The sequence below is a fragment of the Strongylocentrotus purpuratus genome, unplaced genomic scaffold (genome assembly GCF_000002235.5).
Source record: "Strongylocentrotus purpuratus isolate Spur 01 unplaced genomic scaffold, Spur_5.0 spur5_scaffold_2, whole genome shotgun sequence".
NCBI lineage: Eukaryota > Metazoa > Echinodermata > Echinoidea > Camarodonta > Strongylocentrotidae > Strongylocentrotus > Strongylocentrotus purpuratus.
In genome coordinates, this window is record NW_022145605.1 from 3,940,638 (window position 1) to 4,069,564 (window position 128,927).

The 128,927-nt window shown below is 36.7% G+C and overlaps 1 protein-coding gene and 15 non-coding genes across 18 annotated transcripts; 1 reads left to right on the top strand and 15 right to left on the bottom strand.

Annotated features, from left to right (window-relative positions):
* Nucleotides 1–36,201: 36,201 nt before the first annotated feature.
* On the bottom strand, nt 36,202–36,273 carry TRNAT-UGU. The gene has a single exon. It is a non-coding gene; the product is annotated as a tRNA-Thr (tRNA).
* Nucleotides 36,274–36,688: 415 nt separating this feature from the next.
* On the bottom strand, nt 36,689–36,760 carry TRNAT-UGU. The gene has a single exon. It is a non-coding gene; the product is annotated as a tRNA-Thr (tRNA).
* Nucleotides 36,761–37,016: 256 nt separating this feature from the next.
* Nucleotides 37,017–37,089, bottom strand: TRNAT-UGU. Its single transcript has one exon. It is a non-coding gene; the product is annotated as a tRNA-Thr (tRNA).
* A 526-nt stretch (nt 37,090–37,615) lies between these two features.
* Nucleotides 37,616–37,687, bottom strand: TRNAT-UGU. The gene has a single exon. It is a non-coding gene; the product is annotated as a tRNA-Thr (tRNA).
* A 279-nt stretch (nt 37,688–37,966) lies between these two features.
* Nucleotides 37,967–38,038, bottom strand: TRNAT-UGU. The gene has a single exon. It is a non-coding gene; the product is annotated as a tRNA-Thr (tRNA).
* A 587-nt stretch (nt 38,039–38,625) lies between these two features.
* Nucleotides 38,626–38,697, bottom strand: TRNAT-UGU. The gene has a single exon. It is a non-coding gene; the product is annotated as a tRNA-Thr (tRNA).
* A 234-nt stretch (nt 38,698–38,931) lies between these two features.
* On the bottom strand, nt 38,932–39,003 carry TRNAT-UGU. Its single transcript has one exon. It is a non-coding gene; the product is annotated as a tRNA-Thr (tRNA).
* Nucleotides 39,004–39,280: 277 nt separating this feature from the next.
* Nucleotides 39,281–39,352, bottom strand: TRNAT-UGU. The gene has a single exon. It is a non-coding gene; the product is annotated as a tRNA-Thr (tRNA).
* Nucleotides 39,353–39,601: 249 nt separating this feature from the next.
* On the bottom strand, nt 39,602–39,673 carry TRNAT-UGU. The gene has a single exon. It is a non-coding gene; the product is annotated as a tRNA-Thr (tRNA).
* Nucleotides 39,674–39,894: 221 nt separating this feature from the next.
* TRNAT-UGU lies at nt 39,895–39,966 on the bottom strand. The gene has a single exon. It is a non-coding gene; the product is annotated as a tRNA-Thr (tRNA).
* A 252-nt stretch (nt 39,967–40,218) lies between these two features.
* Nucleotides 40,219–40,290, bottom strand: TRNAT-UGU. The gene has a single exon. It is a non-coding gene; the product is annotated as a tRNA-Thr (tRNA).
* Nucleotides 40,291–40,542: 252 nt separating this feature from the next.
* Nucleotides 40,543–40,614, bottom strand: TRNAT-UGU. The gene has a single exon. It is a non-coding gene; the product is annotated as a tRNA-Thr (tRNA).
* A 252-nt stretch (nt 40,615–40,866) lies between these two features.
* Nucleotides 40,867–40,938, bottom strand: TRNAT-UGU. The gene has a single exon. It is a non-coding gene; the product is annotated as a tRNA-Thr (tRNA).
* A 252-nt stretch (nt 40,939–41,190) lies between these two features.
* Nucleotides 41,191–41,262, bottom strand: TRNAT-UGU. Its single transcript has one exon. It is a non-coding gene; the product is annotated as a tRNA-Thr (tRNA).
* A 252-nt stretch (nt 41,263–41,514) lies between these two features.
* On the bottom strand, nt 41,515–41,586 carry TRNAT-UGU. Its single transcript has one exon. It is a non-coding gene; the product is annotated as a tRNA-Thr (tRNA).
* A 6,341-nt stretch (nt 41,587–47,927) lies between these two features.
* On the top strand, nt 47,928–121,340 carry LOC100888109 (nitric oxide synthase, brain). Of its 3 annotated transcripts, XM_030991451.1 has the most exons (28): nt 47,928–48,042; nt 56,303–58,298; nt 68,374–68,504; nt 69,376–69,538; nt 71,008–71,099; nt 77,824–77,965; nt 81,146–81,285; nt 83,569–83,743; nt 91,748–91,849; nt 94,733–94,927; nt 95,492–95,589; nt 96,168–96,312; nt 98,495–98,599; nt 99,114–99,172; nt 100,822–100,863; nt 102,566–102,667; nt 103,038–103,212; nt 103,694–103,923; nt 104,282–104,475; nt 106,328–106,357; nt 108,384–108,553; nt 108,900–109,110; nt 109,503–109,590; nt 110,049–110,340; nt 110,720–110,911; nt 111,559–111,762; nt 114,222–114,364; nt 116,534–121,340. In XM_030991451.1, the coding sequence occupies exons 2-28, from the start codon at nt 56,544–56,546 to the stop codon at nt 116,592–116,594; spliced, it is 5,436 nt and encodes a 1,811-aa protein (XP_030847311.1). In that variant the 5' UTR covers nt 47,928–48,042; nt 56,303–56,543; the 3' UTR covers nt 116,595–121,340. The 3 variants fall into 3 exon arrangements, with proteins under 3 accessions (XP_030847311.1, XP_030847312.1, XP_030847313.1); XM_030991452.1 differs by lacking the exon at nt 106,328–106,357; XM_030991453.1 differs by lacking the exon at nt 100,822–100,863.
* Nucleotides 121,341–128,927: the final 7,587 nt, after the last annotated feature.

Below are 128,927 nucleotides of genomic sequence, written 5' to 3' on the forward strand. Positions count from 1 at the left end.
GTTTTGTTCACATTCGAATATTGAAAACTCACCTAAATAATAAGAAGGCTCGTCACTTGAACCTAGAAAAAAATGTATTCGTGTTTGTTCGCTTCCGTTTGACAATAAAGATACAATTCTGCAACGTCAAACTTTAAAGATAGTCCCTTTACAGAGTGAGTCAAAAAAAAGTTTACACCTAGACAATTGCTAATTATTTTAAAAATCATCTATGAACAGTAAATTATTATACATCTTATGAAAGAGTATTTTATCCCAAATCATTTGGTACCATTTTTGTGTGGTATGTGTTCACGCTTGAATGAACACTAGGCATTGTTTGCGAGAGTGCAAAAATCGACTTGCGCCAAAATTGCTTATGTGATGTTTGAATAAAACAATTGGGATGTGGGTATTAATTCGGTCTTTGCAGATCCAAATAACATCCCTAACAAAATTAATCATGCCACACATATCAAATATCGAATATCAAATATTAACGAACATTTGTGCGCGTGTGTGTGGGTGGTGTGACTTTGCCCTTTGCAAAAAGCATATGCAATACATTTCATTTGATACATTTGATTCATTCTCTCACTCCACTAATCCCACCATAATACATACTGTACGCATCACTTTGGCGCAAGTCGATTTTTGCACTCTCGCAAACAATGCCTCATGTTCATCCAAGCGTGAACACATACAACACAAAAATGATACCAAATGATTTGGGATAAAACCCTCTTTCATAAGATGTATAATAATTTACTGTTCATAGATGAATTTTGAAATAATTAGCAATTTTCTAGGTGTAAACTTTTTTTTGACTCACACGGTATACATATCTATCACTTTCTTGTATACATTGTATACTTATCTTTTGTGAGTTGTGGTCAATCGCTACCAGTCGTGTTCTCCTCATTCCTACCAACACTCGCTGGTAACGCACTTTGAACACGCTGAATGGTTGACGTCAAACAGATAAAAATTCATTTACATGTACATTTAATATAAAGTGGTATGTTAAGTATGTAAATGCGATATGGCAGGGTTAATCTGGTGCATCTTGTATCAGTATTTTGATCCCACCTCGATTCCATCCAACTAACTTTACAAATGCATTTCGGAGAGCTGAAAGGGGAGAGAGAAAGGGAGGAACCTCTGAATTTTGGAGGCTCAGACTTGGGCTGGAAGCGATTCATTGGAATTGCTCCCGTCTGCCCTTTAGTTTATCCACGTACCATCCTTAATTGCAGTGTAAATCAAATTCCGTTTGTGCAATATCCGACCTGGGCCACTGCTTTATTTGACGCTCACTTCAGCTCCCTTTCGAATCTTAATTACACTGATTGCACAGCCTGAATCTAGCAGACCTTTTCCGACCGATTTTCATGTCAAGAATGTGGAATTTTGTGGGTTTCTAGAGAATGTCTTTGAGCATTTCTGAGGTGAATTACCTGTGAAGGTCTCATTATATTTGCTTGACAGGCTCCATTTCCTTGAGAAGATTCTTGACCGATTAAATTCTTGATCTAAAGCGGTTAGTAGATCGTGTCATTGCAACCCCTTGTAATGAAGTGAAGAGAAGACTAGTGAAGAAGTGAAGAACAGCGTCACTTTACCAATCTCAACTTTTTTCTTCTAAGATTTGCTGCTTTCTAAGTTTCATCATTTTGCAAACAATCACTCATATTTTGTTTAATTGTTTATGACATCTGTAGCATGCGCACCAATATCATCAGCTTCAAAGTTCAAGACATGTCATCTTACCCTGATGCATGCACTTCTAAAACAATAAAAGGTAAAGAGCTTCTTCTGCATATGATCTCCAAAAACATCTCCCATACTAATTCTTTGGATTCTTAAAGCATAATTCCGTTTTCTCTTGTCTTTCTTATCACAGGTGTTGAATGACGTTCAACTGACCGAATTATATAAGACTTCTTTTTGAGCATTGTAAGTATCACTTTATTTCTTATAATTATTAGCGCGGGACGCTTATATCTAGCCATAGTGGAATATACATGTATATCATTGGGGGCCGCTATGAGTACTGGTTTTAACATTTAAATGAAATACGAATAAAACACTTGTCACCTATATACGCTGTGGTTTTAATACACAATCGCACAAATTATAATTCTTCTTGGCAAACCATTGCACATTTTCCCAATAATTTTGCTTGCTTGTTTGTATATTTGTTATAGTTATGTAGACATTTTGGGTATATAATGCAATTGACGTAAACAGCAAAGCTTCCGCTGTCCCAGTCGACCATCACTCATATTCCGCATTAATATGCAGTGCCTCAATGAATCATAAATACACTGTATAAATCGATGGGTAGAGAAACCAATTTGTTTAAACCAAGCTTGTTTACTTGCCACCATTAAACACCCATATCCTAGCGAAAATATTTTCATGCTCCATTTTCCACCTTTCCTTTTTTATTCCAATATTTTCATCTGGACGTGTGCATACATCAACGCGATGCTTTTTTTCCCTTTCTGTCAATCAAGTACCTATTCGCAGAGCCCATTTCCTGCACTTTAGATCCTTAAATAAATGTGTATGCATTTGACAAAATTTGTCGAATGGTCCAACTTGAACCAGGGAGGGGAAGCAGTGCAAAAGGTAATGTTAGTGCATTCCTCTGAAAAATCCGTCCCCATCAGAAAAAATGTGTCCGATTGTGTCAATGGAAATTTGATCCCTATAGCAAATGAATATCTATAGGTTTTTTGGTACAAACGAAATATAATGTAGTGTTAGAAATACTATTTTCGTTAGTTCCGAATGTTCTGTTTAATACCAACTGATAAGCTTAAACAACTGCCTACGTATTTTTTTTGAAAGAGTAAATACATATTTTACTGAAGAGCAGAAATCGACGAGACAAAATGCCTAAACTAAAGTGCACACCTGCAGCCTCTCTCTCCGTTTGTGTTTGAACTATTTCCTCCCTCTCTTTTTCTTCTTCTTCTCTCTGAGCTTTTTCACTTCTATGTACATTCGTCAAACGCGCGTGTGAAATTTGATTTTTATTACAACCGATGTCCTTCAATGGAGAGAAGGCTAATTAATGGGACTTTAAACATGGCTGCCTTTTCCGCCTAAAAAGGCTCGTATTTCTCCCAAACAAAGTCACTGACCAATCAGTTTTGGCGCGCAAACGTTTGTTCAGCGGCAGGAGTCATTAAGCTCGGTTTCAATCAGGCGTGAAGGTGGCTGGATAAAACCGGTCGGGTAGGGGTAATGGTTTGGGATTGGGAGCGGATGCAAGGGGGTCTTGACGTTGGGATTTCTTGGTAGACCCTATCACGGAGTCGCCAATAATTAAGATACTGAGATGATCGAATGGCGAGTCATCAAAATATAGATTTGTAACGTTGACCGTCCAGTTCTCTGAATGAAAATGAGTCACATTATCTGTTTTGACTGTAATATTGATCAGTAGGCAAGGTTATTAAAACACAGTATGATTATCTCAATGAACGTAGTGCCAGGAGAGGGGTTATAGAGAGTTCAGATTGTTGTAGAGACTGTGTGGTGTAGTGGTATCAGCCCGCAGGTGGTAGAAGAAGCCCTGAGGTTGATAATGATGATAGTGGTTATTTGTTCAGGGATACATGTACATTTGGTTGTGGAGTGGTAGACTTAGGGTAATATTGTATGCATACCAATGTCGGAAAACCCAGAGTTGTGGTGGAGGTGGTGATGGAGGTGACGATGAGGGTAGTGGTGGTGGTGATGGTGATGGTGTCGGTGATGGTGGTGAAGGTGGATGTTCATGGTAGTGGTAGTGGTGGTGGTATTGGTGGTGTTGATGGTGACGGTGGTGCTGATGGAGTTGGTTGATCACTAAGGTTAGAGTAGAAATATTGCATTAACAGTGCGGAGTTTCATTATAAAGTTTATTTGATATGATCAATCAGCAATCAGCAATCCTGATAATCAAATCATAAAAGTCGTTTATTCCAAAATCTAGTGTTATCTTGCGAAGATGTGGAGTCATTATATACATTGAAGAATATGGGTCGGTGTACTTTCATTTACACAGTATAAGGCACCGGATTCTTTATGACTAATTCCGTTGCTTGCTCTGTTGTCTGACAAATTACAAGTTTCAAGGTTACACGAACTAGGCTAACGTTTTTCTTAGCCATCATAATTAGATTGCAATACAAACAAAATCCGTGAAGGTTCTCCCAAAATTGATGTATTGTTATGATTTTGGTTCTGAATTATTGGCATTTTCATTTCCCTAATGATATTCATTATGCATCATATTGTGCATTGTTCTTAAATTATGGCTTCAAATTTGATTCTTTAGTGAAAAGAGGGAGAAAAGGCTTCTGATGATAAGAACATTGTTTACATTTTTAGCCCGGAGACGAGGAGACGTCAACCGTCCCCGGCTACCGGCACAACATTACACCCCTATGACGTAATCACCTTTGGAATGCGTCCCCTTCATGCGTAGATTTATCTACCTCCATCTGTTTTGCTATCAACATTATTGATCAAAACCAGCACAATATGATCTAAACTGAATATGGTTTGAATCATAGTACACCTCCCGATGATAAATAATTCCCCTGTGAGTTAATCGAATGTTGGCATCTTCGGTGAATGGTGGATTCTAATATAGCAACCATCCATTGTTCATTTACCCCTTTCTCATGAATACAAAGTCCATACGATCATTGCAATATTGCTGATTGCAACGCAAGGATATGCGGTCAATTATAGCATCATGCTATTGTTATTTGTTTCTCGATATGAATGAGATGGTACAAATTAGACCATAATCTCTCGGATTCCAATATGTATGATTACCGGATGTAAGTCTGCCAAACTAATTCAATTTCCAATTAAAGTTTCGCGTGGGTATGAGGGAGAGAGAGAGAGAGAGAGAGAGAGAGAAAGTCCACAATTCAAAAGACGCCATTTTTTCCTTTTCTTATTGGTACCCCTTTCTGCACGTGGTTTAGATAACTATTGATGTAAAAGCTATGAAATGTGATTTTTCTGCATATCGGAGCAGCGGATCGCTGTCATCGCGCTCCCCAGAGACTTCGGGGGAGAGTATGGTTTTATCTTCGCTCACGACTCGTGATCCGAGATGTTTGTAAAGATTATGTAGAATGTATCATATCAAAGTAAGGGTATCAAGTCATTCTTCTCGTGTCAAAGCGTTTGAAATAGGACTTTACTATGAATAGCATTTTCATCATCATAGCAGCATTATGCATGTTCATTGTGTACATGAATCATGACTGCTATATGTATATAATTATTTTGTACCTATTACTTCGTGTACAACAACGATGTTTATACTGCTACGCATAACAACGAATGCTCCTCTTTTTCTAAATCTAATAAGATTATTATTAAACCTCGGAGTTGCATAAGCACTCTTTAAAATCGTTAAAAAACTGTACCTGCTAACTGACGAATGCATGGTCCAACGTGAAGAGTAGTCATCAAGTCATCATTGCATCTGATAAGACAATTGCTATTACATGGACACATTTCATTTCATTTCATAATTTCATATTTATTCTCCAGATCTCTTTCATTTCCCTTTCAAAACATGACAGAGCCGATAGAAAAATCAAACCCACAAACACGACAAATGTATTTCCTCTAATGTGAACAAATGTGTTCTTATTTAAAACAAATGACGGGGAAACGATCGAAACAGGCAGATTCCTTAAAATTTGGTACACAATTATCCAAACATGATGATTTAATCGAGTCAAGTTCATCCAAAATACTTTCAAAGAAGTTCAGAAGTAAAGTACTTTGACCTATGCATGAGACTATCAACTCCGACTGCCCTTCGCGTCAGCCATAGAATGAATTCCAGAGGATCGAGCATGGTCCAGAAACTCAATTACTCGGCGAGATTACTATGTCCCAAAGCCATCCGGAAACTAAAACAGTGTATTAATATCCATGAATATCGAGTGTTTAGTCGCTATGATGCAATTAGAAGTTTTTAATACGCAAAATTAGGACTGTTGCGAAAAGCTGGCGAATGCAGAACAGATCTCGCGCAGAAGAAAACCCGCAGTGAAATTGCTTGGGGTATGGGGTTGTCGAGACTTAGCGCATTCGCGAAGTACACTTGTACTACATGTTCATACGTGTGTAGATGTGTAATATCTTTCGTGAGTTTTGTAAAGAAATGTCTGTTGTGTTCCGGGGTTAGGTTGTTTTAGGGCAGTGACTAAAAAAGATAATATCATAGAAAGTACATGGATTAGTAATGAAGCGACACATGCCGTCATCTTCTAGACAGTTTGAGGGGTCATTTAAAAAGAGAGAAAAAAGACAAGCCTATTATAAATCTGCACTAAGTGCATAAGAGAAAAAAAGCTTTACCCTTCACAAATATGAGAATGACTAAGGGAATCTTTATAGCAAAACGGGCTAAAAATCTTTTTTTTTTTAAATATAAATGCAATGTGTATTTGATTTGAATGCACAAGACTGCACCTCGTGACCTAAACGTAATGTTGGCACGTTTATAAAATGGGGGTAAGGTTAAGTGTGTGAATAATCATCAGGATAAATTTCCATTTTACAATTTAATTATCACTGAGCTGCCTGTAATAATTGGCTACAGCCCAAACGGTAATTTACCATAATCACCTAAACATGATAAATCTCGCAATTATTGGGTGCAATGTGAATATCGTACGATTCCGAAGTGTGGTTAAGCGAAATCGAGTATCTTCGATATTAAAAAAAAAAAGGAAAAAAAACATCCAAAAGAAATGACACGAAAATGGCAGGAGATATCATTACTATTGAAAATGCAACAATGATCATGAAAGAAACGTATTCATGATTATCTACCTCTTGCACTATAGAGATCACACATTGAAAAAAAGGTATTTTATGCCAACTACGTAATTCTATTTGCATTTTTTGCTTCCTCTTGTAGTGGTATGCCAAACTCATTCCAAACGTAGCATGTTGTGTGATTTTCCTGTCGGAAAGTATATCAGTTCATATTTTGTAAGTTTGATAACATAGGTGAAACCATACAATGTTTTATCTATCAGGTTTAACACAGTGAAGGCCATTAACAAGGAAACTCGAACATATCATTATAATGCGGCTCCTACGTACAACCATTTTAAAAACTTTGTTTTCTTCTTATTTGCTGTATTAATATGTTTATTTAACTGAAAATAACAAAATAACTCACGTTCTGTGTGAAATCCTGCAAGTTAAGGTAAACTACGTGAGTGGGGAATCTAAATATAGTAAAATAAAAGAGAAGTGAAAATGCGAATATAATGCAAAAGAGATATATAAATGAGAAAAAACAAACATACGCAATTAAAAGAGATAGAAAGAAGGATATTTTAGAGAGAGAGAGAGAAAGAGAGAGAGAGAGAGAGAGAGAGAGAGAGAAGAACAGAGAGAGAGAGAGAGAGAAAAGAACAGAGAGAGAGAGAGAGAAAGAGAGAGAGAGAGAGAGAGAAGAACAGAGAGAGAGAGAGAGAGAGAGAGTGAGCGAAGGAGAGAAAGAGAGAGGGAAAAGGGATAGAAGAAGGAGAGAAGAATGCAATCTCAATAGTAGACTGAGACTATTGGCGGAATGGGAAAAATGAAACTCTATCATAACGAGAAGATTGTCCTTTTTAAAAGGTTCTCGACCCTCCTTCTCTGAGGCGGATTCCATCGTCCAGGTGGTGTCACCGGGTTGGTTTATAGAATACATTTATAGAACGAATGTGAATGAGATAATAATGACGCAGAAAAACAGACAAACAAACATTGGTTACGGGAGACATTCCATACAGCATCCACTTCCTCGTGTTCCCAATTTGGCTTCCGAAGCGGCATTTGATGACGCGCAGAGATCAATGTCGTGATCGATTTGATCGAAACTTCTCTACATTTGGCAGAGCTTCCTCTGTTTTTGTATACAATGTTGAACTATTCTGAGGGATTCTGCGTTGTTTTCAACAACAAAAAATGTAAAGGGAGTGGTTCGTAAAGCTCACAAACACATTGGCTGAATTGGAGGGAAGTTTTTTTTTTATGAATTTGGTCAAAGAAAAAAGATGGGATTTGTGAAAGGAAAGAAGGATATAGTATCTCAATCATGGAGAACCAGAAAAATGGTTATTGTTTATTATGCAAATAACACCATTTTTCAAGGACGACAATTTCTAATGAGGAAGGTGATTAGGAAAGAAGATATTTGAGAAGGCAAGAGGAAACAATTAAGGAACTTTATCAAATCAAATCAAGGATGACAGAGGGAATACAAAAAGTCTCAATACAGATATAACCACAAAAATGGGATAGAAAGGGAGAGGGTCAAAACAAGGGATTCGAGTAGAAAAGGAGAATAAAGAGAAGGCGTTTAATAAAAGATAGTGGCATTAAAGATATAGGAGATGGATTAAAGAGGGGAGGGGTAAAAATTGGGGGGGGGGGGGGGTGTCAGAGGTATAGGGTAAGATGTCAAGGTAAACTGGTCGCTTAAACACAGATGGTAATGATGGAGGTATGACAATAATATATTAAATGAGTACAGAGAGATATAGGGAAGGTTAATACGGGAAGTGTTGATAGAGATACATTCAAAGAACATTGAGGAATGAAGCGAGAGAGAAGAGGGGGAAGAAAATTGAGCGATCATTTGTCACTTTTCTTTGACCATCCCAAGAGCTACAGTCGTCCGCTTACGGAGCAAGCCATGATGATTTCAATCTTCCACGATAAGAAGAAATGTGTTCAGTATTCCTGAGAAGAAACTGGGGAACGGAAAAGAAATCTGCTCTGGCTTTTATTTGCTCAAACAGTTTGTTCCCCCCATCGTCACACAGAAACATAACACCGTCCGCTAAATGCCACTTGCATCAAATGTCTTGGAAAGACATCATCAAAATGAAGATGGAATCTTTAGCAGTGATGTCCCATTGTGTAGGGATTCGAGAAAGTGTTCACTTCTTTACCATACTGATTCCTATTTTAGTTTTAACGGCATTCAGAGATTGTTAATACACTATTCAGGGTAATCTTAATTTAGGCATATGATTTAGAACACCGATAAATGGACATACAGTGTATCACCTAATTCGTTATTACCTCTATGTATTTATCGTATTTTCCATTTGACTCTTGTTTGCCTGAATTTCCGTTGTAAATAATTCTGTTTAAATGTCAAGGTCCATCTAGAGTGCATTTGATTAATTTTCTTTTTGTAAAGGAAATATCTTTTAAAAATACATACAATGTCGATTGAAATATTTCCTAGCATAAATATAACATGATAAGACACTAACATCACTTGCTACAAACCTAAGCTACAATGTCATGTAAGTTCATCTTCACCAGGATGATCGTACTCGTAATAGGAGAAGCATTGATGAATATGAAAATAGATGGGTCTAATTGCCCTGATTATTGTCCCCATTTCTCGCCTCATAGTCCATTGTAATCTGTTGACTGATGCTCAATCTATGAGAATAATCAAATCAAGACTTGGCACCGATTTCAGATTATCCTCATTCCCTTCTAAAAACGCGCATCCGTTGATTTTCTGCCTGAACAATTTTGGTAAAAATATGTTTGCATAAGGACAATGAAAACGATATCAAATGATTGGCTTCTTGGGAATATCTACAGAGTCAACAGTGGAATTGGGTGTTTCCCTCGAACTCAAACATGGGAGTTCGATGGGGGTTTCTACGAAAGCACATAACTACGGTAGTCATGAAGTTGTTTTTCCTTGAGACAGGTCATACAACATAAAAGTTCATTGACTTTAACCACGTAGGATGATATTGGCAGGTTCATTAAAGCTGATAGAAGGAAGACCTTGATAGTGAACGCTTTGGATATTTCTTAAATAAGAATGTAATGCAAGTCTTGTTTACGTCTTGTCCCGTCATTTCACTTCTGACATTTCGCCAAGATTCGATGCAATGGCAATGGCGTATCCCGGATTTTTACGGGGTGGGGGTGGTACTGCATAGTTGTTTTGAAACCCCTAATACACGGTAAGTTAGAGGAAGGGGATGTACCAGTGTCTGAATAATAATGAATTGTAAATAATTGAATATGAAATCATGACAAGATCCGCAACAACAAGGAAAGTTATCATTATTCACCTGTGGTGCGTGCCTCTTTACCCACCCCCCCCCCCCCACCCTTTCCTCGGACCCGCCACTGAAGCGAGATTGTAATGTTAATATTACTTGGCACTGCAGTCTGAGGTTTTAGTTAGAGACAGAGGCCCTATGCTAGACCCTTTATAGTAAGATGGATACAGTTCTTCTACTGGTGTCTAAGCAGATAAAAGATTGTACCATCAGCATTAGACGAAATCAAAGTTAAGCCCCACAAAAGGGAGTCTTTTTCCTTTTTGTTTGTTTACAAAGAACATGGACATGTTTGAACATATGGCACATGAGCAATAAAGAAGACTCCAGTCGAAGACACCGCCATGTTGCACATAGTTCGGGCACGTGTCCTTCAACTCTGATATCAATCGATTAGCAAATATCAAACCGAGTAGACACACTCAGAATCTGTCTGCTAGCTTCAGTCAAGCCCTAACATCCAGTCCTCTCCAAACTGTACTTGAGTGCAAACAACAATGCTTGATCTCATCTGCAAATGTTACATACATGTCAAACCTCATTCCATATCACGAGGTTCCAAAGAAAATGAGAAATATCCTTCGAAATTGCGATAAAGTTATATTTCAAGTCCAGAAGTTCTAGATAAATTTACAGTCTTCATAAATGTCGACATGCAAAACACGAGATACACGTGAACGCTATTGTTAAAGTTAATTTACTTTCTGATATTGTTGCCTGTTTTTAAAACCTTTTCCATCCAATGTCATCTATATTCTAATAAGCGCTATATAAAAACTGAGTATTATCATTATTATTATTATTATATTCATGTCCAATACTTCTAGTTCTTCAACAATTTTTTTAGAGGTCATTGGGGGAGTATACGTTGAAAAAAAAAAAAATACGTTGAAAGACAAGAGAATAATTATTATTTGAAATCGTAGCCAAATTTGAAGCGGGAAAATGGAGCACGTTCTCCTGGGAATGGCGTGCGAGTGTATTTATAGTGTGGTGCTATGGATTAGGAGTGATTAATATCTCTGATTGGGTTCGTATGACTGGTATTGGGAGCAAAATAATTCAGCCAGATTTTTTCTTCCAGCCATCGATGGTCACAAAATTGATGAGGGAAGGCGAGAGGAGGAGTTTACAAATGATGGGAAATGCTTTATACTCTTTTTTTAAAAGAGACAGTGGCCCATGTGATGCGTTATATAAACATATAGTATTCTTTTTCTTTTGCAAGCAAACGCAAGTCCTTCAATATCCATAAGAATAATTAGACACGACTTTTACATTATATTTTAGATGAAAATTGGTTCTTTCTTGACAATCAGTGGATTTTAGATTAGGGTATATTTTCGATTAGTGTATAATGTTGTTTAAGAACATGTATTGGCATGTATACATGTCTAAGTCACTTGATTTAGTGTTGTTGGCGGTGGTGTTGGTGATTTTGATGATGTTGATATTGTCCATACGATCTCATCGTAGTGATAAACACCGCATACCATCTCTCGACAGCAAAACATCTGTCTTTTACAGACGACCTTTCGCTGTCCATATTGGTTTCAGATATCGCACCCTGTTTTTAGGCACGCCGAAAACACTTTATGTGCGGGAAATTCAGTGATTTAAATCTTGAATTATTGAATATGGCTCACGTAACACATACATAATGATGATAGGGATGCTAGATGATAAGTGGTTTTCAATGTAAACTGTTACAGAATTATTGGTACAAGGGGAAATTAATTATTTACTGTATTACATAAAAACAAGAAATATACAGATAAAGTGGACCAAACATCATACCATGTATATGATGTGCAAGACAGATAGACGATAGGACATACGATTATATAGATGCAATATTAACGACAGTGGTAGATACAAATGGCTAAAAACAGAAAATGGGGTATCAAAAAGAAAAGTGTAATCAGATTCTATCGATTCCTTCCTACTCCATCCCTATTCCTCACATTACATTCGCTTTGTGACATACAACAATATGGTATAGTCCGTCAGTTTGAGTCTCCACGTTAAATTAAATAAAATTGCACTATATTCTCCAAATGTAGTTTGGAATCAATTGGCATTTGTAATAGTAAACAAGAGGAATACATCTATTAGGTTTTTCCATTAAGTACTACGTCATTGGTTTGGCGATATTATGACGTCATAAATGGTGGTATCGTCACAAGTCAGACAGTGAAAGGTGGATAACAACGTTTCAAACAACTTTAGTCACGTAATACATACATGCTAAGAATAGCAATAGGCCTGTAAATAAAAGTCACATCAATTTCCCGTCCAACAGAGTCCATGGTCGTGCTTTACGAATTGTATTCGTAAGATTTTATTTAAAACATTGTAATGTTTGTTTTTAAGTGATGGGCATACATGTATTTGCTAAAAATTATATGGAATCATTTATATATTGTATACAGTCGGTGTCTCTTTATCGCACATTTTAATACATGGTGCAAGCTTTCTATGGGAAAATGACACGTGTTAGATCACTTCAAAAACATATTTCATTGTCCGATGCTAAAATAGTATTACGAATTTAAAAGGCTCTCTAAGTTATAATGCATGAAAGTCACTTAGTCATTAAAGTGATTCGGTTAGCCCATGATCTAATCATTTCAACTAATTCACAGACACCAAACTGGCTTGTTTGTCCGCTGTCTCGTGTTTCACAGATGAAATTAAAATGAAACCTCCATTTCATTCAGTCGGATCTAGATACCTACAGGACGTTCACATTCGGCCGGGATTTTCATGAACATTCACATGTTAATCACGTGTCTGCTCGAACCATTCAGTAAAGCACATGTGAACGCACCTAATACAGTCATGACGATGGTTTTAAAGCAACAAAATACGAACCGCCCTTAATTACGCAAATCACAATCAAGCGAGTGAAACCAATATAAAGAGTCACAAATCGCACTACTCCGACCACTGGAGTCGATTGACCGGGGGTAAAGTTGGTCAATAAAGATACTTAATCGCATCAATTTCGAGCTCTTACGTGAGAAGAGACTATAGACAGAGAGCTTTTTATTAATTTTCCGCCACGGATAGGGGCCGGTTATGTTGCAGTCAGTCAGTCAACTTGGAGTGGATATTGAGAAGCGGTGATGATAACTTGGTTACAAGTATGTTTGCGTAGAGTGTTAGTGCTCTCTCGTAATGTGTTTGCATGAATCGGGTCGGTGAGTTGACGGCAGTCTACTTTGATGTCTATATCAAATGAACTGAAGTAGATGTATTTAAAAAAGGGAAACTTATAGGTCCACCCACTCTTTCTATAATTATGTTTCATTCTTTAAATAAAGACACATTTTGGGAGGAGATCAATCGTATGAGGGATTTAAGGTAGCGTGACCTTTTCTATTCATTATTTGGATAAAGTCTTAAGCAATGAAATAGCAATCGATTTGGTGAAAGGATCAATTCGTGATATATTTTACTTTCTCGTTATACTTCTCTTCTCATGTTCGGCTTCACGTCCGATTCCACTTTCCGTACTGTTTCTTTGTCTTAGTTTTGGTCGGTCTTTGATAGTAATGAATGGTCCGAAAATTATCAGTCTAATTCGTTTTTTTGCATGACTCAAACTTAGAAAAAAGCTTTCAAGATGACTTTCATAAATTGAGAATAAACTTTAACGGCAGTAAATACAAAAATAAATTAAAAAACATCCCAGGAAAACGATAAGAAAGAGTTTGATTGAGAGAGAAAAAGAAAAAGAGAGAAAGAGAGGGAGAGAGAGAGAGAGATACATGTAGAGAGAAAGAGGGGGAGGGGGAGGGAGGGACAGAGCGAAAGATAGGTAGGAAGAAAGAGAGAGAGAGAGAGAGAGGGAGGGAGAGAGAAAGAAAGAGAGAGTATGCGGGAGAACGAAGGGTGAGTGAAAAGAGAGGAAACGGGAAGAGAAATGTAAAAAGGGGAGAGAGAGAGAGAGAGATGAAAGAGAGAAAGAGACGAAGAAAGAGGGAGGGAAAAACACATAGCTGGATAAAGGGTCGTTTTACACTTTCAAACAATTATAAACTCCATACTTCCGTGTTCATGTAATTCAGATTGCATTCGGGCATATATTACAGGCGTCACTGTGCTTAATTGAATCGTCTGATTTTACCCAATTAATTTAGATTCCCTCAACTAATTCGCCGCGGTAATGCGAGACGGTGTCTTTTAATTAATTGTGCAGCACTTAAACCTAAGGCTAATGTTTGATGGCATGTTCGAATATGACGGCACCTTTCTTCCCCAAATGTTCACTTCTTTTCTCCCGTTTTATTTCACTCAGAAAGAAATTTATACAACCGTTTGATTGAATATTCAGCTTTCTCCGTTGTTAGCTGATTTAATGATTTCTTCTTCTCCATCTCTATCCCTCTCGACGTCCCGTTCCCACTTTCTGACTGCCGTTTATTTGATTCTTGTCGTTATCATAATACTTGTTCTAACCATCTAATTTATATATGAGGTAAGTTTGTATCTGTTTTAGCAGCTATTAACTTTTTATTCGCTTTTTTCATCTTGTAAGAACTGGTAGTAAGTAGTCCAAATTTCCAACATCGTTTTACGCACATCATATTCGTTATCTGAATAACTTAGCCATACTCGTATCTTCTCATAATCTTAAATTGTCAAGGGTAAACTTTCATTCCAGTTGGTCATTTTCAAGTTTGTGGTGAGAATTCAATGCATTGATAATTATTCTTAATTTGAGGAATTTTGATGTGGGGTGAAGGTGGGGTGAATTTTGTTTATCCCTTATGAAATAAAATGAACGAATTACGATTATTTATCCCAAACTTGTTATCAAGCTTTGTCAGCCTGGATAAATTGAAATTAATACAATGATTAATTTAGTCATAAAAGCCATATGACGCAGTTTTACGACCCAGCGATTATAAAGAAACGTATTTTTGTGTGCAAAGACTACTCACCAACGTGTCGCGCATTTTGTCTAGCTCGTTAATTCCGTAATTTGATTGAGTGGAATTCACTCTAAATTTGATTCCGAAATGCAATTTTCTCCTTGATCCTAATCATAGGATTTTAATTGTTTCCATTATTATGAGTATTATTACCACTTACTTCCGAGATTATGATGGAATATATCAATCAGTGCGATATATTACCCTTCGTTTATTGTTAAGTGGGAAAGCTATAATGAGAAAAGGGTAAATAACGAGACAAATTAAATACCATTCAGTATAAAATTAAAATAGTTAAATGCTATAAATCGACATAGAAATGAATGAAATTTGCACCAGCTTAACTTGAAAACGGGTGTTGAAATATTTATCATTTTCGTAAAATGTGTAATAAATTTGTTTGTTATGCTCTACTTTTGAAAAATTGAATATTTCATCATTTAAATCATACTCGACGTAAGTTGTTGCTTCTCTTTATCTACCATGTATTCTTCATTTTAAACAAGTTACCATGGATACTCATGATTAATAGATGTTTGTATTTATTTATGTTTCTCTATCAGGGAGTGTTTGACAATACATATTAATTTCTTGGAAAATTTTCTTCGCCTAAGAATACATTTTGGTAAGTGAAAATCTTCAAGATTCAAACTATTTTTTAAAGCGACAGTGTGTGTTATAGGTGTTTTAAACCGGTGTATCAATGAAAATAATTATTTAAGGACTCAGTTTCGAACCGGGATCCCTCAGAGTCACCTTGCATACGACCGTACCGCTAGACCAACTGAAATTTCTCTCTGAATTCCATAAGTTATCTTCTATATTTATAACTTTAGCCTGGGCTTATCAGTTCATCGGTCTTTTTTTATATCGTTAAAGAATAACACCATTTAAAATGCAAGACCTTTTGCAGATCTCTTTTACCAAATCGACCTATAATGCTTGCCTATTTGTTACGTATTTGTATCTATTTTTAAAAAGTGCCTCATATAATTCTACAATGACAAGAGCTATAAATACATATCAGTGTATTTTTATCAATGGACGACACAAAGTGTATCATCCTTTATATCCGCTCCTGCCATTTGCACTCATCAATGGTTGTTTATCCATCAAAGACAAGAAATTTCCCAAAACGCCTAATATATTTTTTGGGGCGTCCTAAGAACATTCCCTGAGTTGATGTTTACTCATGGAACATCTAATCTAGGCATCTTTCATTATTATATGCCATCACATAAATCCTTTTCAAACCAAATAAAAACATAATAATTACAAGCCTTGAATGATATCCACGTAACACAAAGCATGCCAATTATGCTCTTGATTGCAATGTGTAATGGTACAGTGTAATGTCAAAATAAAATTGAGAAACTGTTGTGAACATGTGCTATTCAGCATTTAGCTGCAAAGCATTGTCAAAATAAAAACATTATTGAATTAAATTGCATTGGATTGAAGCAATATCACTCGATGTTTTTGACCTCGAGATATATAAATATATGTTTGATCGTGATGATCTACAATGGTCTGTGGAAGGTCATTCAGCTAGTCTTAACTAATGATGAAGCTAAACTTGAATCAGTCTTCTTTTTTTAAATAGTAATGTTCAATAGTGATCACCCACACAAAGTTCTGACGCATGAACGCTAAACGTCAGACCATCAAACAAACAATGTAGATTTACAAATAATCGTGAACATTTCTGGAAGTATGCTGTATTTTCCATGAAGATAATAACTAGCAAGTCTGCCTTGCCGTACCAGGGAGGAAGCAGTACTCATTCGGAATGAATCGCAAGTTAGAATGAAGAGTGCATACAAAAATAGGATGATGTGGATAGTAAAAATATTTTTATAATCATTGAGGAGTTTGCTACTCTCAGATCTGGCTTCCAAGTATACATCAATTGTGTTGGGAAACATGTCTTTTCAAAACCAAGAATCCTCCAGTTATTTATGTTACTCCTTGATCAAAGTAGAACAGAAATACATTATTCTGCTTTTTAGCGAAGTGTTTACCAGGGCGGAAGCCTCATTAAGAGATAAACAGCACGATTGCGTGGCTGTCTTTTTCTTTTATTTTTACTTACACCATGCACACATAAACAGTCATTTCCAAAGTTCATCATTTTTTGGAATTCATCCATTTTACTGCTTCATTTATATTAGAAATTAGAATAACAGCATGGTGCAGATTTCTTCTTCATTTGGTATGTTTGGTCTCTGAGTCGGAGTGTAGAAACAAGGGACACTTAATTGTTCAGTTTTGCACTTTAAAGGTAAAGACCAGTATTGGAAACGCCCCAATTTCAAAAAAATGAAATGGAAGCTCTCATTACCAATCATGTGAAAGAATATGTTTTGACTAATACATGATGATAAAAAATTTGCCGGGAAACCGCCTACTAATTCATATATTTGGTAAATTTTGTTTCTCTCATGGTCTGTGAGAGATATAGGGTAGTCCCATACACATCTTTCTGTGTATAGTGCTTGTAACTTTACGAAGAATGGGCCAAATTTCTTATCATTTTGATGATTCCAGAACCTTGCAGATGCTAGATGCTAGATGATCAACCTTTTCTGATCGATTCCACAATGTTTCTTTCACAATGCAATCGCATGATCATAACTGGTTTACCTTTAAATTTACAATCAGAGCAATCAAAAGCACTTCATAATGCTTCATAAAATTCAAGATGTAAATTGTAAAGGAAGGGATTTTTGGAAATTTTAGTTAGCAAAGCGCTCGATTATTATGACTTTCAGAAGCATCTAGAAGCAATTGTATGTTTGTCTTAACATGGAATTTATGATTCATCAAGCAATTTCCTCAATGTTCGTTACTGTATTTTTTGCTGTTGGCCCCAAAAGCTTACAGGTCTAAGTACGTATAGAAAACTTACCACTACAGGCAATCAAAGCGTTGTGGTAAATCACAGTTTTGTAAACGACAGAGTTCGTGAGGAGCTCACCTACGTATTTTCCAGCTATTTCTCCGAAAAAAAGTTACACGCTTTTGACCTTTACCTCTGTAATACTCAGGTCTGGTGTTTCATTAATTGTCATCATTTTGTATGCGGCATGAGAATTATAGTCTTACTGTGAATAATAACCAAGGAATAGGAAACACTAAACAGACGGAGATTAAAATGAAACTCGGGAGAATGGTTGATTATCTGGAGTCGGTTACCAAAGTGCAGAAACTGTTGATGTAACCTTCATCTAGAAAGCGATAGCACGAGCAATGTTTCTTTTTGACCCCACACCATCTTCACTTCTTAAGGCCTGCTCGTTTCTTTCTTTTAATGAGACGACTTTGGCGCCTCTTTCCTGTGACGCATCGTCTGTTCACATAACTTCCGCATGTTTCTTTTTTCTGATACATGATGTTGCGCATGCATGTGAATAACATATTTGCTAAAGCATTTTTTTGAAAAGACGATATTTTTGTTTATATAAACCAAAGTGCGGGTATAGTTTGAAGATGTCCGTATTATTTTGAGCGAGAAGAAGAGGGGAAAAGAAGAAGTAAATGAAAGGCATTGTTAAGAAGGAGCAAACAATAGAGAGCTGGAGAATGAAGAGACAAGTACAAATAAGAACAAGACAGAAAAAATAGATAAAGGGGTTATAAATGGCTAGACACGAATATTGCAAATAAATTTCCTGATGAAAACAACAGACAAATGAAACGAGATACTATAGAAAGCAGTATAAAGAAATTCTAGGATCATGTAGAAGATGGATACAACATCACAATATAAGATAAATTTAGGATTTGCTCAAGAACGAATATATATTAATATTAAACTGTAATATCTGATTTCTTATTCATACAAAAAAATTAGGATACATACAAAAATACGACTTCATCCAAACACAGTGAATCTGTGATCATATTCTCCTGCTCGCATGTCATGTAGCATGGATCAGGTGTGCTATTCAGCGAAAGCGGGAATCTGAAATTGATTCGAATCGATTTTGTTGAGCTTTGGAAGATTCATCGTTTGTTCACCTCAGTCTCTCTATCACAAAGAAGATACCGTCAGATAAAACACTCGTATCATCTTCCGCTTTTTATCTAAAGGTAACCGTGTCGTATCGAAGGGGGTGGAGAGACGCCGCCCCCCCCCCCCCCCTCGAATGTCAAAAATGGGAGCGAATATTAAAGGATTTGTAATTGTAATTAAAGTAAGAGGGAGAAAAGATGATGACCCCATCCCACAATCTGCTCTCACTCGATGTCACATTATTGTGATCTTCCTAACGAAATCGATGCGTCCTCCCACCGGAACCCCTTCAATGTCGGAACCCATGCTATACTGTTTGAAGACATTACGGAAACCAGTCTCTGTTAATAGATCCCGCCTCTGATCTGGGTATGATTTGGATGCCGAGTTGGATTCTGAGCCTGCTTGGCTTTACTCTGAGAAAACTCGAACAATTTCCCGACATGGCTCTGCAAAACTCATAGAGAACTCGCAAACCATCTCGAAATGATTCGGCATCACTTGTAGAGAAATCGGGGGAAAGGGCATTTCGAGATAGTTCGACATAATTCGAAAGGAAATTGGAAAACAACTTGTTATGCCGAACACTTCCGATATTTTTTCCGAGTTCTCTACGAATTATGCAGAGTTAGTAATGTGTCAAACTCGGCATCATTGCTATTACAAAACTCGCGAACTGAGAGTTAAGGGCAGTTATGGGGAATAAATGTAAGGGCTAATTTTGTTAATGTTTTTTTTTTTTAATACATTTTTTTCTTCTTTTAAATGAATAAAAAAAGGACACACGACTATTTGAAGAAAAAAAAATCCTGTCTCAATCGGAGGTTAACGATTTCATATTTCACCTCATTATTCTAATAGTGTCAGGAAAATTTATCTTGACTAACAAATATCCTTCTTGATTCTGAAATACATTTTAATCGTGAAATAACATTTCTGGAAGCTATCTAGGAACGCTAAGTTTCTCATAAGAATAACGGTCATCATAAATTATCAATTTCAATGTGTTTTTACGATGGCTTCACCACATTTAAACATTTTATAGTTATTTTTATGTTAAAAATACACAAACAGAAATATAGATAATTGGGAAAATATAAGGTTTCCCCCATCAACGTCATACAAACGTACTAACGTATTTTCAAAACATGAGGAAAATAAGGTTTCTAGAGTTAATTCATGGATAAAAATGATATATATATTGCTCATGCATTCTCTCTATAATGTATTTTTGTTTATAATTTTAAGCAGTCAATATTATTGTTTTGTGCCAAACCGCTTTAGATTCCTTACAAGGATATTGATAACCATGACAGATGAAGGAGAAAGGAAATAAGAAAGAAGAAATAGGTAATGGATCAAAATGAAAGCAGTGATCCACGTTTTGAAATATTATGGAAGAAGTGGTAAAGATAGAGGTGCAAAGAAGACAATTACAATGAAATCAAACAAATGAGAAAGTAGAAGGAGATAGAAGGAGAGAGAGAGGGAGAGAGAGAGAGAGAGAGAGAGAGAGGGGAGAGAGAGAGGGGGGAGGGGTAGGGGGGGGGGGTAAGAATATGTCTGAGACAGAAAGGAAGGAAAAGCTAAGGGAATGTACAGAGAGGAGAAAAGTGTGAAAATTAAATTTCAACTTCTATAATTGAGATTGTTAGGTGTAAAGAGAGGAAAGCTACAAGAAGGAAGGAATAATTAAAATTAAAGTAGAATGAGAAAGGTAAATGAAACGTCATTAAAAAATGCCATAAATGGAGAATGAAGCGATTACTCTAAAAATAAGTTTTTATAGTGGGCAGGTGCATAAAAATAATTGTTTTTAATGAACAATAATTTCTTCCTTGAAAGGTCGCCAGAATTCTGGGCTGAAAGAATGTGTCATCTGAGGCGACATTGTAGAGTTGCAAAACTATTTCTGTCTCTTAAATTGATTTGCCAATTTGATGAGACACTGATCAAGGATTAGGTCGGTCATTTTTATTTCCCATATTCACATGACTCATGCGTGATCATCGCAGAGTTGCCATTCAATATTATTGTGTTGTTAGAAAATCTTTGTTAAGTTACTTTTGAGTGCAATCCTTTACCGAGAATGGATCGATGTAAACTAGTCATGAAATTATTTCAATGAAATTTTAAAGAAAGTTTACTATTTAACTGAAAACACACTTTAAAGCTATACAGTTTCATCGGCGTGTTCATGAAAATTGTGATTTACCCATGCAGTAACCATAGAAATGAAGTACCTGGTTTATAATCCACCATTTCACTTTAAAGCTATGAAAAATAAACATGAAATGAGAAATCGAACCTCAGAATTAGGGTTTACGTCATTGATTAATAATGACTCAAAACCCTTTGCCATCTCGAATATTCAAGGGATTATTACAACCATCTAAACGAGCAAATTCTAAAAGAAATACCGATGATTCACTCTTGCACAACCCTAAAAAGAAAGCATGAACAAATTCGATTGGCCAATTCCTACCATCATTATAGTATTTTCTGACCGCTGGTCATCCTAGTTTTCGTAACTCGACAGAGGGGAAGTTATAAAACGAAAAAATCATTATACTGTGTCTTATTCAACAACGTTACACCATCCAGTGCCCAGGCTAAAATTATCTTTATGCAAGATCTAGATTATTTTATAGGCTACAAATCAGAGAGTTATCCAGTCGGCGCAGATGGCGCACTAGTAGCAATCGGGACAAGCTTTGTTTTACGACTCACTCTCATTCTCCCTCTCACCATCCTCCTACCTAGTCGCTATTCCTCGGCATCCAATACCGCCGCTATCAGTAGTAAAACGCCAAGCATAGAACCACCAGCGTACTCTTTACGTGCAAGACATGGCCATGTCCACGCCCATCTACTAAATATTTCCCGTCCACACAAGCCGGCGATTATTCCTAGGGGCTTTTCCGCCGCCACGAGCTTGCTTTTCCCGCGCACCAATCAAGCCGGTACAGTGATTACTCCTACCCTCTCTCTATCTTTCTCTTTCTCTCTCCTGCTCTTCCGCTCAGTGAAACCAGCATCACTGTACTTTCCTGTACTGGAGCTGTGTGTGTCTGTGTGTGTGCACCATTGCAAAAGGTAAAAAAGTTGTTACCAAACAAGAAAGTACGCGCGTACAGTCCTCTCGTGGCGCCGCCGTTTGTGTGTGTGTGTTTTGCAGAGTCTATACTCCCTAACTGTTTTTCACTCTCTCTCAGTCGTTTTCTATGAGCCGAGATTGGAGTAAATGGCTTTCGAAACGTTTAAGAACCGAATGGAATTTCACTGAGTGGAATCTGTAAAAGACCTGCAATTTTATCACTCGCGGAAAAGCAAAACTGGACGGATTAATGGCTGGTTTTGATACTTTTTGTCGATGTAAGTGGCTGGCGGCATAAACAACTACCATTGGACCATTTTAACAGAGAAATTCAGGAAGTAATATTGGAAAGGAGAGGAAAACTAATGAACCAGATTTTGAATGGAACTTTCTAAATGGACTTAAGGGATGATTTTACTTCACGGATTGTCGACTGAGTAAGGTAAGTAGCGCCAGTTTCTTTCAAGGAAAGACAAAAATCGAGAATGTTTGTGATTTACACTGTTTGAAATCCTGATATTCTTCAAATAACTTCTTTTTTTTTACTAAAAAAAATTCAATATCTGTGCTTCAAATGTCTAGTTTTTCTCGCAAAGTATCGCTTGAGTGTCTACAAAATTATGATAATAGGGATAAGTGAGTTACGTGAAAAAAGGAAAAAAATCCTGTTTTGGTTTATGTATCTTCCACGTGTATTTCAGACGAAATAAATTTCAAGCAAATGAATGAATGTTACCATGAAACTAGGATCTCAGACAAATTTCGAATCAGAAATCCTGAGCATGAAACTAATTTGGATCAATGTAAAAGACGAATATTTTTATGAACTTGACTTGAGTAAAGGCGAACATGAGAACAACTTCCATTGTATAATTGGACCGCATATCTCACTGTTATGCAAAAGATCAGGAGTTTGCAAAGTTCGTTTTATATCAAAATAAAGACTTGCCAGATTGCTACTACTTGTAGCGGAAAATTTAATAAAGATCAACCTGCTATTCGACAGCTGAATGATTATTGGGTGATACATGTATCAATCTTCCCTTAGCTTTGATTCAAGAATTACATGCGAAATCAGTCCAGAAAAATGTAAAAACAACTCTAAACATACGTATCAGTATCACAAATAAATTCAGATTAAAGTGGCGTTCGTTCTTGTTGGTGATCTTGTAAAATAATATAGTATGTTAGAAGGACCTTTAAAGTTCACACTGGTTGATTGAAAATTTGTAATATTTATATTCGAAATGCAAGTATCTTTATATTTGATCCCCTTTCTTTCTACTCTCTCTTCTCTTCTGCTCCCCTCTCTTTCTCTCTTTTTATCACTTTCTCTCTTTTTTCTCTCTATTTATCTCTCGCATTCTCTTCCCCCACGCTTACCATCATCTCTTCTTTTCATACCCAATTAATTTTTCTTCTGTGCATTCCCTTACTATTTAGAAATATTAGGTTTGAAAATACGAATGTAATACTATTCACCTCTGTTTCAAGTTTAGCAATCTTTAAACCACATACAAATGTTATTTTAAAGTTTGTTTCTTATATCCTATATATTAACAAAAACAATTTTTGAAATGAGGCAGAGTATGAAATCCGGTCACGATTATTCAAAATCGACATGATCATCACGGTCGCTAATAAGCTTCATGTTTATCTCACAACTCTCTCAAAAGTTCTGACGTCAATTGAAACCACAAAAGAGACAAATTTCATGCAGGTTTTCTCTCTCACCTCGAAAGCTTTTAAACTTTGAGCAATTGAAATTCACAGTTACCAATATATAATGGATAACACTGATTCTAATCAACGAATAAGTGGAATATGATACAGATGTATTTGGTATCGTATATAAGCTGTTTTGAAAGTCATTGTACGTCATTTTTCATGTTCAATGATGGTAATGCCGAGTATTAGAGCACTCTTGCAAACCATAGAAATGTATCGTCTTTATAAGTTTAACCAATAATCGCCTTCTTGATTTCACAAGATTATAATCTGATAATGTGTAAATCAGTCAAATTCAAACTCCTCTTTTTTATGCATGAGTCTTAGAAATTGAACGATTCCTTTCGCCCTAATTCGCATAGACGTACGTAACTGACGATTTTGAAATGTTTGAAATCGCGATATATTCCTGGATCAAATTGTATATCTAATTGTTGATACGGTGAATGCTAAAATACGTTCGTAATGACTTTGAAAATCTGTATGGTTTCGTATACAGAAACATTCTCGCAAGATGACTACAACGAAAGCAAACGAGGTTGTTTTTAATTAAAGAAATGGATAAATACGCGAGAGAGAGAGAGAGAGAGAGAGAGAGAGAGAGAGAGAGAGAGAGAGGGGGGAGGGGAGAGAGGAGGAAGAGAGAGAGAGAGAGGGGAGAGAGAGATGGGGAGGGGAAGAGTGAAAGAGAGAGAGAGAGTGAGAGAGAGAGAAAGAGAGAGAGAGAGGGAGAAAGAGAGAGGGGAGAGAGATGGGGGAGGGGAATAGTGAGAGAGAGAGAGAAAAAGAAAGAGAAAGAGAGAGAGAGAGAGAAAAGAGAGAGAGAGAAAAGAGAGAGAAAGAAATTCAAAATAATTGGTGAATGGAGGGTGAGGCAAATACAATTTAACTTAGCCGCACATTACTTTATCTCAGATAAATTATGTTCAGTTCACGTTGAACTTAGTTAATTTGAATAAAAACGTGAGCTTTAACATGGAGGCGTTGTTGGAGTTCCAAATTTGTAAAATGTCATTCTTAATCATTATTGAAGGTTTATTAATATTTGTTCTTCATTTAGATTCTAGATCATGCCTGTATTGTGAATCCATTGTGACGTAACTTCTACTTGACGTGATAAATTTTGACAATACCCTTACACCCTCGTTACATTCAAATATACTCCCGTTATTCGCATGAAATGTGATATTTGCACAGCCACCAAGCAGACAATAGGCTAATGCTCGTTACACTTGGGGTATCATCTCGATTGCGTCATTATCTGCGGTATTAAAGCCACTGAGGGCTATTAATGCCTGAGTCGGTATTTTAAAGCAATTCATGTTCATTTTCATTCACCTTTGTACGATATCATACACACGTGGCGTGTCAGACACCACGCTAGTCCCTGACGCAGTCTTACGTCAGTCAAATGACTCCTCATGTGCAACCGGCATAGGCTTTTGAAGTTGCAGTGCTTGTAGTCTCCTGTGTCTTTATCATGAACGACCATCATCATTACGGCGCGTCAGACACCGCGCTAGTCCCTGACGCAGTTTTACGTCAGTCGAATGACACTTCGTGTGCAAGCGGCATAGACTTTTGAAGTTGCAGTGCTTGTCAGCGTACATGCGTACAGCGGAGTATCCTGTGTCTTCATCATGAACGACCATCATCATTACGTGGCAAGTCAGACACCGCGCTAGTCCCTGACGCAGTTTTACGTCAGTCGAATGACACTTCGTGTGCAACCGGCATAGGCTTTTGAAGTTGCAGTGCTTGTCAGCGTACATGCGAACAGCGGAGTATCCTGCGTCTTCATCATGAACGACCATCATCATTACGAGGGCGAATGGGGAGAATGTTTACTAGCAATCAGGCTTCATGATCGCTGGTCGACGAGAGAAACGATTTGTCAAGACCGTAGATAAATCGACAATGATCACGGGCTGAGCTAGCTTCGATATCGCTAAGTATAGACACAAAAGAGGGAAATGGAGATAGGGAGATAGGGAGAGAGAGAGAGGGGGGAGGAGGGGGCAATGTAAAGCAGATGATCGAAGGTGTAGAAAGGATGAAACTCAACTAGGAAATACATGTGTGTATTTGAACAAGACGGAATGATAAAGAAAGAGGAAGCGAAAAGAGAGCGATGTGGGGTTTTATGTGTATGTAGATGATAGGTTAGAACACACATCACTTTTTAAAAGCTCTATATTGCGTCATTATGGTTCAAACACATTGTGGACAACACAAATAATGCCTTCAAAATTTAACAAAGATGTGAAGCGGTTGAGTATCAAGGCAGTATTAATAATATATTCTAAACTGTTGACAAATTTACATGCAAGATTGGTAAATAAATTTGTGCGCTTTTGCTTGTCGAAACCCCTTTTCCCTTTCAGAGAATCACTGGAACATTTTTACCAAAGTACTGAACCATAATTGCCCCTGTTCCTGGTGTAATATTATATTAATGAAAGATCAACTTCTGGCCCCTTTATAACAATAGCAGTAGAGGTACATGAATGAAGTTGTGTAGTTCCCTAAATTCCGAGTCAAAGTTAAGCCTTGTCTCCACGATTGTACCCCGCCTGTCATGATATAGGTGAAGATTTGTACCCCTTTAGATGGACTTGGTGTCTGGGGGGGGGGGGGGGGGGGTACTCATATTTGGTTTGGACGGGGTGTGCCGCTTAAGCCTCGAAACCCCTACCCATTATTAGGGGTCATTTTTCATAATTTTTGAAAAACGGACCCATTTTTAATGGTATTTTTGTTAAAAGTAGGACCCATGTTAAGGGAATGTTTGTGAAAAAGTTACCAATTAGAGCGGCACACATCAGGTATAATATTGTACATTTTCCTAGTGAAAATAACTGCGATTCTCGTATTGGAGGGGGCGCTGTGTTACATTGTGCTAGGTTAGTGTGTATTACTAGAACTCATAGGAAATTTTGTTTAAAGACCCTGTCAGAAGTGAAAAATGAACTAAATGAATCATATCTCATTGGAAAGCATATAAGCCATAGGTTACAATAATATCAATTACATGCAATTTTACTGCCTGTCAGAGGAGTATCAGCTCTCTGAAAACTCAAAACCTAAAGCGTTGAAAATCGGAGGTTATCGACCAAAAAACTAGCTAGCGTATTGATGACATCATCTTATGTGAAGTACGTATATTCACAAAGGCTTTGCATTAATTAAGCATGGCTCTTCGCCTCAGCTATACAGGCAATTCAATCGGGTCAGCATGTTACGTCGTCACTGTAACTGCGGCGAATTTGACCCCTGTTGACCAATATTTATGAGGGGTGCGGAAAATGAGGATTTAATTTGCTTTTGTGCATATTAGAAAGAAAAAATTTGTATCTCTTTTTATTCGTATTCAAATTTTTGTCAGCCGGCTTTCCATTGATTTAAGTTGTATTTCCATCGGATAGGGTCTTTAATTAAAGTAACAATTTAATTTAACAAGCATTAACAAGTAGGTCCATATTTTATCAACACGGCCTTCAAAGTATTTTATTACCTTTAAAAGCCTGTTTAGACGGAAAAAATATATACATATGAGGCTTGCCTGGGGCTTATAAACGAACTTGCATTATCAAATTATTGCTGCAAGGAAGCGCCTGGAAATAGGAATTCATTAATTTTGACCAGCCTTACAGAATGAACAATCATCATGCAATATACACTGTTCGAAGGAAAATCATTCATTGATTGGAATGTATGAGTTATGGAAATGGATGCTGCACTTTTAAAGGTATACTATGTCCCTTTTGCGGCCAACATCAAATTCTGTAGAACTTTGCAGGAATTATGAATATGTCATTTATGTCCTATCTGTGAAATTTAAACATTAGCAGTGTCATAGTATTCAAATTATGCGATGAAACCCATTTACCTTCTAGATTTCACTGTAAGACACTATTTAGTGACTGACATATTTTTTTCTTTGGTAATAACATACATAAAATAAGCTGTAACAAGTACATGAGCATTTTTTCTTCATCAATAACCCATTATTTGTAATGGCCAAAATTAAACTAATTGAAACTTTGTGCAGCAAAAAACGTACGACCATTCGGTAAAATGGTCTGAAAATCAGACTATTACTTAGGTGATTGCAATCACTTAAGTCGATTCTACAACTAATGGTCGTTTTTTCCCCACTAAAGGCCGTTTTCAAGGCCTTTCGTTTTTGAGGGAAGTTCTAAATTAGTATTGTCTTTCAAATGCCGTTGGAATTTAACCTTTTCATATTTTTTGACCTGCAAATGGGACGTAGTACCTTTAACTTGCAAATGGTAACGTGAAACTAATAAACAGTGACGTCTGTATTTTTGTTACGCAACCTAATTACTAAATTATACATTCATTTATACAGGCTAATAGGCTATAGTCCCTTGGGGCGATTTCATGTTTTGGACACAATACGGTATGCCGGACAGAGGAGGGAACATTCATTTTCACACTCTCGATAATCAAACGAAATTGGAGTTTGTTTTTCTCTCGAATGTCTTAACTAATTTGGATGTTCTCTGACATGCAATGCCCTATTTTTCTGGAATATCCTTTGAAGCATGATCTACTTGATTAGATGTTAATAGATGGAAATGAATCTGCGTGGAAGACATGATGAAGTCTTCAATATCAGTAATTATCGTAAAGGAACATCTAACAGCTAGATATAAATAACATGTCGGGTGTGATTGTCTTTTCTTTCAAAAGTTCTTACACTGCATGATACACACTTGATCATTCAGACAATACTTATATTACCGTGACAGTCAGAAGGGCGTTAACTCTTTACAAAAGGATGTAAGCCAAAAGCCTTTTTGCTCTCAAGAGATGAAAAGCTAGACAGGGGTGGCCAATTATCAGATTGTTGTTTTCAGGTCTCGGTATAGATCGTTATGAATCGAATCGTAGTCAATGGCGGTAACAGGATTCTAAAGTTCGATTGAGGGGAAGGATGAAATATTTGGGCAAGACAATTTTGATATAGAATGGAAGATAATGTCTCAATTAATCCTGAAACAAAAGCTGGTGGGAGCAACAATAGTCAGACACCCCACCCCCATTCTTGTGCCACCTTTTAAATTTAGCTATTTCAAGAAACTCATCGGATGGAAGAGTCCATCGAGGTTTGAAATAGGCAGCATAATTATGTAATACGTACATGTGTAATTCATCAGAACAATGTTTGATTTAAGAGCAAACATTCATGCAAGAGACGAGGGAATCGATAAAGGGAGAAGTGGGAGTGAGAAACGGAAAACGTTTTAAAAAATGTATCAACTTGATCAAAAAACATTTCCTGGCATACCTGTTTGTGAACAGCCCTATATATAAAGGTATGGTATTCTATACATGTTATTACTGTAACAATTTAGATTTTGCGCCAGCAGCATATTGATTAGACTAGCCACAGAACTAATATTCAATTAGACTGAAAAGATCATAAATTGTTAGTTGATCTAAAACGGTAAATGGCTGTATATATTGGGATATGTGATATTTTATGAATCTAATTACTTTAATGCAACATGATATTATGACAGTGCCATGACAAGGTCGTTGCGGTAATACCGCGTATATTCATGCGTCTATTTGATCGCTCTGATTAATAGTTGGAATAACATTATGACACATCAACTAATGAAATTTACCGGTAATATTAGTAAAGCAAATATTATCATCACTAAATGAAAATATTGCAGATATTGTTATTAATGTACTTTCAGAAAAGCAAGTTGTTTTCAACTAAGAAGTATTGCATGTTACCATAATCACGCATATTTTACTCATCGGCAATGCAATTTACTTAATCATCAGGACCAACTTCGTTAAATAAATTTTAAAAGGAGTTATATGTCGATTCCCGCTCTATGCTGTCCCTGTCCAAATAGTAATACATAAAGACCCTGTAATTTCTTTAAAATAATGCTTTATTTTTCCATCAGTTCGATTGACTATTTGTTCTAGTGGACTTATATTATGTGAGAAATCTAGTGTATTCCCCCAGTTATTTTTTAGATTTATTCCACTCTTTGAATGTGGACTCCCGTTTGAATATATTGGAAATCAAAAGAAATCGATTTAATGATTAAAATGTATTAATGCAGTACGAAGGGAATAAGTGGTAAGAGAAATTGTGTTCAATTTTTATATATCATGACGAGGAAAAAGTTGCCGATGAAGGGGCCTTGAACAGTAGATTCTAAATTATGAAGAAGGAGGCAAGACAAATCTTGTAATAAATGTATTATTTGTCTACTTTGGGGATTAAAACATGTTCCGAAATGGTTTCCAACTTTCTACTTTCTGAGTGAATCGTATGTTTTGTATTTGATAAGTAAGACTAGTAAAATATTTGTAGTATTGTCATGCCATTTCTGAACTAATTTGCCTTGAAATTTGTCATGTTTAAAGATTAAAGTTAACGCGCTGATTAAAGTTCCCACTTTTGAGTTCATTTATCAAAGTGAATTATCAGTTGGTGGTTAGACTACTAAAGATTTCGTAATACAGTTACGAAATTGCCGAGCTAATTTGTCTAGAAATTGGTCAATTTTGGAGATTAAGTTATCTCGGTGAGTAAAGTTGCCAATTTGAGCTCGGAGAGAGCCTTTTCCTTGGTAGTGAATAGAGTGAGCAGCCTGGATGAGGGAATAATGTCCATGTACGGCAAACAAAGCGTCAAGGACTGTAAACATGGTAAGGATTGGTCCGGGTCGACTGTCAAATAAGATCCAAGTATGGGATCTCATCATGACGTGAGAATGTTTAGCAGTTTGAGAGAGAGAGAGAGAGGGGGGGGGTATGGTTGACAGGAGGGGGGGGGGGTAAGAAAGAGATGGAAGGATAGAGGATAGAAATAGGGTGAGAGAAAGGGAAGAGGAAGTGGGAGATGAAGGGAGAGCGTAAGAGTGAGTGAGAGAAGGAGGGAGAGAGAGAGAGAGAGAGAGAGAGAGAGAGAGAGAGAAGAGAAGGGCGAGAGATAAAGAGAGGGGGAAAGATATATAGAGGTAAAAAGAGAGAAAGAGAGGGAAAGAGAGATTAAAGAAAGGATGGAAAGAGGGATGGAGAATGGGTTAGCAGGGGGAAAAGTATGAGTAGAACAAAATGGAAATGGAACCCGAGTTTCATCTGATTTCGTCCAAAGAGAGAGATATATCAAAGTTATAATTATTTATTGTATCGTGTCAAATTTATTCGCAAATCGCACGAAAACGAACTTCACCGATCGTTACCTTTCCGTGACTGCATTTAGACTAAATTTACTCTTAAAATACTGTGTGCAACTATGACTGAAAAGAACAAACGAGCTCGAGGCCAAGCAGAAAAGCAGTAAAAAAAAAAAAAAAAAAAAAGTAGTTACCCAAACACAAAATTGAGATGAATATTGAATTGAAGGTCAACCATTGGGGGCACGTAACATAATATGAATTTAGAGGAGTATGGACATAATATTTCAAAATATATAGGAAGAGAAACCATTTCAAGGACATGTCTATCATATTACTCTATATCAGTATGTCCAGTTTGTCTAAATTAACAATCAAGATGACGATTGTGCTATTTTGACAGTTCTGTGTATTAACGACCTATAATACGTGACACTGTTCGGTTCGAAGCGTGAATTTGCTCTTCAAATAGGGGCTGATAAAGACTGTTGGTTTCAATTAAAGAGAAGATTGAATTCTGGCAGGGGTGATAAACAATTGTGTAAGTTCTGTAATTCTTTGAGTGTCGGTAGGCAGAATAACGAAGTAGGAATGTCTCCTGACTGTTCTTTAAATACCCCTTATTATTGAAAAATGACAATAAATAATGTAAAAGACTCCATCAAACTGTCAGGCTATCTTTGTGTGTACCCCCATTTACCCAATTTTGTGTGCAGTGCCTTTCACTATTTGTGATTTTCAGGAACATTGCGTCATAGTCTTACCATGTCGGTGACTCCATTCCCTGGCAGTGTACACAAACGTTTATGTGCGCCCTTTCACAATGATTTCTGACAGTTTCTTTCAAAAGTGTGATAATATGGCCAGAACTATTTTTCATCTTTAAGCGTGATAGATCGTCAAATGAACACGAAATTGCACAGTAGTTAATAACTCCGATCAACAACGTCATAAATATGAACGATTAACCCGTGTATTTACCCACGATAACGATGCCTTTTGCGAAACAGGGGGCAGACATTCGAGGATAATTCATCACCATTTAGGCTCAATTAAGGCACTAATCGCCGACACTGGAAAGCGACTGTTATCCAATTTGCATTGATTGGCCTATTAAACAAATCTGTTGCCGATTGGATGGATGGGAGACCGTGTACGAACGAGAAGGAGTAGATGAATTTACACTATACATTTATCACGCTAGAGTGTTGCTGTGATCGTTTTTTGTAATAGATATGACGATTAATATTGCGTGAAATTCGGGTTATTTATTACGTTTTGACTGCTTAAGAAATAATAATGATATACTGAGCATTTTCATCCCACAATAGATAGGAAATTGAATTTTGTATTGTTAATCCTCATAAAACCTAGATATTTATGACAGGAAACAATTAAAAAAAGTTACCTGTGTGTTTCATATGCAATTAAAATATTAAGACACTTTATCACTCATGCTTCTAATCATTGAAATATTTGTTTTCGCCAGTAAAATATACGTTGTTTTTCAAGCACGATGACATCAGCACTTTGCAGATAAATATTGTATACATATCTTTGAATGAGTCATATGCTCTCAAACCATGTCACAGAATCCGGGTACTATATATTAGATTTCTTTCTACACAATTTCATCGGCAGTTCTATTGAACACTAACCTCTGTCGAGATGTGATTTGGGGTGAAATTTTCTAAATTCGTCACTCATAATGCAATTGTTTGTAGTAAACCAAACATCCATATATAGATCAATTTATGGGAAATTGCACTGGATTGAGTACAAGTGAATGCTGTATTAGATATATATTCATTCACCAGATATTATGAAAACTCGAGATGCCCGAAGTGTGTACATTTTCTACAGAGTATCCTCATAATCTGAACACGGTATATACTACTCAATACCTACTGTTTTGTAAATTTCTAGGACTGTATGTGATTTTTGTCTCTTTTCACACCTTGCCATTTCTTCCTTATTTTGAGATGGCTTCACATCAGAGTTTCAATCCATTGCATATTGATTTTAATATTTTGTATTAACCTTGAAACCAATTTAAACGAAGAAATATTAAATCTATTCTATTCCTTTAAAATCTTATTTACCACCTTCTTTTTTAACTTTCCATGAACAATTTTTCCTTAACCATTTCTCTGTTGTAAACAAGATTACAAATAAACCTGTCTCTCTTTCTCTGGTTTTCTCTGTCTCTCTCTGTCTCTGTCTCTGTCTCTGTCTCTCTCACTCTCTCTCCTCCCTCTCTCTCTCTCTCTCTCTCTCTCCCCCTCTCTCTCTCTCTCTCTATCTATCTATCTCTCGACCTTCTATCTTTGCAGAACTTCTCAATTTTGATTTATTTTTTAAATAATAGACGCAGTGGTTTCCCTTTCATTGTCTCTCCTCCTCTCTCCCCCATCCCTCCCCTCTCTCTCTCCATCTCTCGCCCTCTCTCTCTCTCTGTCTCTGTCTCTCTCTCCCTCTCCCTCTTTCACACTCCCGTCTTACGCTCACTCTCTATAAATCGTTTAGTTGGTTTCTCTTCAACTGCTTGTTCTTGAATCCTCTCTTAGCCACCCTCCATCTCTCTCTTCCCCGTTAAGTAACCGTCGTATGCCTAGCATGAACCAGAGAAATATGAAAATACCCTGCATGAATAACCAGCCTCTTCGGCGACTACCACCCTGGACATTGCATTATTACAAAAGCTGACCGTTTTATTCTACCATCCCGGTGCAATGATAATAGATGGTCTTCTGTGATCTGTGTATTCATCGATAGTCTCTCTTCAAGTAGGCTTGACCTTTACCTTGCAAACAATCCATTTCCTTTGTGTACTTCCGTGGGATCGACCCGTCCGTAATAATATTCCGACACCTTCCTTCACAACTACCCAGAATCCAAAACTACAGACAAAATGAATGGGTGTGATTATTCGGTGAAGTATTACTACAATAAAAAATTAGCTGATTGATGAAAAAGTATGTGATTAATCAAAAAATAATTAGTAAAAAATGAATAAACAAATGAATGGATTAATAAACAAATAAATGAATGAATGAATAAAGAAAGAAAGAAAGAACAAACAAAAAAGGGCTATAATTTTCGTATTTTTGCGTGATGTCATTATTTTATTACTTTGTTTTTGTTAGATATTTCCTATTTATTCAAAATACAATAAGACAATTGTCAGCTTTTAAGTATCCATCATGTATTGAGTATATAGTAACAAAAAACATGTAAACAATACAAACGATAATGTCATCCCAGAAAAACACATGACGCTCTTTTTCTGTTTCAATTCCCTGATTGGTGCATGTATATATTGTAACAATATTTCACAGATCATACTCGTGTCTCGTGCGTCACATTTTTCAACTTTATTTTAGACCCGGTGTAGGCATTTCCTATTCAGAGTAAGATGAAATAGATCACGAGAAAACAAAAATATTCATGTCCGTGCATCCATTACGTCATCACTCATGAAAACTACATTAAACTGTCCCAGAATCCCAGATGCCCTCTTTAATATCAAAAACTATGTTCAGATACAATAACATATATACATGATCATTAATTGTGCATTTAATATTAGAGTGATGGCATTAATGACGGACTGGAATTACAGATGTGAGGTTTTCCTTTCCGAAATTTTCTGGAGTTGAACCACTTTGATATAGTCATTGACAGAATTTCAAAGTGATATATCTGGAATGGCATGAAGAGGATGGTGTCGTGTGCAGGATACAAAATCCTGCGTGATACTCTATTGAAACTGTGATTTCCAAAATGACTTGATTTTACTGATAAGGTCTCAGAAATGTAGTATGACAGTAAAGCTTGCAACAAGAGTGAATAGTCATTATTGATATTGAACTTTGAAAGGGACGAGCTAACAACCAGTCCATTCTGATTTTAAACCACAAGAAGTTCTAGAAAATATATCCATTTACAAATTATGCTCTAAAGAATTCGTGCATGCAGATTCATATTTGCATACAAATTGTCTTACAGGTGGATATTGTACGTTTCAATTTTTGTGTGGGATGTTCATGATAAAACTATTCTCAGTTGGTCTTTTGAAAAGGAAATGTACCACGGAACATGACAACATGCAATGCAATCCCATGTACTTTATTTATTTTGTTGGGAATGGAAATAAACGAAATGAAATGAAATGAAATGAACATAACACACTTTTGTATCACTATCACATAATAATGCTTTTTCAGCTTTGATATTCATTACTATGCATATAGGAAATATTAACATGGTTTGTTTTCCGGCATTTTTAATTGTCCTGGGTAGAGAGAGGCAAATGTATATAAAATTACTTTATACGGATTGAAATCTATCTTCGAAACGGGAATTCCAGGAACCCATATACAGATGTCAGATATATTGCTCTATTGACATGGTAGAGATATAACATAATATGCGGTCTAAAATTCGCGATTTCACAACCGAAAATCTTTCTCGGTGTTCAGATAAAGTTGTAAGTTTCTCTTGAAACCTTCATCAGATATGATTTTTTTCTCCACGATCCGTATTCATATCTGAAGCATTAATCCTGCATTTCTCGATCAGATAAGAGTCCCGATTCTTGAGAGCGATACTAGAAAGCTTGTCCTTAACACTGTCAATGAGCTACTCTCAAGGGATCACTCATCGACTCGTATCGGCACCCAGCAAGATTTGACGGAGTTATGACGTAGCATGGATTTCATTCATTTCGTCCTTTCATTCTCCTCAACTCTGCTCTACCGTTAAGTTTTGACGAATGCTTGATATTGTTGTTTGGTTCCATTAAGTGTGTGTCCTGTAAAGTAGTAAATTATTTGATTTTTGGTGTAAAAAAGGGTCAAATCCTGGACATTACCTGCCATATAAAGCGTGGACGGCTTTGCTCGTATCCTTACATTTGATTTTTTTTATTTGGACTTTCCTTGTAGTTCTTTACTCAATCGCGCAATTGTTCGGGTCCAACCCCCTCAATGTGTTATGTTTCTGAACTCGTAAAAAGTAAAGATGGTTCTGCACGTCATCCAAAATGTTCGCATATATCAATCGAAAAATTATTCGCAAACAAAACTTATTCCAAGGATATGTGATGGAAAAAAATACTTGGGGAATCTTGAGCCACCAGTGAGATTTGAACTCACGACCCCTGGTTTACAAGACCAGTGCTCTGCCACTGAGCTATGGTGGCTTCGACAGAAATAACAATCACCAGCTGATGGTATGCAAATTTACTTTCCAGTGCAGCAATAATTGTCTGCAAGCCAAAGTGCACGGACTATAACACATTTTAGTGTAAAATATAGCAAAATGTAACAAAAGGGTTCATTTTCACAAAGGGAATGTTTACAGAAATCGAGTAAATACTAAAAGGAAAATCATCCTGCATTGAAGATGATTTTCGCAAATTTTAGTCTTATAAATTCGTGAAAATAAGAAATGCAACGAAAAGGGCGAAAATGTTGAAAGTCTACCAAAAAATGATCACGAATAAACGAGTAGAGGTAGAAATAACTTCCTGATTTTGCCGAACCGCATGTTTAACTCGAAGGTATGAAAATCGCTGTGTAAAAAAAAGAGTAAAAACAATCAGTTTACATTATGTTAGCCACCAGTGAGATTTGAACTCACGACCCCTGGTTTACAAGACCAGTGCTCTACCCCTGAGCTATGGTGGCTTTCACGGATCTATGCGACCACTAGCTGATGCTTAACATAATTTCCAGTGCAACAAGAATTGCCTTCGAAACATTTTGCAGTCAATACAACATACCTTTGTGTATAATTTAGCGAAATGTAACATAAATCTTCGTTTTTATTAAGGGTATATGTTTACAGAAATCGAATTTTAAAAAAAAAGGAAAAAAAAATCATCCTGTATTCACAAGTTTGTGACAAAATAAAAGCTGTGTAGAAATATGAATCTCTAAGTTAAGCCACCAGTGAAATTCGAACTCACGAACCCTGGTTTACAAGACCAGTGCTCTAACCACTGAGCTATGGTGGCTTTGGCAATCGTTTGGTATCTTACAGTACTATTTCTAACCAAAGTATTAAGCTGTTAAACAAAGTTTAGTCATCAATGTGAAAGTAAGTAATGCTATGGAAAGGGCGAAAATATTGAAAGCATATCAAAAATAGTCATCAAAACAAGTAAAGGTAGAAAAAAAAACTAATTTTGTTGGTAAACCCAAGTGTAATTCGATGGTATGAAAATCGCTGTGTAAAAAAAAGAGTAAAATCAATCAGGTTAAATATAGCTATGGTGGCTTTGACACTTTCATGTGATCACTAGCTGATCCTTAACATTTTTCTCCAGTACAACAAGAATTATCTTCGAAACATTCTGCAGGCAATACAACACATCTTTGTGTATAATGTAGCGAAATGTTATAGAAATATTCATTTTGTTATTAAGGGAATGTTTACAGAAACAGAGTGAAGATAAAATAGAAATCTTCCGCACAGTCCTTTTTACAAAAGTACCCAAGTATTCACAAAAAAGATATGTATAAATAGGAAACTCTCAGGTGAGCCACCAGTGAGATTTGAACGCACGACCCCTGGTTTACAAGACCAGTGCTCTACCACTGAGCTATGGTGGCTTTGGCTGGTCATTGGTCACTGGTAGGTGCTATTCTGGCCATATTATTAAGCTGTTAGAAAAAGACAATAAAATGTACACAAATTTTAGTCGTAAATGTGAACATAAGAACTTAAAGGGCGAATTATTGAAAGTCTTCCAAAAATGGTTTTAAATAAAAGAGTAGAAATAGAAGGAAAAAAGTTTTATTGTGTCTTTATGCAAATCCCTAAATATTGTTCGATGGTACATAAATTGCTGTGTACAAAAAGAAGAAGATACAAACTGTATCACATGTTTTAGCCACCAGTGAGATTTGAACTCACGACCCCTGGTTTACAAGACCAGTGCTCTGCCACTGAGCTATGGTGGCTTGAACAAACATTCACTATCACCAGCTGGTGTTATCAAAATTCTCGTTCCAGCGCAGCAATAATTGGGACTACAACAAATAAAAGTGTGAAATTTAGCGAAATGTAAACAAGTGTTCGTTTTTATAGATTATTGAAGTGTGACGTCACACTGCCAAAGCTGTCACGGTGGGCTGGTTCCATACAATGTGTGCTAAACAATGGCGTCGTGATCACACAAGCCCAAAACACTGAATTCGCCCTGCTCCAGCCCATTGCTTAAATAGCTTCGCAGTGAACCTCAAGTGCAGGCTCTGTTGTTTGGAACCAGTAACCTAGACAACGAGCGGATATTACGTTAGCACTTCGGTACTCTATTAAGGGTACATGTTAACAGAAATCGAGTAAGGAAGTTATTCCGTAGAAAAATTACTCAAATGTTAGTCATAAAAGTAAAAATAATAATGCAAGTCTACCCAAAATGGTTTTGAATAAACGAGCAAAGGTAGATAAAAAACCCTTTCTGTTGTATCATTTTGTAAATCCCCAAATATAATTCGATGGTACATGTATAAAAAACGCTTTTCAAAAAATAAGGGTTACCAATTTAAGCCACCAGTGAGATTTGAACGCACGACCCCTGGTTTACAAGACCAGTGCTCTGCCACTGAGCTATGGTGGCTTAGGCAAACATTGAGTATTACTGGTAAGTGCTATTTCTAACCAAATTCTTAACCTGTTCGAAAAAGACAAGACAAAATACTCAAATTTGAGTTATAAAAGTAAAAGTAGTAATGGTCATGAATAAACGAGCAAAGGTAGATAAAAACCTTTCTGTTGTATCGTTTTATAAATCCCCAAATATAATTCGATGGTATGAAAAAACGCTTTAAAAAAAATAAGGATTGCCAATTTAAGCCACCAGTGAGATTTGAACGCACGACCCCTGGTTTACAAGACCAGTGCTCTACCACTGAGCTATGGTGGCTTAGGCAAACATTGGGTATCACTGGTAGGTACTATTTCTAACCAAATTATTAAACTGTTCGAAAAAACCAAAACAAATTAATCAAATTTGAGTTATAAAAGTAAAAATAAGTAAAGAAGTAAGAAAAACAAATTACTCAAAGTTGAGTTATAAAATTAGTTACGAATAAACGAGCAAAGGTAGGTAAAAACCTTTTTGTTGGATCATTTTATAAATCCCCAAATATAATTCGATGGTATGAAAAAACGCTTTTCAAAAAATAAGGATTACCAATTTAAGCCACCAGTGAGATTTGAACGCACGACCCCTGGTTTACAAGACCAGTGCTCTACCACTGAGCTATGGTGGCTTAGGCAAACATTGGGTATCACTGGTAGGTGCTATTTCTAACCAAATTCTTAAGCTGTTCGAAAAAAAAAAGAATTACGCAAATTTTAGTCATAAAAGTAAAAAATAAGTAATGCAAGTCTACCAAAAATGGTCATGAATAAACGAGCAAAGGTAGGTAAAAAACGTTTCTGTTGTATCATTTTGTAAATCCCCAAATATAATTCGATGGTATAAAAAAACGCATTAAAAAATAAAGGTAACCAATTTAAGCCACCAGTGAGATTTTAACGCACGACCCCTGGTTTACAAGACCAGTGCTCTACCACTGAGCTATGGTGGCTTAGGCAAACATAGGGTATCACTGGTAGGCCCTATTTCTAACCAAATTATTAAACTGTTCGAAAAAGAAAATCAAATTACTCAAAGTTGAGTTATAAAATTAGTTACGAATAAACGAGCAAAGGTAGGTAAAAACCTTTTTGTTGTATCATTTTATAAATCCCCAAATATAATTCGAAGGTATGAAAAAACGCTTTTCAAAAAATAAGGATTACCAATTTAAGCCACCAGTGAGATTTGAACGCACGACCCCTGGTTTACAAGACCAGTGCTCTGCCACTGAGCTATGGTGGCTTAGGCAAACATTAGGTATCACTGGTAGGTGCTATTTCTAACCAAATTCTTAAGCTATTCGTAAAAGAAAAGAAAAATTACGCAAATTTTTGTCATAAAAGTGAAAATAAGTAATGCAAGCCTACCAAAAATGGTCATGAATAAACGAGCAAAGGTTGGTAAAAACCTTTCTGTTGTATCGTTTTGTAAATCCCCAAATATAAGTCGATGGTATGAAAAAACGCTTTTCAAAAAATAAGGCCTAGCAATTTAAGCCACCAGTGAGATTTGAACGCACGACCCCTGGTTTACAAGACCAGTGCTCTGCCACTGAGCTATGGTGGCTTAGGCAAACAATGGGCATCACTGGTAGGTGCTATTTCTAACCAAATTCTTAAGCTATTCGTAAAAGAAAAGAAAAATTACGCAAATTTTTGTCATAAAAGTGAAAATAGGTAATGCAAGCCTACCAAAAATGGTCATGAATAAACGAGCAAAGGTAGGTAAAAACCTTTCTGTTGTATCGTTTTGTAAATCCCCAAATATAAGTCGATGGTATGAAAAAACGCTTTTCAAAAAATAAGGCCTAGCAATTTAAGCCACCAGTGAGATTTGAACGCACGACCCCTGGTTTACAAGACCAGTGCTCTGCCACTGAGCTATGGTGGCTTAGGCAAACAATGGGTATCACTGGTAGGTGCTATTTCTAACCAAATTCTTAAGCTATTCGTAAAAGAAAAGAAAAATTACGCAAATTTTTGTCATAAAAGTGAAAATAGGTAATGCAAGCCTACCAAAAATGGTCATGAATAAACGAGCAAAGGTAGGTAAAAACCTTTCTGTTGTATCGTTTTGTAAATCCCCAAATATAAGTCGATGGTATGAAAAAACGCTTTTCAAAAAATAAGGCCTAGCAATTTAAGCCACCAGTGAGATTTGAACGCACGACCCCTGGTTTACAAGACCAGTGCTCTGCCACTGAGCTATGGTGGCTTAGGCAAACAATGGGTTTCACTGGTAGGTGCTATATCTAACCAAATTCTTAAGCTATTCGTAAAAGAAAAGAAAAATTACGCAAATTTTTGTCATAAAAGTGAAAATAAGTAATGAAAGCCTACCAAAAATGGTCATGAATAAACGAGCAAAGGTAGGTAAAAACCTTTCTGTTGTATCGTTTTGTAAATCCCCAAATATAAGTCGATGGTATGAAAAAACGCTTTTCAAAAAATAAGGCCTAGCAATTTAAGCCACCAGTGAGATTTGAACGCACGACCCCTGGTTTACAAGACCAGTGCTCTGCCACTGAGCTATGGTGGCTTAGGCAAACAATGGGCATCACTGGTAGGTGCTATTTCTAACCAAATTCTTAAGCTATTCGTAAAAGAAAAGAAAAATTACGCAAATTTTTGTCATAAAAGTGAAAATAGGTAATGCAAGCCTACCAAAAATGGTCATGAATAAACGAGCAAAGGTAGGTAAAAACCTTTCTGTTGTATCGTTTTGTAAATCCCCAAATATAAGTCGATGGTATGAAAAAATGCTTTTCAAAAAATAAGGCCTAGCAATTTAAGCCACCAGTGAGATTTGAACGCACGACCCCTGGTTTACAAGACCAGTGCTCTGCCACTGAGCTATGGTGGCTTAGGCAAACAATGTGTATCACTGGTAGCTTATGACATGTTTATCAAGTGGTGCAACCGATTTCGTCATGGTTGTGTAAACATTAAAATATGCCGCCCATCTTCGTAATGTCATCGGATTCAATGCATACGTCTATTTGAATTGCCTCAATACAAATATTTCATTCACCTGTTAAGAATAATTGTATTTTAATAATCAGAATACAAAATGCAACGCCGTGTTGTAGGCTATGACATGCATAATGTTGTCCTACCTAGCACCAAATACTATGTAATTCGCATACTGACTATCGTGATGTAGTTATTCTTAACAGGTGAATGAAACAATTGATATCGAGGCACTTCACAAAAGCATATGCATTAAATTTGGCTAAGTTACGAAAATAGCCTATTATACTACGATGTTGTGAATCAATATCTAGGTGGTAAAAAATATCACTTTTGATTGTTAGGAACTGAGAAGTTGGAATTTGTATCATATTGAATTTCGTGTGTTGTAAAGTGAAAATGATTTAACATTTGTTTTGGAATTAAGTTTAATATAATTTCTAAATAAATGTGATGCTCTAACAGAATGTATCATACTTCTTACCGGAATGAAGGTATGTATACATTACACGAATTGAACAGGAAATATATCTAGGAAATTTAGATCTTGCAAAGGAGAAAAAAGGTCGGCGGGGTAACATTATGAGAGGCATGAGAAAAAAATCACGACAGTCACTAGAGATAGATGGGGATAGAAAGAGAGAGAAAAGGTAAAGAAAGAGAATGAGAGAGAAAGAAAAAGTGGAGAGAGAGTGAGAGAGGGAATGAGAGAGTGAGAGGGAGCGAGCGAAGGAGAAGCAAAATCTGGGACAGAGGAAGGGAAAAGGGGAAGAAAAGGAAAAAGAAAGAGAGAGAGAGGGAGAGAAAATGGAAGCCATTAAGAGGCTCCCATGTGGCATGAAACAAGCTCTAGTAGGTCGATTCATCGCACCAAAAAAAGAAGAAAAAAATATGTGGTGAGATAAGCACTAAGACGTGTAGCATACTAAAATATGCTGAATTAAAACGTAATCTAATTGTATAATGTAATGGCAAAATTTAATTGAGAGTGAGAAAGGGAAGAAGACAGTGGAGGTATATAATAACAAATAAATAGAAGGAAAAAAGAGACTCGTGTCTGAAATTAGAACAATGAGTGAGAACTGGGAAGAATATATGAGAATAATCAAAGACATTCAAATTATAAGTGGACGATAATACAAGATAGGAGGACAAGAAAGGGCAAGGTAATGAAGCAAGTATTACCAAGGAGTTACCGGCACCAGTAATAACTTTGAAACTTTGGAAATGGGAATCAATGGGACAAATAACAATAAAGAATCAGAATACGAATCTGTTTACTGAGGATATTTCTAGTATGAGAAAAAATTAGGATAAAAACTATTGAAAGGAGATTGGAAAAAATATTATCTGATAGATGTCATTCTCAATGGGTAAGAATACCTGACGGAAAAGTCTTTGGTCCCAGCCACAATTATAATCTATGTCCGTCGATACGATGTTAATCTACATATCAGTTGACAGCACCGGTCTATATTTGCCACTCTAGACACAGGTGAAGCAAATATGTAATTGGTAGGAGGAAGTTCCTTGAATGCAGTTAACACCGTCTTATTACCTATTACTGGGTATGAGTTCCCGGTTCGTATATAGAGAGAGACTAAAAACTATCAATAAATTATCTGAAAGCGACACGGTCATAACCATTTCAAATTAAATCCACCTAAGAAAATCTTCACTACTCCCATTGTATTGCTTCTAGAAATTATGTTCAGACTTCGTAATGCCTCGGTCACAAATGCCATTACGAACTGCTACGAACGCCGTACGAACGATTTTCAGACAATGGAAATTCGGGAAGACAATGGAAAAGTAGGGAGATTCGTACGAAATTATCGTTCGTACGAACCTTTGTGACCGTAGCATAACATGTCTTTTTCATGATTGTTCAATACTTTCAATATCGCCTTCGGTTGATTTTTCGAAAGTCTTTGTGATCGTGGTAAGTATGTGTATCTGTTACCGAATATGAGAGAACAAAATAAAGTCCATCCACCGAGAAGAGAAAAAAAAAACGACATTCAATTCGGAGAAAAGAAGCAAATGATGTGAAGCGATGCTGAGGGATTAGGGATGAGGAAGATGCGGATGAGGGTATCTTCCTCCAGATCGATCCCGGTGGTATCCAAGCATTATGCCGGCATCTATGGAAATGAGCTGGTCTCAAGAGGTTTGGAGACAAGGCGGCAATGATGTTTACTCCACTCACAGGTGGTTTAGCATGCAAACTCTCTGACATGCACACAGAGAGAGAACATGCCAGAGAAATGGTGTACTATGAAGATGTCTATATAGGCATGCAAGCCACGTGCTTCACTATCTCATCATCTTCTATCTATCTATCTATCTATCTATCTACCAATCTTCTTTCCACCTTTATTACCTTTATTACATTTTTTACCAGCGGCCACTGGAATATTTCCTCATTTTGCATTCGTAGTAAATTTACAGTTATGTGTACTGGTTTTAACTAATTCGGTCGAAAGCCTTTTTCATCTACAGTGTGTTGATTTTTAATTAATATATTAGCCCTTAAATATTTAACAAAATAAAAGTTTTCATTATATAAAAAAATGTTTGAGGTACATGTGTTATTAAAAGACGAAATATTGAGGGGGAGAAATTCACAACAACATCAAAAATGCTTTTACTCTTTAGCATATACATAGACTTTTGAATATAGACGTACAACCTTCAAAAGGAATTTTCTTACAAATTTGCCGACCTTACGATTGGCAACCCAAGCATTTCGAAAATAAAACAATCCAGATGAAGAAGATTTGAAGATGAAAGATACACGTATCTACATAACATGAGATAGGAGAAGCCCAATGACATCTGAATACGACCAATTTACCTTTCCGATTTGCTTCCTAAAATCAGAAAACAATCAGAACGGCTAGATTGATTGGAATCTGAAAGGGATATGGAGAGGAAAAGTGGAATAAGTAAAAGAAAAAGAGGGGTAGAAACAAACTATCTGCAAACGGGAGGAAATAGAAGATGTTTCTATACGGTTTTCCGGTAGGCCAATTTTCGGGCGCCGTTTTCATAAATGAAGGCAAATTGAGCTTTGATTACCTCGATCTTCATGTACATGAATACCCAATGGAACTCGCATGCAGAGTGAGATTTGTGACGTCACCAGATATGATATTGATAAAAAGTTATCCGTGGCGTTGTTTGTGGTTTTGTTTCGTGCGTGCGTTATATACATTATACGTACAAGCTTGTGTGCGTGTTGTTCTCATGTATAGGGATTTACGCCGTATATAGATACGAGATGCAGAGAATATTAATGTTGAGAGAAACTTATGACGTAACAATGCGTATTTCATTACAAAAACGCTACGTGACATCACCCCTATGAGCCACCCCCTCGTTTCATGTTTTGTAGGTTCTACATTATTTTAGCAGTTTTATTCATTCATAAATTCAGTACTTCAATATAGGATAAGCAAGTGTATACATCAGAATAATATCCTTTAGAGAGAGCGGAAGAGGGAGAGAGATTGACACTGTGTGGCCTTTTCGAACAGAACCAATTCGTATAGAATCCAAATTACTAGTGATGCCTCTTTCTTGCCCAACCCAACACACGAACAAGCCATATTTCTTTGTAAAGCAAATGTTTCTGCATTTATTGATAAATCAAATATAAAACATTCAAATAACAATAATAGTATATAATATAATTGATTTACATAAAGATACAACTTAAATACAAACACATAAAAATACATAAATATATATATATATATATATATATATATATATATATAAGTGAAAGCTTGACGTATGGAGGTAAGTAAAATGGTCAAGATAAATACAGAGACCAACTATCATAAGCAAGAATGCTTGAGTCGATAGCAGCCGGGAAGGCCGGAAGGGGAGGGGTAATTTACTGTTCTTGTTTAAGTACATGTATTTACAATCCATCCATGAAAATAGTTCGTAGGAGGTACTTTCAAATTTAATGATGCATATCCATTTTGTTTAGAAGTATTATATCATCGTACAAAAGAGCTAATTATTAATTTAAAATATATTATGAACCTTAAATTAGACCATAATTATGTAGTCATAATGCATACAAACATATCCGTTATACGTGTACAGAATAGTGTTACACTAGGTTAACCACACCGACACAATTTTTGCGAAAAACCATCTAGGAACAAAATTTCTTGAAATGTATGCCAATATGAACGCACCAATGTGAAAGGTTTGATATGCATCGAACAGTGTCTAGTTTGTATGTGAACGTCTTTCCTTTAAGACTGGTCAAAACGCTGAACTTCGTCCTGTGATAGACTCAAAGTCAATAGAGCCTCAAACAATGTTTCATTTGAAAATAGACTATGACGATATCTTAATCGTGTCTCCATTAATATATCAGTCATGTCGCAAGTTCTTCTAGAAATACATACAAAAAGTAGCAGACTTAAAATCTTAAAATAAAGAAAGAAATAGAATTATAATATTCCTTCCTGTGTTTCGCGTATCACGTGATAAAATGCCGCTGTGCGCTTCCAAAGTACGTTTGAAAATGTTACCCTGATATTTTGGTTGATAGTTAATTCGTCTAGTTTGGGATTAAATATCACATTATGAAATATAGGATCGGATTAACTTCATTTGTTACACATATTATTCATGTTTATTTTATTCCATGTATCAAAACACCTCAAACACACAGAATGTGCAGTCCACCTCATACTGATATACGAACGCAAATATGGTTTATATAAGTATTCAAGCTGTAGACATTGCATGTAAAATCTTAATTTCATATTAAATTAGGAGATTTTCTTGAAATTCTAGTTTATCATTGCCTGGTTTGTTTCTAAAGTCACTCATTTCAGATTTCTCAAATATGGTTGATATCATCTTTGAGGCTGACAGAAATTCTGTCATTGAGGCCTATATAGTAGAAAAGAATTTTCAGAGAAATAGATATTGATTTTAGTTTCTTTGGAGAGCTTTTCAAGAAACGCGTTTGCAGAAGACATCTGTGTATAAAAGTTCACGCGAACTCTTGTCATCAAATCAACTTCCGATTTCGTATAAAAGAATGATAACCAGATTGAGCAAAGAAGGATAGTGTTTCGTATTTAAGTGAAGACCGGTTAGAAATGTGCGACCAATTTGTAACATTCGCGGCTCATTTATAACAATAATCTTCTGTTGATTGAAATGAGTTGGAGTTCGGTTGACGTGAGTTTAACGGAAACAGATGAAAGTCAGACATATCCTCTTTTAAGTCATTGTAAAGCGAAAATAATCAGAGTAGTAAAAGAAATAACAAATATTAATACTTATGTCGAGGTATTAATATCCTTGAGTTCAGAATCATTTAAATGTTCTATCACTTATTATGATTAACTATTTTCAAATTAGTTCCATGTTATTGCTACCATCCATCTAATATTGCGTCTAACACATTTTGGACTGATTTTCAACATCTGTATTTAAACGTGAAATAGTACCTTCAATATTGTCATTTGTATTTGTATTTATTAACATTTATTTCCTTCTCAACAGTACAATTTGAAACACAGTGTATATATACATGATATATGTAACAATTATTTCAACATAGAGTATACAGTAAATAATTCAGATACGGAAGGAGGCGAAAACCCGGAAAGCATAGCTTGAGTTGGGAACGCCCATAATAAGTTAACACAGATACCGAGAGAACATTATAGATATTATTAAAAGGGATGTTATATCGTTTTCTGCATTGCCTGTGGGAATGCATGATTATAGTTATGATAGTTAGTAAAGTAATATCAAGTAAATATAAATCAAATTACAATGCAAGAAGAAATAGTATATACAAAGACATCGTTATGTTTAAAGGTCTTGAAATGGACACTATAGCGACTCTTTCAAAACGAAGTTTGTGTATTTATGGTATAAGTGTTGATAATAATTTAAAGCGCATGTTAAATTGCGTTCATTTTCGGTATACGATGTAACTCTTACATCATTGTGTTAATGGCGTGTCAGTAAGATCCTGACGCAATCTTACGTCAAGCAAATGACGACTAGTCGGTTACGGGTATTATTTCGACAGACCGTTGATGTATGAAGTAATAGATTTTTATAATTTAAGTGTATAGTCCACAATTCATACAATCGTTCAATACATTTTGCATAAATATTTTTATTTCCTAATTATAGGCCTAACCTGTGTCGTATCTTTTGTATTTTTCAGGGAGATTCAACTCACACAAGACATGGTGGTGACTCTTCGACTCTAGACTATAGAGGGCTTTATCACTATGTACCCTGATTTTCGGCTTCATGATGTTTTGACCAGTTCTAATATTCGTCGAATGTGGTGAGTATTAAACTATATTGAGAAAGATTTAGATCGGACCTTCCATGTCGTCTATCTTCTCCAGTTAAAGTGTGTTAATAAGTTATGAACAAGTCGACTTGAATATGAGGGATAAAATCGCCGTCTCAAACTCACGTTCCAAGAAAACAATTAATGTCTGATTTGCACATTGGCGGAGACAGCATTGGCACATAACCCCTCTCCTTTCATTAGTGTATTAAGTTTTAGGAAATTCTAAAATTCTATCTGAATATTAATTAAGATACACCTTAAATAAATACTATAGAATACACTTGGAGTATTTTGTTAATACAAAATAATGGAAGAAAATAATTGTTACTTTGAATTGAATCAAATTTCAATTACCTTCCATCTTATTTAAAGGTTTGCATGTTATTTTTGATATTAGTCTTCATTTGATTATCATTATGAAAAGTAAATGTGCATATTGAGCATACAAACTAAAAATGAAATGAAAAGAATAGTTTAAATGTAACATTTAACTCGTTTTTTCGTCATTTTTCACGAGTTATGGTGCAGGAAAATTGTGTGTAGATTGGTCTCATTGCGGCCAATATTATAGGTATGATATGGGCCCGCAGAAGCTTAAATTATATAAGTCAGGGTTCAATTAGTATTAGGCATGTTGTGGGGTTTTGAAATCTCACGTGAAAAAGTATTCTAAGCATACTTTTCACAACCAAAGAGCGCCCATAGAGTCTATGCATATTGATGTCGCATGCTGGCGCTATAACCGTGATCAATAATGTCAGAGATGATTCTGAGCTAGAAGTTGGCGTAGGCTACAACGTATTCAACCATGCTTGTGACAAAATGGAAACGTCTCTTTGAAAGCAGGATATTTATGATTCAGTGTAGCGATGCAACTCTCTCTCTCTTTCTCTCTCTCTCTCTCTCCCTCTCATCTCCCTTCCTCTGCCCATGCCCAGTCTCTCTCTCTCTCTCTCTCTCTCCTCTCTCTCTCTCTCTCTCTCTCTCCTATCACCCCTCCCACTGCCCCTGCCCCATCTCCTCTTTCTATCTCTTACGCATCCCTTTGTATGTTTTTTTCTCAAATGTATCTAAATATAAATATGAACTTTCGTAAAAAGAACGCCCCTCCAGTGCAAGAGACCAATGCGTGACCAATATCATCATTCATCAATAAGATTAACCCTTAATACCCTCATCGCTATATCACCTTTTTGGGAGCAAATAGAATTGATTCTAAGTTAATTCTCGTCCGGATTTCTCGTAATAAGGAGGGGGTGTTCTATATTATTTGATATTGTATTATCATATTTTTTTTGTTTTGTTTACTTTACACAGAATCGATACTGGGTCAACTTCAACACATATGTTTTAATGGTTTCAGTTTCATGTGTACATGCACTACAGAGATTTAAAAACAAGGTGAAATTGCTTTATATTAATAATATTTGTCTATGTGTCCTTGAATGTTATTTGATTTTAGAAAGAAAAAAATGAAATAAACAAAAAGGGAGTAAAATTTGGGCCAAATAATGACTTTTAAAGGCAGCGTTTAACAATGTTAAATCTGAGATGCACGGCCCTACGTGATATCAGTCTCTGTGATATGGTGTAATATTGAAGCCCTAACAAAAATTGCGCTTCAATATGATCAAGAAGTGCCTCAAAAAGTAAAAAAATCTTTAAGTGCCGATTTTACCATACTCGTTTACCTCAATAGACTGTAGTGTTATAAAAAAAAACTTTAGGAAAACGAAAAAAATTGATTTCGATTTCCAATCATAAATATTTTGATAAATCAGACAGGCGATCGGATCGTAAAAGTAATGGGATTCCTGTCTGACCTTAAGGTTTATAATTATCATCTTAGCATGAGCTAAATCCAGGATTTTGTTTCAGAATCTGAGACAATGTTACCCAAACCCTTTAAATTTACTTCAATAATGCTTATGTAATTCAATGTCAATTCAATCATACTTGTGGGCGTGTTCTCATACTACCGCGTGGTTGATCGGATTATTAAATCTCAACGTTTTGTGTTCTTCTTCTTTTTTTTCTTTTTCTTCTTCTCCATCCAGTTGAGTACCGGCCTCTTGAATAGGGTATTTGTCGTATACTTTGTGAGGTGTTTTTGTGCCGTGCGCAGGGCGTGGTTGCGAAACTGTGCAACCGTCTGTCTGGAGCACTGGCATCGGCCTTGTTCTCCGGACCTTAACATTCCCTCCCGAGCCAGGCTATCGATTTCAACTTCATTACAAATCACCCCGTAAAGATAAAGAAAGGTCAGGGATTAGTTTGTGGATATGTTTGACTGATTTTCACAATTGACCGGGGTAATAGTATATTTGTAAAGCGCTTAGAGACATTTGTATTAAGGGCTATAATTATAAAAGCTGAATATTATTATTATAATTATTAAAAATGCAAAGATAATGAGTCCTATTCCCTGCTATTCCTTTACCCTTTTTTCGCTGACTTGACATTGCATTGCCCTTTTTATGAGTTTCGATTACATTCCCTGGAAAGGTTTAAAAAAAAAAAAAATCAATTTGGATTTAAAGGATTACTCCGAGTCAAATAAAGAATTCTATGTGCAGAGTCTCAGTTATTCCAAGACGGGGGTCGGGTGGAGGCCTCGTGGAAGAAAGAAAGAAAGAAACTGTCTAAAGAAATTACTTGGCTTTATTAAAATTAGAATGTTTTTTCTCTGTTTTAATTATTGTATCTAAACAAAGTGTTTTCTTTCATTCAACCATCCTTTTGAAAAAAAACATTTTTTTTAAGTAAAAGAAGATTTGTCCTCTCTTCCCGTGATAGCGCAAGACTATCTTCTGACGATAGTTCTAGTTTTGCCCAAGTCCGTCGATCGAGTAAATAAAGGCGCAGTGCTGGTCGTTCCACGCCTGCATCCTTTATAGTTATTTAAGTTTTTTTCAAGCTCTAATTTCTGCTTTAAATTTTGACGCAGAGGAGGAAGGGGGAGGGGTAATCGTGGAACATATCCCTGTTTCAAAAGAGATCGAAATTTGCCATAACTTAGGATGGAAATGAATGGGAAGGATTTAATGTTTGAGACGGACAGACAAAGCCTGGGTTATAGGAAAACGAATGGGCTTAAAATACATGTACGAAAGGGAAACGAAGAGGGAAAGAAAGAATGAGAGAGAGAGAGAGAGAGAGAGAGAGAGAGAGAGAGCGGGCAAGAGTAAGAGATAGAGAGACAGATAGAGAGACAGACAGACAGAAAGGGGAAATGAGTGATGAGTCGGGAAGTGATGGTTTTTAATGTTTGTTTGTTTTATTTATTTATCCACGATTAAAAACACCTGCTATCAGCCACAAGGCTGTTTTTCAGCAAGTCCGTTAAAAACATTCACACAATATACATAAACAAAACAAATATAATTCATAATACAAATTAAAATAACAAGAATACACATGTGGAAATAACAACAAGAATACAAATGTCTAAATAAATAAATAAATAAATAAATAAATTCTTAATAACAAAAATACAAATGTGTAAATAACTCTTAATAACAATCAGAAATTGGAGGAGAAATACAATTTATTAAAGTCACAAGCTCCTTATCACAAATGCTCTGTTTTGTAATATCTGAAGCTTCTTTAGGTGCCCAGATTCGGGTTTCATCCAAATCGTACTACAATAATCAAAACGAGATCGGATCATCGTATTATATAATAGCAGAGCAGTCCGTTGATCAATAAATGGTCTAGCTCTTCGTAAGACAAAAAAGTTCCGTAGTATTGTTGATTTCGCCCTTTCAATTTGTGGTGTCCATGAAAAATCTGTATCAAGTATAACACCGAGATATTTACATTGATCGACTCTCTCTAGGGGACAATTGTCAATACAGACATTAATGTTCTCAAAATCTTTACGTTTACATTTTGTTCCTATGACCATAAACTTAAATTTCATTGCATTTAGCATAAGTTGATTATGCAATAACCAATCATGAATAACACCTAAATATTCATTGATTATACACTGAAGACTATTTGGATCTCTAGATGCGTAGTATAAACATGTGTCGTCAGCAAACATTGATACAGTGCAATGCTTGACAACAAGCGGTAAATCATTCATGTATAATATGAATAACAGTGGCCCCAATATACTTCCCTATGGGACGCCACAAATTACTTGGTTTGCTTTTGACCCGTTACCGTTAATAATAGTAATGTGTTTTCTCAAAGAAAAATAATCTCGAAACCAACGTAAAGATTCATTGCTGAAACCATATATCTTCATTTTTTGTAAAAGAATATCATGTGACACCATGTCAAAAGCTTTTTCAAGATCCAACGTTACCAATCCAATGACATGACCTGTATCTATCGCTGTATTCACATTTTCTGTTAGATTCAATAAAGCTAACTCTGTTGAAAAGCGTGGTCGAAAACCAAACTGATTTTGTACCTATATCTCGTTATCATTCAAATATTTATAAGTTTGCCGAAAAACAAGCTTTTCCAAAATTTTAGAAAGTACTGGCAACACAGATATAGGTCTATAATTCGACGGGTTGGTGCAATCGCCTCCTTTAAAAAGAGGTGTTATTCTGGCGCACTTCCATTCATTTGGTACAATGCCTTCACGTAAGGATAAGTTAATTATATGAGCCAGAGATTCAACAATAGTAAGCGACGAATCCTTCAAAATACTCGATGGTATAGTATCAAGACCAGTAGCCTTATTACGAGGAGTTTCTTTAATACATTTTTTAACATCTTCACTGGTAACTGGAACAAAATTGAAGGAAGTGTTTACTTTACAAATAAACTGTCCTGGATTATCTTTAAATTTAACGTTTTTTTTACGGTTTGTTGCCAGTGAGGAAAAATACTCATTCATTATATTAGCAATGGAGCTGTTTCCAATGTATTCTACCCCACAAAGATTAATTTTCTGTATTGTTGTAACTTTTTTACTACTTGGTATCAATTCTCTCAGAACTTTCCACATCATTGCGGAATTCCCGACGTTCTCAATAATACTGTCCATAATGTATTTTCGCTTAGCCTTTCTCACAAAAGAAGTAACTTTATTACGTAATTGCTTATAACTTGACCAATCAGCGTCTACTTTAGACCGTTTTGCCTTCTGTTTGGCTTTATTTCTATCTCGAATTAATGTCAGTATTTCACTTGCCATCCAAGGTGACTTCTTGTGCCTAACCCGCTTCCTTTTAACAGGGGCATGCATATCCAATATAACTCTGAACTTTTTAACCCATATTTCGTATGCTTCCTCAGTTGAATGTTTACATAGTACATCGTTCAAAGATATGTTACGTAAGTCTTGAGCAAAGGATTCAAGGTCAATTTTCTTTATATTGCGAGAAGAAATATAGCAATGGTTTCCACTTGAAGTTGGTTTACTCTTTCCCCATGAAAATATAACCATATCGTGATCACTTAAACCGACAGATACGACAGAACATTCTTTTACATTTTCAGCATTTGATGAAAAAACATGGTCTATTAGTGTCTCAGACGAACTTGTAACCCTCGTGGCGGTAGTTACACATTGTGTTAAACTATAGTCGTCTGCAAGTCTCTGTAATCGTTTTGTATTATTTGATGGGTTTCTTTGTAAGAGATCACAATTTAAGTCACCAATTAGTATATAGTCACATAATTTGGCTTCAACGGTCTGCAAAACAGTCTCCAACTTATCAAACACTCCGATGTTAGAATCGGGTGGTCTGTACCAGCACAATAAAATAACAGGTTTTTGTTTATTTAATTTTAATTGAATACAGGAGAGTTCCAATTCCTGCTCATGGCATTCTGATAAAGTAACATAATCAATAGAATCACGGACATAGATAATCACTCCTCCGCCGTTTCTGTTTCTATCTCTTCTAACTGCTCTGTAACCTTCTACTGAAATTTCCTCGTCTGACACGGACGCATCCAGGCGAGTTTCTCATAAAGTAATAACATCGATCTTAGACTCAATTAAAATAAGACGTATTTCATTAATATTTTTCAACAGCGAACATATATTTAAGTGTGCTGTACACATCCCTGAGAGGATTTTTCGTTTACTAAAAACTTCTTTATAATTTATATCATCGACAATAATTGGTGTATTTTGACTTGTTTTAGAATGTGTATTGTGTTTATCATGAAAAGAATAAATAACATGACATGGAAAGAGCAGCGTTGCAAATCAACAAATGGGTGTTGTATCAATGATTTTAGAAAAATAAATGTGCCAAATCAGAACGTTTAGCATTTGACACTATTTTAACACGATTCTGCAAGATTTATTTGAAGTGAAATCCACATCTGACTTTTCTGAAATTGTGGCATTTAGACGGGACATAATACTTTTTGGGCCGAAGGGGCATGGGTGCGGACGGAATGAACTTATGTTTCTGTGTTCTTATACCCCTCCTCTTTTCCTTTCTCTCTCTTTATCTCTCTCTCTCTCTCTCTCTCTCTCTCTCTCTCTCTCTCGCTTACCCCTCCCTACATACCCAACCCCTTCACCGATCGATCCCGCCCCGCTCTATGTCCATATCCTTTAGACTCCATTTTCCGTCTAGGAACTAGCATGAGGCTTGTTTTATAATATCTCCCATTTGGCCATTAATTTTAATGAGTTCTTCGCGATTAAAAAGTTGCAAACTGCCTTTAATAGTATAATTTTAATGTCAAATGTCTATCAAAACATCGCTGCGCGAAGTGATATCCAGGATACAGCCTGGGGGGGGGGGGGGGGGGGTTGACATGCGTTCGAGTAATTGCTTTTGTCACCCCTGACCAGCAGCTTTCCTAACACTGTTTGCATGTATTATGAAATTTCTATGTATAATCTTATTGATTGGTCAAATAAATGATAATGATAATCTGTAAACTTATGTTGGACGTTCTTTCTCGTGAAAAAAAGTAATTTTTAATAAATTGGTCAAAATGATATCTTGCAAAAATTTGCAAAAGAAATTATTACACAGTTGTAATTGGTAAATGATTGGCACCGCCTTACCAAGCTTCGAATTACAAAAGTACATTGACCTAATGATTCATGCGCAAACGAAACGAAATGAACTTTGCTGGATCAGACAACGGATTTAAAACTATTTTGAAATCGAAAGTACATATGATATGTATAGAAATGGAATACATTGTGGTTTGCAAAAAAACAATTAATCAAATGTTCTCTATTTTTTTACAACGAAACACTGTTATCAATGATTTTGAAATGCAGGATGTGTAAATGGGAAAATCCCTAAAAAGTTTCAAAAGAAATTCAGCAGATTTTTAATGAAAATCGTTCATTAAATCCTTTTTCTGTTAGTGTACATTAAATGGATATATATGGTTCAATGATTCAAATTTATGTGCACTTTCTCATAGTACATAAACATGTACAATAAAATATCTACACGTCCAATCTATTCATATCGTTATTGCATGATAAAAAGAAACAAGAAAATAGATAAAAATAGAAGCGAGATGGTGAGAAAGATAAGAATATGAGGAAGACAATAAATGAAACATAACCAAACCTAAACAGTTGTCTTGATTAAATAGAAAAATGAAGAATAAACACTTTATTCTTCATCTATATGAAAATTTATTCCATTCATTTTTAAAAAAATTTCTTTTTGGTTGATGGGACGGACATTGGACAAATGCCAGTTTCGACCCTCCTGTTACCGCAACTTTAATTGCATACTTGAATAATAGACTGATTTTGATAGATTCACCTTTTCGTTACAGTTGTCATGTTTATCGCCAAAAATTAATGTTGATTGTCCCTAATGGAATCCAATTATCCGCACCATTTCATTCTTTCAAAATATTTAATTCAGATGTCCATCAAATCCGTTGCCATTTGCATTTTGTTTCGATACAAATTATTCAGCAAATAAAACCAAGTTGAAGTTTGAGCGTGATTTGTAAGAAGTACATTCAAAAGTCCACCCACTTTTTAGAAGTGGTTTAATGATTGCTGACCCTATGTATATAATCAAGTTATGAAAATATTTACCTAAGAGCTCGTAGGCGGGGCTACCTTTGTATTTTGAAGAAAATTGAAATATGTTTTGGAATTCAACTATCGTGCGGGTTGGGGCGACAAATTGGACTAATTTATCGCCCGCCCCATCTGTTAAATAGCTTTTATCTTCCATAATTGGGTAGTGTTTGAAGTGTTTTAGCCCGGGGCGTGGTGACAAATTATTAGCTATTAAAACCATTAACAAGATATTTTCTCTCTTTTTACCCTCAGGCACCTCTGTTTATCGTCATTTGAGGTCGGTTCGTCGCGGATATAGCAGCGATTACGTGTGTTGGTTATATTTACATCAAGAGACTGTTTCTCTTCTTCTCGAAGCGAAAACGGATTTTATGAATATCAGATTTTCAAAAGGTTTTTAGTTTGGACATCTACATAGAGGCTCCATGCCTTCCGAACTCTGAGCGAATTCCAGTGAAGTTTATTTTCTGAAAGCAAATCTAAAGACCTGACGATGGAGAACGATCCGAATACATTTTCTATTCGGTTAGTGAAGAGACCGCCGCACGGTCTCGGATTCTTGGTGCGTAAGAGAAAGTGCAACCCGCCTGTTTTGATTTCGGATTTGATATCCGGAGGGGTTGCGGAGAATTCGGGGCTGGTTCGGATAGGGGATATACTTCTGGCGGTTAACGGCGTTCAACTTACAGATGTGCCTTATAACACTGCACTTGAGGTTCTTCGCAGCGTCCCAATGGACACGCCTTGTGTGATCGTTTTAAAAGGTCCTGAAGGGTACCGCACTCGCTTGGAAACCGTCATGTCGCCTGACGGTGCTGTCAATATCGTGCGGATAACCGAAGCGGAGCAGACAGATGAAACGCCAAACAAGACGTCTCCGGGTATTGGGCCCAAGAAGCAGCGGCGCTCTAGTCGAGATAGCTCGAGAAGCCCTACGCGCACACCTTCCTCGACATGGCCGCGCAATGCCCATATACCAAACTACGACAGTACCATCTACAATCAAGCTCAACTTCATAACGGAATGATCGTACATGGGAGTCATCAACCACCTCGACCACGGACTCATACACCGGACAATAGTCCGTATCGCTATGGGAGTCCTGCGCGTAGATCGCGACGTGATCGAGATAGTAGTCGATCTCCCGCTCGAGGTAGTCTACCGACAAGTCCCGTGAGAAATTTCAGCTACCGCGAACCCTCCCCTTGCTGCTGCACACGCCACAGTATTCCCGAATACCAGAACGTCTTCGCCTGGAACGGCACCTATCCTCGTGATGTCTACCAGCTGAAAATTCTACAACAGCAACAGCAGCAGCAACAGCAGCAGCAACAGCAGCAACAGGCACACGAAGACTTTTACTACGACAGCCCCCGGACATCTGTAGACTACGACATAGAAGGAGAACGCGCGCGTAATCAGGGAATGTCCCTGATTGAAGAATCACACGAGTATCAGTCCGAGAGCAAGGGCATCCAGTGTCCTGAGAGGGTGATCACCGTGCGAAGCCCTGGCTTCTCATCCCCGGAGAAAGAAACACGAGATATCTACGTCAACTTTGCCAACGGATCACGTGACCACAATGAGGTCAAAAGTGAGTCCCATTCAGAGTCAGAGCGGCCTGCGGGGGTGCAGCGAGCCAGGACAGATCCACACGACCGACAGGAGTTTAGTCAACAAACACCGCCCGAAGAAGGAACATCGCACAGCGTGAACTTGCTCAAAGAACCACTAGTGAACGGCATTGAACCGAGTAACGTCAGCAGCATCAACGGGACCCTAACCCCTAATAGGAAAAACTCAAGGGTTAACGGAACTCTAGTGAACGGGACAGCAGACGGTATGGGTGCAGGGTGTTCCGCCAATGGGGTTGTCTCTGTGCCTGAGGGGGTCAAACAGGCCGGGAGCTACTCCATGAAAAATGGTGCTCCTTCCATTAAGCAGAACAAAACAAATCATATCAACGGAAAATCGAACGGCATCCTTATCGAACCCACACCAATTAACAACGTCTCGACCAGTGAGATATCAATCCAAACAGACCCGATTCCAGCTCTCCAGGAGAATAATTCTTCCAGTAAGAACCCAGAAACCCAACAGAATGGAGGAATTCCACCAACTACCAATGGTCCTAACCAAGCTGGTCCAGTGTGCCCATTCACCAAGAAGCAGGCCAAATACGTCAGACTTCATAATGTTGCCGATGGAAAACAATTCACAGATACCTTGCATCAAAAGTCATTCATTGTAAGTACATCAATATTTTATATCTATAATTCACTTGATGACAATCTTTGAATGACGGGATTTTAAAGATAAATAATGTTATCCAGAATCGCTTATATTTAAGTATTTCACTTCTCTATCATCTCTATATGTTAAATAATAAAAATTATATTTAAATGATTGATGAACGCAAATATCCAAGGACCGAAGTTTACAGATATCAGTGTTATTCAGTTTGTTGGAGTCTTGATCAAAGTCATTCTGTTTTATATAATCCGTTCTTCGTCACTTTTTTCCTCCACCCCCTTTCCCCCATCACTTTATTTGGAAGCAAAATTAAATCGTTAAATGTCCAAAACTTTTCAAACTTTTCAAACTCTTCAAACTGTTCAAACTTTCTAACCATATCCAAACTTTTCAACTCAATTAATTTCATACTGACGAATAGTATTTGTTCCTAGTTGTAATAAGTATCCTGATTAATAATTAACTTACCACTGACACCGAATTCAAATATGCAAAAAATTATTCGGGGTTGTGTAAAATCAGATAGCCATCTTTTCCTGTTTGTAAAAAAACAAAAAGCTTGTTAGATATCTGTGCTATGTGACTTCTTTGCTAAATGTTCTGTCCGCGTGTTAATTCTTGTCAAATGAGCCATTTTCGAAATGTAATCCAATTAAATGCACACATCTTTGTTAAATGCCTTGTTACAAAATATTTTATTCACTTGAACGAATAATTGTATTTCAATAGTCAAAATGTGAATTGCACATATTACGTGTCGATAATTTGGACAAGCCGTAAATATTGTCCTACCTAGCACCAATTAATATATGCAATCGCATTCTGACTTTTGAAATACAATTACATGTATTTGTAACAGGAGAATAAAATAATTTGTAAAATGGCACTTGACAAAGATTTATACATTCAAGTTGATTGCATTACGAAAATGGTCTATTGTAATGAGCACGACGGATTGAGAGGTAAATAATGCTTTTCCTTTATAACCAGATAATTTTGAGGGATGTAAAAAGAACTTTGGTTAAAGGCCACGTTAGCTTTGTGTTTTATGATCATAGTACATGTAGGTCCATGGTCTGGTACCCTGTTTTAAATGAAAGTGTCTGTATAATCGTAAATATTTGTGGCGCTTCGATTCGCATGTCATCAAATTTTCTTCAGTAAGTTATTTAAAAAATATAAACTAATAGAAAATGGTATTTAACTTGTGACTATGACTAAATATTGATTTGATAGGGACAAACTTTGCCTTGGTGTGATGCTAATATGAATAACTGTAATATAAGGACAATTACTTGGCAGTATAGTTAGTATGGCGGCGAAACCTTTTACAGAGTTGGAGAATTTGTTGAAATTCTAAATTAGTCCGCTTATTTTTTTTTGTACTATAATGTTGTACATATTCACGAAATCATACAGTCATATATTAAAGTATATACAGCTATCTTTCAAATAAGTATTTTCAGGCATACTGCTCCTGTGTCTGCAGTGCCATGTTCATCTATTCTCTCACACATGAATGCCTTCAGTCGACCAATTAGGGTTATGCATGTATATTTCATTGCTATTCATGCACTTGAACGACCATTCAGAATAAGCAAAAAACAACAGATGTTTGCGAAATGTTACAAACAACACGATCTCATTTGATTCAAACTTCGGATGTAGATTTCATTGCTATTCAAGCACCTTTAACGACCATTCAGAATAAAAAAACAACAACAGATGTTTGCGAAATGTTACAAACAACAAGATCTCATTTGATTAAAATTTCGGATTTATACCACTGTCTATAGAGCACGAAAACGCTGGTGGATAGCACTAGGCAATTTGTCGATATCTTTTTAATGGTTTTGGAAAAGAATTATAGCAAGGTGGAGTAAGGGAAATAAATAAATGAAGTTTGAATATGCTTGATGTTTGTTGTAAGTTGGCATGGCGACACATCAATATGAGATCATTAATCACTACTGGAAAGAAAGATGCATGGTTTTCTAATAAAAGTACAGCAGACTTAGTGAAAAGACACATCCGAACTAACCTATAAAGTTTCTATCCGAAATAGATAGGATAGCCTTCACTAAAAAAAAGACGATTCATGCAACTATAACAAAAGAAGAGAATAGTATAAAGGAATCTTTGAATAGAACGCGGGATAAATGAGTTATATGATTTCTGCCAATATTTCACGCGAGGATTAAGTCCGTGAATGTACAAAATATGCATTAGGTGTTGATTGAATCTTTTAAATTGACCCTTATAGTCACCCATATCAATTTTGAAAGGATATGCTTTAAAAATATTTTCTTTTAACCCGCCGAAAGTGGACACTCATTGAAAGAAATATGAATGAATTGTGTGTTCTCTCCCTCTCTCTCTCCCTCTCTCTCTTTCTTTCTCTATTCCTCATTTTTCTCTTTCTCTGTCTTTCTCTCTTTGTCTCTTTTACTTTATCTCTCTCTCTCTCTCTCTTTTCTTCTTTCCCCCTCTTTCTCTCTTTTTCTTATTCCCTCTTTCTCTATCTTTCTTTCTCCCTTTTCTCTCCTTTTCTTTCTCTCTTTTTCTGTCTCCCTCTTTCTCTCTTTTTCTTTTTCGATCTTTTTCTCTTTTTCTTTTTCCTCTTTCTCTCTTTTTCTTTCTCCCTCTCTCTCTATTTCTTTCTCCTCTTTTTCTATTTTTCTTTCTCCCTCTTTCTCTCTTTTTCTTATTCCCTCTTTCTCTCTTTTTCTTTCTCCCTCTCTCTCTATTTCTTTCTCCTCTTTCTCTATTTTTCTTTCTCCCTTTTCTCTCTTTTTCTTTCTCCCTCTTTCTCTCTTTTTCTTTCTCCATCTTTTTCTCTTTTTTTTTCTCCCTCTCTCTCTATTTCTTTCTCCTCTTTCTCTATTTTTCTTTCTCCCTTTTCTCTCTTTTTCTTTTTCCTCTTTCTCTCTTTTTCTTTCTCCCTCTCTCTCTATTTCTTTCTCCTCTTTTTCTATTTTTCTTTCTCCCTCTTTCTCTCTTTTTCTTATTCCCTCTTTCTCTCTTTTTCTTTCTCCCTCTCTCTCTATTTCTTTCTCCTCTTTCTCTATTTTTCTTTCTCCCTCTCTCTCTCTATTTCTTTCTCCTCTTTTAAAATAGTATAATTTAAAGAGGCTAAGCCTTATTTTTGAAGGGGATTACCTTTGGCATAAAAATAAAACTAATCTTTTTTTTACCAACTATCCTTTGGAATTCGTAATGACCATTGAAAACTTCACAGTTACTGCCAGTGATGGTGCTTACTTAACGTATCGAGAAGAAATTTGGCAATTTAGGATTTGTCCTTCCTCCCCCTCTCCCCCCTCCCCCTCTCCCCTCTCCCCCTCTCCCCCTCCCCCTCTCCCCCCCCTCTCTCTCTCTCTCTCTCTCTCTTGCTCTCTCTCTCTCTCTCTCTCTCTCTCTCTCCTAACTATCATTTCTATTACCCTATCTCCAAATCCACCTGTCTACCGATTCTCAATAGAAAACACATCCATCAAAGGATGATTCAAAAGCCAAGTCAATGATAATTTATCTTGTTATGAACAAAGAGCTTTATTGTGTTCTTTATAATCTCTAAAATATCTCCTAGATTTGAAGGTCAACCAATGACAACCTCTCGTACTAATGTAGGTTAATCCCTAAGACCCATCTATCGATTTCATCGCAACATATTTTCAAACGCTAGGTATTTAATTGGAACTGAAAAGGCAGTGCCCCCCCCCCAACCAAAAATAAATAAATAACAAAATCGAATACGTTTTATGTCGTGTCATCCTCCGCATCTCATTAACTGCAATTTTGTTTTTGTTTTAATCTAGAGTAATTCAATGCTAACTAATTACTTAGTCGTCCTTGTTATCAATTTTGTGAAACAGAATACCCAAAATGCTTAACCATATATCAATACGTCATTGTTTCGGTCTTCGAGGAGGTACATGAATGGACGCACATGATATATCAGACTGAGATATTCAACATTTTCAAGACAAGTCACCATTCATACCGTAGTATGACACACTTATCGCGTGTGTATAAAAATTCATTTGATCAATGTAACCTCGTAAATCACCAAATACATTATGTTAATACACCTTCGAATAATGATATAATCTGAAAAGTCCAAGAATCAACAATTGTTGTCAAGATTTGAGATCAAGTCCTTTATCTCTCTTTTTTTCTCAATTTCTTTCCCATTTTCATCGTCTGGCTCTGTGTCTCTTTTTTTCCCTCTCGTCTTTAATGATAGGATGATTAACTTATTTATCGTTGCCTAGAAACACACTTTAGGGAGATCCGATCTATTCTTAACAAGTTCAAGCCGTGTTTTGACTATAGAAAAGGGCACCGTTTCCTCTGCCATCGACTTCAATCTGCATATCCGCGTCTACGGCTGACGCGCTATGCGAGAAAGCGCACGGTATTGTTAATTTACAGAACGACTGTACAATTCAAAGGCGCTTTATATAGTTACGTGGAAAATAGGGCAATGGGGACGTTGCTATCAAGAGGTTACACTCAAACACGAAGATTCGCACACGCAAAAAGAGGAAAAGCAAACAGAAATGTCGAGTTTGTCCAAGAGATCAAAAGACTTGATATCTTGATTCCTACATTGTTGACAGATTTTCTTGAAGTGTTTGAAATGGCGGGATTAAGTGCCATTTATAGGGGGCTGAAATTCGTCTCACCATTTAAGAAATGCACTCTGTTTTTGTAACGGGTATATATCATTTATATTTAGAATAATCTGTTTTAGGATTGATTGAACTAGTAACAACATCTCCTGTTTAATAGGAATGATTAGGATGTTTTTTTTTAATTATTAATTAGCATATAGTTGTGCCACTTTAACTTACTAATAATGTTCATTCATGTGAGATATTATAGGTCCAACGTTTTGCTTGAACTGTGCATGAATATGAATGTATCGGTACTGCGAACTTTATCAACGTTATTATTCGAATCGGATATCCTATTACTTTAAGGGAGTGTGCAATCATTACAATACTAATTTCAATTCAACGAATTAACCTTTTTTTCTTCTTCTTTGACTTTGTATAAATCACATACCATTTGTTCGTGTTTTTGCATCATTTTGAAGTTTCTATTATCCTTATTGTGTATTTTTTAATATTTAATATTTCATGTTGTATACTTGTGTTCATAGCAGAGCTTCACTGTGATACAGACCCTCCGTGGCTCTGAATAGGACTAATCTGTTGTTTAAAAAAATATAATAAATAAATAAATAAATATACCGATAGACACTTCTCAGAACATGAAGAGGGTACACACGATCAATTTAAGTGTTCAGCATCAAATATTACGTTCAGATTAAAATCAAAACTCTCAAGCGAATCATTATAGTGTAGATTGGGTCAATCTTTAAACATAATTTTGAAATAAAAGAAAGAGACAATAATACGCTCTACTTGCACGAACATCAGAAATACCAATTCGTATAGGCCTATCGCACTTTGTATAAATGTATCATGTATGTATTTCATCTTTTGCACAAGCTGCGCCTTGAGCATTTGACTGTCAAGTGGATTTGGCGCCTTATAAATCATATGTATTATTATTATTATTACATAATTGTATTTCCATTGATAAATTTCTTTGCTAGAATCTATTCCCAAACTCTATGGTTACGTGCGACAGCGCGCGTGGGTATAACAAGAAGTCACCCAGGACTCCGGGTCCCTCAACTTGGAATTGTTCCTGGGCTTTTGTTGGTGTCTACTTGGACAAAACCCTTTTTGTCGTCATCAGTTGGGAACAATGTTGACCCGGTCTTCCGCAGGGCTCCCAAAATACCCCCAACTGAAGGGCTTCTAAACACGGATGTACGTCATAACTACTGATTTAGCGCGGGATGAAATGTGGATTTCAATCGAATTCGTTCATTATACCGATCTAATTGTCTCCGATAGTGTGATTTAGCCACCACTATTTGTTTCAGAGATTTTAGTAAAAGTTCTTGCGGTCAACCGGACGCCTCCTCCCCCTCCCCCCCCCCCCCCTCCGTCTACCACCACAACCCAAATATTTTGTTTAGCCTGCCATAGCTACAGGTGGAATTGAAAGTGTAACGCCATGCTCTGCTGACAAAGAATTTACTATTTAACTGTGAAATAAACCCGTCACATGAAAGAAATCACAAGGAAAAGCCGTTAAATTAAACTTTTATTTACTAATTGAAAAAACTGTACGTATAATATTAGTGTTTTCAAAACGCAATTTCTTTTCTGAAATCCTTATTTCTTTGTGTTTCATGTTTTATTGATCCTTTTCATTCGAATTTCATTTCATTGAATACTTTAGACTAATTCGGATCTGGGGGGTGCTTCACAAAGATCCTAAGTTGAACTTATCTTTAAGTTGGACGTAAGAATTATGGAAAGCCGTTAGCATCATTGAAAATATTTTGTAAAAATTATTTTAAAAGACACAAAATGTTGATTCAAATTATTCATATCTTTTATTATCTTGGGAGATTTCATGTTCTTGATGGGGAATTTATAAAACGTCTAAAATACTTGAATTTTTGCTTTTTAATATTTTATTTTAAGGATACAAATGGCTCTTCATAATTTCTAAGTCCAACTTAGAGTTAAGTTTGACTTAGAATCTTTGTGAAACACCCCCTGATGTGCAGTTTTATTGCAACACAATAAGTGCAAAACGGTACACCACCATTACATGTGTGATCATTATTTCACTCTCCTATTTTCATTGCGTAGAAAATGAGTCAGTTTTAATTGAGGGGGGGGGGGTGTAAATGAAGGGAAATAAATATATGAACAACATCAACACACACGAAATGAATGTATATGATTTGAATTTTAAGTACCCTCAAAATTAAACTAACAGGGAATAGTCATCATTATTTACAATATACGGGAATTGACGAATACGTGATGAACCAGGAAGATAAGAGGGATTCTCCCTGATGAAACGTTACAAAAGAATACACGGATCTCGTGACACACAGACAAGTGACGTGACACTGCTGGGTCATGATCACGTCATGATCACGTCATGATCACGTGGTTTATGAAATTATCAAAGAACTTATGATTGATCGTACCACCTTCTCTATCCTGTTTGGGATTTTTCCAAACCACAAGTAATCATTATAAAAGAATTAAGAAAAGTATGACTCAAGGATGACGATATACTTTGCTTATTAATGATGATATAATAATTAATCCATATCACTTTTAAAAATCCTTTGCTTTTCAATTCTAGAAACATTTGTCACATGCACAACCAAACTATAATAAACCTTGCAGAGGAATTTCATAACGGATATACAACCACATTCAATGTCATCGGAATCAATTTCATGTTCGAATATTTTATCGTGATATACCGGGATACAATCAGAATAACGTGCAAATTAATTATGTTTAGCCCTGACTGTTTCCGTTTCGCGTGCCCAATCTGCTGAGAAAATAACAAACCCTCAACGCTAAAGCTGAGAAAGTCCTTTATTCATAATGATAAAAAAACTTTTTAAATCTATTTGTGACTTTTGTGTATCCATACATGTATGTGCGTGAATAAACCAGGAAATGGTCGCTTACCTCAAAAAGGACTCTTCATTGCATCAATATCTTTGAATATTATATTCATATCTTAAATTTATTTATTATAATAATTATAGTGCCTTCAGAATTAATACTGATTAGCTGCCCTGGCCAAACAAGATATATCGTTTACAGTTTTGAGGTTTATGATAAGAACTATAAATGGCTTTGACATTTTTAACAGTTTCAAGGATAGAATGAAGTACCACACAGGCGTTTTCAATATTGAACAGTTCATGGTGCTATTTTGTTTTTGTTTTCTTAGTATGTGGAAAGTATTTTATCTTATTCTATTCCCATTATAGACTGATATAAAAAGCGAATACGAAATAGAAAACCGGAACGAACACGTAGATATTTTCGAAGCCATAGGCAACATTCACAAAATTGCCATTGTCTTAATTCTCCTGTTACATTTTAGTATCTCCTTATATCAAACCCTTGGCGTTGAAAGTCACATGTCATAATCCTTAAACCCGGGAGACACACCTGACCCAATAACAATAATTTGATCGTCACCCGATATTGTTCACTGCACTTTAATAACCTCAACACATACAGAAAGCAGTATGTGAATGGAAAGTGTGTTTAATATAGAGTTTATTCATGATCTACCACATCAAGTCAACATCTTGCTCTAAAAATGTCATGTGAACTCTATATACCGCCAAATCATTTATATACTTGTTGATTTCACGCGACGTATGTCAGTTCTTCCACTTAACAATCCCCTTCCCCCCCCCCTCCCCTTCCTTTCCAATACTAGCACCCTCTTGAACGTCATGCTCCTGACCAAATTATCTCGTTGAATTTCAGCAATCGGACTGTAATTGAAAGCAAAACACCAACAAGTTCATCACATTTTACGTGACAAATTAGGAACTGGAGTAATCATTTGTTATTTTTCCCGGAGACAATAGTAATTAATATGATCGAAGAAAACAGGACATTACCATGCCAATCTCAAATTCTTTCAATTTCCAAAAACTGAGTATTCAAGGTTCGTGAGAATGACGTCATTTAGTGCTTGGTAGAAGATAAAACAAACTGATATATCTTTTGTTTATTTTCATATTTTGATAACTTTCTTCCTCATTCTTGTTTAAACCACTGACCTCACCATCGTATAGCAAAGAATCTCTTCCGATTCCGGATACTTCTGAAATCTATACGTAAACCCGATTTTGGGGGGAGGAGGGGGACGGAGGGGGAGGGGATTATGTGTGAATGACCGACAAAAGCTTGTCAATTACATTTGATTTTGTCGCGATGCTCCCTGCTTTGGAAGTGTTTTTTTTTCTTCAAAAGCTGTTCCACTAGTCCCATAGAAGAACAGGGTGGACCCACCGAGTCATAAAAACACCGAATACTAAAATCGTATCTTGTCATCTCCTTTTTTTTTTGGGGGGGGGGGGGGCTATGGCACAAAATGGTCTTAAGAAAATCAAATACCAAGTGCAATATGTATATATAGCGATAATAATAACTGGAAGAGCACCTCATGAACTCTTTCGAAAGTTGAATACGCAGTCGGGGCAAGGTGGTCCCGTCGAGTCGTAAATCTTAAGAGAGTTATAAGCGAGCCTTCAGTTTGGTGTGAATAATTATAGCGTTAGAGAACAGGTTTGGTAACCTATAATATTATGAACATTGAGATCTTTGGTTGTACCCTCAAGGGAATGTTGTGATAATGATTGTTACAACTTGGCAGTGGTGTAGCTTGGGTCCTGCTATTTAGGAGGCACTGGACATGTAGGAGGGGAGGGGCTATCACTAAATGAAATGCAAGAGAGCAAGGCCTTTAAGAAGAATGATAGAAAGGGGGTTGTCGTCTTCTGTTCATCTATCTTATTTCGTCTTATTCTTCATTGATGTCTTGTTATTCTTACTTTTGTTTAACATTCACTCTTCAGTCATTCGATTGGGGTAGCCATGCCCCAGTGCCCCATTACCCCCAATGCAGTCAAGCCAGTGCAACTGATACTACGACTTTGATGCACATGTGTTTGTTTTTATCCTATGTTTTTAAAGACGAGGTCGTGCTTATAAAACTGTAATATATCATTTATTTCAAAGTCCAATCGAAAATTAGAATACACCGAAGTAATTTATTCAACGTTGTTGAATGGAAGAAGAAAGACGTATATTAAGCGATGATTTCAGCTAGTCATTTATTGCTAATATAACCATGAAAATACTACTCTGACACAAAAGCAATGGTTGTAAAAGTAATGATTGTAATAGCATTGATCATTCATATTTCATTAACATTCATTATAAATTCAGTTTCAATACAGAATATAACTTGGACAGAATAATGAGTTTGTCACTTTTTCCTTCATAAATACACATTGTAAGTGGACTAAATTAATAGTTAAACAAGGTTTTTTCAATTTCAAATTACGAACCACAGCCATCTCCACCCTTCATAAACCTTAATACTTTTGATTTCCATATTGCTTCTTTTCTCTCTCCAGGACCTCAATTGCTCAGAGAAGAAGTGTATGGGTTCGATCATGTTCCCTCCCCGGGATAAGAAACGAAGCTCAGAGGAACTCACTGTCCACGCTACTGACTTCATCAATCAGTACTTCACTCATATCAAGAGGTAAGTTAATCACGACATTGGACCCTAACACAGTCCTAATATCACCTTGTTTATCTGGGATTGTCATGTTCTTCTAATGTATTCGGTTTGGGTACAACTGCCTCTAGCAGTTTTGAACATTTTTGCAATCTTTTCTATCTCACCACTTCCGGGACAGCGGGTGCAATTACCCAGGGTCCCGTCTTATAAACTGTTGCGATCAATCGTAACTTATGTGCGACTGATACCACTCGCAAATACATATTACATTACATAGGAGATAGGTACCTGTAAATTTGCGATTGATAAGAGGACTTGCGATTGATTCGGATCAATCGCAAATCTTTATAAGACGGGACCCATGCATATGTACACCTTCTTGAACGTAGGATGTTAACTTGACTGTACGTTTACAAGATCGGAGGTCGATGAAGCTGAATGTCTTTACAAAATCAAAGTTTTCAATCTCTTGGACCCTCTGGCAATGACGGTTGGAAGAGTTCGCGAAACGGAGATTAACAGAAGTAAAGTTTTTGTCATGTGTACCTAACTCAGGTTCACGAATCAAAGGTAGACGCGGCCGTATGTTCCCATTTTTTTTTTCTGACAACGGGATGGAAGGTTCATGGGCTAAAGGCTCACCAAGCCAAGGGTTCAGTCTCTTAAGTCATCTCTCAACTATACAGATCCATTCGTATGTTTCGGTTTTGTGAAGCTTCTGACAAATAGTATGAAATTACAGGAGATCCAAAGATTCATTAAGAATCAGTGTCGTTTTGTAGAGCATACAGTGTACATGTACATACGCATCTGACGACCGTTCGATTGTTTTTTTTAGAGGAAAAGACAAAAAAATGAAATAATTAATCATGTATTGTTCCATCCCACACAGGGCGGATACAGCAGCTCATAAGAAGCGACTGGCAGCGGTATTGGATTCAATTGAGACGACAGGTACTTACCAGCTGACAGAGACAGAACTCATCCTGGGGGCTAAGACGGCTTGGAGGAACGCTCCAAGGTGCATTGGACGGATACAGTGGACAAAGCTACAGGTAAAGACTGGTTGTCATGTTGTTCAGGTCATGGGGATGATTGTTAATCATGATCATTATCATGATCATCAACATCATCACCGTCATCCTCACCATTATCATCATCATCATCACCATCATCATCACCATTATCATTATCATCATCATCATCATCACCATCATCATCACCATTATCATTATCATCATCATCATCATCATCATCATCACCATCATCTACATCACCACCATCATCATAATCAGGGTCATCACCATTATCATGACATGCATCATTCCAACATTACTATCATCACCATCATCATCATCATCATCACCATCACCATCACCATCACCATCACCAAATATCATGGTCATTTTATCATCGTCATCAACATCATAATCATCATCAACTATAACAACCTTTGCTGTGATTCGTAACATTCTTTCCCCCAAAGTATTATGAAATGGAAAATGTTTTTAAATAATACAGTGAGCGAATGTATAATTTCGCTGGACCATTTTCGTTCAATGCATTTGAGTGCTTCGTTTACTGATTCCCACGGTATGCATTAACGACATCGTTATCAGTCTTGTATTAATGTACAAAATATGTTACTGAGTGACCAAGGAACCATGAAAGCATGGGTGCTTTGACTGAGTTACAAATGGGGTCTTGTATCCGGGTACTTAATGTTTGCAAACTTTTAGTAAAGATCATTATGAAAAAAATGTTTCTCTCTGTGAGCCGTCGTCCGCCTCCTTGACTTTGTAGAATGATTAATTTCCCTCACTCCTTTTGGAAATATATAATGAATAATTCTAAATTTGGGATGTTTACCTCCCCCCCCTTTTCCCTCGCTCTCTCTCCCTCTCTCTTCTTCAATCGCTATGTTTTGCCATTTGTTTCTGTGTATTTACCCATTCTTAATGATTATGTTTCATGCACCAATTACGTTGCATTTACAACCTGTAACTTTGCAATAACATGGCATTGTGTTCAGGCTCACAACTCATCCATGGCTAATGAAGTTTTTGATCAAAGTTAACTTCAGGATTCTAACCTTTGATTCACGGCACTTTAATCATTCCAGAAGCATTGGGTAAAAAGGCAAACACAATCGAATCGATGTTTCCATTGTGTTGTGTTATCGAAATGTGGTTATCAAAAACTTGTTTTTTTAAAGAAAGCAAGCATTGAAATTTTTATGTTAGCAACATGCTAAACATTCAAAATCTCCGTTCATTCCAGTGCAAATTGGCCGCATTTTTTTCTTCAATTTTTTACTCAATTTCGCTCCATGAAAAAAACTATTTGCATATACAGGAAAGAGATAGAGATAGGAGGAGGTGGGAAAAGGAAAAAGAGGGAGAGGGAGGGAGAGAGAGAGAAAGAAGAGAAAGGGAGAGGGAGAGAAAGAAGAGAAAGAGATCGGGTGATCAGTAAGAGCCATATGAAAATTATGATCAATTTGTCCCTTTCTTTTCCTCTGTAGGTCTTTGATGCTCGCAACGCAAACAGCCCACAGGAAATGTTCCAAGCCATTTGTAATCATATGAGCTACGCCACTAACAAAGGCAATCTGAGGTAAGAGAAAAAGAACACTCACCCTAACAAGGGGTAAAACTATAATTAACACAAAAATCAAAACAAACCTGTTCTAATACTTACTAAGCACATTAATGATAATTATGATAGTCACACATGTATAGAGCTGAATTCTCCGTTTCTAAGCGCTTTTACACTGCACTTGTCCGAGTCCAATAATCATTCGACTCGACTGCTAATCCGCACATGGTAGTTCACACGCTCCGCTCCCTGGGGAGTATTCCGACAAGGTGCCATTTACAAGCGCACACACGCCAATCCAACTACATTAATATTCGCATCCTACTGGGTACCCATTAAACACCTGGGTGGAGAGGGGGTAATTGTAGATTAATGTCTTGCGAAAGGACATTAGTGTTGGGGGGACTCGAACCGTAAACGATGTGACCCACAGCCCGATGACACACCCTAACCACGACACCTCCACATGACAGCACCTACCCTGTTACTTTGTCTTCAGCTTGCAGTATCAAGATGCTACAGGGTAGTCATGGTAGTGAAAACAATTCTTCCTGTATTATTGATCTGCAGTGGCATGTAAAGGGGCATACAGGACACCTGTCCCCTCCCCCTTCTTGGATGGCGAACAAAAATCAAAATCGAATAGAAAGAAGGAGAGAGAGAGAGAGAGAGAGAGAGAGAGGAAGGATGTGAAGAGAGAGAATAGAGAGAGAGAGGAAGCAGGAGAAGAGAGAGAATAGAGAGAGAGAGGAAGCAAGAGAAGAGAGAGAATAGAGAGAGGAAGCAGGAGAAGAGAGAGAATAGAGAGAATAGAGAGAGAGAGAGAGAGACAGAGAGAGAGAGAGAGAGAGAGAGCACTTCGCAGTAAAATGGGTTGAAATCATTGCACAACTCTTTCCAAAAAACAAAACTTATAAAATTTCATTTGCAGAATAAAAAATCAGTGGTTGAATAGGGAAACTATAAATTAGATGGAGGAATACATGTACATGTATTTAGCAAAATTAAAAAATGTCCCTTTTCGCTCATAAAGGGTCATAATCAATTTTCAGATTTGACCGTTTTCCACGATTTGGGATTGTTTTTCTTTTGCCTTTTGGTGTACACATGTGGCTTTTTAAAGATTTTAAAGGTTTGTCAAACAATGGCATCAAGCCCGGTTCTATGGGCAAACAGGGTTCTCCGATTCATTTTTAAGATAAAAAGGGATTACTGTAATGGATCCTGGAAAACCTACACTTGTTTTTGTTTTTTCGACATAACAAATCTATCTGTAAAATATCTTCCTGTTCTCATATGGATTGAGATGTCATTGTAAGCTTTTCATCTCGACCTGACTCAGAAATAGTCACCTTAAGTCCTCAGGATTTAGCCAAAGATTTGTGAGATATTCTCCCTTAAGTCTTTTCCTAATACCTTCTCCACCTACGCCCTACCAACGTACTGCGTAGCTCTTGAGCTGATATGTTTGGGAGATCTCTCTATGCTTCCTGTTAACTCGTATAAAGCTTCAAAATAATGTTAAAGTACAACCATTAAACAGAAAAACATAAGCAAACCTTTTAAAAGCCCCTCTAAAGAAAAGTGTTTGGAGCCCCAAATTTGCCAAAGATTTGATGACAAAATTTCACTTAAATTGTATCATAATGTGAAAGAAGATTTCATTGAAGACACACTTCTGCAAAGATCCCCCCCCCCAAAAAAAAAAGGAAAAAATATATGTGAAGACAAATATTGATAAAAGGATGCATAATTAGGATTTTCTGTTTGGCAGTGTGGTGTTACTGAGGTACATGTATGACAGAGGTTAAGTTTTATGTGGGCTCCCCGGAGATGGGGTGGATTAGCTACGAGAAACCTTGAGGAGTAGATGGGTCGAACTTGACCAGAAAATTTGGAGAGGGTCACTGCGCAGTATGACCTAGCAGGTGGGGGAAATGTGATAGGTCTGCATGAATCGATGGTCTGGTCCTATATCACAACCGCTACTATTCATTAGGATGGAGAAAAAAGAATGGAATCATAGAAAAAGAAGAAGAAAAGAAAAAGGTGGGTTAGGGGATAAGGAGGAGCGGAAAAGAGCGAGCATATTAATTATGTATGTAGGGAAGGGATGGATATGAAAAAAAGAGATTAAATGTAAATGATCGAAAAAGCAACAAGATCTGTTGGATGACATTGAGAAAGGATTGATTTTGAACCTATTGTGTGTGATTAAAACATAACAAAAAAACAAAAAACATAAAGAGATAAAAAAAAATACCACACCACTGAACTTCCATAAAAAGATTCAGTGAGATTTTATTTTGTTAGGCTAGAGACTATGTCATGTTTATTTTGTATCAATTCTGTTAGTATAATATTACTTGTGTTAAGAATCATATAATATCCAATGTCCAGCTGGGTCCCTGTCTGAAAGTCCCAAACCCAGATAATCGCTGGAAACAGCTGAGGTCAAATGTCAAGTTGAAGGTCACATACCAAAGGAAAGTTTATATATGCAGAATCCTACTCGAATTTCCGAGGAGGAGAAGATTGCCAATAAAATACGAATACGACCACACCAACAAAAGTAGAGTATATCCATTAAAATTGCTCTTTTGTGGTTCGCTTCCAACTTTGGAGACACCGATAACATTTATCTTTTATTCCCCCTGCTTCTGTGCGTTCATTATCCCGCCAACAAAAGGTTACCGTTTTGTAAATTTTCCAGTTTTATTATGTTGATATGATAATGATAGGATATATTTCAGGGGCGGATCTGGATTTTTGCCAAGGGGGTGGGGGGGGGGGGGTTGACCCATTGACGGATCCAGGATTTTCAAAAAATCGCCCCGTTTTACTATTTTTTCTTTCTTTTTTATCCTTCTTTTTTCCCCTTCTCCCCCCACCCTTTCCCCTTTTTTCACCTTGGCCACCCAAGGGGGGGGGGGTTAAACCGCCGAAGCCCCCTAGATCCGCCTCTGTATTTTTATAGCGCACTTTTTGACACAAGTGGGAAGGGTTTTCTCAGCCACATGACCGATCCTTTCCTGTGCACCATGAAGTCCTTTTTCAATTTCATTACAATCGTGGAAGCTGCGAGCTGTGAGAGGTGTCTGCAGACGTCACTGGCAGACGTCATGGTTCGCGGTTCGAGTCACTTGCTTGCGCATGAAACATAGAGAATCAGAAGAATAAATTACCAAGGACAATAATAATAATAATGATAACATTTCGCTAATATAGCGCTTAATGTAATGTCTGTTTTGTTGAGCGGCAAGTAAAAGGAAATGGAAACATGTTTTTAAATCACGTTCCACTGACTTGGAAAAAAAACATCATTTGTTTGTTACATGCTTTGATATTCACCGAATAACAAACAACATCAATATTATTATGCAAGTTAATTGAAAATAAATGATATTGTTATTAGTGACAACTCATCAGGGATTTACAAACAACGAGCCCACTTAATACTCCTTTTATAAACATCACAAGGACTGTATGCAACCATCAAGGTTATCAAATTTACTCAAAATTAAGTTTGTCTCCACCACAAAAATTTGCTCGATACATAAAGCCTCCACTACCAAGAATTTTACACCCACCCTGCTCATGGATAAAAAGAATGATTCTGCAATGGAAGGTAAACCTATTCTTCCTTGTACGTTGACCCCACCCCCTTCCATTTATTTCTCTCTTCTTGCTTTTCTCGCGTTCCCCTTTTTTTCCCCATTCGATTGGGGGTGAGATATATGCCCCCTCCACCCCCCCCCCCCCCGTAGGTACCCCATTGTCAATCGGTGTTTGCGTGACACACCCCTGTTTCTTGAGAAAAAGAAAATATTAGACTTTGCAGATCAATCAGCGCTCTTGTCAAGTAACGCAAATTGACAATTATATCACGTTTACGAGGGAAAGAGGTGAAAGACATAAAACATTGGATTTCATGACATTTTTCAGAAATAAAACCTGAAAATGTGATCATCTGACAAGCCCGAGTGACATTTTTTTTCTGGCGTAAGTTAACTACGTGACCCTAGACACGTGTCATATTGCTGACTTCAAGATATTTTGAATCATATATCTCCAAAAAAAAAATGTTCTAGCAAAGATGAGTATTATACTTAAAGCTCTTTTAAATAAATGTTTCTCTCCAAAATCAGTCGAGACACGGAGTAATAATTACAATAAAGGCGGAGACGTCATGTTTCACATTGTTTCTTATTTTTAACAATGTTTTTTGTGACGCTATATTTAAAAGTATAATCATGTAGCTTATATTTTGTAGTCCTGGCTGAATTGAACAAGTGTTTGAATATTACAACGAGCAGTACTTTTTGTCTGTGATTGTGTCATTTTCAATAGTATCATCAGTATTGAAAAGTGGGTTTGCTTTTTAGCTTTAATCATAGTTAATTATATTTCCATTTCTATTACGGGATACCCCAAATTACTTCCGCTTGCAATATTTATAAGAGATATAGAATGATACAATAAATGAATAAATGTTTGGCGTTGTATCACGTGTATATCTCTTTTCAAATACAAATAAAAGATGTATGACTAGTACGCAAATACGTAGCCCACCTGTAATAATGTGATACTATTGGATGATGGAGTGATCACCGAATGCCATATATCACCATTGAAATTGTGTTAAACTCGAAGTACAGTTCAATGATCAATATTTTTGCTATCAATTCATTTGTTTCTTTAAAGCATATGTCGTCAAAAATGCAGACGTGTGTCCACCTGTTGTAATAAAAAACCTCAAAAACTTGTCTATCTAAGTATTTTTCATTTTAAAATGCGTAAGATTTCCATTCAACCCAGCAAATTCCTTGCTTATGGCATTAGTATCATTGCCTGCCTCATGTCTCCTCAGTCACACCGCCAATACTGACTCTACATTGATTCCAAATAGACCGATTCTTTGCCATTTCTCAACTAAATACCATTTGAAAATATGCTAAAAATGAATAATACCTCAATCATACCAACGGGACGGACAACAGACTGACAAAAATATGACACCAAACCCGCATGGCTGTGAATCAGTCGGTTTTGGGTCAGTCTGGCGGTATGACTGAGGTCTTTAATGTAATGTAATTCATTATTTTGTTCGGTCCGGTGTCGGTCTGGTGTCGGTCTAGTGTCAGCCTCGTCAGTGTGACTGAGATACATCCATGATATAATTCATGCCTGTGTTCGGTCCGGTTTCGATCTCGTCGGTCTGACTGGGGTTACGATAGACACAGATTCCATGACCAGGAGCTGATCCCCGACATCCAGTTTCACGCCTCATTTTCTTTAAGCTGTCCCAAATGTCTCTGCTGGTGTGTCACCTCACCCACCTCACCCACCTGTCTGTCTCACCTGTAGTCAGTCCCCTGTTCTGATATCATTTACATTTAGAGACTGTGGTTGGGACCTACGCGATGAAACATGTTTCTATACTCACAGTTAACAACTCTTCATTTAACGGTTTGGGGCATCTGCTACTAAATGCTGGTAGAAAAGCCTCCTTTCTATCTTTTAATCCTCGTTTGAATTCTTAAAATGTTGCTCTCCTTCCGTTGTGCATAACATACTACATTTTCTAGCACTTGCTACATAATTTTTTTTCGATAAATCTTATACACATATTTCTAGAAATATTCGAATTTTGGGTCGGCTGAGAAAGACTTCAGTGACTGGCAGCTTTCGAGGTTATTGTAGTCTCATGAAAACTATAATGGACTTGAACTGAAACTGATATTTGGTTGTTGTTCATTCTATTTGGAACAAATTTGTTTTTGAATTCTTCATAATATTCAGCCGCCAGCGCAATGTGTGGTAACTATCGCAAAAAGTTAGAAAATAAGAATCCCGTCTTGAAAATCACGAACATAATCAGAGCATGACGAGATTGTTTCTGGAACCTTACATTCTTCTCGATTTACTTCAAATAACTTACTTCTTCAAAGTGTAGGCCGTAGGTGATTTCTTTTTCTCCTAGTAACTTGTACAAATATGCCAACTTTCACCCTATTTTTTCTGCAAATTTGCTTTGGGCGAATGTTGTAGTGATGAAAACGCGAACGTAGAACAATACTACTTTGAATCGGTTCAAAAAGTGCAAGTCATAAAAAAGGAGGCCCGCATTAAATTAGGTATATAGTCAAACTCTTCAGAAATTGAGACTCCTTCAGGCTATCTCCGTCTTGTCCATGACAAATATCTTAAATGCAAAATGAAAAGATGGCAAATCTGTTTCTGCTGTTTCTTCTTCTTCTTGTTCTTGTTTATGTTGTTCTTCTTGTTCTTCTGCTTCTTGTTTTGTTGTTCTTCTTTTTCTTCTTCTACTTTACTTTCCAGTACTGTTCTACTATACAAGAAAGTCATAAAGAATAATTTGTGATGCCTATCATATTATAATTACATATGAAATTGTGAACTGATTATATCCACTCGCTGGGAATGGACGAATATTATTCCAAGGAATGTTTAGGAAGAATAAGAATAACATTTATTATCTTTACATCACTATAAATCCATCGCACATCTAATGTACTTCTTAGAACATCATTTTGTTTAACTAGTGTTAATGGTTAGTTGGCGGGACAATATATGACGGTTTATCTTACATCATCCATACAGGATAGTTTTCTGAAATGGTAGTGAACCGTGAACGGTAAACTTGATGAAAATCTCTGTGTTTTTTTGTATTTCCATCTGTTATCAATGTTTTCTGCTATTTTTCCTTGAATCGTTTCAGATCTGCCATCACGGTCTTCCCTCAGCGCGGAGAGAGGGGAAAAGACTTCCGGGTTTGGAACAGACAGCTACTTGGTTACGCTGGCTACAAGCAACCTGATGGGACCATCATTGGGGATCCGGCTGGCGTAGAATTCACAGAGGTAAGATGATTCATGACAACTACTCCCAAACCCTTCACCAAATAACCATATACTAAGTAGATATTTTCGTATAATACATACGCTAAATATACTCCTTTGTGAAGTGCCTTGAAGCAACATGATTTCATTCACCCGTTACGAATAATAATATTTCAATAGTCAGAGTGTGAATTGCATACATGTGTTGTTGCTAGGTAGGGCAAACAAAATATCTTGCCCTACCTAGCAACATGTAATATATGCAATTTGCATACTGACTGTGATTATATTACATACATGTAAATGGTCTATTGCTTCAATCAACTGAGTCTTGCTGGCTGTCACAAAAGACAGGGTGGACATTAAAGATCGGGTGAAATCCAAATATAAGTTGATTCTTGTTGATGTGGAGGTTAATATGAATAAAAACACACAATCAAATTTTGAACCATTTTAACTCTAAACAAGTGACAACAAATTAATAAAAATAAATTATCAGAGAGTTAAATATTAAATTGCACGAGGGTATCAGTACTGGGGTCTTCTTTGTTACCTTTCCTAAGGCGAGGGCATACATTTTGTTCGACGACAGTACATCGGCAATTCTCCTGTTGAAAAAGATAATTGCACTGACATTGTTGCAATCAAAGTCTCATTTCCCTCCTTCTTCTTCTCCTCCTCCTCCTCTTCATCCTACTCGTCCTCCTCCGCTTTCTATTCCAAAAACTATTCATGTACACTACCACCATAAACAGATAAATACACATACTATTATTGCCAAGTCTCATTTATACTCCTCATCGTCCACTTCCTTCTCCTGCTTCTCCTGCTTCTCTTCCTTTGTTCTCCTCAACCTTCTACTCCTTTCCTTCTCGTCCTTCTCCTCGTCATCGTCCTCTTCCTTCTCCTGCTTCTCCTGCTTCTCCTCCTTTGTTATCCTCAACCTTCTACTCCTTCCCTTCTCGTCCTTCTCCTCGTCATCGTCCTCTTCCTCCTCCTGCTTCTTCTGCTTCTCCTCCTTTGTTATCCTCAACCTTCTACTCCTTCCCTTCTCGTCCTTCACCTCGTCATCGTCCTCTTCCTCCTCCTGCTTCTCCTGCTTCTCCTCCTTTGTTATCCTCAACCTTCTACTCCTTCCCTTCTCGTCCTTCTCCTCGTCATCGTCCTCTTCCTCCTCCTGCTTCTCCTGCTTCTCCTCCTTTGTTCTCCTCAACCTTCTACTCCTTCCCTTCTCGTCCTTCTCCTCGTCATCGTCCTCTTCCTCCTCCTGCTTCTCCTGCTTCTCCTCCTTTGTTCTCCTCAACCTTCTACTCCTTCCCTTCTCGTCCTTCTCCTCGTCATCGTCCTCTTCCTCCTCCTGCTTCTCCTGCTTCTCCTCCTTTGTTATCCTCAACCTTCTACTCCTTCCCTTCTCGTCCTTCTCCTCGTCATCGTCCTCTTCCTCCTCCTGCTTCTTCTGCTTCTCCTCCTTTGTTATCCTCAACCTTCTACTCCTTCCCTTCTCGTCCTTCTCCTCGTCATCGTCCTCTTCCTCCTCCTGCTTCTCCTGCTTCTCCTCCTTTGTTCTCCTCAACCTTCTACTCCTTCCCTTCTCGTCCTTCTCCTCGTCATCGTCCTCTTCCTCCTCCTGCTTCTCCTGCTTCTCCTCCTTTGTTATCCTCAACCTTCTACTCCTTCCCTTCTCGTCCTTCTCCTCGTCATCGTCCTCTTCCTCCTCCTGCTTCTCCTGCTTCTCCTCCTTTGTTATCCTCAACCTTCTACTCCTTCCCTTCTCGTCCTTCTCCTCGTCATCGTCCTCTTCCTCCTCCTGCTTCTTCTGCTTCTCCTCCTTTGTTATCCTCAACCTTCTACTCCTTCCCTTCTCGTCCTTCTCCTCGTCATCGTCCTCTTCCTCCTCCTGCTTCTCCTGCTTCTCCTCCTCAACCTTCTACTCAACCTTCTACTCCTTCCCTTCTCGTCCTTCTCCTCGTCCTTCTCCTCGTCATCCTCCTCCCCTCCACCTCTTCCTCTTTTTACTTCAAATACTACTGGGCCTTTTCTACCACCAGTACTACTATACGGTTAATACCCCTACTGTTGTTGATTCTTCTTCTTCTCCTCCTTCTCCTCCTCTTTCTCCACTCCTGCTCCTGTCGCTTCTCCTCATCATACAACTTCTTTTTCTTCTTAGTATATATTATATCCTGCATCAAAATTTGTTGGCTTTTGATTGGTTGAGAGTTCGTCACATGACCAGAAATATTTGACCTATTTTTAGAAAGTACTATATGAGAGTACTATTTGGGTTTACTATTTGGGAGTTGAATCAATTTTGTTTTCAAATCTTAATTTAATGAAAACAAAATATTTTAAATCTTTTTAAATAAAATTTTTGATTTTTTGATTTTGAAAAAAAAAAAATTGTTGATGCAGGATATAAAACAAATATACCATGCCTTCTATTCGAGGTACTGGTTAAACTATGGGTCTCGGTGACTCCAAAAGTACCATTTGCTTCGAGGCTGCGCCCCTCAGCAAATAGTACTATTGGAGTCACCTCTTGCGCATAGTTTTAACCAGAACCTCTCAAGGCAGTGTATATTTGTATACTATCACTGCCTTTTTACTTCTACCGCCAACTTTACTACTTGTTGCTACTTCTGGAGCTGCCGCCACCACTCTTGTTATATACTTCTCCTGCTTCGGCTTCTAACTCTGCTTACTAGGCTGCCAACTCAGAGCGGTTTTACTCCTGGGGGTGTTTCACAAAGATCCTCAGTTGAACTTACTATCTCTAAGTTGGACTTAACAATTATGGAAAGCAATTAGTATCTATTCAAATATTTTGTAGAAGTTATTTTATAAGGCATAACATGTTGATTCAAAGTTTTTCATGAGAGATTTCATGTTCTTGATGTGGAATTTATGAAAAGTCTAAAAATAATTGAAATTTCGCTTTGAATATATTTCATTCTAAGGCTGCAAATGGCTCTCCATAATTTTTTAGTCCAACTTAGATTTAAGTTTGAGTTTTTTGAAGATTTGTGAAACACCCCCAGGTGAAGTTATGTGCCATTTGTCCAGCCACTCTATTTCTGCAGTTGCTACATTTTGTTTCCTTTCGGTGTAAATAAATATTACTACCTCTACTTAACTGAAAAATACTTCATGACATCATCCAACAAACTTATACCGGTATCCCTGTTTCTTTTATTCCTGCAGGTTTGTCAGAAGCTTGGATGGAAGGGTAGCGGTGGTCGTTTCGATGTTCTCCCTCTCGTACTCAGCGCCAACGGTGAAGACCCCGAGATGTACGACATCCCACCAAATCTCATTCTCGAAGTCCCAATCGAACATCCCAAGTAAGTATCACGACACATCTTATTTTCTCTCTCATTTCCCCGACCTTAAAGATGAAGGTGAGTTCTGGTTATCAGATTGCAATGTGAAAGAAAAGGTGTGGAATGGATCAGATAAAGTTGATCATGTAGCATGTAAGTATTGGTGTGTACTGCAAGGTTCTGGAGTCATCAAAATCATAATAAATTTGGCCCAGTATAAGGGACTACACAAATGGTGTCGGGGCTACTAACCTTGATTTCCTAATCTTTCTATGCTTATTACTCAGCCAGTATACATTTTCTACCAAAATAGTTTGGCAAATGACATTTATTTGTAATCCTGAACATTTAGTGTATGTTTTGTTTGATTCTGTGAGAATCCATTTTCTTTTTTTAAAAACCAGAACTCACCGTTATCTTTAATTTAGGCAGCCCTCTCAAAAAATGTAGACATATAATCGACAACATTTTGTACCTGGTTCATTCAGTCTGAGATTACAATATTTTCAGCTAATGAGCTCAATATAATTATGATATTTCTTTCTCTGTGATGATTGAAATTACTATCTTTCAAGAGGATGAGACTAAAGATGATAACCTCTAGATTCATAACAGCCTTGATCTTGTATGTATTTCACGATTTTTCACGAATCATGAATGCACTTTGATATTAATAATTACAAAAAAATGCTTTTATACATTATCGAAGATGAACGTCTCATTACACATTTTACATTGGCGGTCTCTTGAAATTCTTACATCCGCACCTCGACCCGTAAATCTAGGAATTCACCGAAAAGAAAAAATAAATTTTCGGCCAAGAAGACACCAGTTGATGAACAAGTCGTGTGACCATATCTCCGGGTAGATTTTATGGTTATTTTCATCCAATCATAAACGAATTTTAATGTTAGATGTTGTGGGTTCGTTTCACGTCACCTTTCAGTTTCGTATTTGTCATGACACTTGAATATGATTCTTATTGTCCAAGACAGATTGTCAGAAGTACCTGCAAAGCATCACATCATGGATTACAAATATCATATGATTTATCAGTCACGGGGAATAGTTTATCGCTCAGGGTATTAATTTGTTTTTTGAAATGTCACTGTTGTGAGATCTACAGCAAAGCCAATATGACATTAACTAATGCTTTACAAATTGTTTTTGCTCTTTTGCCCGAACTGTGTGTAAATTCTCACAACTTTCTTGTGAAATTAGTTCCGACGTCTATGCATCCATTAACTTTGTTCGAGAAAGTTTTCTTTGTCTCTAACAAGGCATCTATTGTCAGCTTTAACTTAGACAAATTGACGACGGCTCAGAACTATTGCATCCAAATGTTCATGTTTAGAAATAGTCGCTCGAATATCTTCCCCAATTCAAAACTTTTCTATGTTTTATTCTACTTCTCATTCAAGTAGAAGAAGCTTTCACCACTACATGATATTACCGAATTTTCATTTGGTATAATCTTCCCTTAATGCCATAATTATTAACACAATTCTATGTGTAGTATTTGTCTTTGATTAACTAAGACTATTTTCTTTCCCACTCAAATGCTGTTTTATATTGATTGTGGATGCATGTATTGATATTAACAAATCATGTCTTTATGTCATAGGCTTATCATGCCTAACGATTTTGAATGCATGTTTAAATCCATGTCGGACTAAACCTCGGGCAATGATGCTCACACTTACGCCTTGTGCATCGATTCATACATAAAATTCCAATGAAATTCACATTATGACTATGACTTTTTTTTGTTCATGTTTTATATCTTATCTTGTCACGTTATCGTATCTTGCCATCTTATGTTATCTTATGAAAATGGAAGAAATAAAAAGAATCTTAACAAACAAAAGATAGATCTGACAAGAGTATAGACTTTTCCCCACTTCTGATTACAAGTCATTCAAGGAAAACAGTATTTATATTGGTAAGGCTACTCTGGGTCAGCAAAACTTTATTACTATTATTGTTATTGTTGATTCGTTTATTTATTCACCGTAAAAACCCAGTACAGCTGTTCAGCTGTTTTACAACGGGGCCGTGCATATACAATAGCAATACAAATTATAATCATAAGAACAAAACCATATATCATATTATAAAGAAAAGCGAAATATTAGACTTACTGATGACACACCGAGAAGAGATAACTTCTGGGATTGAATTATAAGTTATTATAATCATCATCTTCTTCTTCTTCTTCTGATTAAGTCTGCCTCCTTCAATTGACTGAAGATTCGCCGTCATTATTATCAAAATTATGATTACAATCATTGCTATTATTCCCAGGTACCCATGGTTTAAGGACATGGGACTGAGGTGGTACGCTCTACCAGCCGTGTGTAGTATGATGCTGGACCTGGGTGGTCTGGAGTTCACGGCATGCCCCTTCAATGGTTGGTACATGGAGACTGAAATCGGCGCAAGAGACATCTGCGATATGAACAGACTCAATCTCATCGAGGTATGAACCATTTTTTTTTAATTCTCAAAATTCACTCTGAAAATGTGCTTCATTATACCTTAGTCACACCGATGAGAGCCGACAACAGACGGAACAAACTTTGTTTCTGTATATGGCCGATGTTTTTTTGGTGTGTCGGTCAGTTTGCTTGTGTGATAAGGGTATTGTGATAGTTCAAGAAGCATGATTTTTATTTTTCAGCAGCTGTGAATGTTTGCCAAAATTTCGTAGGAAATGGTTTGTTTATGTTGTTGATCAATAGGATCTGTATTCTGTTTTATTTGATGATTTTAGATTCATCGTTAATATTTGCACAGGCACAGACGACAGTAGAAATCAGATGCGAATATTAATGAAATGCGGATATTGATAAAATCAACAGTATTATAGTGAAATCGATGTTATAATTTTAAAGGAAAAGGTGAAGGAGGTGAGGGATGGTAAAAGAGAAGGAGGCAGGAAGCAGAAGTATATGACAGTGGGAAAAGAAAGAAGGTCATACGACAGGTACCTACTTCTTGCAACGTTCAAATCTGTACTAAAAACGCACCTTTTTAGCCTTAATTAATTAGCTTAAACTGTATTTTGTCCTTACTTACGTTATTTGTTTTGACCATGTTAGCTATCTTTCTATTATGTTAGTTACTAAGTAAAGTTAGTAGTTATGAGATGTGTATACTTCTCTTTGTTGATTCCTTTTGTGTGATTATATTTCTCTTGTCATTCATGCTTGTACAGCGCATAGAGAAACTTTGTTTATTATACGCTCTATAAATATTGTATTATTATTATAAGAAGTAGCAAAAGGCGGGGAAAATTTTAAGATCTAAGAACAAAGCAGATTGAAGGGCGCTGAAATGGAAGCTGGTAAAGACCATTTTACGGTAGATAATAGATAAATATCACGCTTTGTGAAAGAAGGATGTAGCGAATATTTTCTGAAAACGATGCTACCGTTAATACTTTACTTGGCTATTTGTTATTAAGACCGCGTATATATTTTGGTCGTCATCACACAGATTCCTTGAAACTACAATCAAAGTGTTCGTTTGCACAAGTGTTGTTTCCCTCAAGGACAAATCTTCTATCACTAACGCTAGCCTATTGCTACTCGTTTTGAATTTCTGTGGAAATACTACAGTATTCTGGCGATCTAATTACCTTATATTCTAAGTTTAACACCTCCGTTTGTTTACCTCCTAAAACGCGTCACGAATTGACTTAATAATGAGGTGTGAAGATACCGATTAAATGACATTGGATAGAAGGAATGTTAGGACGGCTTTAAACGGGTTTTAAAGGTTGAAGAATTCTGTGTAATGTGTAGTGTAATGCTTTGAAATTATATCTTTATTTTTTTTAAATTCTTTACATATTTCACATTCACCATCATATTAATTTACATTGTAATTAAATAATATACGATAATATGATAAAAAATAATATCACAATACAAATACAACGAATAGTTTCCAACGAAAAACTTTACACATGAAATAATGCCTCTCTGAAATCTAATGAAAATTTTGCTTCTCTCCATTGCAGTGAATGATTTAAACACTCACGTCATCACAAATCGTTCAAGAAAAAAAGTTTTAAAAAAGAAAAGAAAATTAACCCATTTTTGGCAATCTTGGCAAACTACATGCATGAGATTACAAAGAAGTTAAATAGAAACATTATATACCAATCGGACGTCATGAATGTGACTCAGGATACGGATGATCAACACGAGTCGTAAAAGCATAGGAGTTCAATGACATATGATATAAACATATCTTTTTGCGTGGTGTTAGGAAGTGTATACATACACCACATCCGTCTACAAAGAAATCTTCCTTATAAGAAAAAAAAAACATTTCCTGATGTATTTCATAATCAATTGTATCAGTATAAATGATGATATTTCTTAAATATTGCACTGCGTCATACCCAAATATATACACCCTCCCTACCCCCTTTCCTCACCCCCCCCCTTCCCCAAAACACCTAAAGAAATCAATTAAATATTATACTTAGAGTTAGGGAACACATACAAAGCAACAACAACAAAATGGTGAATATTAGTAGCAAGTAGTATATTGCCGTGTTGTAAGTCATGAACTCCTACGTGCACTTTTCAACATCGGCATTCTTATTGGGGAATCTTGGCCCATCTTGTAAAGTGGTGGTGCGGGGAGGGTGGTTGTATTCTCAATCATCTCTTCATAGATTGGTATTCGTTTTGCACACCGGACCAGACAAACATTATCTTCTTACTCATCATCCTTAAGACTTGTACGAGATTAACCGATCAAATACTAGAGCCCTTCTCACAAGAGATAAGTACACAGTATTATCTCACCCCAGCAAATAAATATCAAACAGCTCCATGGTTTGGGCAAATGGATTAATTGATAATAAACCATAAAACAAGATAAGTAGCAGTTCTTTTACTTAGCCCGTATTGCGGTTTAAAATAGTGGTTCTAGTGATTTCTTTAAAGGTATAGTTATTTATGGAAAGATGGAAAGACGTTGTTGTATTTCATTTTTAAATAGAAAGACGAGTTTTGCAATGGTTTCCAAAAGACAGACTTCCCAACTCAATATCCTGATTGCATAGATACTTATGCGAAAACATTTAAATGAGCACGTACTCAAAAACCTGTGAATTATTTATGTTTAATATCCGATCTAATTTCAAAGGGTAGAGCTGAGTTTTGGTCATGTGGCTGCAATGTGAAAGAAACTGTCTGCAAACAAGATTGAAAAAAGTTGATTATGTGGTACATGCAAATTTGTGTATATTTTTTAAACATCCAAACTTTTTATATATTTCCCGTCATATTTCAAATAAAAGAGCATTTGAATTGTCCTTTTTAAGGTGCTTTTTCTCTGATATTCTTCCAAACTGACATAAAAAGAATGAGAAAGATATCAAAGATTACCAGAATCCAACCTTGACCGTTCATAAACCGAGCTAATTTCTAATAAAAATATTTAGCTTATTTGTAGATCTTTAATAATTATTATCGGTAATGATGTATTCAAAATATATAATATATTATTGATGAATTTTAGAAGTAATGTATTTTAGTAAATAAAACGAAATCATGAATTTTAAAGTGTAAATAAATGCATAAATCTTAAAACAGGTTTTTTGTAAGGATCGGTTCATTCGCTGTATAAGCATTTCTATCAAATATATTTCCTTCATACTCTACACGGGAAGATAAAACCAGGATGTATATATCTGTAGGTCACGTGGTCACAGATAAAGTCTCTCTCAAAGTTAGGTCTCTAGAAAAAAACGGGGAAAAAAATATTACTGACATCTACGAAAATAGCTTCGGGACCTCGTAGGTCATTCTGTAAAGTCGTATTCCTTGCATATTTGATCAGTTGGTAGACATGACCTTGTGCCTCCTGGACTTCATGTAAACATGTCTATATACAAATACAGAATACGATATGACATTTCATACGCATTTAAGAAATGATTAGACGTTATTATTCTCAAGAAATTGATTGTGAATCTTTCATTCTGGTAACGAAAAATTGATATATTTTGATATTTTGAGGATCGAATAATAGTCTAGATCGTTCTATGAAGAACCAGGGAGGTGAGACAAATCTGGAAGAACGAACCGCAAGAGTGCCACTGTATTTGCAGGGGATATGGTATAGTTAAACTACTCCCCACTATACAATTCTACTTTAGGCAAATCCATCATTGTTCATTGCGAAAAATAATGCCACCTTTGGAATATTTTTGTCAAACTATTTCGGCAACATTTTGTTCCGATTTCTCCCTTATCTGCCTCTCATTCAAAATGCATTGGCGACCCCCCCCCCCCCTCTCGATGACTTCGCATTTTATTCTACAAGATCACAGTGTACGTCACTATATAATCTTTGTTTCTTTTTATGCAATCATTTAATAGTCGCCTTTTAAGCCCATACCTTTATATGGTGTTTTTAATTGTGAAGTTTTATCACCTTGAACACAAGAATGCCTAAATAGAAGTAGTTACTGATAACGACGATTTTAAACCTTGAAATCGTCCTATTAATCCTGTGTATAATCTTCAATGAGTGCCGTACCTAGTAACCGTGCTATGCAGTATTTACACGTTCGGTACACCTTGTTTTAAAATGGTGAACCGCGACGTGTATATGTTATCATAGAAATCACCGTGTCATTACTAAAAATTAAGAATGTCAGATAGGGTATGAGGTTGCGGTGCGATGATGCATAAATCCAAATAGTGTATACCCACCTGAACAAAAATCTATTTGAAGAACATACGTATTTTTTCAGAAGCTCCTAACTGGTGATGATTTTAAAATATTAACTTTAATTTTTTTTTCTTTCTCTCCACTTGTTTTGTAACGACTCGGTTAAGTGTATCACCACAATCACACGAACAAGATTTGGAACATGGTCGCATAATTATGATTACATATTATTTTGTAGTTGTCTTTGACAATTGACTAAATTTTATATTGACTCGAAACCTGAATCTTCTTCACCTGTTTGCCATGAAGCAAAATGCCTGATCGAAAAAAAATCATTCATTTCAGCAGGTTGTACATGCATATTAAATGGTTATAGATTGGTATAAATGAATTTGTATCTGAACAAAAGCTCCCCGTAGTACGCAAGCCTCCGGAATGTGTAAAAAGAGCCAACGGAACTGCCCCGTTCCTCTCGATGTATAGTTAGGCCCCCATACGCTACTAACGTTTCCTGTAAAGAACTCATAACAAAGAATCAAGATTCTTGAAGTACTTTGTAGCACATAAGTTCAGTTAACTTCTTAAATCAAGGAGATGTAAACATCCACAATGCTAACACAACTACCGGTCGATTCCTTTCTTTCGGTATTGATTTGCTTTCAGAATGATAGTTCTGTTAATCTTCAAGCCTCCCAAAATAAAACAGAGGCCTTTTGTGGTGGTTTCGAGAGTCGATTATCATGAAAGGCTTCATTGGTATAACCAAAAATACTTCAGGGAGAACAACTTTCTCTTTTACTTTGTAGCATATTTTCCTTGCAAATGCTTCCCGAAATGCTTCCCGAAATGCTTCCCGAAATGATAAAATGTTACTTATGATCCGCAAATATCAAGGTAGACTTAGAAAGGCCTAGAACATGTTATCTTTTGGGGGTAAGAGGTTAAGTGCAATATCATAGGGAAAATCATACAAATTGCAAATAAAACCAATTTTAGTTTTTACACCAATTTCATGATCGACTGTATTTTAAAAGAAGACGTTCTCATGGTGGTTAACGAAGCAAGTGATTAGGCAACAATGGGTATAATAATTGTTATAAATACAAATATTTCATATCGAAAGTTTTAGATCCTACGTATTTTAGTGCATTCCTGTTTACATTATAACCATGAGCCTATGGTGGCCCTGAAGGGACATCGCGAATAGACTAAATCGTGAAAAATATGCGATAAAATTCACGATATCGTCAATTTTATCGCATATTTTTCACGAAGAAATTCACGAAATTGACGATATCGTAAACTTTATCGTGAACTTTTCACGATGAAATTGACGATATCGTGAATTTTATCGTGAAAAGTTCACGATATAAAGTTCACGATATCGTCAATTTTATCGTGTACTCTATCGTGTACTCTATCGTGTACTCTCCTGACGGGCGCTTCGTAAACAAAACCAGCCCTATAGCTGGGGGAGACAGAGAGAAGGAAAAAAAGGGAAAGGGAAAGAGAAGATAAAAGGAAAGAAAGAATAATAAGAAGAAAAGAGGGAAACGGGGGGGGGGGCGAAGGGCTCTTGCCTCCTCCTCACTCCCCCCCCCTCCCCGCCAAAAAATAAATCAGAGAGAGAGAGAGAAGGGAAAGGGAAAGGGAAAGAGAAGATAAAAGGAAAGAAAGAAGAGGAAGAAGAAGAAAAGAGGAAAACGGGGGAAGGGCGAAGGACTCTTGCCCCCCCTCCCCCCCCCCCCGCCAAAAAATAAATCAGAGAGAGAGAGAGAAGGGAAAGGGAAAGGGAAAGAGAAGATAAAAGGAAAGAAATAAGAGGAAGAAGAAGAAAAGAGGGAAACGGGGGCAAAGGGCTTTTGCCTCGTCCCCCCGCCCCCCGCCAAAAAATAAATAAGAGAGAGAGAGAGAAGGAAAGGGAAAGAGAAGAAAGAAAGAGAAAAACGAAAAAGAGGGAGAATAGGAAAGAAAGGAAAAGAAAGAAAAGAAAGGAGGCAAGAGCCCTTCGCCCCTGTTTCCCTCTTTTCTTATTCTTTTTCCTCTTCTTTCTTTCCTTTTATATTTTCTTTCCCTCTCCCTTCTCTTTCCCTTTATGGCGGGAGGGGGGAGGGGGAGGTAAGAGCCATTCGCCCTTCCCCCGTTTCCCTCTTTTCTTCTTCTTCTTCCTCTTCTTTCTTTCCTTTTATCTTCTCTTTCCCTTTCCCTTTCCCTTCTCTCTCTATCTCTTATTTATTTTTTTGGCGGGGGTGGGGAGGGAGGAGGCAAGAGCCCTTCGCCCTTCCCCCGTTTCCCTCTTTCCTTCTTATTCCTCTTCTTTCTTTCCTTTTATATTTTCTTTCCCTTTCCCTTCTCTCTCTTATTTATTTTTGGCGGGGGGGGGGGGGGGAGGAGGCAAGAGCCTTTCGCCCTTCCCCTGTTTCCCTCTTATCCCTCTTCTTTCTTTCCCTTTCCCTTCTCTCTCTCTCCGATTCTCTCTCTCTTATTTATTTTTTGGCGGGGGGGGGGGAGTGAGGAGGAGGCAAGAGCCCTTCGCCCCCCCCCCGTTTCCCTCTTTTCTTCTTATTATTCTTTCTTTCCTTTTATCTTCTCTTTCCCTTTCCCTTTTTTCCTTCTCTCTGTCTCCCCCAGCTAGGGCTGGTTTTGTTTACGAAGCGCCCGTCAGGAGAGTACACGATAGAGTACACGATAGAGTACACGATAAAATTGACGATATCGTGAACTTTATATCGTGAACTTTTCACGATAAATTCACGATATCGTCAATTTCATCGTGAAAAGTTCACGATAAAGTTCACGATATCGTCAATTTCGTGAATTTCTTCGTGAAAAATATGCGATAAAATTGACGATATCGTGAATTTTATCGCATATTTTTCACGATTTAGTCTATTCGCGATGTCCCTTCAGGGCCACCATATGAGCCTATGTAACTCCGTGATTAGGAAGACGAACAGTAAAAGTATGGAAAAGTCAATAACCCGGATTATGCGCACTTGTTTACATTTCGCTCTTTTCGCTGAAAGTTAACAAATATAAAGATATTAATATAAAAATCCCAAGACCTAGAAATAGAAAACGATTGAATAATGATGCACCTTAAACAGGATATACGCTGGGTTTCCACAACAACAATTGAAAAGCAAAGTTTGTACGATTTCATGCCGTGGTTGATGACGCATCTATCACGTCATTTCTTGGTATATGTTAGGGCGTGTCTGTTATCATAATTGAACATGAAAGTTTAATCATTTATTTGTTTTGTTTGATATTATTTCGTTATGGTGACCACATACCACAACATTCTAAGTCTGATAAATCCCGATTCAACCACTGTTTTTGTTCAAGAAAAATCCGAGATGTTCAGCAGATTCCTGAAAAATGAAGATATTTTTATAGTTGCTTTCTATTTCAAAATTAAAGCCAAAAGTATAGTTTGGATTAAAGACTTTATAATTTGATTTAATCATTAATATTTTCTTTCTCCTTTTCATTTTATCTCACATCTCTCTTACCCACTTCCCTCTTCTCTATGTTTCTCTTTCTCCCTCACTCATTCTATCTAATCTATCTATCTATCAATCTATCTTTCAATCTATCAATATCTCTATCCACCTATCTCTCTCTTTCTATCTATCACTCACTTGTTCTTCTCTCTCCTTCCCTCTCTCTCCTTCCCTCTCTTATTTTTATTCTCTCTCATCTATGCCTACCTTCCTCTCGCTGTCTCTTTTCTTTTCCTTCCTTGATCTCGTTTCCTTTCATTTTCTTTTAAATCAAACAGACCATCGGAATTCAGATGGGTCTGGACATCAGTACCAACGCAACACTTTGGAAGGACGTGGCTTTGGTTGAAGCTAATGTAGCCGTCTTATATAGTTTTCAGGTATGTCATTATGATTAATGATTCATCGAGATGCAGTGCTCGATCTGCGTTGACATGGTGTATGAATATTATATTGTTAAATGACGAAAGAATGTTTTGTATACAGTACACGCCGAAAATCTCCGCAACACGATTTACACGATTCAAAATTTACACGATTCGACTGCTCGCGGGAATCGTGTAACCTTTTATTTTTACACGATTCGTTTTTTGCCAATGAAGCGTAATTTGAATCGTGTAAACGTGTAATCGTGTAAAATTACACGATTCCTCAATTCAGGTCGAATCGTGTAATCGTGTAATCTGCCCGCCGAAAATCTCCGCAACACGATTACACGATTCAAAATTTACACGATTCGATTGCTCGCTGGAATTGTGTTACAATTTATTTTCAGTGGTGATGGTGAGCAGGTTAAGGACGTCTAGTTCAGTAAAAGCTAGAAGTTACTTCTTGGTTGAACGAGGACAACGTGGACGATACGAGGGGATAGCGAAGATTACGCTTTCTTTCTCTTGTATATATTTTTAATTGCAGTGTCTTGTCTCTAGTTTTATTATAGAATGTTTGAAAGTTAAAAAAATCAGTCCACTTCCCGAAAAGCACTCTCGGATTTAATCCTCGGTGAGAAAAAAGAAAAAAGCGATGAACGACGAAGGAAGGAGGGAATTTGTTATTCCTAAGTTGTAAATAAGTAAAAATGATTACAAAATGTAAAGGAGGGCTAACATAATTAAGTATGTTGTGATACTCTTACATTACAAGGCTGTACCAATTAGAATTACGAAAACCAAGGTTTGTCGACAAACCTCCTTTGTGAATTCGGGCCTTAGACTTTGATCACTTATTGCTTTTTTAGCGTTCCTCATTTTCGTAAATTACCTTTTACAACATTGCATTATTCAGCTATATGTATAAAGAGCTACGGTCAAGGCTTAAGGGCACACTTCCTGTCACATACAAAAGAAGCTTACTCTGAAGGTGGCCTGCCATTGACCCTCGCCGGGGACAAAGGCCGTTGCCCTAGCTACAGGCAGAGATCCTTACATAATACCTATTGTTCAGGGGGTTCCCCTTGAACATAGGATCCCCCTGATCAATAGGTATTACATGTACGTAAGTATGTAAGCCACTGGCTACAGAGTGTAGGGAACAGTTGCAAGCCGAGAATGAATAGAATAAGTGAATGGCCAACTGTCTTTGAGTTACGTTTAGCTAGCGGCACAGTGTCCCCCCACTTTTTCAAGTTCCCCCAAAGTGCCCCTTTGTATGTAGGAAAAGTACCTATTTTACTTTTATTTGACAAGTGTCCCTATTAATTTGTAAAAGTGCCCCTTCCCCTTTTCAACTCTGATAAGTGCTCCTTTTCTTTTGATACACACCCCTTTTCCTTCGACGAGTTCCTATTTTCCTTTACAATAAGTGTCCATGTTCCATTCTCATTAGTGTCCTTTTAATCTCTAGTAAGTATCCCTCTTTAAGTACGAGAAGTGCCCCTCTTCACTTTTTATAAATGCCCCCATCAACTCCGATAAATGCCCCTATTAAAATCTGATCGGTGCCCCTTTTCTTTCAACTAAAGCTTTTTTTTTTTTTATCTCTCTCTCTCTCACTCTCTCTCTCTTTCTTTCAATATCTTTCCATTCCCCCATATCTTTCTCGCCTCTCTTTCCCTCATTATGTTCCCCTCTTACCTTATTAATTTGTCTCTTTTCCTCTCCGTTTCATAGCCTTCTCATTTCTGTTAATTTTACTAGGTTTCGTCCTTCTTTTTTTTATCACTCTATTTCACTCTTTCTTTTCTTCCGGTCAACTTTTTAGTTTTCCCTTTTTTCTCTCTTTTTTTCTGTTTATCTTTATCGTGCCTTTCAACCCTCATTTTCCTTTTATATGTTCCCTTCTCCTCGTAGCTATCTTTTTTCCTTTACTATTTCATCTATCATGTCTTCCTGTTTCTGACGTTTTCCAACCTTGTCTCACGGATTAGTATATGATACATGTTAGTGGAAAGTGCTGAGGTTTATACACGAATATAAAGTACAGTAATTAACTGATGTACACTGAAGGTAAGTTGTGTATAAAGCAATTGGTGTAAGCAGGATAAGATTTAACGATTGTTGCAGCTTGTCGCATCGTTCTACCAATGCCCTTATAACCCTAATAACTATTTACACGATTACACGATTCAGAGCGACATTCTTCAATCGTGTAAATTTACACGATTACACAGTTACACGATTGTTACATCTGGTCGAATCATCCGACCATTGCACTTAACTATTTACACGATTACACGATTCAGAGCGACATTCTTCAATCGTGTAAATTTACACGATTACACAGTTACACGATTCAGGTGAATCGTGTAAACCGTGTAATCCTAAAAATAAATCGTGTAATCGTGTTGCGGAGATTTTCGGCGTGTACTGTATGTATAGAAATGTGATCTTTCTTTTACTTTTATTAATTAGACAATGTAGCATGGATCTGACTTACTCCAACTAGCCTTCCCAACAGCAAAAAGATATTTTCTACCAAAAGAAATACATTTGAAGGATAGTTATGTGAAATTGTCAGATCGGTAACAAAATAAATATATATATATAATGAAAAATATTAACGTTCCTTATATGATCTGACGAGCATTAATTTACCACAGCCCCCCCCCCCTGCTTACATTACATGATTAGCCGACACAGAAAGTAAAACGGTCCTAAACATATACACGGGGGTTATCAAGCGCTTCAGTTTGTTGATGCGGTAGAGGAGAGAAAGGCTTTTGTTAATAACGTATACGTATGTTTATCAAACATCAGTTCTTTCCTGAGACCCACATTTATGTAAAAAGAATGAGAGAATTATTCTCACTAATTTTTCCATGACAGAAATTGAACGTGACGATCACGGACCATCACTCAGCTGCGGAATCGTTCATGAAACACATGGAGAACGAGCAGCGACTCCGAGGAGGATGTCCGGCTGATTGGGTGTGGATCGTACCTCCCATCTCAGGCAGCATTACACCTGTGTTCCATCAAGAGATGCTCAACTACCAGCTCAAACCATCGTATGAGTACCAGGTAGGATGCGGTAACCATGGGGATAGGAGGTGGTCAGGGGATGCGGGAGAGATAAGGATGGATCGCATAGGGTAGCAATAGACAGATGTAAATAACATGGGGAGAAATGGAGATGGAGAGTATGAGGATGAAGAATAAGAGAATGATGATGCTGTTGATGAAGAAGATGTTGCTGACGATGATGATGATGATGATAATGATGATGATGCTGATGATGATGATGAGAAGGAAGAAGAAGAACAAGAAGAAGAAAAGAAAAGAAGCAGAACAAAATGGAGAAATGAAGAAGAAGATATTTCATGTAGGCTCTGGATCTTAGGGAGCTTTACTGTAGTACACAATGATGTAAAGTTTAAACATCCCCCAGCTAGATGCTCCCTCCCCTCTCAGTTTTCAAATAGTTTTGATGTTAAGAATCCCATCACGTGAACCTTCAAGAAATAATTGGAATGACACGAATCATGAGAACATTAACTTAGTAATGTATGAAGCGTACAAGTCCGATAGTTGTTGTTGTTGTTAAATTTGCTTTGCTATAAAATATATGTGTGTTGTGTTTGATAGGATGATCCATGGCCTACACACGTGTGGAAGAATAAAGATGGAGGGACAGATGACAAACCAAGAAGAAGAAAACTACTCACCTTCAAGCAGGTGGCCAAGTAAGTCCATAACTCATCCCACAACATTATCTTTCTGTGTGTGTGTGTGTGTGTGTGTGTGGGTGTGTGCGTGTGTGTGTTGTGCTCATCCTTTAAACAAAATCAGAAGTTTAATAATTGTATACGTTTAGATGTCGAAATATAGTTTAAAGCGGATGTTCAATCTATTTTAGGGAGGAGTGGTATAACTCCCTACGCTTGATATTGCAAAAGAAAAAAAAGTAGATTTAAAAGTTGCTGTTTTGAATGCATACTTTGTTAGATTTTGTCGTTTGCATTCAAGTACTTATTAGACATGCTTAATATATCGTTTATGAAAAACAATGATTAAGAAATAATCAATTTAAACTTATTTTCTGCATTCCAATTTATACCGACTGCACGGTAACCGAGACCATTAAACACCGAGAAACTACAAAAAGCCTTAAAAGAGATATTACATTTGTAGTCAATCACGACCAACAATCTACTTTACGTATTTTTTCTCATAAGTTTATTTGAGGTCGTAAATGAATAAGCCTTTCATTGATTTAAGGGAAGAAAATAAATGATGTGATCTCACATGATGTCTTTGACAGGGCGGTGAAGTTCTCGACTAAGATGATGGGTAAAGCTCTAGCCAAGCGAATCAAAGCTACTATCCTCTATGCCACAGAGACGGGCAAGTCTGAGAAATACGCCAAGACACTCTGCGAAATCTTCAAACATGCTTTCGACGCGAAGGTAAGGAGTTAATAAAATCGCTTGGTGCTTTTGAACAGGGTGATTCTGGGTAGGAAACCTCGTTAGATCTAGGCCTATACGTTTGTTCAATCGTGTCTTGTGATAAGGCATCACGTTTTTAAATTTCTAAAAATAGAATGGTTGAGTGGTTTTGAGCGTGTTATTCCAGGTTCGAAACCACGCTATAGACGATATTAGTGTCTTTTGAAGAAGCATTAAGTTTTTGACTTCAAGTGAGCAGAAATACAGATAGATAATTATTGAAAAAAGTAATTTCTAAACATTGTATTGAAGAAGGAAATGTCCGGATTCAGTCCAATTATAGGCGATATTAAACCACGCCTGACTGGGGATAGTTATGAATCATTCAGGTCTATTACTCTACTGTCAAATTACAATCTATTTAGGTTTCTACAGGTTTACAAACGCAAGAACAGCTACCAAACCATGAAGAAAAAACACAAGAAAATGATCGGAGGGACTTGACCTGGATTTTGACTAACTTTTGATATGTTTTCTGTCATAGCATAATGTGAAAGGACTAGTTAGACATAGAGGGATATGTTCGTTCGTTGACAAGTTTATTAGTCTCTATGGTAATAATGTAATAAACACTGAAAAGGGTATTGTAGCGCATATTAAGTAAATAGTGGGGTCATATACGATCATATTAAATCAAACATCTCGAAAACATGAACAAAACATTGACGTCATGGGAAAAAAGTTCGCGGAGATAATACACGATGTGTTTGCGTACTTTTGTGTGATTTATTCTCGCATATCAAAATATGACGTATTCCTGTTTACAAAACTTTCCTTCTGCCTGAGATAATGCGCTTGTCATTAACTGAGATAGAGAGAACGGGAGAGATATATATGTTTCGCCTTTGATCTGGGCTGAATATCAAAGAGATAATAGATCATAACACCTGTTTGAGGCCGTCTTTGGTGACAGATTAATGTTGTGGAAGTCACAAGGTAGTGACGTAGCAACAGGGGGAAACATATGGGACAAAAGAAGGGGGAAAGTAATTAGAAAGAAAGAAAGAGAGAGAGAGAGAGAGAGAGAGAGAGAGAGAGAGAAAGAAAGAAGAAAAAAGAGAGTGTGAGTGAAAGTGTGAGTGAACGGCAACATGACAAAAAGATGACACCACCACTCTCCACCCTCTCCACCCTCTCATCTTGGCGTTTTTATCTCGCAGTTTATTATATCTAATATTTCCAAGCCCCCCGGTCCATCAATGATACCAGTCTCCCCCCCCCCCCTCATTGGCTCAAGCCTCGCTACGCCACTATAATGATGCACTCTTTATTGTCACCTTCTTGACCTTCTGACCTTTTCACACGTAGAGATCCAAAATATTTATTTTATCTCGTCATAACAAACAAACCATTGTCTCATCGATTCTAAAGATATTTTTTTAGATAATCACTCGTTCTTTGTTATTTGGATTGATGCCCCAAGAATGCTTTGTTTTAATTTTCTAAAAGTGCAGCATGAAATGGAAATGGTCTATGAGACGATATTTCGAGTGTGAGAAAACTACCATAACTCGCCCTGTCCATTATGTTCATTTCTGTCATCTGTTGAACTTGGGGCCTTTAAATGTACTTCTAGTGTACTCTTCCACTTTTCGGCTATTTAGAAGTGGTACTGATATCTAAAAAACAAAAAACTTGCTATTTTCCCCTTCCGTCTTGGCATTACGAGGCACCTGCTTTTGACCATCAGAAAAGTTGTTAGATGTTATTCGTTTGACCGATTTAACTGACCCGATTCTTCTGCCTCATTTTTTTTCTCACGGGACTAATATGATTAGGCTAACCTTTGAGCTTGTGATAGCAGTATCAAAATAATTGATAATCGAAATTTCATTTCTCATTAATAACATGTGACTCAAGTGATACATTCGTCCTCTATATTGGTATGATGAATACAATTGTTCATAACATGAAAGAAAAACTAATAACATTTATAAATGGTGTTCCCGATATTATAAAAAAGTAAAATTAAGTTTGTCATGTAAATGTTACTTGCCCCAATTCCAATTTTAAGCCATCGGTTTGAATTTATTTGAGTAAATTTGAGTATTTCAACCACAAGTTGTCTTGATTTGTTATTTTTTTATATAAAATAATTTTAATGCCATTTTATTTTCCATTATTTTATTTTAACGATCAGGTGATGTCCATGGAGGACTACGACGTCGCAAACATCGAACACGAGTCCCTTCTCATAGTCGTAACAAGTACATTCGGTAACGGCGATCCACCCGAAAATGGAGAGGTATGAACACTGTGTAGACCTTTTCCTCTGAGGCACAATCCTCAACATTATTCGTTAATGCATTCACCTGTATAGTAATCAGAAGACAGGTTGTATACGTTAGATGTTGATATGTCGGGCGATTGCCTGAAAAGTATGACAACGATATGGCCTTCCAGTCTTGCTATCCTCAAGAGTATATATTTTTATATTCACCAGTAACTTTCAGATTTTAATTTGTATATATTAGTTGTTGGCAGACGTGAGCGCTATATGAGAAACCACTATTCTGATTATTATTGCTTTGTCGGGTAAGCTTCTAGCCATTGTAGTAGAGACAGTGAAGAATCCTAAGACATTTTTAGAGTGGTGGACTGTGTTTATGTACGCTCCAAACTTAAAAGTTTGTCGTGAAGCCTGCTTCGGTTTTCTAACCGTTCAGTACACCTCTATTCCGTATTTTTTTCATTGTTATGCTCTCTAATATTAAATCATCTCAATCAATCTTCCTTAATGTCCGTTCACTTTTCTCTAGGAATTTGGCAACTATCTCCTGGAGCTGTCCCGCGACGGATTAGGAGACGTACCCAGCAGGTAAATTTCTTTTCATTTTCATCGAAATTATTTTAAAAATGACCTGAATGCATGATACCTCCTTCCGAATTCATTGATATCACTTTCCCAACCTAAAATTCCTTTCATGATCCAATTATCCCTGCTATACGTTATATTCACTGATGAGGCACCACTACTGTTGAAGTCGATTAGATCATTTTCGTCCCTGCACCAATGCACTCTGAAGAGTCCCGTTTCGTATCCATCTTAAATGCACTGCTTGAGAGTCAAATGAAGATCGAGCTCGAAGCGACCATGGAAGCTTAATTAAAAGTCTTAATGATCATTAGGTAATATTTCAAGAAATAAGGTTATGACCAAATTTCGCTCGGAATCGTATCAAAATATAACTATCACGCAATATGTTGTATATAAGTGTAAGCATTGGTGTAATTAAGGCCTGCATATATAAGGAATTCCCCCTCTAATCTGAAATGAAGTAATCCCGTATATTAGTTGTGCGAAGTCAAGAAGTCGACATTAAAGTGGAAAATCTACATAATTAGCTAAGTTATTTGTATACCATTGGTTGAATGTCTGCAGCACTAATCTTTTTAAAGTTCAGTTTGTAGTGTTAAATGGAGGTTAATGGGCATCTTTAAATGACATCCAAGGTTGTTTGAAACTATGAGCATTAAAGACATCTAAATGTGCCTTGAAGGTATACCTTTGTATTTCATGTCCCCGCTGTCGTCTTGAATTATGTAATTACAATTTAATTACACTATGTAAGCCCAATCCCATTCTAGCCTAGACGTAACACGCTGGCAGGATATTTAGGTGATCTAAACATTTACAGTATATAGTTATGATAATTATTGAACGTAGGGACTGAGCTAAAACTATATTTGGTTTTTATGAATGTATTATCATCAAAATAATATTTCATATATTTCGTATGTAGATGGCAATATCTGATTCACTTCGTAGAGGGTGACTTTTTCCGAATCGGGTCGGGATTCCAGTACGAATAACGTGTATGCAGGCACTTGCATGAAGAAGAAAGAATGGCACCTGTACCTCCATTATTTGTGCCTACCCTTGATAATAATGATGACCACTAAATGCCCTACCTTATCAGTCACCCTCCTTCATCACCCCATTTCCCACTCCCCCTCCCTGCTCCTCGCTCCTCGCTCCCACGTTTTCATATTCCAACCCAAGATGGCACGCACAACCAGCCCCCCCCCCCCGCCCTCATCACCCCGCCCAGTACCGCACCCGCACCACGCCCATTTACATCAACCTTTCGTAGCGTACCCACGAGAGAAAACCTGTATGACACACACACACACACTAAGAAAAATTAGATTATCTTTTAACACGGAAACTATTGCAATAGCAGCATCTTCAGGGGGAGCAATATTGAAGACAAATGGGGGCATTTTAACACCGGAAAAATCCAATACTGCACCTGGGTGCAAAACTATTTGAAATGCATCCCATGTTAGGGGTCAATATTGCACCCCTAGCTGGTGTTACTTTTTGGACGTTTATAGTTTTCAGAGATGAACCTTTTTTTTTCTTAGTGTACGTGTACTTGTTTTGTTATTGTTTGTTTTATTCCCTCCACACTCACCGCCAATAAAATGTATTGTTTGCTACCTATTGTACGATGTAAAACGCAGAGAATCAGTAGTTGGAGAGGAAAAGGACTCGCGTAATAGAAGGTAAATTTGTTGTTATTTGAGTTCTAAGAGAGAAACGGGATGGTTCAGGGTCTGCTAATTCTGCCTTTCTATCTTGATTTATACTAACGCTTGCAAAAGTTGTGCTCAGCCTTTAATACCATTTGAGAAAAGAGGTCCATTTGTGTCTTACAAGACCATTAATAAATTGATATACTTTCTTAGATCTTAGTTGGTGTTGATGGAATTAATAATCCTTTACTCAATAAAGTTGTCTGACATTATTGGCTATAGATCATTAAAACAATCATTCAAATGTTAAAAAGAAGTGTCAAATGTTTGATATCATTCTAAAAAGTCCATTAATTGTACAATCCTTGCACTTCTCGCTTCACCTTTGCAAGCTTATGAACTTTTGTGTTTATATCATTTGCCACTCTCGCTGCTTTTTCACTAACCTTTTTTACGAGATATTGTAATTACTGATCAAACTAGATCATTAATATAAACTTAAAATAACATTACAAGCCTCTAACTTATCACTTCTTATATTAAAGCTGAAATATTTTACTTTGCTTTTTTTTTCCACTTTGCATCTGACTGTTTGTACACTGTATGTGAGTGGGTGTTATAACTTTGGTACATACATTGTACGTACAAAGTGGTTTCGGGGATAACTAATAATAATTTACAAACCTTGTGTCACAGATATTTCAGACTGATTGGGGCGATATATAAACTTATTCGTTTCCTTTTCTAGCGGTTTGTGATATTGCCTTATAAATGAAAAAATAATAATGAATACAAGAAGAATGGGACCACAATTTTGACAAATTGATTGAATGTTTGGTGTTTTATGTAAAGCCTCTGAGATTTCTTTATTTTAATCTCTTTTATTGGGCTGTGTATGTCTCTCTTGTGACCTCTTTATGATAGACCTTTTCTTCGCAATGGTCTCTAGTTGCCGAGTCCTCTTCACCAGTACTGCTTTGTGGCAATTTTTCATTCTGCTTAATATCCAGACTTGCTTCAAAAATTTGCTTCATAATTTGATCATAGTTGTATTATTGAATTAGTTAACTACGCAGTCAGTGAAGATGTTGGACTATCACGATGTCATTAATGACATCAACAAACATGATTATAATCCAACTATCCATTAACTATAATGTTTTTTATGCTATTTATTTTATCAAGAATTCTATGAAGTAATATGCAACATGTTTCATAAAAGCTACAAAAATAAAAAAAATAGCCACACAACCAAATAAAAATGGGAACTATAGCGTTTCCGCAACTATTTAAAGGCCCACTGCACTACTTGTAGCTACTTGCGCCCTCTATATAACAAACAATGACTAATCGGTGACCATTGGTCCCCCATGATCCTCTTTTTCTTATGTTAACTGAGAGCTGAGTTGATGAGATAACCACCAGTCCAGTGACCTTGCAGGGCAGTCTAATCCCTCCTATAAACTACGGCAGATAAGCTTTAAATAAAAATTGGGATTATCAACACAATTGTTCATTTGTAATACCTTCGAATATCATAATAGCAATTTCTAAATGGTATCATCATTCTAGCTCTGCTAAAAAAAGTACAAATAAAATGAAATAACTGACAAAATGAATTTGAACTAATTATTGGTACGTCATGAGAGTATTTCTCCAAACACCATAAACCTGATAAGTATACTACAAAGTACTGTAATAATGATTATACCTCGTCCTTTGTTTCGTCCAGTCTTCGGTCCATTCGCTTCGACAACAAACCGAACAAGCCGGTACACCGAGCCAGCTCCATGGCAAAACTGGATGAGAGCTCTGGAATACTTGCAAACGTCAGGTGAGCATCCCTCAGATATTAAACTTAAGTTGTTTCCTTTGTTTGTTTTTATTATTTTAGATTTTAGGTATCAAAACTCTAAACATCAATTTCGACATTTTTATTAGAGATAAATATTAAGAAGATACTAAACAGCTGCTGCCCCCCCCCCCCCTCATCATTCAGATTTTAATTTAAATTTTCAACTTGAGGTACATGTATAAGTAAATATCTTCAATTTCAGTCTTTCCTATACAAAACGTGATCTGAAGGTGCGGTAATTTTCAATTTCCCATCTAGCGCATTTTTGATGAGACAACTACAACTTTGGCTCTACTTAAACTGATTTGGATGTGTTTGAATGGCTCTTATTTTTGGTGTCCCTCTACAGGTTCTCAGTGTTCGGGCTTGGATCCCGCGCTTACCCACACTTCTGTGCGTACGCTCGCACGGTGGATCAACTGATCAGTAACCTTGGTGGTGAGAGGATCAACCCTATGGGTGAGGGTGATGAGCTAGGAGGTCAAGAAGATGCCTTCAGGAGATGGGCCAAGGAAGTCTTCAAGGTATGTCTTCAGGGTCTCTTCAGACCAGACCATTGAGTACCCTACCAGAACCGGCATAAGCGTAATCGAAAATAGACGTGCATCATTACTGCCTAAAGACCAACCCCTTGAAAATTCATCCACAGACAAATTACCCTAAAATTATTTCTAATGTGGTAATCGTCAGAGTATACTTGTAAAAATCCAGGAGTAGTCCTAATTATGAGGGAGTTTTCTTAAGGAGTACAAGTAATTGGTTCAGTGAGTAATATTCTTTTGTCTAAGGTTGTTGTCATAAGGAAATGGTTTTTGTCCAAAAGAGGTGGTTGTCCGGCCAGTTTTTGTCCTATATGGAGATGTGTCCTTAGGCTTGTTTATTAAACGCAGGTTGTTGTTCAAAGGTGATAATCATCACTTTAAGGGGTAGTAGCCACCCAAACTTACTCGAAAGCACTGCCAAATCAGTTACTGTCAATTCCTGATATTTGTTTCCACTTTCCAGGCGGGTTGCGAGGTGTTCTGTATCAAGGATGACGTGAACCTCAATGCAGCCAGTGAAGCCCTCAACAAGAACGAGAACAGTTGGAACACCCAGAGGTTCCGCGTATCTATCGGGGAAGAAACCGCCCTCAAGAGTGACGAACTTATGTCAGGACTATCAACACTACATGGAAAGAATGTCCTGCCGTGTCTCCTCACCGAACGCCTGGAGCTTCAGGCAAAACACTCAGAGTGAGTACCCTTTCTTTCTTTTAAAAAACACCAACAAAAATTGTTGTTAAAAGCCTGTGTAAGTCTTGATGTGTTTTGTTATATGTATTGGCCTTCCTATCGGAGAGAACACATAGACACACTGTGTAACATAGTGAGACACCATATGCAGATAAAGAGTCATACCGAGTAATACCACACGATAAATTGTGAACGATTCAAGTTCAAGTTCAAGTTCATTTATTCAAAAACAGTTTCCACCCTTAGTTTAAGCTTTTTCCCACTTTCAATAGGTATAAAGGTGTGCAGTGACTTTCATGTCATTATACCTCATTTCGGTTCGACCTTTAAGCATCCTCTTCATGTGTTTTCACAACAGACGATCCACGATCTTCGTGCGACTTGACACCCAGGGTGCCTCAGAGCTCCTCTACGAACCCGGCGATCACGTGGCGATCTGTCCCGCTAACAGCAAGGACCTCGTGGACCGTGTTCTCAAGTACATTGAATGCGAGTACTCCATGGACACTGTGATCAAGGTCGAGTTCCAAATGCAGAAACAGACCGCACTCGGTAGGTGGATAAAATGTTGATCATAGTTTTTCTGTCACGTCTCCGGCCCCTATCTCCTCGTCCTCCTCCTCTTCCTCCTCCTCCTCCTCTTCCTCCTCCTCCTCCTCCTCCAAACTCATCCCACGAAGCCCTAAGAGGGTGGCTCTTTTGGTGTTAAAACTTATCTTTAATCTAAAAACGTCTCCCTACAATCATACAGACAATTCTGACATCAGACCGACAATAAGACCAAACTTAAAGTAGTCACCCGAAGAATCTAAAGCATTTTGAATTGATGCAAAATGCATATCATTTCGAAGGGGAAGCCTTACTAATCAATTATAACAACTTTCCTCTTCAAAAGATGTTTTCTCCAGATCCAGATTTTCTGCCTTCGTCCTCCATAGAGTGTCAAGATTCGTGACGTCACATTCGAGACCCAGCTAGCCATACAATGGCATTTTACGCTTTTCCATATGATTTTTCAGCAAATCATTCGTGTTTTTCAAGAGAAAATCTTTCCATCCATATATAATTTTTCCATAATTTAATAGCAGTTGGCGTGAATTTTCTTCGGGTGACTACTTTAAATTCATTACCAAGAACGGCTAAGAATCAAAAGGTTAGAGTCGGTGTTAAGTTGGTTTGACGGTGTGACTGAAGTATCAATCACTCTTTTTGCCTAACCTGCGTAACTCTCCCTGAAATCTAATTGTCATAACACGTTTGCTGCAAAACAAGTGTACTCTAAAGCATCTTTAACATTTCGTTAACCAACTAAAGGTGGACCCCTCCCAGCCCCCCCCCCCTCCCTCCCCCTCTTACCGCAATTGCCTCATCGCCTTTTTATGATTAATGTTACATAAACCTCACAATTATGTTTGTGTTCTGTTTTGGCTAGGAAATGGAAAAGGCTTTATAATGTTTGTATTGCATACTACCTTTTGCATGTCTTAACCCCTCCTCAAATAAATAGAGCAATTTGTGTGATGCTTCATTGTTGTAAATTGGTTTAGTAGAAATGTTCCGCGCCCTTTAGATACTTATTCTACAAAAAATGTTTCGTTTTGTTTTGTTTTGTTGTTGTCGTTGTTTTTATTCCATGTCATGATTTTAACACAAATGAGTGCATAATTAGAAAAGCAGATACTAACTTACATTAGCGCTTTATTTGAATTAATTATTAGAATGCAAGAAAATCCGTGTGTATAGAATATCACATAGAATTCTTAGCGTGTGGATTAATAATTATATTTATTGCATTATAATCATGATAAGAGTGCAATAAAAAAATAACAAGTAACAAACATGCAAAACATATTCCGTTTACACCGAACTTACACATTTTAGCAGACATTTAACATCCCTAGTCACTACATTTTAGAGTGTTAGGATGCATATAAAAGTGAATAAAAATTGACGTTGTAAAATGTCCTTTGATGGAATTCGATAAACCATCTATATTAAACACAATTATAATATTTACCTGATTAATTTGCACCGGGAAAAGAAAGAAACATTTTCCAATACTTTCCGATGATTTTCGGAATAATTATGCATGATGCAAAGCAACATTTTTGTCAATTAAAAAACAACATCTACAAAATAGAAACCACCATTCAAACCATTTTAAAGTTGATTATCACCAACTAATCATTTGAATAAGAGAAACAAAAATCATATTGTAACTTATATTAATGAAAAAGCTTCAAGGTCTTAATTTCTTCTGTATCTGTTGTACGTATTCCCATTGCTAATAGTGTTAAACGCAAATAATACATACTGACGCTTTGTTTATGTGTATTCGTGCTAGTCGTGTATCAGTTAGTAAAGAAGTAGGTGTTGTTTAAATTTTAAATATTGCACGATACAGGGATGTTTTTCGATGAAGAAGTGGAAGACGGTAAGTAAAGAGAGCAGAATTAAATATTCCATTTCATTTCGCTCATAAAATATATTCCATTCATATCCATATTGTCAAATTTCCATTAATTAATTCATTCATTCATTGGTGTTTTATTGTGAAATTAAAGTCAGAGTTGCCACGAGACCAAGAGTGACGAATTCAAAGCTTAAACTGTTTAAGTTATGTGATTGTTAACAAGTTTTAAGCCTATCTGTACTAGTTTGGCCAGGAGGGATTAGAATCCTTAGACCTCCCTGCATGGTCACTGACAGGTGGTTATCTCATCAAATCAGATCTCAATATTTTATTAACATAAGAAAAAGGGGACCATGGTAGATCAACGGTCACCGTTTAGGCATTGTTTGCGGGATTTATGGGGTTTTAACAAAATGGTTCTTGTGGCAGATTAGCCGTTTGCTAAACGAGCTATCCAATAAAGTCTTCTAATACTACTTCTACTACAAATTATAATGTTTAATATTCATAAATGTTTTGAGATGTGATGTGTATTCATACACAATTTCCAGATTTATATCGATTCATAGAATATCTAACATCAAAATAACAATTAAATATTTTCTTAACAATATTTGCTCAAGCAGGTCTCATGTGGTTTGTTCAGATTGGTATATGTGTTAGTTGTTGGTCATAATATATATATAGTCACATGTTGGGGGTGATAAACCGAAATGATCAGTAAATAATTCCTGTGTAATAGCTTAAAATTGTGTTTGTATACCTAACTTATTTTAGCGCTATGAGTGATATTTTTGTCAGAAGTGCTCTACAATTAATTTGTCATTATTATTATTATTATGAAACTTACTCTGTGATCAACGAATGGTTCGCAATTATCCTCTTGCTAAGACTAAACATTAAGCCTTTAAAAATATATATAATGGATTAGATATTTCCATCTACACAAATTTATACAGACACAACATAATGTTACACTCATAACCGCACTTTGAAGTATATACACGCAACTAAAACCCACATAACTACATCAATCGCACTAACACATAATACACATTCTGCACAAATACATTTGTCAACTTTGAAATCAACATGTATTCGCCAATATCACCAATATTTCAATATGAATTAGAAACCTATTATAATTTCTAAGAATTACTGAAGCCCTTGTTTAAGTTAATAGGAATGTAAAACAGCTTTATAGTACCAACTATTAGCCGCAATGCAATAAAAGATCTGTACATGTTATGAAAACAGAACAAAGGTACAATGGATTTGCATCAAATACAATGATATTAATCGCAACTATACAAGATATCGTAAGTTTTCGATTGATTGAAGAACTTGGTATTGAAACGCATCAATGACAACTTTGTATATATAAGAAAAGACTCAATACATTTTGCTTAAAGGTAAAGACCGGTGGTGGTAAGATTGCGGTTCAAGGGATTTGGGTGCAAAATATTCATTCAATATTGTTTAAATATTGCCTTCAGAGGTTTAGATGGCAATACTTCAACCTAAATTCGCAAAAAGCAGAAATATATGCCCAAATGTTCGATGTTGAATTGCATTCGCGATATCCAGGCCGGATCAATATGATAATTTAACAAATATATTAATTTGCAGGCGATTTCCCGGCAAAATTTGTATCATCACGTATTTAGTTAAAACATAATTGTTCACATGATTGGTAATAAGAACTTCCATTTCATTTTTTGAGAGAGGGGCGTTTCGAAAACTGGTCTATACCTATAATGCCCGCTGAACACCATACCATGCGCATCATGTTGCGGGAGACTCCGTCAAGAACTATAGTGCGATCTTGGGCGCGAAGTTTAAGAGTTACATCGTACTAAAAGTGAATGCAAAACAAACATGCCAACATTGCGTTGAGAATCACTGACGTAATGCAGGGTTTGATGAGCGTTGGTAATAGCGTAATCGAAATGACGCAATCGAAGTGACGCATAGTTTGTGCAGCGGGCAATGCATTTCTATTTCGTCAACTTTTCCGTCTGATAACCTCTTCCTCTTCTTCCTGCAGGTGTGATCAAGGCATGGCACGACACTGAACGCCTCCCGAAAGGCTCCATCCGAGAAGCTCTCACAAACTACCTGGATATCACCATACCCCCAACACCAGACTTCCTTCGTCTTCTATCAACTCAAGCTACTGATAAGGATGAGGAAAATGCTCTAGCTGTCCTCGGGAAGGTGAACAGATTTTCTCTTCTTATAATTATCCTTTTGTTTTCCAAAATTGTCGCAATGTATTTAGCCTTAAATGTGCATAACATGATTGTATGAACATTACAATGACGCAATACATAATCCGAACATGGTTTCTATTTGCATCGTTTTGGAGTGGAAAGCGACGCGCAAATCGTAAAATCAACCCTAAAGTGGATTCAACCATAATGTGGAGGGGATTCAACTAAAAAACTAAGTTATACATAATTATCCAACATGACTCCTAAATGAGTGGATTCCCACTCTTGTGCTTTAACACTATATGAGTGTTAAATTGAAATAAAAACATCTTTCTTTCCTTCATGTGCAGGGCGGCAGCAACTACGAGGTATGGAAGTACGAGCATAGCCCGAACCTTCCCGAGGTGTTCGAGCAATTCCCCTCGGTCAAGATCAGTCCTAGCTTCCTACTGACCGAGCTGGCCATCCTAAAACCACGATACTACTCCATCTCATCAAGTCCCAAGATGTTCCCAGGAGATATTCATGCAACCGTCGCCGTGGTCGAGTACAGAGTCAGAGGTACGGGGTGAATGGGGGTTGTTGTCACAGTCGTGGACCTTGTTTCACGAAACAAAACTATCAAAAACAAGTTAGGATAACTGATACAAGCTACGAAAATAATTCAGTTTGATTGGTTTTGAGATGATTTGTTATGGAATGTTGGCAGAAGTTTTTCGCAACAAGTATGATACAGGACCTTGGTCATTTCTGTTGCAGTTGTTGCTAGAAAAGATATACATGATCCACGGTTGAACACGAAACAAAATGAAACTACTTATTGATCCAAATTGTAGAGGATTATGAAAACTGATGTGATCTCAGCAATAAAAATGATTTGAAATATACGCAAGTAACAGAAATATAGTATCAATTATGGCAAAAATTTAAACTTTTTTTCTTTGTGAATGCAGGCAAGAAAGGTCCTATCCATCGCGGTGTGTGTTCATCATGGATGAACGAGCTGGATCTGAAGAAGCCTATGCCATGCTTCATCAGACAGTAAGTCAAACTATTGATGATAATATAGTGATCAAATTATTGTGATCATGATACGAGATAGGAAGAAGACGTGTATGAGCTTGAAGATGAAGGATCAGATGGATGTTAAAACTTAACCTGTCTATTACGTCATTTCGCCATAGGAACACAGCCAAATGGTCACTGCAGACGGGTCACCTTTCTAGTTAGGTTCTGCAACATACATTCCTTGCTGGAGGTAGAGATAATGCAGCTGACCACTATAGACAGGTGACCCTTGTATAGAGGTGACAACTGAGAGCGATGTTGATCTCACTCAGTTTCATAAATACGATCAGTTTAACTTATTAATAGACAGCTCCATACGTGTCGCAAAATATTAAAAAACACAAACGTCAGCATCACGTTCCAGTGACCTAGAAGCTAGTAATTCATAATGTTACAGGTAATAACAAGTGTGTGTTTCCTGCTTTACCTAGTGCACCAACATTCCATATGCCTGAGAAACGAGACCAACCTCTCATCATGGTCGGACCCGGCACCGGCATCGCGCCTTTCAGAAGCTTCTGGCAACAGCGACAGATCGAGCTACGCTTCACCAAACCGGAAGCGGAAGACGGTCGTAAGATCCTCGGTGACATCACACTCATCTTCGGCTGTCGTGGGTCAAAGGTCGATGATATCTATCAAGATGAGAAGGCGATAGCGACCAAGGAAAGGGCCATCAGTAACAACCTGACGGCGTATTCCAGGGAACCCAACAAGAAGAAGGTATGTTTGGATGCTCAATATGCAAAGAAGATGGTGGATCCTGAATGTCTGCTCTGAGCATCTGACAAGCAGCGTTCTTGTATATGATATTAACATACCTGTCTTAGATCACAATTTTGTCATAAGCCACTGTCTATGTTTTCGTGTTTAATAATTTTACTCCCCCAAAGATTTTATCTTGACCACGTAGGGTCACATGACTATGATTCGGCTTACCCCGAGTGGTGTAGACTCATGTATTTGAAAACTTGAACATACAGTGATGAGAAACCGGTCCAATCAACTCGAAACTGACAAAGAATTCTGTTAATTGCCATCAAAGAAAAATAACATATTTATATTAATGTTTCAAATTCTTCTTGTCGTCATCATCGTCCAGGTGTACGTGCAGGATATGATGCAGGCGAACGGCAAGTTGCTCTACGAGACCGTCTGCAAGAACGAAGGTCATTTCTACGTCTGCGGAGACGTCTCGATGGCGGCCGACGTCGGATCCAGGCTCGAGCACATCCTGGCCGAACAGGGCAAGATGTCTCAGGACGAGGCTCATGATTTCGTTGCCAAAATGAAGGTAGGAATATAGTTTTCTCAAGAGAGAACAGCTTCTCCATTGTGTCTGATGAGTTATCTGATTCAAGTTTGCTGTCCATTCCTTGTGAAACCTTATGCTGCTTATGCAAGAAATCTCACAGGCATATAGACAGGGAATGTGATTCACATCAAGAAATTTAGAATAATGAACATTTTTAATATGGGAATGTAACCTAGAACGATGACCGATCAAATAAATAGCCGATCATAATCATTCTAAATAAATTAGTAAAGACAAATTAATTTGCGATTAGTAGTTTCATTTATATAGTAGATCTAGAACTGCATCAAAAGTACCAACTATGTGAGCAAAGACACCTTTGTGGTCCTTTCTTTAAAGGTATTTATCTATTCAAATCAATCAAAGCTTATTCAATGCACATTTTAACATTAGCAGGTTTTGTAATCAATATAGATCAATCGCAATTATTTATACTTGGGCTTTGCAACTCTCCCTCTTTACGAGCTTGAGTTCATAACAAACATTTTAGCAGCACATGTATGTATGCGAATTAACACTTATTACTATCAAGTATGAGCAGGGCTATATATTATTACAACGGATGCAAAGAAAATCCTGACACACACTCTCTAAGAATGTCATGTTTCTTATCCTCTCCTCCTAAGGATTCGAATCGGTACCACGAAGACATCTTCGGCGTGACGATCCGGACAGCTGAGATACAGACAAAGATAGAGAGAGCAGCCCGCCGCGCACAGGTGCTCATCACAGATAGTAGCAACAAGCTCACTCCGGCAGTCAAGCCATTCGAAAACGGCAACGGGTCGATCTCCGCACGGAGCTCCGATGATATCCGATCTTTGAATAAGGTAGGAGGAGCAAGAACAAAGTGATGATCAAGCGATCAGCTATCCTCCTTGACAAAACAGACTCTTTTCTATCTTTCTTTTGCTTGGAATGACAATGATTAAGATGTGTAGAAAAAACGCGGGAATAGGAATGCCTATACTTTTTTTGTCGCGTCTTTTCTGCATGATCAAAACATGACTTGTTTAAATTGGTTCATACTTTGTGAATATTTCTTTTGTTATTTGGTGTTTGTCGTTGTAATGGTAGCATGGTTGTAAAGTAAGATTGCTACATAGGTATTGTTCAAAACTTTTTAAAATGGAATTAATTTGATTTGCTTATCTTGATAACTGCACTGGTGCTTGATTTCACGAAGATGTTTAGCCGACACAGGATAGAAAGGATGGGTGTAAACCAAACAAGCTAATGCTCAAGCCGTGATTTATAGCAATAGTTAATCTCTCTTATTCTGACTAGTTCTGAATGAGAAATTGTCGCTATTTACACGTACAAAAATAAATTAGCACACGTCCAACGAATGACATAACTCAATGCACCAAACTCACGCTGCAAAATACAACGTTGCAATAACTTGCAAATGCTAGTGAAAAATATAGATGGTAACATTTGTTGATATGGCAGAAAGAAAAATGAGGACTCGATGGAGTTTCTTAAACTGTTGTTAAATGGATTGTATCTAAATGATAATTTTTAAAGGGAAGCTTTTGCAGAGGAATATAATATTTTCATGTTTTCCAGAGACATTGTCATTTGTATTCATTGTATTATAATGTTATACTAGATAAAGAATGTAAAAATAGTAGAGTACAAAATGACAAATAAGTTTATTTTGTGCACGATATGTATGTTGAGCAAGAGTATGATAAGCATTGCATGATTGTAAAATTGTTGACCAGTCAAATATTCTCTTTATCAACAAATGTAAGATTTTCATTTCATTTCAATTCACAAGAAAGTATGTAAAAAATACCTGTGCTCTTTTGTAACTTATCATGTATTACATTTAACATTAACAAATTAATGTACAATGTGTGTCGTACAATGGAACTGCATTAAAATCGTCATTTGAAAGAAAAACAAACTAATATAAGACAACAAAAAAGTTATGATTATTGATTCACAAAATGCATGTATTTTTTTAATCTAAAAAAATTTGTTTCTGTATTTTCTATTCAGTTTTCAGAGCAGATCCGTTTTACAGTTTACACACAACACTGCATATTGCAGCATGCAGGGTTTTCCCATTTCTCTTTTATTTTCCATTAACGCATCGTAGTTGAATGTATATTACAAGACCAAACATTGGACAATATTGATGGAATGAGAACGGTGTTTGATTGAATAAGAATTGATCAAAATGGGGTCAGTAAACTTTGCCTTCCTCCACATGAAAGATACGCTTGTCAAATCCAATTCACTCGAAAAGGGTGTTTGATCAGGGTTTTAATGAATGTATTAACGAAGAACAAGATTTAAATGGATTTTATTTAGAAAAGATCAAATCTTTGGGTGTAAAAAAGTAGGAACTCAAATGGTTATTTTTGAATACTCGATTAGAAATTTTAGGGTCTTTTGATGTGTGAAATAATTTCACGGTTCATTGAATGTATGACTGAATGTTGCATCTTGATTTAATGTATTCAAAACTTCTGTAGTTTTCTCTCTATGTATATGATATTACTGCATCTTGGCTGTATAGTAGAATTATTAATATATGAATGCATTGGTTGTATTAATATGACGAATTTTCTACTGCATTGTACTCTATAATATACGACTTAAAAACAACTATGTAAATATTTTTATTGCATCTATTCAACTTCTTTGCATTGAAATATAATTTTCATTTTTCTTTCTTACCTTCATTTCATTTTGTAAACAACCAATTCTTAGCATGCCCGCATATATTCGTCTAGTCTCTCTATAAGTTCTTGCTACAAAGAGGTATTTATGAACCTGCATTTTAAATCGATAATTGTCTGGTGGCTAGTGTACGCAGCTATACACAAAGAATATTTCTTTTTAAAAATGTCAACGATCTATTGCATGTATACGTAGTAATGATCACTTGCTTATCTCAATCGTCTCTACAGTTTCTCTCGAAATATTTATTTGTACTTATTCCATCTGCTATTCAACATTCTCATGTTAAACTCACGACTTCTTTCTCACTGCAAAGCACGGAGCATACACGCCATCGCTATAGCATGCCTTTTAAGCAACACTTCAACTAAAACAATGAAAGTACTCATCTATAATTATACAGATTGTCTATTTCTCATCTTGCTTTTGTCTTCAAAGATCATGATTTCACAAATCTCAAAAACGTTGTATCAAAGTCCTGTTGATCGTATAATGTTCAGTGTAATATTTATGATACGCCAGCAGTATTTTTAAGTGTAAAAAAGAGAGATTTTGAGAATTAAAGAGGACTGGACGTCGTGATTTTTGTCGAAAGGATAATGGCGGATTGAAGGCACCTAATAGCGACTCACCGAAGGGGAGGAGAACGACGAGGAGATCGATCACGGCTACCGTGCTTATGTCTGAAGAAGATCTCACCAATCTCAGGAAGATGGCCGAAGCAGACGACACACCCAGGTGAGTCAATAAATTATTTAAAGCTTCCTATTCTTTGAGAACAGAGAGTAACTTAAGGGAGAAAGTGAGGCGTTGGTCATTTGGGAAATCACAAATTGGCCCCAAAACATTTCAAAATTACTTTAGGAAGTTTGGAAATTATGTCATGTCGCCAAAATGTTTCGAACAAAAATTTCCATTTGTCAAAAGTCTTGAAAAACAATACTAATTTAAAAAAAAAAAGTGGAGTTCAGGTTAAATTTATTGAAATTCTCTGCGAAAAAAAGGTCATTATCTTTCTAAATTCTAGTGTTGAGACGGCGCGCACTCAATTTCATATTTTTATTTATTATACCCGAATTAAGGGAATATAATTTATTATCGGACGTTTGTTGAATTAAATTTTTTATTTAAATACTTGCATTGTTTATAGTCCAAAAGTGTCGTATTTACTTGTCAGATGTGAGTTCAGATCTCATGTGCACGCTTCCATTTCATTAATATCCCATTTTTAATGTTGATACTTCATTTTTTTATGTTATGAAAACTGCACTAGCACCACAAAATCATTGGTGGATCCAGGGGCACGTGCCCCCTCCCCTACCCCTTCCCACGGCACTATCCGATTAAGTACACATCATAAATAAAGGAAAATGTGTCTTCCAATCGAACTCGTAAGCAATTGAAACTCCAAATGTCAGAGGATTTTTTAATTACAAAAAAAAAGGTACCCCAAATTTGTATAGCCTCTCATTTTGGAGGATGGGTTGGAGAATTTTAAGAGTTGTACTCCAGCCCCTGCCACCCCCGGATCCGCCACTGATATAAAACACAAACCGATGACACGTCCATGAATTATTGTATAACAGTGAATAATAATAAATTAAATATATAAGCGAGGCTTGCCGATCCCGTTTTCATGTCGAGGTGGAAAAGTTTTTTCTGAAAAGCTAATAGGATAGAGGTTGAGCTCAATTTTCTACAGGAGAGCTTTTTATGTCATGCTAAAAACATTTTTGATTTAACCATTTCCTCTCCTGCTTACGAGCAGTTTGACGATCGCAAATGTCATCAAAAGTTTTCGTATAAACGTGGAAATGGCTAATTACAGAAATTGAAAAATCCTGTTTTTTTTACTCTCATTTTAAATCCTTCGCCCACATACGTCGTGAAATAGGAATCGGCAACCGTGTTTGTTAAAGAGCTTTAGCTGCACATATAATTGTTCATATCAAATTAAGCACTGCAATACACTTTCATGTTTGTACTATTTGATATAATCGTATGTCATATTCAATTCATTGATGTTTCGATAAGGTTAAACACAATAACATTGTGCTGGATGGGTAAACGTTTATTTTCTTATACTCGTCAAACGTTTAAAGGTAAAGACCAGTATTGGAAACGCCGCAATTTCAAAAAATGAAATGGAAGCTCTCATTACCAATCATGTGAAAGAATATGTTTTGACTAATACATGATGATAAAAAATTTGCCGGGAAACCGCATACTAGTTCATATATTTGGTAAATTTGTTTCTCTCATGGTCTGTGAGAGATATAGGGTAGTCCCATATACATCTTTCTGTGTATAGTGCTTGTAACTTTACGAAGAATGGGCCAAATTTCTTATTATTTTGATGATTCCAGAACCTTGCAGATGCTAGATGCTAGATGATCAACCTTTTCTGATCGATTCCACAACGTTTCTTTCACAATGCAATCGCATGACCAGAACTGGTCTTTACCTTTAAGACTTATCGAGCCTGAAGCGTACCGGTAGTTGTTTTGAGATTATTGTATCATATACTGATAGTCGATGCCTCATTAACCAGCTCGTTATACAATCTACAGATGAGCAGGCATAGGTCATTTATTTAAAATTTAAAATAGAAGTATTCTTTTTGGAGTGGACTTTAAAAGATTATTATTATCATTATTATTATTATTATTATTATTATTGAAAGGGTAAACAGATATAATTCATGAAGGATCTTTTTCTCTTTGGGGTGATTTTTTCTTTCTAAAATGTGAGTAGTGGTCTCTCAATATGGCAAAATATATGAAGATATTTTGAGTCATTTTGTACCTGACCCTAACCTACTGCATCCAGCCATCCTATGTATATAAAAACGATTATATCATGTCGAAGAATCTAACATTATTTCTATTTGGCTGATCTGATTTGTAGGAAGGATATGAGCAGCCACAGCGACGGCGGCATACCGAACGGCAACGCCGCAAAGCACTAAAAATTCAACGACCACAGCAGCTGGACTTCTAAAGTTAAGCCTTCACAATAATATTGATAGGAAGAGTGTGCATGACATTTGATGCATCAATGAATCTATACGATGTCGATGGTGACAATTATGAGGATGAGGATATTATTTTTGATGTCGACTTTGATGAAGACTATGAACATACGGCGGAACGTTTGTACAACTTAGACGCGTCGCGACGACATGAATGCTCGACTGCATGACTTGTCTTAATCTGCAGACAACTAACCCGTAAATGACGTGAAGGGCGGTACATCGATACATGAAAACTGATTTTAGTTGTAAACTTATTGGGTCAAATTCTGCAAGATGATTGGACAGACGACGTCCAGTCCCTCTTGATTCAAATTAATGTGATGTTCTGAGAAAGAATAACAACAGTTATGAAGGACGTCATCGTTTCTGGCGAAATCATTACTCGTTTGGAATGTATGTTTCCTGGAAGTTATATTGAATAACCATCGTTATCTGTGGAGATACTAACAAGAGAGTCGTTATTAGTGTACATGCAATAGATCAGACATTTTATACCTAATGCGTGATGATACTCTATTACTCTTTAATGTTTGTATATAGACGCATGTTTAACCTTTTTGAACACATCGTGGACATCGTGAGTTTAGGAATAATTGATGACCAGTTTGTTGTGTTTTATAATCTGTGCGGTGTATATTGTATGCAATGGAATGCCTTTTTGATTACGCACTTTTAGCACGTTTTTGTTCGGTTTTCTTTTCTTTTTCATTTTTCGTTCTTTTAAGTGTTAGCTTTTAATCACAGGACATTGTATATTGTAATATTAAAATGTGGTATATCTATGTGCATAATATTTTAAGATCATTTTTCTGTTTATAATCATGTTAATTATTATTCAAAGAAGTAAGTAGAGAAGACAAATGTATAATAGTATATTCATACGTGTTTAAAGAGTTTGACGTCGGTGATATACATATTTAGAATAAGATGTGGATAGCAGCTTAAATTTGAATAGTGTGAGAAATATTCTATGTATAATTGTGATAAACCTGCGTGAAATAAAAATATTGCAATGTGAAGTGGAAAAGATTGTGAAAGTTCATAGGGAAGATTTGAATACATTTTAATCATGACTATCGTTTTGGTTTAGAAGAAAGCCATCGTCAGAAATATGCAAATATGTCATTCTTTATTCCAGAAATGTTCTACCAATGCTTTTTTTTCGATAACTATCTGTTGTTTAAATAGTGAGTTGTAACAGTAATAATTTGAATGTCGAAGTGATTGTGTATGAGTTTGTTATACAGTAAGTAAAAGCGACTTCAAGAGATGAGACAGCAATGTCTATGTTGAGTTGGATGATAAGACAAAACGAAGTTATCTGTTTTAAGATTATTGTACATACGATGTGCTTTTGAAATGATAATAGTCGAACTATTACTTTATTTTGCTGTGACTTTAAGTTATGCTATTTAGGCCTATGGCGTATTGAGTAACTATGCGAAACGAACAAAATTATATAATCAAATATATTTATCCAGTGTAAATAGGTTTAATAAACACTTGTTATTTAATGTTCTGAGGATTTTGGAAATTCATATATTTATATGTCATATTGTATTATCGCCTTTTATTTAAGTTTGTTATGTACTCAGCAGAGGTCAAGTGTCAGAGGTCATAAAGGTCATACATTAAGTCAGAGTTGAATGTTTATTGGGATTTATAGTTAGCGATGAAGTGCAATATTCATGGTACATGTATTTCATAATTATGATGAGTGCTTTGTAGGGTTATTCAATAAGAAAGATATCATATGATGTGTTTGAAGTTTATATTTAGTTTCAATCATGATACTCCATGATAACCCTTTATCATATTTGGGAAGTACACCATTTATTACCGTTAACATTTTATATACGGAAATCATGCTTGTATTATTGTAATACGTTAAAGATTTTACTCTTTCTATTGAATGTAACATTTATTTTTATTTTGACACTATATACCATTTGTCATGTTAAGCAAGATAAGAAAGATATGTTTGTTCGAAAAAAAAACTTACCTCTGAACAAATCCGTTTTCGGACCTGATTTTTCCCGATGATGTTTTAATATTGTGTATGAGGAAAATTAAACTATATTTAACGTTTTGTCCCAACTGACTCAGAAATCTAACCCCAGATTATTTATGATTTAAAAAAGAAATGTATTGGAGAGTTCATGTAATGGTTTGAAAGTAGTCGTGAAGTAATGAGTAAAATTGAACTTTTTAGATAATTATTAAAAAAATGTAAGAACATCTTGGCTACGATTATTTTTTTGATGGAAATTTGTCGGAAGAAAAAAGGTAGAAAAATTGCTGACGATTATCGAAACATTATTCATCGGCTAAACATTTGTACTACTAGTAACCTGTAAGATTTGAATTGCTCCTTTTCTCTGTCATTATGCTAGCGTGTGAACTGGTTACATCTATTTATTACGCATGCGCAGCAGGAGGCGAAAGACTCTTCTGCTCATCCACCGACAAGTTTCTCCGTGGTCAATTTCTGTTACCCCATACCCATTATAATTCATGCCCTTTATAACCCTTCATCTACGGCGAAGTAGATCAGAGGAAGCATTGGTCGCCGGTGCATTACGTTGGATCATTAATCAATTATGTAAATGTCGCGTCTTTCAAAAGCATTTGAACAATCATCGAGGACAATCATTCATTCTTTTTGGAATTGAAGTGCTTATCGTTGTTGGTTTTGTTTTCGGAGTTAATCATTATCCAGTATGTTCATTTCATACAGTGTTTATAAAAGGAAATGGACCAACTTTATTGAGTATTTTCGGTGTCATTCATACATTTCTTAGTATTGAAAATAGAGAGATCACTTGTATAATCATATGTATACAATTAAGGTATATTTAAAATTCAATTGTAGTGTATGTCCTCTAGGGTTAGACATAGCAGACAGTAATGTTCGAGTATCATCAAATTATTATCACAGAAAGCGAGATAAAATTATACTATGTTACTATGGTAACTAAACTACTTGTAAATAAAGTCGTAGCGAGATTTGGAAGAGAGATATAAGCTGATATGAAGAAGCAAAGCACTGTGTGAGGTTTGGATGGAAGAAGAAGTCTTAAAAGTCGTTTCTGTTCTTACAGCTTGGCAAGATATGTTTTGTACAGTGATTTGCATAAAAGGTACAAAGGTTATTGCGCATGCGCTTGTGTTTTAAACTTGACTTGTTATCTATTCATCTTATTTACCTTATTAATATGTTATCCTAATTCTGGTATGTTACACTGTTTTTGTTTTGGTTTCTCGACAAACAGACACGTTGTTGTTTTAAAAAATAAAATATCGTGAACGGGAGAAGAAAAAGAATTAAAATAAATAATTGAACTAACTTCTTTTGCATTATTTCCTTTAAACTTTGGACCTGCTGTAATTACGCACAGCCAAATCAGATATCAAAATACATGATACAGAGGTAATATTCAAATTAAGGACCCTCTCTTGAGGTTTACAAACATTTCCATTCCGAATGTTCTTAAAGATGAGTCACTTAAGAGGAGCATTGAAGATATACATATTTAATTCAAAGTCAACTATAGCAGTGAAGGGCTACAAGATTCCCATGTGCACTAAAACAAAAATGTATCAAAATAGATCTGTTTACTAATATATTGCAATTTATTGATGTTTATATCAAGATTCAATGGTTACTGACTATTTCATTTACCTACTATAAATAATGAAATCTCTATTGATGGAATTCATTTTGCATACATTAGTTGTTATGCCGGGAAAGCCTCTGGCAAGCTTTTTAGTTGTCAAGAGCGTTTTTTGTTCAAAAGGTATGCAAACAATTAGCAAACAGGTCTATTGGTTAGTAAATGGAGAAATATATCAAGCGAGCGTTGTGCCGGGGCAGAGTAGTTATGTGAAGGTACCTGTACTAACTTAAGAAATATATTATGCTACTTAAGAACGTTTGTATTTATCATGTTACATTTCTGTTTATACTTTTCTTTATGTGGAAAATATCGTTTGAATTATTTTTAGATTTATTGTATATTTTATATTTTGTGTTCCTTTTCATTTGCTGAAATTGGCTATTGGTTTTGTACTTTGATTTTTCTTTTGATTTTTAAATGTTACTTATATCGTTTCACCAGGCATCTGGGAAAATATTTTTTTGCTCGTTTCCAAGATTGTTTATTTGTAGTGTATTCATTCAGTTTAATTTCAGAGGGAAAAAAAGATTGTAAATTGTTTCTGAATATGTTTTGATTATGTTCTTAAGTTATTTATGTTGCGCGGATGTATTTTTTTTTCTTCAATTTTATATCATGTAAAGATGACGTAATGCCTTCGAGCAGAAATGTGAAATCCAGGGCGATAAAGGTCAGCATAGAACTCTACATATAGTTTTTTTTCCATATGATCTTAATTCTTCGTGTATTATTTCTAAACATTCTACTTAGCAAAGTGTAACGTAGATGCATGATGTTGTTATCCTTTTTCACTTGATTATCGTTCATAATTATTATCGTTACTGTTGACAATCATGTAACCATACCCCGGCTTTCTTTAACGAATGATCAATTGATTGAGAATGGTGTAAACAAAAGGTTAAGTGGAAAACAAAAATAATTACTTCTGTAAAATGCAACGTGTGTCACTGCAGTGAGGAGATTATATTAATTAAAACAAAAACAGGTGTTCTGTGATACGAAAGAAGATGGATATTGTGTTTTTATTTTGTCACTGATATGAAAGTGTTGTTTCTACTTTCAAATTCAGGCGAATATCGTAATATTGAAGAAAAAGTCAAGGTGATGATTGATAACCCCGCCCCCCCCCAGTTCAACTTGTTATCAGATTCACATTTGACCTTTAACTCATATCCATCAGAAGTGACTCTTTTAAATTAGTATGAGTAGTCTCAATACCAGTCCACAAATATTTTCAAAATATATCTAGCCCCTTCCTAAGTCTATCTTTTCATTCATGTCTTCATTACTATTTTTTCAATTGTTCTTTCATCTCTCTTTTTGATAGGACGGAGTCTTGATTCTTAAAATGAAACTAGGAACAACCGGATGCAATTATGAATAAAAGCCCCCCCCCCCCCCACAACAAGACTTTTCTTTCTCTCTTTCTATCCATTCATTGTGGGTGTTGGTGGATGATGGAAATAAATTTGCAAACAATTATAAGGCATTAAAATAAGACTATTCGGCAGAAGAAAAATGTGGAAGATTCTGGATGCTAGGTCGGTGCACGTGGCTGTCTGTCTGTTGCTTGTTGCATTTGTTTTGGATATTTATCGGATTTTCACGGGACTTTCCATACTTTCGACTCTAGTTTCAGATAGGAAATGACTTGCTAAAGGTAAGCGAACATTTTGGGCTCATTTTATACATAATTCTGCACCATAAATAAGTTAACAAATCAAAGTAGATTTAAATCTCCCGCCGCACGCGGCGCGGACCATGAACTCCGACGACTCCTCACTTAACGCTATGGCAGATATTGATTCAGGCAACCAAGCCAAAGATTTAGGAATAGAGCTAAAGGACGGATTCCAGACAGTCACGTCTGCAAGTGTTCGAAGAAAAAAAAGAAAGATACGTGAAGGAAGTATCAATGTTGAGAACCTATCACTAAAAGAGGATTCGTCATCAGATAATATGGAACCACAAAACTCAGTATTTCGTAACCAAAATCCAGTAATTCTAATAGCAACTGACCAAGATCTAAAGCTTTTCATTACACCTATTGACAGGGAAAAATCATTAAGAAACGTTAGCATGTTAAAGATCGCAAAATCTATCCAAAACTGTATCGGCTCATCGCCAGAATTTATAAAATCTACCCGGAACGGAATTCTCGTTAAATGCAAGGATACGAAACAACATAAGAAATTGTCTGATATACAAATCATTGATAACGTACCAGTGAAGGTCAATTTGAAACTTGATTTGAAGAAAGGTGTCATATCAGATATACCGACTGAGATGTCAGAAAAAGAAATAGAAACAGAACTAAAGAGTCAAAAGGTAGTTAACGTGAAAAGAATAGTAAGGAAAAATCGAAAGAGGGAAGAACCTCAAGATGGGAATGTACATGTAGATTTAGTTCCAACTCGGAGTGTAATTGTTTCATTTGAAGCTACAGTACTTCCCCAAGACATCATTCTTTGTTTCCAAAGAATAAAGGTCAAACCCTATATACCTTCAAGCCCCAGGTGTTTTAAATGCCAAAGATATGGCCACACCATAGCTGTTTGCAAACAGAAACAGAGATGTGTCAGATGTGGAGAGGAGCATAGTTTCGACGATTGCATAAAAAAGGACACTCCCAAATGTGTAAATTGTGGAGGTGAACATTCCGCTGCATATAATGGATGCGAACAAGCACAAAAAGCGCAAGAAGTACAAAAGATAAAAGTGCTGAATAATCTCAGCTATGCTCAAGCTGCTCGCCAATTGAAAGAAGAAAAAGATAATATGCAAGCGCAAGCTCCAATACCATTGGAGCGTAAACTAGCTCCTCACCAACAACATCTAAACACCGCAAATAATCCCCAACCATCTGTTGATCTTGGTTTAAATACAGTAAAGCAAAACCACCCCACCCCCCCAAGTCGATAACTCTCGTGTGTTTCTGGATCACACCCCAAAGGCAGATCCTCCCTTGCCACAACGCCAAGACACTATGAACATGACAGACAATGAAAGCGGACAAAATATACAGTTCCTCAGGAAAACAAAGGAACATCCCTTCACTGCTATCATGTAAAAATGTGTAGAACAGGTGAATATGCATGTGACACCTGTTCTACACATTTTTACATAATAGCAGTGAAGGGATGTCCCTTTGTCTACCTGAGGAACTGTATATTTTGTCCGCTTTCATTGTCTGTCATGTTCATAGTGAGATAGGCAAACTAGCGAAAAAACAGGGCGACCGTCTTCACAAATCAAGGAAAACTAAAGCAACAAATGAGGAATTGATAACCTTCTTTCTTCACCTAATGATCCAAATTATGAAAGATAAGTCAGAAGGAGAGGTGTTGTCTTTAATTAAGATAGCTGCTGGTCAGCTCTTAATGCAAGCGAGTTAATTAAAGGAACTAAGATGGCATTCCGCATCCTACAGTGGAATGCACAGGGATTAAAGGGACACGGGGATGAGTTATTGCTCTACTTAAACTCTATAAAAAGTGAAACCATTCATTTATTATGTATTCAGGAAACATGGTTCCGCGATCACGACAAAATACAAATCGCTAATTACAAATGTCTTGCTAAAAGCAGGAAAACAAGGCGCGGTGGAGGATGTGCCATATATGTACACAACAGTTTAAATTATGATTACCCAATCATAGAAACTGACATCGAAATGCAACAGATTAATTTGTATTTTGACAACACATCCGTAACCGTGATAAATTACTATAATCCATGTGAAGACATAATTATGAATAAACTAGATTTCTTGATAAAGGAAATAAAGAATAAACGTAGAATGTTAATATTAGGAGACTTTAACTCTCATAATGTTCAATGGGGCAGTAAAAATACAGATAAAAATGGAAAAGTGATTGAGGAATATTTACTGAAACACAATTTAGTCTTCCTAAATGATGGCTCGGGTATTCGCCTAAACCCAACTACTGGCGAAACCTCATGTTTAGATTTATCATTAGCAACTCCCGCTCTAGCCAGTTCCACTAGCTGGAAAGTGCTATCAAACAAATTCGGAAGTGACCATTTTCCAATATATATTGAAATCGACAAAAAAAACTCCTAAATCAGATTGTACGAAAGATGACCTAACTCTAAAACGGTCATTCAAGAAGATAGATTGGCACGAATTCAATAAACTGTGCGATCAACGAATGGACACTGACTTGCTGCTAGACGCAGATGTCAAAACTTTTTACGGAAACTTCATGGAATCTCTAAATAATATCTTAAATGAATTACACACTGTACCCAAAAGAAATAAAAACAAGAATGCGAGATTCAACCCCGTCCCATGGTGGACAGAAAAATGCAAAATAAAGATTAAGGAACGGAACGAATATAAAAATAGGTTATTGAGAGTATGGAATGATGAAAATCTAAAATTATACAAACAAAAGAAGGCCGAAGCCCAAAGGATTATTAGACAGACAAAACGAATGTTTTGGCTGGATTACACTTCAAAACTGAACAGGTTCACTTCAATCTCAGAACTATGGAATTTGATTCGTTGTCTGAAGGGTAATCCAAATAAAACTCATTCTAAGATATCAGCACTAAAAGTAGAATCTAAAGTAATTATAGATGATCAAGAAAAAGCTAACGAATTTGGAAAGCATTTTCTGAAGATCAGTAGTAAAACAAAAAGGGAAATAAAGAACTGCTAGATGAATATAAATCTATTGATTATAAAGGAGAACATGATTCAGTTATCAATGAACCTTTTACTATGATGGAACTCGAAAAAGTACTTAATATAAAAAGACATCAGCCCCTGGTGAAGATGGCTTGATATATACTGTGTTTCAAAACCTTCCAACCAGGGCTAGGAAAACATTACTCTGTCTTTATAACAGAATATGGTCTTCTGGGACGATTCCGGAACAATGCAAACACGCAATGTTGATACCAATATTAAAACCAAATAAAGACTCCTCCCAACTAACATCCTACCGACCTATCTCATTATTACCTTGCTTTATCAAGATATTAGAAAGTATGGTAAAGGAGAGATTAGAATGGTTCATAGAGAAAAACGAAATTTTGAGTAGTATACAACATGGTTTTAGAAAAAAAGAGAAGCTCAATAGATAACTTAGTACATTTAGAAAATGAAATTCAGAAATATCTATTTGTGGGTATAAAAACCATAGTCGTATTTATTGTTCTGGCCAAAGCCTATGATACTCTCTGGACGAAAGGATTAATCGTCAAGTTACGTAGAATTGGTCTCCAAGGAAACATATTGATTTTTTTGAGAAACTACTTGTTGAACCGTACCTTTCAAGTGCAAATAGGTAATGCCAAATCGGCAATTACGCATCCTGAAAACGGTTTACCCCAGGGTAGCATTTTGAGCTCCCTCCTTTTTAATATAATGATAAGTGACATACCTTTGAGACCAGATATACATAGCTTGATTTATGCAGACGACATCGTAATTTGGGAATCAGGCCATGATGTAAAACAAAATATCCAGAACATACAACAATATCTAAACTCCTTGAACTCATGGCTCAATCCATTTGGACTTATTATGTCGGTAGAGAAAACGACTCCTATCTTATTTTCGAACAATACAAATGATGATAATTATGAGTTATATATAAGAGGTCAAAAGTTGACACCACATAAAGAGCACAAGTATCTCGGCGTCACATTTGACAAACGGATGACTTGGAGACCTCATTTATTAGATATTAGTAAAAGATGTAAAGGAAGGATTAATGTTATCAAAAGTCTAGCATACGCCAAGTGGTCTGGAGATGCTAAAGAACTAGTGATGATATATAAAGCAGGCGCGGATCCAGGATTTTCCAATAGGGTGGGGGGGGCCGGAAATTTGGAAAGTGTGCAGACCATTTTTACAACTCAACATATCAATACTGACAAGGTCATATCAGAAGCACCATACAGGTACAATTTTTGACATTTTCATCGGGGGGGGGGGGGGGGGGGGGGGGGCTAAAGCCTCTTTCATGACAAAAGTTTCATTAAATTATTAGAGAAAGAAGATGATTCGTTGTTATATTCTCGACTCTAAATAATCCTTGTCTGAATTCAGTTTTCCCCCGCCCGCGCGTAGCGCGTAATTTTCGGACGCTTTATTAAATTATGAGAGAAAGAAGACCATTCGTTGTACCATTCTCGACTCTTAATCCTTGTTTGAATTCAGTCTTTCCCCTTCCCGCGCGAAGCGCGGCAGCTTTGACGTTTCATTAAATTATTAGAGAAAGGAGAGGATTCGTTGTACCATTCTCGAATCTAGATCCTTGTCTGAATTCAGTTCCTCCCCCCCCCCCTCCCGCGCGAAGCTTTAACTTTCCATAGTTTAATGATATTGTTAGAGGAAGAAGATGATTGGTTGTTCCATTCTCGACTGTCCTACTTGTAGCTACCTGCTCCCTCTATATAGAAAACTTCCCCAATCGGTGTCTGTTGGTCCCCTCTTTTTCTTACGTTAAATGAGAGCTGAGTTAATGAGATAGCCACCTGTCACAGTGACCTTGCTGGCTCGCTTGGTGGTCTAACCCCTTCTGGCTGAAGTAGTAAAGCCTGCCTTTAATCCTTTACTGAATTCAGTCCCCTCCCCCTCCCGCGCTAAGCACAGAAGCTTAAAGGTAAAGACCAGTTATGGTCATGCGCAGTGGCGGATCCAGGGGGGGGGGGCCGGGGGCCCGGCCCCCCCCCCCTTGAGAAAAAATCATGTAAAATCACGTGATTTTTACCTTTTTTGGGGGTTGGCAAAATGAAATTTTTTTGAGGATAAAAAAAAATAAAATGTGCTCACTACCCCCCCCCCCCCCCCCCCCCCCCCCCCCCCACTGAGCGAATTTTTGGCCGGCGCGTTTTTCAAATTTTCGGGAGCAAAAAAAAAAAAAAAAAAAATTGTGCTCTGTACCCCCCCCCCCCCCCCCCCCCCCCCCCTGAGCGACTTTTCGGCCGGCGCGATTTTCAAATTTTCGGGAGCAAAAAAAAAAAAAGTTGGGCCCCCTCCCCTAAGAAATCCTGGATCCGCGCCTGGTCATGCGATTGCATTGTGAAAGAAACGTTGTGGAATCGATCAGAAAAGGTTGATCATCTAGCATCTAGCATCTGCAAGGTTCTGGAATCATCAAAATGATAAGAAATTTGGCCCATTCTTCGTAAAGTTACAAGCACTATACACAGAAAGATGTATATGGGACTACCCTATATCTCTCACAGACCATGAGAGAAACAAATTTACCAAATATATGAATTAGTAGGCGGTTTCCCGGCAAATTTTTTATCATCATGTATTAGTCAAAACATATTCTTTCACATGATTGGTAATGAGAGCTTCCATTTCATTTTTTGAAATTGGGGCGTTTCCAATACTGGTCTTTACCTTTAACGTGTCATTAAATTATTAGAGAAAGAAGACGATTCGTTGTACCGTTTTCGACTTGTCAGAATTTTCAAAAATATTTCTTTGTCTGCTCCTTTTTTGTCTTATGTCCTCTTACTGCCCCTACCGCCCTTGGCTACACGCCTGCTTTAAAGGGAGCATGAAGCAATCATGATTGTGATAGCACACAATTAGGTTAGTAGAAACGAAAGGGAAAAAAAGATCTATTACACCAACCATGGATAAATCACGGCCGGGAGCGTCATATCATATCATATCATATCATAGTTTTGTGTTATCGGGCGAGGGCCGGGGCGTAGCGACCAAGCGAGATTTTGCAATGTTGAATGCTGAAATTATGCATTCTAGAAAATCCCTAAGCCCAATAATTATTTCCGCTATATGTCTTTCTAGCTGTATTTTTAAATTTCCAGGGCGACGTGTCCCCCTATCGGGCCCAGGATCGCCGCCCCTGCCCCTGTCCATGTACTTGTGTGTTGGCTAAGTCAGTAGAGCGTCCGCCTCACAACCGGGAGGTCGAGGGTTCGAACCCCGGCCGCGTCATATCAAAAGACGTTAAAAGACCTTGTTTGGCGTTCAACAATAAGGGATAGAGCAATGTCGATCTGGCGCTGCTCAGTGGCTGCCGGGCTCACGATCAATTGGGCAAAAAGAATTTCCATTTTCGGTTTAACTTAATAAAAGATTACAAAATATGGACTATAAAAGATTATTATTATTATTATTATTATTATTATTATTATTATTATTATTATTATTATTATTATTATTATTATTATTATGATTATATGCTGCTTAATGGTACGGGTATTTCCACATACCCATGTATTGTCCAACTCATATTGTCTGAGCTTGGCTTCACATATGTATACTACTCTCGATCACATTATAACACCGGCTTTTAGCCCTGCGGCCATGATAAGCATTGAAGCAATCTATCTCTTCCTACCGGGTACCCATTTATTTCACCTGGGTGAAGGATGGCAAATGTAGATTGATGTTTTGCCGAAGGACATTCGCGCTGTGGCAGGGGTTCGAACCCTAATATTTAACTCTTTGTTAATAGTGCGTTTATTTATCCAATAATCAAACTACATAGTCTCCATCTATATTAGTTTATTTTACACAAGGTCGCAGCCACCGTCTATTAAAGTCTAAATGACGAGACGAAATAGTAATGAC

What these genes read in the sequence shown, in the direction of transcription:
- LOC100888109 (XM_030991451.1), top strand. Translation starts at nt 56,544, where the DNA reads ATGGAGAACGATCCGAATACATTTTCTATTCGGTTAGTGAAGAGACCG. An exon ending in TGCATCAAAAGTCATTCATT is followed by an intron (nt 58,299 to 68,373) that starts GTAAGTACATCA and finishes TTCTCTCTCCAG; the next exon opens with GACCTCAATTGCTCAGAGAA. An exon ending in GGAATACTTGCAAACGTCAG is followed by an intron (nt 102,668 to 103,037) that starts GTGAGCATCCCT and finishes GTCCCTCTACAG; the next exon opens with GTTCTCAGTGTTCGGGCTTG.